Genomic DNA, 103,199 nt, shown 5'->3' on the forward strand with positions numbered 1-103,199 from the left:
CAGTGGCAGGAGTAACACTAATAGTTTGTGCTACTTATTCTGCATACCCTCGGCTTTGTTCTGGGAGCTTTGTCTGAGGCTGGCCCTGTCTGAAGCCAGGGGCAGAAAGGACTGAGGGCTCTTCACCACATTTCCCTGCAGGCTCGGGTTGCTAAGTGCAACGTTTTTTCCTCCATTTCTTGATCAAGGTCGTGGTCGCTGTCCCTCAGAGCACTGGTAGAGGAAGGATGGGTTAATTCAGCCTAGAGGAAGGGCTTCTGGAGGGCGGAGCTAAGGTGGAAGCAGGAGAGCCCTTTAAATACAGGGCCCCATCCTGCTGCCCAGGAGTGCCCCTGGGACCTGCTAGTGTCCGTGAGAAGGAGTGAGACTGACTGAGGCACTGACTGAGATGATGGAGCCTGAGGAGTACAGAGAGAGAGGTGAGCCAGGGGCATCCCAGGCCCCCTACCCCGCTGCCAGCCGCGAGAGCCGCTGTGGGCTGTGGGTGCTTAGATTTTGGGGTGTCATTTGACCGGGAGTTAGAGTTGGCTGCTGCAATTTTTTTCCTGCGAAAGGAATGTGGGACCAGAGTTTAAAACTCTTCTCCACCTCTTTCATCCTTCCTTTCATATACGCCCACTCTGCCATGTCATGCTTTTCTTTTCTACTTTCTCACAAAATAGAGGATTTGGATTCCTGCTTCACTAAATGGCAAACGGGGGATTGATTATTCGTATCCTGAAATAGGAAAAAAATTCCCTAAGTATTCTGTAGTCACTGCAAGATCTTTTCCTTCTTAGTATTCATTTTCCTATGTGTGAACTTTTCAGTAGTGTTCTTTCTTTCAGTCATACAGTCCGTAAAAGTTCAGTGTGCACCTGCTGTCCATCCATCAAGCCTTGTGTGCCGAGCAAAGCCAAACAGTTATCGCATGTCCAGGCATCGCTCTCCTGAGTGGGGAAGCAGCTCGTCGCTTATAATTTCTTTCTTTCTAAGTTTTTATATCCTCCTCCCACTATCTGGTTCTGTTGCCTGAGGTTCCTTTGCTGTGAGGTATTGTCCTGTGTCAGATCCAAGTTTTTTTCTCTCCTCCACCCAGGCTAAGTGGCTGTTAGCCGGTAGACGTTAACCTGCACTAGCTTCTATCGCTGCTTTCCGAAGGCACCTTCAGCTGAGAGCAGGTGCTTGTGTGTGAGTGGGACATAAATACGTTTCGCGCTGTCCCTGGACAAGTGGAGGGCTCGGTCCAGGGCTCTCAGGCCTGTGGTGGGGGCCTGCTGCAGGCACGAGAAGCGTCGGGCCCTGGGAGCGTTGAAGGAGAGCAAAACGCACAGAGAAGGGCACGGGAGCTTTTGCTCACTCACAGTTTTGTCCGAGGCCGTCGTAAGAATTTTGCATGAGGTGGTGTAGAGGGAAGAGGCTCAGGTTCCCTCTCCTTTTCTCTATTTTATTTTACTTCATTTTTTTTCCATGGGGAAGAGGAGCGCCAAGGAGGAATTCTATATACCGAGAAAGAGAGATGAATACGCAGACACAGATGGGGAGATGGAGAGAGAGAGTCAGAGAGAGACTCCAACAGGGACACCGCAGGCTGAAACTCCCCCCGGAGAACTGAACGGGAAGAGAGAATACATAATTTACAGTGGCTTCTGAGTGTTTGACTTGGTTACCTTTCTTCCCATTCATTTGTTCATTCATTTGGTTAAATTTTTTTGGGGGGGGGGATGCGGGGGGAACATCTAAAAAATGTTCTAAGCACAGGAAGGGAGATAAAGTGATTAAGGCAAGATTTCAGGCGAGTGCAGGGTTCTTAGTTGAGGCCTATGATTATGCTTTAGGAATTCCATGAACCTCAGAAATTATAGACCAAATTTTGCATGTATGTCAGCCTATAGTGTTCATCCTATTCTTAAAGAAGTTTACGGCTCTAAAACACATGCGGAATTATTGATCCATTGGGAGTGGTGAACAGATAGATTTTCCCCCTTTCATCAGAACCCGGAATGGGAACTTGCCATGTGTGCTAACAAAGCGTGTGGTCTGTGTGCGTGTGTGAGTGCATGTGTGAGTGTGTGTGTGTAACAGTATTTGGATAGAAAGAGCCACAGAGTTTCTGCTGAACCTGTAAGGCGATGCATTAACACAGCGGTTCTCAACCTGTGGGTCGCGACCCTTTTGGCGGTCAAACGACCCTTTCACAGGGGTCGCCTAAGACTATCCTACATATCAGATATTTACATTACGATTCATAACAGTAGCAACATTACAGTTATGAAGTAGCAACGAAAATAATTTTATGGTTGCGGGTCACCACAACACGAGGAACTGTATTTAAAGGGCCAGAAGGTTGAGAACCACTGCATTAACAGATGCTCTGTTGTTGGGAGAAAGGTGGGAGAGGTGATCAAGGCTGATACTGACCAGGGAAGGGGAGGGAAAGGAAAGGGTGTACATTGACCCTGGAGTTTTATGCTTTGGAGATTTTCCCTGTGGGTCATTTGTCCACTCACACATTGCCTCCCTCATTTGTTCACTCCCCCACGCGTTTTGTTCTTTTGAAGACAAGGCCTCCGCTGGGCATCCGGTCCCCCATCCCCCATGAACCCATCTCCCTTTCACCACGTTTCTTAGCCCAGACACGAGGGGCACAGCCCACCTGGGCCAGGCCCAGTCAGGGGACATGAGGCTGGTTCCTCTGCCTCCCTTGCAGGAAAGGAGATGGTGGATTACATCTGCCAGTACCTGAGCAGCGTGCGGGAGCGGCGGGTGACCCCAGATGTGCGGCCCGGCTACCTGCGAGCCCAGCTGCCCGAGAGCGCGCCCGAGGACCCCGACAGCTGGGACAGCATCTTTGGGGACATCGAGCGAGTCATCATGCCTGGGGTGAGATGCAGTCACAGGAGTGACTCTGGACTTTGGGGTAGAAGGGTGGGCGGGAGGCACGAGAAAGGCCTGGGATGACCCTTCAGCCACTTGGCCGACATTCAAACCCAACTTCTGGGCACGTGGAGGGCCAGGACTTCGACCGAAATTTGGTTTCTGTTGCCAGGGGCGCTGTAGTGTCGGGTGGGGAGCGAGAGAGAATAAGGACTGCGCCCAGGGCCTCGTCGGACAGAAGTTTGGCGATCCAGTGGGTGGGGGGAAGCGAGGAGCAAGGACGCCTGTGGCCAGCAGGATGGAGAGGGGGCTGGGGTGGTCCCTGACAGGACCAGGGGCTCCCACAGAATTCTGGGACATGAGACAGAGCAAGAAGGAGGCTGAGAACACAGCCCCCAAGGGCTGGGCACCTGGGGGGCTGAATGAGCCCCGTCAGCCCCTTCTTTCTCCTCCATGAGGTGAAGCCAACTCCTGCCTGATCAGGCGGAGGCCTTGTGATTGAGCTGCTTTTTGGGGGTAACAAGGGGCTTTCCCCCAATCGCCCCCACTCCTGGAGACAAAGGGCACGACCTGGGGGCAGCCAGGAGCCAGGGCGCAGACAGAAGCTGGATGCTGCAAGGGCTGGGGCTGGGGCCGAGGCTCGGGGTCCTGGGACCTGGGCCCTGGTGATGCCCCTGCAGCCAGGAGTGAGGAGCTGAGGAAGGCATTCCCGCTAAAAGTGCACGAGTCTTCCTCCCCTGGAAGGGCTGCCTTTTACAGGCCAGGCCCTGTACCAGCCGCAGTGCAGGCCAGCTTGTTTTATCCGACGGTGACCCTACGATCCCTGCTTTACACGTGAGTAAACTGAGGCACAGAGTTCATTGTCTTCCCAAAGCTGCAGAGTTTGTGCCTGGAAAACCCAGGACTTTAACCTGGGCCAGTCTTACTCCCAAGGCTCTGCTGTTTCTCCTACGCAGACGAGGAAGTCTCTGCTGGTGAGTGACTGAGGGCCTTAGGCTGTGCCGTGCCCCCAGGCGCCCTCCGTCAGCTGTGCCCGATACACGGCTGTCCCGCTCCCTCCCCCGCGTGGGGCCTTGGAGCTCTGACCAGCACATGCCCAGCAGCTCTTCCTGAGGCCAACTCGACTGGGGACCTGCTCCCATCAGCCCTGAAGAGCTGTGGACTCAGGCGTGAGGGAAATGTGCCTGGAGGCAGGGGTGAGAAGCTACTCACACTCAGACAGCGATGACCAGTTTGCACCAAGCCACATACCCATCTCTCTGACCAGTCAGCCTAGTTCAGAAGCATATTTTGAAAATTTTTATATCAAGAAAACTTTTACTAAGGAGGCTAGCTCCCCGATAAGATTATCTCATGGATTTGATTCTGTAAAATGTCATCTGCTGAGGGGCCGGCCAACTGTAAGCTGGTAGTGCCGTGAAAGCAACTGTCAGAAGAGGCGGAAGTGAGCTGATTCATTCGATTGAGAAATTCCAGCGGTTGCTGGGAGTGCGGTCAAAGAGGCTCACTTCTGGACTGAGAGATCTGTGTGTTTTGATAAGCGTCCCTCTGGCTTATCTCACGGTGTGTATCTCACCAGAACACCCAATTGCCCCTTGATAGGATCAGGAGGATGGAGCCCTCCTCTGCGTTTCCAAAATAATGTCGTTAAGCATGTCAGTAACGAGGCCCAATCTCTCATCTCATCTCACAGGCTGCACAGCCTCTCAGAGTTGGCCTGAAAGCTGCTGGCCCTCTGCTTTCTCGTTTTGGTCAGCACCTCACTGACAACGGGGTTAATTTTTCTCTCCCGGCCACCTCCGGATGGAAAGAGAAGAAAAAAACAACAATCATTTAGCTTTAGTTCCAATCCTGGTTAGAAAAATCTCGTCTACTCTTTTTTTTAAAATATGTTTTATTGATTTTTTACAGAGAGGAAGGGAGAGAGATAGAGTTAGAAACATCGATGAGAGAGAAACATCGACCAGCTGCCTCCTACACACCCCCCACTGGGGATGTGCCCACAACCCAGGTACATGCCCTTGACCGGAATCGAACCTGGGACCCTTCAGTCCGCAGGCCGATGCTCTATCCACTGAGCCAAACCAGTTTTGGCATCGTCTACTCTTGATGAGGGGAGAGCAGCAGCAGGGAGAGGGCAGGATGCCATCCTGCTTAGGCGTCTGGGCCCTGGAGTCAGACAGCGCTGGGTGTTTGGGCTCTGCTGTCTGCCCCTGTGAGGGGTGTGTGAGCCCAGGGAGGCTGCCTCTCTCCGCCAGCCCCAGTTCTCACCTGTAAGACAGGGATCATGGCAGAACCTACCTCCTAGGGGTGCTGTGAGAATTGAATAAGGTAAGTCACAGAGAGTGGGAGATACTGGTGTTACCTACGATGCCAGAGAGTGGGAGATACTGGTGTTACCTACGATGCCTTCCGCCTGGTGAAATGCAGAGGAAGAGGTATGATCACCCAAGAGTCAAGTCAGGATAAGTGATGTGCCCATCACCAGGTGATCACCGTACACATCTGTGCTGTACGTTTGACACATTTCCTCCAGGCTGGTTTATACAGCAGCCCCAGGAGACAGGATTCAGTTTTTGATGAGAAACTGAGGTTGAGAGAGGCGCAGGGGGAGATCCTGGTTTTATGGGGCCTGAATCCCCTACAAATTTTAAGATCCCCTTTAAGAAAATGAAATTAAGGCTGGATCTCGAAAGAGAATCATACAAGCATGGGACCTTGGAGCGTAAGTTCAGTAGCTTCACAATGGACAAGGTGACACAGCTGGTTAGGGGCAGAGGTAGGACTGGAACCTGTGCCTTTGAATTTAAGCCTGAGGCTCCTTCTACCATACACGCTGTCCAGGACACTGTCCTTGCTCTTGAGGGATAACAGGAATTTGTGCCCCCTAAATAACTCGATGCTACACCAAGATGCCATCGAATGAGCTCTCAGAAGAGTGTAACAACTAGAAAGAGAGTGTCCCACGGGCTGAGGGAAGGGATCTAAGGGACCGGGGAGCTGGGCAAGCATTTGTGAGGAAATGAATATATAGTAGCTTTCTAAGAATTGACAGATTTCAGAGGGTCGTGTCTGTGTGCGTAGTACTTTCCTGTGAGGGCAAACAGGATTGCTCAAAGACAAGATTGAAGAGATAAACAGGGTGTGTTTGCAGAGAAGTGAGATGAAGCCAGATTAGATCATCAGTGAGGCAGGTGAACCCCTGAGGATGCTTCAGGGTCCTGTTCGACTTGGCTCCTCCTTAGATCCAGCTTACGCTGATGGTGGGCGCAGGGGTTAGCCTGGAGGCAGGGGTCCCGTGCCTTTGGGCTTCCACTTCTCCTTCCCTCTTCTCTCCTCTCTCCATCCCCACTGGGAAGCTAAGGACAGATTTGAATCCATTCACCCCGCAGGAGATGCTAGCCCAGAGAGCTCAGTGATCCATAACACAAAGACTGCTTTTCACGAAACTGGATGAGACAAGCAACCGACTGTTGCCAACAGTCTCCCCTTCTTTTTATGTCTGGGCAGGGGTGGCGGGGGAGATAAGCATTGGAGACTACTGTGAACATTACCCAGAATCCCCCACTCTAATTACTATAGCAGTTTCCATTTCACATATTCCCTTCTGGTCTTCGCATCTGTGCAAATGCTCCAATGAAGAGCTAGCTGAGAGGATGAGTAATGTGGGCGGCAAGGACACCATGAGTATGTCTTATTTTTATGGAGCCGTGTCACTTAGTCGGCTGTCTTGAAAATGTCAGCCCATCTCCAGACGGGGTGCTTCCCCTTGCCAGGGAGGGTCTTTGGAGGAGGACGGCCTCCTACACATGCCTCCGTGTCACCTGCGTACCTGCTCTGCCTCCAGGTGGTACATTGGCAGAGCCCCCATATGCACGCCTACTACCCAGCTCTCACCTCTTGGCCGTCACTGCTGGGCGACATGCTGGCTGATGCCATCAACTGCTTGGGATTCACCTGGGTGAGTAGCAGCGGCTGTCCCTATGACCAGTGGCCATGGGGATGCAGCAGGAAGTGACATCCAGGGGCACACGTATTTGGTCCTGGTCTCTGAATAGGGTTCCAACTTAAATATTAACCATGGTTATATTCTTTGGACTTAAGCTTTACATAAATGATCTCAACTTGTCCTGTCTAATTCTATGGAATCGTGAGTATTGGCCCCATTTTGTGAATGAAGAAAGTGAGGCTTAACTACCTTATCTCCCCATGATCACACAGCTCAGAGAGAAAAGAGGAGATTTGGACTGAGGTCTGGTTATTGCCACCATTTGTGACCCTAACTAAGCACTTTGGTGCCTGTAGATACAACTTCATCTGTGCTCTTGTCTTTGAGGCCCTAAGACTTCCCTTAATAACCCTTTAAGCACCAATCAGCTTTAAATTATGCCAGAATACTCTTAGAATAGCTTTATATTTTAAACCTGAACTCTTATAGGATATGTGTGTGTGTGTGTGTGTGTGTGTGTTGGGGGCTGGTGGGGGGGTGGGGCTTGAGAGGGGAAGATAGATGCTATCATTTCCAGGAAGGAGTGCTTGCTTTCTTAGTCCTAAAACTTCCTACTGGCCTATAGAATGCCTCTCAGCTGGGCAATTAAGGGACTTGGGAGCCCAATGGAGGCAACCATTTCTAGGGCTTGGAGTCCCAAGAGAATCCACCTCATCGAGGGTGGCAAGAATCCAAAGCCCCACATTCTTTTCCCCTTTTGGTTTGATAGAGGATGGGGTGGCGCTGGGGCACAGGGCCTGGCCTTGATCCCTTCTCCAGGGATACTGTCACAGCCAGGGGGAATACTAGGGCAGAGACACATGTATTTCTGGGGCTGGTGGGCCCATCTTGGTGCCCTGGGGCTAACCAGATGAGGCTGCTTTCCCGCTTTCAGGCTTCCAGCCCTGCGTGCACGGAGCTGGAGATGAACGTGATGGACTGGCTGGCGAAAATGCTGGGACTCCCAGAGCACTTCCTGCACCACCACCCTGGCAGCCACGGGGGAGGCGTCTTGCAGGTGCCTCTATTGTCAAAGCTCCCCCTAGCCTGGGGGATAAGTAGTGGGGGATAAGCCAAACCCTTGCCTGGGCAATTCTCCTGTTCGTCAGGAGTCTCCACATGTCACGCACACTGCCACCATCACCATTACCACCATCACTGTCATGGTTGACACCGTCATCACCAACACCATCCCTGGCATAGCTACCACCCCCTGCTTAGCCGCCCCCTCCCCCCATTGCTGCCACTCCCTTCTCAACTTCCACTTAGTCCACATGGCTGCTTCCACCATCTCCACTCCATCTCTTTTCCTTGAAAAAGATGAAAGGTCAACGCATCATCACAGTTCCTGTCTTACTGGATTCAGGTTTCTTAGTTTACAATCTGACAACTCCCCTCCTTTGTCCCACTTCACACCATATGTTAATGGGAAAAGAGAAGCAAGTAGAGGTTCTTCCCATCCCTCCTAAGTCCAGGAGGCCCTTGGCAATGAGAAAGTAACAGCGCACATCAGTTTGTCTAGTCCTACAACCCTATCTTTTGTATATCTATCAAATGATGGTTCTTCAAATCTATCTATCTATCTATCTATCTATCTATCTATCTATCTATCTATGTATATTATATATATTTGATAGCAGGGAGCTATCAGCAGCGGGTCTTCCAGAAGCAAAGACATTGAAGACTGAATGGATGAATGAGGAGAAACCATAAGGATAATGTTTCTCAATTTCCAAGCATAAAGATATTTTGACCATTTTTTATTATTTATTTTGAATTTTACTGCACCATAATGAGAAAATATAGCTTCTAAAACCTCTTATTTTATTTTTTTAATTATCACCCGAGGATATTTTTCCATTGGCTTTTTTCTTGGGGATGGGGGAGTGGAAGGGATGGGGAGAGACACACAGAGAGAAACATCAACGTGAGAGAGAGACATCGATTTGAGCCTGCATCTGAGGTACGCGCCCTTGACCAAAATCGAACACAGGGCCCTTTGGTCGGCGGGCTGACGCTCTGTCCACTGAGCCAAACTGGCCAGGACACAAGTGCTTTCTTTTAAGCATGTTTTACAAGAGGAACAAACATATCTAGAACCAAACTTGTATCTATCAGGAGCTAAACATTCTCTTTTTGGTGTCTGTGGCCTCTCTAATAAAGATGCTGGTTTTAGGTGAAAATGAGCTTTCATTACTTCTCTGGAAAGTTAGAGAGAGGTGTCCCAGGGTTGCTTAGGGTGCTGTGAATGGAGAATGCAGAATAGGTCTCTGAGTTTAGGCAGGAGCTGTGTGCTCTTTTGAGGAATAGCTATTACACACACACACACACACACACACACACACACACACACACACACCCTGTGAAGAGCCTGGGGAATTTGGAAGAGAACACAGGGAGAGGCTGCCACTGGTAATCCTTCTTCCACTACAGAGCACAGTCAGTGAGTCCACCTTGATTGCCTTGCTGGCGGCAAGAAAGAACAAAATTCTGGAAATGAAAGCGTCTGAGCCCGGGGCAGACGAGTCCTCCCTGAATGCGAGGCTCGTTGCCTACGCCTCCGACCAGGTGAGTTGCCCACCACAGGCCACACCTTCCGGCCAATGCTTGGCTTCCGGAGTCTTGGCTCTGGGGTCATTTTCTTCCAGATATGAGTGTACCGGGGCTCAGGGGAGCGCAGGCCTGTGAGATTGTCTCCAGGAACCGCAGGGGCGGACAAGCGTTGAATGTTATGTGGGACTCCCTTACTCTGGCTTCAGCAGTTTTCGGGGAGTGCTCCTCCCAGGATGACTCTGCTAACAGGTTTCCGTGGTCCTGCCAGGCTCACTCCTCAGTGGAAAAGGCTGGTTTGATTTCTCTTGTGAAGATGAAGTTTCTGCCCGTGGACAGCAACTTCTCACTCCGAGGGGAAGCTCTTCAGAAAGCCATCGAGGAGGACAAGGAGCGGGGCCTGGTGCCTGTCTTTGTAAGTCAGAATGTGCTCTGAGCTTAGGATGATAGACGTGGAGGTGAGGAAGGAATTTTGGCAGAATGCAGGTAAGTAACAGGCTGCAAACAAAAGCAGAAAGGCCCTCAAATGCAATGTTTTATAATTTCTGAGTTGCTATTCATTTGTGTGTTAGAAAATAAATTTGGGAGGTTCATAACCAGCATTAAAAAAAGAAATGGAATAGGAAAATCTCAAAGTGCATTCCTGTAGCCAGAGTATGTATTGTTTGGTGAAACTTTTATTTCAAACACACATGTATATAGGTACTGGGTTACCATATAAAATGCATTTCGTTTTTTAAAAGAGATGTCGCTATTGATTTTTAGAGAGGAAAGGAGAGAGATAGAGAGATAGAAACACCAAAGATGACAGAGAATCATCAGTCAGCTGCCTCCTACATGCCCCCGACTGGGGATCGAGCCTGAAACCTGGGCATGTGCCCTGACTGGGAATCGAACTGTGACCTCTTAATTTTCATGGGCTGATGCTCAACCTCTGAGCCACATCGACTGGGCTAAGATGCATTTCTTACTGTGGGTCACAGTAAAATGTAGTGTGAGATACCCACTGCTCTAGTGGAATGGTGGGGTAGATAATATCTGTGGTTAAATTTTCTTTCAAGCCAAATGTGTCCCAAGAGCCCACTTTCCCACGTTAACTTCCTGTGTTTGCCTCCAGGTCTGTGCAACCCTGGGAACCACTGGGGTCTGTGCCTTTGACTGCCTATCAGAGCTGGGTCCAATATGTAAGTCTGCCCTGTCCGGCTGGGAAGACAAGTAATGAATTCTAGAATGTTCCCTAGAGCAAGAACCTGAAAGGAACTCTGTGGAGTTATCTTGCCCCTCCATGATCACTGCAGAGAGTGTAGGAAGAGCCACCAGAGGTGACAAATGTGTCCTCCCAGGCAGCCAGGCCACTGCTTCCCCAGGGGTGTGACCAGGGGTGAGAGCTGCTCTCCCTTGCGTCCTGTCCTAGGAGGTGACAGTGTGAGCCTCAGGCTTCTCACCCTCTCACTTTGTGTCGAGAGATCCTCTTACTGCAGGCTGCATCCCAAAGCACGGGGAGAATGAGGACAGTGAAATGTCTTCTGGTCTCGGCTAAGAAAATGAGAAGTGGAGAGTAGGGGAAACCATGGAGGGAGATCAAGACAGAAAAAAACCCCAAATGTGATTGTTTAAATCTCTGAACCAGAAACCAGCTAGGATGAGGGGCATCCCTCTCTAATGCGTGTATTAGACGCATTAACATTGCTCTCGGGGCCAGCGGCAAGTTGGGGTCTGTGTCAGAAAGCTCTAGGATGAGGCCAACAGGTGTGGGCCCCGGCCAGGGAGGGGAACAGGCCAGGGTGGGGCTCCGTAGGCTCTCCCTGCAGGAGGTGGTGGGGCCTCATTCCAGCCCACTCCTCACATGGAGGCTCCCTCTCATCTCCACGGGCCTTGACGTCCCAGGAAGCCAGAGCAGGCCGGCCTTTCCGGCTCTTTGCTTGTAGCCCACCAGCCAGCTGGGCCAGACAAGAGATGCCTTTTAGCTGGCTGGTGGCAACCCCCACTCCCACCCCAGGCCGCCCTCCCAGCCAGGTGACGTTTGCCCCTTCAGGTGCCAGGGAAGGGCTGTGGCTCCACATCGATGCTGCCTACGCGGGCACTGCCTTCCTGTGCCCCGAGTTCCGGGGGTTCCTGCAGGGCATCGAGTATGCCGACTCCTTCACCTTTAACCCTTCCAAGTGGATGATGGTGCACTTTGACTGCACCGGGTTCTGGTGAGTGTGGCAGCCGAGCCCCCAGCCCCCGGGAAAGCCTTGCTTCCCCTGGAGAGGCCTCTGCCACTGATGCCCTCGGGGAACCCACAGGGTCAAGAACAAGTACAAGCTGCAGCAGACCTTCAGCGTGAACCCCGTCTACCTCAGGCATGCCAACTCGGGCGCGGCCACCGACTTCATGGTGAGTGGCCAGGAGCGAGCGGGGGTGGGGACGGGGGTTCTGAAATGGAAGCTGTCTGCCCGTGACCCCCAGGGTCTCCTGTATGTCAGCTCTGGTCAGAAAGTGGCCCATGGGGAGTCCACCCCATAATACTGCTGCGGTAGCCCTGTGCCCGGCATGAAACCCAGGACACTTTAAAAACCCTGAAAATGAGACCAACTTTTGAGGCAGTCTGTACCTTTCCTAAATACCTGTGGCCCTTTTAAAATTTTTATTTATTTATTTATGTTTTAATGTTTTTGTGGCCCTTTAAAAATGTTTTTTAAAAATTATTCCGAGAAATATCTCCTTACCAAGAACGGAGCCATTCTCTTCTTCCTCTGTCCTGGGCAATCTTTCCTGCCTGCCACCCAGCAGCAGGGCAGGGTGCAGAATTTCCTGGAGTAGGGAAAGGGGCTCCTTGCTTAAGTCACTTTTATGTTTTTGTCCCCAAGGAGGCGCTGTGGAAGGCTCCACCTTGGGGCGGGTCAGGGACATCCTTCCTGAGTTTCTAGATGCTTCTAAACATTCCCGGTGCTTTCACTGGCTGCATCTCAGTCTTTCCAACCCGCCCACATTCCCAGCCTGTATGATCTCTTGGGGAAACAGGTTCTTCAGATTTAACGCCTCAGTTTGAAGACAGTCCTTCCTGTAATTGTAGGGCAAACAAATAAGTGGCTTGTCATGTCCAAGGGGAGGCGGCAGTGGCTCTGGGAAACTTAGTGGACCTTGATTTCCTTCTATGTTCACATTCAATATTATTTTGTATTAGTTCCAGGCATACAGCATAGTGGTCAGATAATCATATACTTTACAAAGTGGTGCCCCCAGTGTTTCCAGTACCCACCCGCACCATGCATAGTTTTACAATATTATTGACTATATTTTCTATGCTGTACCTTACGGCCCCATGACTATTCTGTAATTGACAATTTGTACTTCTTTTTTTTAAAAAAATATATTTCATTGATTTTTTTACAGAGAGGGAGGGAGAGGGATAGAAAGTTAGAAACATCCATCAGCTGCCTCCTGCACACTCTCCACTGGGGATGTGCCTGCAACCAAGGTACATGCCCTTGACCGGAATAGAACCTGGGACCCTCCAGTCCGCAGGCCGACGCTCTATCCACTGAGCCAAACTGGTTAGGGCCAATTTGTACTCCTTAATCCCTTTACCTCTTTCACCCCTCCCCTGTCTCCCTACCCCTCTGGCCACCACCAGTCCGTTCTCTGCATTTTTGAGTCTGGAACCTTACTGTTTCTATTTCTACATCTAGAAAGTGCTGCTTTGTACTGTTTCTTCTCTCACCTCTAATCCCATGGATTTAATTTTCAAGTCTTCAAAGAAACTCCTGGAAAACTAAAGCTGCTATTTGCTGTGATCTGGGGGTCTTCCCTACTGCTCTGACCTGTGCCCCAAGCTCCTTTTCACCCAGGCGGCTGCAGCTTTAAATAGAAGCCCACAGCATCCTGGGAGGGAAGACTTGGGGGCTTCATTCCTGGGGACCTGGAGCCACCCAAACTCAGGCCACAGTTCTCTGACATCAGGGATGTACCATATCCCTCCCTAATAGGGAATGGGGGCAGGCAGGCATGGTCTTGCAGAGGAGACCTGCAAGATGGTGAAGTACACAGAGGAGGTTTGGGAATGCCTCGAGTTAAAGAAGAGCATGCCACCCGTTGTCAGCCCAAACGATAATATCAGCAGGAGCCACTCCGCTGGGTCAGCATGGCTTGGTTTTAGAATAGTGACAAGAGGAATAACTGGGTATATATAGACAGAGTGTGAAGAAATCAAAATTAAAATAATCTCTGTCTCTCCTTTAATTTGCTGGTGAAATAAAGTAGCGAATTTATAAGCATCTGGAAAGCAATGTGTTTTTTTTAGAGAAGGCCCCTAGCATCCCTTCGTTTTCCTCCCAGAGTGTCCGTTCAACTGTTAGATTCTAACAAGTGGTGGAGGTGACGTCTTCCTTGTTAACAGGGATTTTGCTCTGTGTCTGCGTTTTGATGCCCTCTGCTGGTAAACGCAAGTTTCCAAGCTGGTGCTCACCGCGAGTGCTTTGCCTGGAAATCAAAGGCTTAGTATTTGATGTGGGAGAAATACTGTCTCAACCAATAACTGTGCCTGGGTCAGGAAGTTGGGGTAAAGAATGAAGGTGAGTATGTTTTTGAGGATTTGGCAATCCTGTGGATGAGTACGTAAATATTCAATTGCGTCAATATTTACTTTCAGTTAACAGAAATTGTGGTAGAATCTTCCTGACATTTGAAGAAGTGGTCACTAGAAACCACATTGCCCGTCAGAATAACTGGAAATGTTTCCCACACCCTTTGCTCTGTTTTCAGACCTGAGAAATTGGTGAGATAATGCATGGAAACATTTCAAATCTCTGGTGCTGGCAACCTTGAACTTTAAGCTCTGTTGAATTTAGTCACCAGGAAAAAAAGGTCAATGTCAGTCTAACAGAGGTTGACATGCAGATGCTCATTTGAAATCTGAAAGCTGGAGTGATGCCCCCTGAGGGCACAGGAAAAAGTTAGCATGAGAAAGTGAAATGAAATGATGACCATCTCATGGGCTAGGCAGAAATACTACTGTGATTTGCAGCTCACATTTTAATTGTGTAAATAGCCCAAACTGGCTGTCAACTTCCTGTGAAGCTCTTTACACCCTTTTTGAACCACTTTCTCGGGGTGCTGTTCCTTTTCCGCCTCACAAGCAACCAGTAGGTGGCACTGGCCGAGGTGGCAGCCTGGTGGGCAGAGCTCAGGAGACACCAGGTCTGCGGGGCTCCGGCCTCTGAGCTCTTGACCACTGTACTTGACAGTTTGGGGGTGGGGTAGGGAGTAGAAATAGAACTTTATTTTCTGCTGTTCAAGGAACTGAGGTTCCCTTCGGGAAAACACAAACATAGTGCCCTCCCTTACCTTGAGTTTCAGCCTGGATGAAATGTTTAAAGGTGCACTTAAACGTAAAGTGTCTTCTCCTTGGTTCAGGGCCATGGACTTGGTTTCCACTTGTCCTGCTCTTGGACAAGGACTTATTGGTCACCTTCACCAGCGACTTCGTCGCATGACAGGGCAGCCTGTGGGTAACTTGCTTTGGCTGCTGCTTAGCAACTGCTTCAGAGATCTGGTGATACCGACCATCCCTGGAGGGCTGGGCAGGCAAGGATGCTAAGGCCCAGGAGTGCGTGTGGGGGCGGTGTCCTGTCTCTAACCTGGCGTTGTGTTCCTCTGTTTTAGCACTGGCAGATCCCCCTGAGCCGGCGGTTTCGCTCCATTAAGCTCTGGTTTGTGATTCGGTCCTTCGGGGTGAAGAATCTGCAAGCACACGTCAGACATGTATGTAATCGTTTGTGGGAGGACTGTGGGCTGAGCTGCGTTTGCTGTGTGTCCCAGTGGGGAGGAAGGCTGGGCTCAGGTGTCTGGGGCTGTTCTCGGGCTCCTGGGAGTTGACTATTCAGGGTGGCCCTCTCTTCGTTAGCTAGAGGAACACTGAGCAGAGCATGACACATAAAACAGCTAGAAAATATTTAGCAGGGTGCTTCCCTGAGAGAGCCTGAGGACCTGAACATGAAGAGATCTTGGAGACTGTTTTAAAGAGACGGTGCAGTGGAGAGAGACAAGGGTTCTGGATGAGGCTTGGAGAAACTCGTTTCATCCTAGTCAAAGACACGATTAGCTGAATCCCTTGCCTTCCCTTGAAATAGAGTAGCAGGTGTGAGAACCCGGTGACAGCAATTACTTAGCAAATGTCTGAGACGATTGGGCACTTGGGAGAAATTTTAAGAAATGAAAGAAGACAAGTACTGTTCTTGTTTAGTTAACAACATAGGAAATAACATAGAAAAAAATTGAAATGACCAAATTTCAGTGGAAGATCTATATGATACAAAGCTTAATTTTTTTTATTATGGTAAAACATACATAAAAAATGTTACAATTTTAACCATGTTTAAGTCTACAACGAATTGGCATTAAGCGAAATAACAATGTGTGCAACCGTCACTAGTATCAATTTCCAGAATTTTTCATCTCCAGCAGAAACTCTGTATCGCCTAACCAGGTACACAGCCTCTCCACAGTGTGCGTGGAGATGATGTGTCAAACACGTTCTTTGTGGAATATCGGGGAAAAGCGGATGCAAGGGCATGTGAGGCTAGAAGGTTTGGGAGGCGAGGGGAAGATGGTGCCTTTAGTGCAGTAGAAACAAGCTGCCACCCTCACGAGGCATTGGCTGGGAACCCAGGGCCTGGGCTGGGTGTTGGCCCTCACTTGCCCCCTTGGCGGGTCCAGAAGCTGTGAAGCCAGGATATGAGGCTAAGATTGTCTTGTTCACAAAATACATGCCTTCTGGTTCTGGGGTGAGTTGAAAGAAGGCCCTGAGACATGAGTCTGGAGGTAGATCTGAAACGACAAGAAACAGGGAGCCGTCGGAGGATGCCCAGCTTGGAATAGGAGCAAAATCAGAGAAGAAAATGTGGCGGAAGCCATTCGGATCTCAGTGGTTCGAAGGTCCTGGCTTAAACCCACACAGCCGTGTGGAAGTGAATGCACGCTTGGCCCTTGCCTGACTATTCATCTCAGCTCTCTCTCTATTTACAATTCTAGGGGACTGAAATGGCTAAGTATTTTGAATCTCTGGTCAGAAAGGACCCTTTCTTTGAAATTCCTGCCAAGAGGCACCTTGGCCTGGTGGTTTTTCGTCTAAAGGTAATGTCCTCGTCCGCGGCTATGCATGAAGCTATTCGGTGAATGCTTAGCATGTTGGAAACTGTAAATGCTGGGCTTTTGGGGCTGCTTACAGGGGATGTGGTACAGACTCCACTTCTCTTTATCCTTCAAACAGGGTCCTAATTGTCTCACGGAGAGTGTGTTGAAGGAAATAGCTAAAGCTGGCCAAATCTTCCTCATCCCGGCGACCGTCCAGGACAAGCTGATCATCCGCTTCACCGTGACCTCCCAGTTCACCACCAGGGATGACATCCTGAGAGACTGGAATCTCATTCGCGACGCCGCCACTCTCATCCTGAGTCAGCACTGTACCTCCCAGCCGAGCCCTCAGGCCAGGGGCCTCATCCCCCAAACCAGGGGCCCCAGAGCCCTGAGCTGTGGAGGGGCCCTTCAGTCCGTCGGCGGGGCGGAGGATGACCTAGCCCAGGCCCGAAGGGTCGCCAAGCAGCCTCAGCGTGCGGGGGCCGGTCTTGGGAGGGAAGACGGCTGCCCCCTAGAAACCCTGCCGGACCCACCTGATGACTGCTTTTCCGAAGAGGCCCCAGCAGAGGCCAAGCGCAAGCTGTCCTCCTTCCTGATCAATTACTTGTCCGTGCGGAACAAGAGGAAGGCGGTGCGTTCGCTCAGCTGCAACAGCGTGCCTGTGAGTGCTCAGAAGCCACTGTCCTCAGAGGGCCCCGTGAAGGACGGGGGCTCCTCCACAGTCAACATCCTCTCTAGGTTTCCCGAAGAGGTGATGATGCTGAAGAAAAGTGCCTTCAAAAAACTCATCAAGTTCTACAGCGTCCCCAGCTTCCCCGAATGCAGCTTGCAGTGCGGGCTGCAGCTGCCCTGCTGTCCCCTGCAGGCGACGGTCTAGACCAGGGTTCCAGCGGAGTCGACCAGTGTTTCAGGGAGGCTCCGAGCCCCTCGGAATTGTACGCTGAATTTGTGTGCTTACGTGAATGTGCATTTTTATAGGGGGAAAGCTCATAATTTTTTTTCAGATTCTCCTAGAGGTTTTATGGCTCACAAAAGGGCACAAATGGCGAGTTGAAGCCAGCATGGATGGCCCAGAAGGTTCTAGCAGTTTGGTCAGAGTAAAAGGGCCCAGGGTGGTGTACGGACAGGAAGCTTCTGTGGTTTAGCTTGTGATATGAAATGTAACGTAGAAACAAACTGTGCTTGTCTATGCAAAATAAAAAAGCATATCCTGTGTGATTCAATTGATGACCGAAACATTGATTAATTAACCAGCGCATATCCTGGAGCCTAAATGCATGTACTTTTGGATTCTGCTTTAAAAATTTTTTAAAAAAATTGATTTCAGAGAGGAAAGGAGAGGGAGAGAGAGATAGAAACATGAATGGTGAGAGAGAATCATTGATCAGCTGCTTCCTGCACTGGGGATCGAGCCCGCAACCGGAGCTGTGCCCTGACCGTGACCTCTTGGTTCATAGGTCAATGCTCAACCACTGAGCCAGCGGGGTGGATTCTGCTTTTAGAGGATACTGAAGATTTGGGTTTGACTGTGAAAAAGTGAGTCTGGAGGAGCCCTCGGTTTGAAGAAAGCAGGCACTGTGGCTTACAGTTTATAAAGGAGGAAACGGAGGCTCCAGGTCACTCGGCTTGTAAGTGGCCAAGCCCAGTGTTCTCGTCTTCAGGAAAGCTCATGCTGTTTCCTCTGTACTGTGCTGTTCAAGGATGTACTTGACCGGAGCTCTCAGTCCAGTGGGCCGTCTGGTCCTTCCATACATTTAAATTTTCTTCCTCTAGGGATTGTCCCAGTTTTCTGGACCCGGTAGTCAGATAAAAGCTGTGTTCAATGGCAGCTTGCTCAGAGTTAGTTCATAGGCCAAAACATTAGTTTCTTCCCATCTCAGAGGGCACTTTTGTAGGGAGTGGCTCTGACATTGGTTATATTAGCAATGCCCAAGGCAAACAAAGCTGAACACCAGCTAAAGTGGCAGGAACAGATTTTAATCAGTCATTTTATTCAGTAATAATTGCTATTGCAATAGGAAAAGAGTTTACAGGAACTGTACTCAACTTTGACTTGTCTAGATGTCACTGGGTATTTTAAAGGGAGAAAGAGGGCGTAGGGAGGGGGACAGGTGGGGACTCAGTAGAGTCAGGGAAGTGAAAAACTGCAAAAAGCAAGAAGGGGGGGTTGGTCCGTGTGAAAGCCACCTGGGTTTGCTCCCTGGTGCTTACTGAGGCTAGGCTCCTCCCCTCCCACGGAGGCTGGGAAAGAGGGCCCATCGTCAGGTGTTGGATAGGAAACACAGTCAGTTCTTCTGGCATCCTTGCGTTTTTGCAGGCAGGTACTTTAAGGGGGCTCAGGTCATCCTAGGACGGTGGCCTTACCTGTCAGAAACTTGGTGTTTGTTCTCCTCTTTATAGGACAAGGTTGAGGCCATGTCCACAGGGGGGCGACGAGGAGCCTGGCATGGAATTTGGTCAAGGAGAGAATCTTTGTCAAGAGCTTGGGGGCGGGGGGCGGGGGCAGGGGGGGGGTGAGGGGGGGCGGGGGGGGAGCTTAACGTTTCATGATCTCTGTTCCCTATCAGTGGTCCCCGAACTTTGCTGCATACTGGAATCGCCTGAAATCTTTAAAAATGGATAAGATTAATCAAGTGCAGTGACCTGCCCTAAGAAAAAATACTGAAGCCTGGCTCCCACTCTAGAAAAAAATCTTATCTAATTGGTATGTGGTGGGCCTGGGCTTTGGATTTTTGACAGCTCCCCAAATAGTTCTAATGCGCCGCAGTGTTGGGGAGCCACTGCTCTAGAGTCCCTTGCTACTCAAAGAGGGGTGCGTGGACCACAAGCGTCCCTGGGTGCTGCTTCTGCACACGAAAGCTTGGGAAGCAGGGCTCTAAGCCTGCGGTGCTCTGGTTGAGCTGCGTCGGAATCACCAGCAGGGTTTGCTCACACACAGATGGCTGGCCCATTCCAGCGTTTCTGATCCAGCCGGTTTGGGGCACGGCCTGATAGTCTGCATGTCTAACACGTTTCCAGGTACTGGAGCCACACACGGAGAACCACTGGTCTATGAGGAAGTGTTCCTTCCTGTAAGTGCCAGGGGGGAGCTTAGCGGGGCCAATGGGCTGTGCGACTTTGGCATGCACTGCACCTCCCAGGCGCCAGTTTTTCTTTCATCAAATGAAGAGGTTTGCTTTTAGTTTTGCTACAGCAAATGGTATGTGTCTGTATATCTAGAAAATAAATATGTGCTGCCCATGTGAGTTTTCAAGAACAATTGCGGGCTAAAGGTGACAAAGTGCAGCTTTCGGCTGGGCCTTTCCTGGGGCCGCACGTTGAGTCCCTCCATGACGAAGATGTGAGCCTCAGTTAATAAAATATCATCCTGCTCTGAGGAGCCGAATTACACTAAACACACACGATGTGTAACTCTGGATGCTTTTTCTCTATGTCAGTGGTTCTCAAAACGTGGCAACAGCCTGGAATTGGTTCGAAATGCAAATTCCAATTCTAATGGGTCGCAGCAGTCTGTGCTTTAATAAGACTTGCAGGTAATCTCAGTGTTCCAGCTTGAAAATCACTGCTCATGTGAACTAGAAAACTCAGATCATCTATTTATTCTCTCTGCTCCTCCCCTTACTCCCCTGCCCCCCAACCCCCAACGGTTACATGGGGAACCAGATAATTTATCAGGATTGCTAGATGAAAAAGCAACAAATACTTATTGTCTACTGTGTGCCAGGTACTGAGTATATAATGATGAGCAAGATAAACAAAAACTGCCCTCATGGAGCATACAGCTTCATAAAAGCATGACATCTGTGCAAAGGGAAATTGACGATCATAATGGAATAGACCACCAGCTACATATACATACTACAGCACGGCACCTCGTGTGCTCTGGGGGGATAGCAGCCACGCTGATAGGAGGCCTGCATTGGCCAGCCAGGCCCCCTCCCCGTGAACAGTGCTGGAGTGATGCTCAGTGACGCGTCCTCCCTGGTGGCTGCCTCTTTACAGACTTCATGCAGCCCCACCAACTGCAATGACAAAACAATTGCTGTTGAAAAGTTAAAACACAAGAACAGGATCTTCCTTTTAAAAAAAGTATATTTTCATTTATTTCAGAGAGAGAGAGAGAGAGAGAGGAAGGGAGAGGGAGAGAGAGATAGAAACATCAATGATGGGAGAGAATCATTGATTGGCCGCCTCCTGCATGCCCCCTACTGGGAATGGAGTCTGCAGCCCAGGCATGTATCCTGATGGGGAATTGAACTGTGACCTCCTGGTTCATAGGTCGACGCTCAACCACTGAGCCACACCGGCAGGGCCAGGACCTTCCTTTGAGGGGTCTTCCCAGTCAACTTTCTTGAACGTCTGGCCTGACTTCCTAGATAGAGGTTTGGAGAACTTCATCACACTAGTGCTGAACTCATCTCTCAGTCCATAGCAGGCACCCACGACTAGACGCTTGTAGAGTGGATGTATGAGCCAGCATCACACTAACAAACCATCTCTTAGGGTAGGTCACTGCACTTGATTAATCTTATCCATTTTTATACTGGTTCTCATTAGCTTCCATTTCATATGCTGATATTTCCTGGGTTATCTCCAAATTATTTTGTATGGCGCCAGCATGGCCATGGGTGAACCTGAGGGTGGTGGGGGTGGTGGTGAAGGATTAGAAAAGACAGACAAGAAAATAAAGCTGGGGCTAGGTGGGACGCTGCCCTCTCTGATGGAGAGACAGCACCACGGCCTGCAAGCTGAGTCTTTATTTTATAGCCGGATTCCACGAGGTAAAGTAAGGGCATAGTCAAGATGTTTACAACGTTCTCGTGGGTTTTGAATCTCCTCAATTACATGCACCTGATCTCTACCAAGCCCACATCACTCAGCCTCCTGGGACCCCAGATTCGGACCGTAAGGTCAAGCTTACAACCACAGCCTCTGGCTATAATTGTGCTGGGAGGGCTTTGCCCTCCGAGCTGGGACCTGCACGTGGCTTTGCCGTGAGAGGACTGTGCCCTCTCATCAGTCCGAGGCTTGAACCTATCCAAACACTGTAGCCACTCTCCACAATTTTGGTGCCCATAGCCCAGCCGTGGGCAAACTACGGCCCGTGGGCCGGATCTGGCCCGTTTGAAATGAATAAAACTAAAAAAAAAAAAGACCGTACCCTTTTATGTAATGATGTTTACTTTGAATTTATATTAGTTCACACAAACACTCCATCCATGCTTTTGTTCCGGCCCTCCGGTCCAGTTTAAGAACCCATTGTGGCCCTCGAGTCAAAAAGTTTGCCCACCACTGCCATAGCCTCTGATAAATGCACTGATTACATGTTTTCAAACATATATTTAAAATTGGAGACCTTTTGTTTTTAAAAATATCCATTTATACTTTTAAATTATGATTTGTTCAGATATTTCTATGGGCACAATTTCTAACCCTTTTAGAAAAGAAAAATCAGTCTTCAGAGTTGATTATCTGTGCAGGTGCCTCTACCCAACACAATATCTGGCCAGAATCATGAAAGTTTGGGGAAGTGGAAGGTTGAGGAAGCCATTGAGACGTGAGTGTGAGCTGCTGGGTTCGTTGTCTCAAGAAGTCGATGAATGAATTCATGGACAATTCATGGCAGGGAGAGGGTAAGCAAAGGGAAGCGAAGTTTATTACAGTGAAAGTAACAAAGTTCTTGACACACGAGAAGGGTCCCCAAACCAGAAGCTCACTAGCCTAGTGGTTTATATTTTTAAATTTTAAAAATTTCTTTATTGATTACTGGAGAGCATTATGCTAAGTGAAATAAGCCAGCCAGAGAAAGATAAATATCACATGGTCTCACTCATTTATGGGGTATAATGAACAACATAAACTGATGAACAAAAACAGATCCAGAGACAGAGAAGCATCGATCAGACCGTCAAACCTCAGAGAGAAGGCAGGGGCGGGTGGGGGTACGGGGGAGAGATCCACCAAAGCCCAGGGGTTTACATATCCCTGCTTTTGCCCTCTGTTGGCTCTCTCAAAGAAACACCAGGCATCTCCTTCAGCCCTCATCTCCCCACATTTAGTTCCCGCTCTTGGGTTGAGGGGGAAGCGGGTACAGTCTGCCTATCTTGTTCACATCCTGGCCATCTGGTTTACTTCGTCCTTATCTACCATCTTCCCTACCCACGAGGCCCTTACCCTAAACTGCCCGATCCCCTCTAACTCCTCACCGTCAGTCCAGGAAAGAGAGTTTCTAATTGGAAAGTCTGAAATGTCAAAGGTGGACAGGCCCCAGCTGGCTCTGGTCCCTGGAACACTACGTCCTGGCTAAAAGTGTAAGTGCTGACCTTTCCTCCAAAAAGGTGCCCCTGGTGATATGATGTCCTTGCTTCAACCTCTGCTTACAACCAGATTCACTTCAACAGGATTCCAGGTAACACATTGCACAACGTGATAGTCTCAGAAACAAAGGTCATGTGGACTCCCATCACTTGGGGTCAAATTCTCCCTGGGAGATCAAAGGCAGGGGCCTGGGTGGGGGGGCGCACCTTGAACAGGCTCTCTGGCAGGAGACTGGCTTTGCTATGAAACCAGCTTAGGTCCGAGGGGCATGTGGGACCGGGGGTGCTAACTGGAGACCTGGGATTTACTGGGGTCACAGATATATTTCATTTGCGATGCATATAAATTAAAAAAATTTTGAGACTTCCCATTTTAAAAATTGGGAGATTCACATGTATACCCAGGTTTCTAGTTTATGAACCATCAGAAGATTCCAGCAGTGCCTGAGCTGTGTTCCCACATGACAATGCTCAGCCAACTGAAGCAGAGTAGTGGCTATCCTCAAGTTTGCCCCCCTCATTTGTGGCCTGCTTCTCTCATCCACATTACCAATGTGAATCCTGAAGGTACTTGAGGTGGCAATCCTTGATGTGACTAAAAAATATCAACCTAACACCTGTTATGCGTCGAATACTGGTGCTGTTGCTTAGTCTTAAGAACTGTACAGGTGGCAGTTTCACCTTTTGGATAACGCTGTTTTAGACAGTGGCCAGGCGCTATTCAGTGGGGAGAATTAGCCTTACACTGGAGCAGGATTTCCATTGGGCTGTTCCTTGGTGATCCACAACCCCTCACCTCCCAGCTCCTTGCCCTATATTACCTATTGCCATTATCATTATGAGTGAGGCACCTGTGAAAAGTTACCAATGGGACTATCAGGCTCAGGACAAAGGAAGGACAGTACCATTTCATATGCTGGCAGTCATCTATTTTATTACATATTAAAAAAAACAACAACACTTCCCTTCCCTCCCTCTAACAAACTTAGTTTGCAAATACAAACAGTAGGGGCACACTGAAAAATAATTATCTCTAAGTCTTTTCACTTGCAAAAGTGTAGGTATAATTTAGAAAAGTCTCCCTTTATTGGTATGCATGAAAAATACACCCCACAATCTTCAAATTAAAGTTGGATCCGTTCAGTTTCTTTCTGGAAATATTCAGAGTTTCATAGTTTCAGCACGTATGGCATTGTAAATGTCCTCAGTCATAGGCACATACATTGCTGCTTTGTCATCCAAGAAATACAAGGCATCTTTGATGGCTGCAGGGTTGAAGCCCTCCTCCACGAGGGTCACCTTGCGGTGTTTGAAAGTTCCAGTGATCTCAATGGTGTCCTGAAAAACATTAAACAACCCACTTTGCTGTGGTGTTTTGCAAACAGATCAGGTGCAGGGAAAGGAGTGGAGGTGGGGCAGTGAGGCTGGCACCTCTGGCTCCTTTGAGAGCTGTGAATGCATTTTGTAGGATAAGGATACATCCTGTTTTCTGAAGCTCCACTAGGGGGCCCTTCGTGGAGGAAATTTTCATTCCCTTAAACCTTCCCCCCCTCCCCCGCCCCGCCCTCACCCAAGGATATGTTTATTGATTTTAGAGAGAGAGGAAGAGAAGGGAGGGAGGGAGAGAGAAAACATCGATGGGAGAGAGAAATATCAGTCGGTTGCCTCCCGCACTCGCCCTGACTGGAATCAAACTCGCAACATGGAGGTACGTGCCCTGACCGGGGATTGAACCCACCATCTTTTGGTGTACGGGACAGTGCTCCAACCAACATAGGCACTGGCCAGGGCTCATTCCCTTAAAGCTTTAAGATCACCTGTGGGGAGTGAAAAACGGAGCACAGAGTCTCTTGTTTTGGCGAGCTTCAGGTATGACTGGAATATCCTGATTAAGGTGTGATCATCTACACAGACAACTCTATTCTTTCAGCCTGTTTGTCCGTTCGACCGAAGATCTGCTTTTTCTCCCATTAATAGGGGATGATCTGAGGATATTTCAATGTTTATGATCTCATTGTAAAGCAAATGCCAGTGCTTTATGAACATCAATTTTGTAGCCACAGCAATGTCTGGTAATCTAACACTTCTCAACTCTTTAGAATCTAAGAGCTCAAAGTCCAAAAGCGAGAGTGTTAAACTAACCTAGGGGTTAATGTTTGAGAAAAAGAAAAAAATCCCTCTAGTGGTAAAAGCTAAACCTTTGGTAGCTCCAACTGGCTAATGATGCCCAATTGAACTTCACACCATAGAAAGGTCTTAGGATGTCAGTGAGTTTTTCCATTCTTCAAAACTGGAAACAACAAATAGGAGGGTTGGAGCATTTCTGTTTTAAGTGTCTGTCACATATCCCCAAACACAGACTTTGAGCGTTACTTGCTAATACTGTTGCTGAATGAACTGGCCTGGTCAATTTTAGGGAGAAAGGGATAAGGATTTGTGTTTCGGCTAGTTCTATTTTTATGATATTTCTGATTCCTTGTTGAGCTTCCTGGAAAGGGTAGTGAAAATTTAGCCAATGTGGTCACCATGCTAGAAGGGGAGTTGCTGCCTAAGAGACAGGGGTCTCCATGAGAGAAGAGAAGTGAACTTGATAACAAGAGGTCTCACCTGTATCCTTAGAAACCGGGGCCTTGCATAACTAGGCAGGTAGTCGGCAACGTGCTTAAAGAGCTTCTTTCCATCAAATTCATGGCCTTCCTTCATCTTGATCGAGGCCATGCCAATTCGACCCTCGTGACCTGGAAACACCACGAAAAAACATTAGATGTGCTGTAGCTGTTTTATTTATAATGCTTTGCTGTTTCTAGAACAGTGGATGGAGGCAGCCTTATAGCATATGTTTCTTTTGGATAGTTGGAATTTTTATTTCAAATATAGGTCGAAGAGAATATAAAATGAAAATACTGCCACTACTACTAGCAGCTATACACTGATTGGATTTCTAATTATATGCCAGGTCCTATGGACCATCTCATTTAACCTGCCCAACAAACTTATGAAGAGGTTCAAAAGTTATCTCCATTTTACAGATGAAGAAACTGAGGCTTAAAGACTTTAAAAGACTTGCTCAAGTTCAACACACAGCAAATACTGAATGGGGGCAGTATGGCTCTAGATCCTGTGCTTGTCATCTTCACCCTTCTCAGCAGCCTACATGAAACACTTGAGTAGGAAACAGGTCAAACTGGTGGCTAAAGGAACTTGTGTTTTTTTTTACTCTAGTGAGAAGTCCTTGCTCCACTCATGAATAACTGAGCTCAGGTTGTTCTTCAGACTGCAATGTCAGGTCTGCTGTGCTTCTAGGCACGAACACCACCTTTGAGACTTCCGTATTTAATCAGGCTTCCTAATAGCTTTGCCTTTCTGCACGTTAGAGAAGCGGTGGGACAGCAGGTGAAGGCCAGGTTCAGGGGTGAGTGAACTGCTGGGTGCCTTCCCGCTGCTGCCCTTTAGCTCTCCACAGAGAAAACGGACCCTAACAGCTTTCTTCCCCGCCAGGCAGGGCAGGAAGTGGAGAGGCGTTTAGAACAATTTCCTTTGTTTCCTTGTGAGGACAGTGGTGATTAGGTACTAATCCATCGGCTACCTGATCCAGGAGACCCAGGGGGAGCCCAGGTCCATTTCCCTGAACTACTTAGCTGTAATCAGAGAGGAAGAGGGACCGCCCTGGTCACCTGGGCCCCAGCTTTCAAAATCTCTCCCATGGTGACTGTGTTTACCTACAGCTCCAAAGGAGGCGGAAAACAAGAGGAAACATGGAAAGAAAGAAAACGCACCCTCGTTTTATCCGCCTCTCATCCGAGGGAGGCAGGGCACGGGACCCTCTTTCTCTAGGGGTCCCTGGTAGCTCTCTGGAAGGCGCCTATCTCAGGAATCTCAAATGTCTCCAATAATTCCTTTTAGAATTAAGACAGAAGCTGCTGCAACAGAAATCTTCAGCATCGACTGGCTCCCCGCTTCTTGCTCTGGCATTCACGGGGAGCGGGGGGGCCTGTTGGGTCTCAGGCCTCCACCCTGGCTCCTGCAGGCTGGTCTGGGCTAGTTCAGATCGAGGGGGAAGGCTCCAGTCTGCCGCAGTTCTGGCCAGGGCTTCTCTAGAACGGCTGTCCAATGTGGTAGCCACCGGTCACAGGTGGCTATTACAATGAATTGTAATTGAAATGGAAAATTCAGTTCCTCAGTTGCACGAGCCACATTTCAGTTGCTGGACAGTCACATGGAGGCTACTGGGCGCCACACTGGACAGTGCAGATATAGAACACTGTCGTCACTGCAGAACATCCTACTGATAATAACAGCTGTAGAGAGCAGTTGGACAGTACTGGTGTGACACCTAGAAAAACTTAACTCCCTGTTAAGCCTAAACCTAGAAGTTCCCTCTTTGGACCTCCTGGTCCAAAACTGAGACCTGAGAAGTCCCCGTGAGGATCCCAGAACCTGAAAGTTGGGTTCACCTCTCTAGTCGATAGAGTTCACCTCTAACTTTTCACTGCTGTCAGAATCCTCACAGGAGCCCAGGTGGGCATCCTGCCTCATTACACTCTCCAGCTGGTGGACAGTCCCTACCTCAGGAGACAGTCCTCTATAGTGTTGGTTGTTCTGGTTAGAGGAGGGTTCTCAGGCTCACATCGGCTCCCCGGTCATTTCAGCCTGTGGTTTTCATTCTGCACATTGGAGCAGGGTGAACACACTGGCTCCTTGTTTTATCTGACTGTCTCTAATCATTTGAAAACCATTAGCTTCCTTTTCTTTGTTCTATATCAGTGGCTCCTACACATTACTGGTCGTGACAGCCACTTGGGAATTAAAAAAAAAAAAAGAAAAGGAAAGAAAACAAGAAAATTCTGATCCCAAACTTGAGGTTCTGATCCATGGGCTTTACAAGGTTTCCCAGATGATTCTGATTGGCGAGGTTTTGGAATCACCTGGTGTCAGTGCTTCCCATGACTTTAGTGTATTTTCTCTAAATTGTGTAAAACATGTAACTCATCATTTTAACCATTTTAAAGTGTACAATTCAGGGGCATTTAGTACATTCACAATGTTGTTCAGCTATCGCCAGTATCTAGTTCTAGAACATTTTTATCACTCCAAAGTTAGACTTCAGTTTTTGTGTGTGTGTGTTTTTTGTTTTTGTTTGTTTAGACTGAAGAAAAAGGTAAATTTTATTTGGTCTGTTGGCTTCTACATTCACATCCACCAAGAGATTGTTATTGATTAGATTATGAAAAGGCTGACAGAAGTACTGGGAGACTTCGGATAAACTTGCACCAGAAAGCAGCAAGCAACATACCTTTCTCCTAAACTCCTACAGAAATATTTATAAAGATTTTAAAAAAATGTACGCATGTACAGATCAATTACTGAGCATTGAGAAACATGATATTCAAACATCACAAAATGGGAAATAGGCCTTGATTTCTGTCATTTGAGTCTGAATCAGGGCTCTAGCATTGTGTCCTCAAGGAACTAACCACAAATAGCTCAGAATGTGCCTAACACCTTGCTCTGTGTTCCCGTTCTTGGTCCAGCTCCTTGCTTTTTAATTCTTCCTTACCTAATGACTTTATTAGCAATAGAAAATACATTAATATTATCTTAGGAATTAAACTAAAAGCTGATTATCAGCTATATTTATCCCATAATCTAATTTTACCTGTTTCTTTGTATTTTTGCTTTTACAAACAGAATTTCCCACCAAACAGGTATCTCAGGCTTGTGTAAGAAAAATAATTGATGACATGCATAAAATCACAATCACAGTAATTGGACCATAGTTAAACTAATTAAGAGAAATCATGTTCATTTATAAGTGATTATATAAGGGAAGAGAAAATATGCATCAAGTAATAAAAAACATTAAATCTTTATATAAACAAATGAGATAAATCCCAGGTTCTTAAAAAGTCTGTTTAAAAAGCAGGTCAAGGTAAAGAAGTGAATTCATACTTTTAACTTCCACCTGTGATCACTTGGGCCCTTTCGCCTTGGCCTTGGTTTCCTTTGGGACCTTTCCAGTCTGACATTGAGTAAATGTGGCTACTGTAGAAACACCATCCACAAACTTGGTTTTGAAAAGGACGTTTGCATTGTTGAACATACCTTCCTTTAGGGACACCACAATGAACTGAGAATGTGTGAAATGAGTACGCAGCATCTGCCCAATGTTCTGGGTGTGAGAAAGATCCAAGGCTGCATCGACCTCATCCAGGGTGTAAATTGGAGCAGGTTTGAAGAGGAGCATGGACAATATTAGTGACAAAGCCACCAAAGACCTCTGACCACCACTAAGTTCAGTTAGGTTTTCTTTCCAAGTATTTCCTAAGGCAACCTTGAACTCCAGGCCATCCAACACGGTTTGCCCCTCTGGTGGTGCAAGCATAGCATTAGCACCAGGCAAAAGGGTAGAAAAAATAGACCCAAAGTCCTTGTTTACCTTTTGCCAAGCAATGTTCAGGGCTTGGTTTTTCTTCTGGTCAAGGTCTTCTAGAGTCGCAAGTATTTTGGATTTGTCATTTTCTACAATTCTCTTCTTCTTCATCAAGTCATTATACCACTCTTTTGCTTCTGTTAGTACAACCATAGCTCTCATGTTGACATTTCTTCCTAGTTTTTCCTTCATTTCGTGCAACTTCTGAAGTCTCTGACCAGCTTCTTTTGGATTATTAGTTTTGAAATCATAGGCACTACTGGGTAGCCCAAAGAGGTGTTTCTCTGCATTAATCCAGTCATAATCTCTCAACATTTTGGATACCTTTGCAGCAGCATTTTCAGCTTCCCGTTTATGTTTGCTGATGTTGTGGTCCAATTCCTTAATTTTAAGTTGAGACTCATTGTTTTGTTCCTTATGCTTTGCCACTTCTGCATATTTAGCTTTATTTATTTTTTTAAATATATATATTTTATTGATTTTTTACAGAGAGGAAGGGAGAGGGAGAGTTAGAAACATCGAGCAGCTGCCTCCTGCACACCCCCTGGGGGCTGTGCCCGCAACCAAGGAACATGCCCTTGACCAGAATCGAACCTGGGACCCTTGAGTCCGCAGACCAACGCTCTATCCACTGAGCCAAACTGGTTAGGGCTGCATATTTAGCTTTAATAGACTTCAGTGTTTTTAAGAATCACTTAGCCCTGGCTGGTGTGCTCAGTTGGTTGAGCATTGTCCCATGCAGCTAAAAGGTTGCCAGTTTGATTACTGGTCAGGAGACAATCAACCGATGCTTCTTTCTCACATTGATGTCTCTCTCTCTCTCTCTCTCTCTCTCTCTCTCTCTCTCTCTCTCTCTCTCTCCCCCCTCTCCTTTCCTCTCTCTAAAATCAATAAAAACAGTTTTTAAAATAAAAGAATCACTTAAAGGGCTTGTTAAAACACAGCTCCCTGGGCCCCACCGCAGAAAGTCAGATTTGGTGGGTCTGAGGTGGGTCCAAGAGATCGCATTTTTAACAAGCTCCCGGGTGAGGAGGATGGTGCTGCTGGCTCAGGGGTCCCACTGGTCCTCCCATTCCGCTTCCTAGTTTCTCTCACCTTCTCCTACACATTCTTTTGCGTTGTTACCGTTTTAAAATTCAGCATATAAAAGTGTGTGCAAGATTCCAGGTGGGGTCTGTGAGAGCCCAGTGTGGTGTGATGGCTGACACCACGCTTGTGCTAATTCAGCCTGAGGTCCAACATGAGAAGAATTCTACAACTCACACTTTATGACCCCGGTGTGGCTATGCTTCCCATTGTGTTGCTGCCACAGGATTGGAAAGGAACAGGTAAGAGAAAGTCCTGAATTTTCTTTAAGAAATAAAAGAGCAGTACAAGGTCACATGCAACCACCACAGCTCAGGGAAATGGGACTTTGGGGTTTCCATTTCGAATATAGGTGGAATTCCAAATCCTGAGTTCTGGGGGAGTACTAACACCCATAGCATCTCATGTTTGGACAATGATTTGGAGACGTCCTCCCTGACATCTATATATATAAAAGCCTAAGTGACTGTTACAACAGGTTGACCAGCCAGTAGCTATGATGCATACTTACCACCAGGGGGCAGATGCTCAATGCAGGAGCTGCCCCCTGTTGGTCAGTGAGCTCCCACAGTCAACCTCCCATGGCTGGCCAACCTCCCGCGGTCCCTCCCCGCCTGGCCGGCCCCGATCGCCGGCCAGGCTGAGGGACCCCACCCGTGCACAATTTCATGCACTGGGCTCCTAGTCTATAACAAAATGATTTCTCCTCATGACAACCCTCATGTACATATCTGACAAATATATTTTTACTACTTATGTCATTGAAATGAATTAGTTCTCTGGACAATCTTCATGACAGGACTGGTGTGATCCCTAATTTTAGTGATATGCCTGAAGCCAAACAGCCAGCAGGTATTGGAGCCAGGATCTCAAACAGACCTGGGCACTCCCCACGCTGCTGGGAGAAGCAGGTCTATGGAAGAAGGCTGGATGTCATGATTCTGAAACTCAGTCAGGTGGGCGGGGTCAGGGACCTGCTTTAAAAGTGTGTGCAAGATTCCAGGTGGGGTCTGTGAGAGCCCAGTGTGGTGTGATGGCTGACAATTTCTGCTCTTAGCAACTGTACTTGCTCTTGTGTCTACATCCCATCTCCCAGCTCTCCAGCGTGCTGCATCTTTTCTTGAGGAGTGCCAGATGCAGCATGGGACCTGGAGTCCTGGAGAGATGTGGCTTACCGGGGAGCCCCGCTGGGGAGCTGAGCCACAGAGGAAGGCCAGGTTCAGGTGTACTGACCGGGCTGATTTCTAAAGGAGCATAAGCCACACATAAACCCTTTACTCAAGTGGCTGACGGAGTCGTTTGATTCTCCAGCCGACAGGAGAAGGCAAGGGCGTACTTTGCCCTGGGGTTACAATGATATGGATTTAGGCACAGATTTATAATATCTCGTGCATACCTGGCACAGGCACTCCATAAACATTTGCTTCTTGGACAAAATCAACCAGTCCCAGTGTGTCAGCAACTTCAGTGGTGGCCACATTTTCTCCTTTCCACCTGGAAGAGAAGGTGAGGTTAGCAGAGGTCACAGGTGGTCTCTGGCTCAGGATGTGATGACAGGAAGTAGCTGGTTCCTCCGTGGGGTGGCTGCACTCTATACCTCACCTTGGTCCCCAAATTCCCTGACTTCATCATGGGAGAAGCACCATGCTTGAGGAACAAAAGACAAAGGCATACTCCTAAATAATAAAATGCAGAATTCCAATCCAGCCACATGGAACATGACTTACAGTATGATGCTGTTCTAATATCAAAACACAGACTTGGCCTAAGAAAGACACTGGAAATAAAAAATAAACCATCAATGGCCCTAGTTGGTTTGCTCAGCGCCAGCCCTCAGACTGAAGGGTGGCAGGTTTGATTCCAGTCAAGGGCATGTGCCTCGGTTGCAGGCTCAATTCTCGGCTCCGGTTGGGCTATGTGCGGGAGGCAACCAATCCATCTGTCTCTCACATTGATATTTCTCTTTGTCTCTCCCCTTCCCTTCTACTTTCTAAAAATTAATGGGAAAAAACTATTCTCAGGTGAGGATTAACAAAAAACTAAACAAAACAAAAACTCATCAGTGACTTTTTGCTGTATGTAAGTCTCTCCCTTTCCTCATTCTCTAACTTTGGTTGCTATTTCATTCAATTAGTGAACTTGTGTTTAATAAAATTTCACATTTGTATTTCAGGGTCTCAGGGCAACAAGAAAGCTTTTAATAAGATAAAATATCGTACGTTATCTGCAAGGAGATGATCCTGTTAGTGCCAACCAAGTGCTACTTTTCACTTCATAAAGTTAATTTTTTTTTACATTAAAAAATTTTAAAAAATATCTCATAGAAGTCGATGTTCTCCTGACCGGGAATCTTTTCAGTGACATGAAGGTGGCATAAAATAATGACAGGGACCCTGAGTTAGGGACTATTTCAGATGGAAGGAACACTGAGGATCATTGGGACATACACTTCATGGATGAAGAAACTGGGTCGAGAAAGGTTACCTGCCTTGCTAACACAGATGTTCAGGGGCAGAGGTGAGCCTGGGAACGCTGCCCTCCTCATTCCGATCCACACTCTTTCTATTTCAATAGACAACTTCCATCCCTTCCTCATTCATTCCTACAGAAGGTAATTATGTGTGCCAGGCACTGTGCTGGGAGCTGGGGCCTGGCCTCAGGGAGTCCACGAAGGAAGGAAGATGATTAAGCAAAAGTGTTACGAGGCTGGAGGACCGTGCTGTTGTTGGGAATTCATTTCATGATCTATTATCATGACTTGCAAACTGGTGCACTGACTTGGGGGTTCTGGGGGAAGCTACCTGGTTGGGGATGGAGAGTAAGAGGGAGGGAAGCAGGTGGAACTCCGAATCCCTCCTCTTCAACTAAATCAGCTCCACCTTAATTTGCATTGGATTTTAGCTGAAGAAAATCCCCATAATTGAAAACTGAAAATCCCTGGCTGTCCTATGCGTGACCAGTAATAATGGAGGAACTGGATGGACTAAGCTATTGAGACACATGTATACACTAAGGCAGTGGTTCTCAACCTTCCTAATGCCGTGACCCTTTAATACAGTTCTTCATGTTGTGGTGACCCCCAACCATAAAATTATTTTCGTTGCTACTTCATAACTGTAATTTTGCTACTGTTATGAATTGTAATGTAAATATCTGACATGCAGGATATATTTTCATTGATACAAATTGAACATAATGAAAGCATAGTGATTAATCACAAAAACAATATGTAATTATTTATGTGTTTTCCGATGGTCTTAGGTGACCCCTGTGAAAGGGTCGTTCAACCCCAAGGGGGTCGCGACCCACAGGTTGAGAACCACTGCACCAAGGTTTCCCACCTTACTTTCATTTGGTGTTGCTCAACCAAGTTAACTGTGCATTGAAGAGTGACCCCTTATGTATTTTGCTCCTTTTTTTTCTAGGAATACAGGAGGTTGAATTGACATGGTAAAGAGATAGAAGAAAATGGGGTCCCATAACCAAAATGGAATGGGATTTCAATTTAGGAGGACGCCAAATTGTGCATGTTTCTCCATAATTCAGAGAAACCCACCGGAATGTATCGCCAACTCTGTCGTGGAAGTAGACGAAATTGTCACGGTCAATCATTAAGAGATCTCCACTGTTGAAATAGACATCTCCTTTCTTAAAGACATCTCTCAGTTTTTTCTTTTCTGTCTGAGATTTTCCTCCAGCATAGCCACTAAATGGTGCAAATTCTGTGATTCTGCAAACTAGGAGTCCAACTTCACCTAAGAGAGAAGAAAGCACATTGTTATTTTATGAGCTTGCAGTAGGCACATTTTATTAGTAACCTCTTAAACTTGATGCTATGCAACTCATTAGCAGCAGGCTGGCTACACATGTGCATGTATATTCATATACATCATATACATACATATACATATACTATGTGCACACATCATTCCATATGGCCACACATTTGTAATTTTTAAATGCTAACCTTTTACTGAATAATTATTTATACACATAATTAAACAAACGAATAGTAGTTTTAAAGACTCCCTAAAACTATAGTTTTGCAACCATAATTATATATCCCTTCTCACAAAATGCTAACCTCACAATCAAGAAGTTGTTAAGCTAGGTTTCAAACTACAATTATGTTACATGTAGTGGTTAAATTAGTATCTTTTGGAGTTTCTGTAACTAATTCTGAGTGTACATAAGTCTCTTTTTCCCCTTCACTCTAATAAATTTACCTGGTGTTCATTTTAGCAATGATATGTTAGTTCTTAACAGTCATTTAGTCAAGGTAAAGACAGCTTAGGCCCTGGCTGGGTACTCAGTTGGCTAGAGCATCATCCCCATATACCAAGGTTGCAGGGTACATACGAGGATCAACCAATGAATGTATAAATAAGTGAAACAAAAAATACTTCTCTCTCTCTCTCTCTCTCTCAAAATTAAAAAAAGAAGAAAATGAATGGTTAATTGAACAAGAATCCACTGTACCTTTGGGAACTTTGATGCAATATCCATTTTCATCTCGGACAGGTTCATCTTTCTCCACATCATATTTAATCAGCTCATAAGATACAACTTTCTAGTGAAATTAAAATAGATCACGTTGAGCATACATTTTCACATTTTTTTCTTTTTTATTGTAGTACTGCATGCATAAAGTATATAAAGAACACCCATCTTAAGGGTATAGCTTGGTGAATTTTGTATGTATGAACACCCATGTACCTACCATCCAGATCAAGATATTAAATATTTTCATTACCTTAGAAAGTTTCCTCCTGCCCCTTCTGTCAAGTTAACCACCATTCTGACTGTTATCACCGTCAAGTAGTCTAAACTCCCAATAAATGAAGTAAATATTTGCCTTTGTGTTTGCTTCTTTCACTCAACACACTGCGTGAGACAGTCATCCATCCATGTTGATGTTTGTTTCCGTGGTTTTTCTTGTATGAATATATAATTTATCTATTCTCCTTAACAGGCATTTGGATTGTTTCAGTTTTGGACTACTAAAAATAAAGCTGTTATGAACAGTCTCATACTAGTACATGTTTTCTGGTGGACACATCACAAGTGCATTTTTAAAATCTTATATAACCTTAATGTGCCCCTGTTGTATGTTTTACACTTCCAGAGACATGCTCTCCAATATATTTAAGGTTCAATAGTATAATTACTTCATGCCCATGGCTATAAAATAATTAAAACTCCATCATGTTTCACCAATCAGAAAGGATATATGCACCTCTATGTTCATAGCAGCACAATTCACCATAGCTAAGATCTGGAAACAGCCTAAGTGCCCATCAGTAGATGAATGGATTAGAAAACTGTGGTACATCTACACGATGGAATACTATGCTGCTGTAAAAAGGAAGGAACTCTTACCATTTGCAACGTCATGGATGGAACTGGAGAGCATTATGCTAAGTGAAATAAGCCAGTCAATAAAGGAAAAATACCACATGATCTCACTCATTCATGGACAATAGAGACCATTATAAACTTTTGAACAATAATAGATACAGAGGCAGAGCTGCCTCAAACAGATTGTCAAACTGCAGCGGGAAGGCCGGGGAGGGTTGGGGGGCAGGAGGTAGGGGGGTAAGAGATCAACTAAAGGACTTGTATGCATGCATATAAGCATAACCAATGGACATAAGACACTGGGTGATAGGGGAGGCTAGGGGACTGTCTAGGGCGGGGGGATAAAATGGATACATATGTAATACCCTTTGTAATACTTTAAGCAATAAAAAAAAAACTCCATCATGTTTCATCTATACTATAATTCAATGGCATAAAAATTTTAATTTACATAATTTAATAAGGGCAATAAGTGCATTATTTTCTCTGTTAACAGATAGGTACAAATATGACAGTATTTAGATGTAATTATCACCCATAATTACTGTACCATTCCAAATTTAAATTCAAATCTATATGATAAATTAACCAATTATGTGTTTTGATAGTAGCAGATAACCATTAAAAACCAAGTGGCATTCATAGTCAACAAATGTAGATCTTTTTTATATGCAAGAATGTGACAAAAAACAGTAGGGGTGGTAACTCATGCTTCTTTCCACATCAATTACAGGGCCAGCTCCCCCTCCTCTTTTTTGGTTTAAAATATAGATTTGTTTAAACTAGAAAAACTGACAATAAAACACAGCGATCAATGGATGCGATACAAAGAACTAGAAACACACAGCACCAACTCCTAAGGTCCTCACGTGTGGTTTGTTTCCTTGTAACTCATCATAACAACACCGCCAGCCTGCACCGTGCCTGGGCTCAGCTTTGTGCCCCCTCTTGTTCTGAACTGCATTTAGCCTGGGTCTCTAAGCTCTGGGCTAGTACAGCTTGGACTGAAACTAGCGAAGACAGACCCCCTCCCAGTGTGGAGTGGGAAATCGAGTCTCAGCCTCTAGGGTGCTGCCCCGCAGAATTTTCTATGATGAGGGAAGTACTCTCTATTTGTACTGCTCAACATGGTCATCACAAAGTATGGCTACTGAGCACTTGAGAGGTGGCTAGAGTGAATGAAGAACTAAATTAAAATTTTATTTATGCACTTTAAGTTTACATAGCCACACTTAGCAAGTGGCTACCGCATTGGATGGCCCAGGTGTGGAGGACAGTGGAGAGACCTGTGTAGTACAGGTTTGGCTGTCATTGTCAGGGAGGTTTCCTGGACTTGGGAATGTCTAGACACCAGGCCAGAATAGAAGGAATGGAATGAAAATAATCATAACAGCTAACAATTATTCAAGGATATTATGTGACAGGCATTCGGGTTATATCCTCTAATGGCCTTTTCATAAATTATTTAATTGAATCCTTTCAACAACGCTTTTCCTTTAACAACATTGAGTTTGGGCCTGGCACTGGGCTCTATATTTTCTCTCTTAATCTCTGTTTTACAGATGATGAATTGAGGTCTAAGGAACATAAAGTGATTTGCCCTGGGTCATTCAGCCAGTATATGACTGTGCTGGAACCTGATCTCTTATGCTCACGCATCACTGCCCTCTGTACTCTGCTCGTCAGGCCCTGGAGACACAGGTTGCTTGGGAGCTCTGGGTGGCTGTTTCGGCCAGGACAAGTTACCAGAGGCATAAAGACAGCTGTCACTGCTCAAGCCAGTGGAGGCTCAGCATTGGCGGAATCTTCCTGAGATTTTGAAAAATAGGTGGTCACCTAAGACTGACTGCTTGAGCACAAAAATGGCAAAGAGATTGTCTGGAGACCCCAGGCAATAAAAGAGACTTCTGGCTTAAAAATAGGAAATGTCAATCATATATCTCATAAGAGGTTAATATGCATATGTGAGTTGGCTTAAAAACAGGAAATGTCAATCATATAACCGATAAGAGGTTAGCATCCAAAATACACAATGAACTTATACAGCTCAATGGCAAAACAAACAATCCAATTAATAAGTAGACAAATAATCTAAATAGATATTTTCCAGAGAAGACATATAGATGACCTACAGGTACCTGAAAAGATGTTCAGCATCACTAATTATAAGGGAAATGCAAATCAAAACCACAATGAGATAGCCCCTCACTTCTATTTGAATGGCTGCTATAAAAAAGACAAGAGCCTGGCTGGTGTAGCTCAGTGGTTGAGCGTCAACCTATGAACCAGGAGGTCATGATTCAATTCCCAGTCAGGGCACATTGAGGGTTCGATCCCCAGTAGTGGGTGTGTTTGAGGCAGCCGATCAATGATTCTCATCATGTTTCTATGTCTCTCTCCCTTCCTCTCTGAAATCAATAAAAGAATATATAAAAAAAGAAATAACAAAGGCCGAAGAGGGTGTGGAGAAAAGGGAACCCTTGTGCACTACTGGTGGGAATGCAGATTGGTGCAGCCACAATGGAAAACAGTATGGAGGTTCCTCAAAAAATTAAAAATGGAACTACCATATGATCCAGCAATTCCATTTCTGGGGTATTTATCCAAAGGAAATGAAAACACTAATTAGAAAAGATGTATGCACCCCGGGTTCATTGCAGCATCACTTACAATAGCAAAAACATGGAAACAGCTTAGGTGTCCATTGATAGATGAGAGGATAAAGAAAGTGTGGTGTATATACAGTGATGTATCTCTACAATGGAATATTATTCACCTATAAAAAGGAAATCTTGCCACTTGCAACAACATGGATGAACCTTGAGGACATTATGCTAAATGAAATAAGTCAGACAGAGAAAGACAAATACCACATGACCTCATTATATGTGGAATCTGAAAAAAGAATGGATTCATAGATTTAGAGAACAGATTGGTGATTGCCAGTGGTGAGGAGTGAAGAGTGGGTAAAAATGGGTGAAAGTGGCCTGGCTGGTGTGGCTCAGTTGGTTGGAGTGTCATCGTATACACTGCAAGGTTGCGGGTTCAAATCTCAGTCAGGGCACATGCCCAGGGTGCAGGTTAGATCCAGTTGTGTGTGTACAGGAGGCAATCGATCAATGTCTCTCTCTCTGTATTTCTTTCTCTCTCTTTAAAATCAATAAAAACACATTCTTGGGTGAGGATATGTTTAACTTAAAAAAATGGGTGAACATGGCTAAAAGATAGAAATTTCCAGTTATAAAATAAATAAGTCCTGGGTATGTAATGTACAGTGTGGTGACTATCTATCCCAGGGGTGGGCAAACTTTTTGACTCGAGGGCCACAATGGGTTCTTAAACTGGGCCGGAGGGCCGGAACAAAAGCATGGATGGAGTGTTTGTGTGAACTAATATAAATTCAAAGTAAACATCATTACATAAAAGGGTACGGTCTTTTTTTTTTTTTTAGTTTTATTTATTTCAAACAGGCCGGATCTGGCCCGCGGGCCGTAGTTTGCCCATGGCTGATCTATCTCCTATATAATAAAAGGCTAATATGCAAATTGTCCCCTCGACCAGGAGTTTGACCAGGAGTTCAACCAGGAGTTCAACCAGGGGGTGGGGCTGGCCGGCCAACTGCCCGTGGCCCCTCCCCCCAGCCAGCCCCGCCTGATCAGCCCTGATCGGGTTGGGCTGGCCGAACCCTATTTGTGCACTAATTTGTGCACCAGGCCCCTCTCTCTCTATACTAGTAAAAGCCTAAGTGACAGTCTGACCATTTGACTATCCAACAGGTAGCTATGATGACCATCCTCTCCCAATCCGGGACCCCTCGGGGAATGTCAGAGAGCCGGTTTCGGCTCGATCCCCGCAGGCCAGGCCGAGGAACCCCACCTGCTGGAGGGACCCACTCACTCCAAAGATGCCCTTTGAGCTGTGGTGTCGCCCCAGGTGTGGCCAGCTGGGGAGGGACTGAGGGAGATTGGCTCCAGGGCATGTCCAGCCCGTCTCGCCCAGTCCCACCCCGCCTGCCACCTTCTAATGAATTTCCTTTCAATGTGCATGAATCCATGCACCGGGGCACTAGTAGCTAATAATAGTGTGTTGCATATTTAAAAGTTGCTAAGAGAGTAGATCTTCAAAGTTCTCATGACAGTCTGGCTGGTGTTTCAGTGGTTAGAGTATGGCTGGCTCACTGAAGGGTCGTGGGTTTGACTCCCAGTCAAGGGCATGTACCTGGGTTTCAGGTTTGCTCCCCACCCCTAGTAGAGGTGGCTCTCTCACATTGATGTTTCTCTCTCTCTCTCTCCCTCCACTTCATCCCTCCTTCCACTCTGTTTGAAAAGCAATGGAAAACATATCCTCAGGTGAGGATTAAAAAAAGTTCTTATCACAAGAAAAAAAAAGGTAACTATGTGAGGTGATGGGATGTTAACTGGACTTATTGTGGTGATCATTTTGCAATATATACAAATACTGAATCATTATGTTGTACCCCTGAAACTAATATGTTATATGTCAATTACATCTCAATTAATAAGAAATATATTTTTAATGCAGTTACTAGAACACAAATCTTTTTTCTTAATCTTTAATTTCTTTATTGGTTAAGGTATTACAAATGTGTCCTCATCCCCCCATTAACCCCCAACCTCCCCCCACACTCATGCTTTCATCCCCCTGTTGTCTGTGAGAACACAAATCTTTGTAAGATAATGCTTCTTAACTCTGGCTGCAGAGTTTTCAAAAAACACTAATGCCTGGGCCCCAGCTCGAGACGCCTGCATCCAAAGCTTAGGGGCTGAGGCCCTGCCCCTGTGTGTGTAAAAAGTTCCCCAGATGATAGTAACCCACAGTACAATGGAATGGAAATACCACATTTCACCATTTCACAGACTATGGTAAACTTACGGAACTGGTAACTTTCAGGTGTTTTATCATATACACATGTAAGTGACATAGGGAAACTTTACCTGAATTGCAGATGGCAAAGGCCTAATGGGTTGTTATTCACCGATATTAAGATTTTTAAATTACAGCACCCTATCTTTCTGAGGTCCTTGTTACAGAGGCTGACCAAAACCTCTCTTGGTGATATATGGACTGCAGCTCTGAAGCTTTATGAAATTCTCATAATAACATCATCCTGACATAGCTTTTAAGAACTCTCTGTATTCTGAAAACTGGCTATATATGCTCTCATTTTTCAATGTACTTACTCTCTGTAGGTAGTTTGCTCTTCCAACAGCGCCAATTTTCCCCGTATAATTCACAAAGCCGATATTGCCTTCAGTGGAAGCATAGAACTCATAAATGTGAATGTCCCCAAATCTCTTGATGAATTCTCTCCACACATCTCCTCGCAAGCCATTTCCTATGGCTACTCTCACTTTGTGATCACGGTCGTTTGGTTTCTGTTGGAGGAGGAGGAGGAGACCAAATTGAAACATCTCTGGAGACGGCACTCACATATTAATAACTGGCTTTATGGTTCCACATACAGTACTTATGCTGGTTACGAATTCACTTTAGTGCACACATTCTCTGCCACCCATGCACATAACTCCTCCTTCCCCCAACACATGCAGTCTGGGCCGACAGCCAGTCCTCTGCTTTAACAACCAGAAGACTTGGGTTTCCCATTTTGATTTTTAAGAGGCAAGCTGAGACAATTTGGCAGAACTCAGTGATGCCAGCATTTAATCCATATCCAATCTGAAGCTAGAACAATGCATTGATTGTTTTCTTGATGGGGCTGAATCTCAGGGAATTGCCAGAAAGGAGATCTGTCAGAGACTAGAACAATCTGAAGCAACGATTTTCACTGGACAAGGAAGAAGAAAGCTGGGAACGCAGTCCAAGGAGAAAGGTCATTTTCCACAGAGCCATTAAAGAGCAATACTATTAGAGCCTGAGGGGCCTGGAGAGAATGATCTTGATCATGTCCTCATTTAGCAGATAGACCAGCGGTCACAAGACCGAGACAATGACACTGCCCCACAGGGATGGCAAGGGGAAGAGTAGGAGAAAGCTGGCTCCCAGTTGCCTCTGTGGCCTGGGAGGAGTATGTTTTGCTATAAATAAAAATCACAAAAGGAAAAGCTGTTTTGAATGTAAAATGTAAAGGACAGCTTGTGCCAGCAAGAGAGGAGGAGTTAAGACTGGGGTGCATACTGCTCGGCCATATCATTTACGAGGCTCCTGCAAATATGTCAAACCTATGGTGTTTATAATTATATTTTATAATAATAAGGCAATTGATGTCCTCAAGGAGATCACAGCCTTGTGGGAGAGGCAGGTAAATAATAAGTATAATTTTAACTTGTTACTCTATGATTTCTACTCTAACAGAAAACCAAATAGAATGGGGTAAAAGTGCTAGGTAATGAGGACTCGCTTCAAACATCAAGTTTTAATTTCTTTGCTCGAACAGCATTTTGCTTCGAAGAGCATATGCTCTAAAGAGTATATATCCTTCCCTACTCTGTGGAATTACTGTGAAGTGACTAAGGAATAAGGGTTCCTCTTGGAAAAGAACTGTTGGAAGAGGCAGTTTTCTGATAAAGGCAAGGGTGTGGATAGGGCACGTATACACCAAACCAAAGCAAACTTTGAATTGGTTTCCATGCGGGAGGAGCCAAGGGACCTGGGGAGCAGCTTATATACATTTACTTTTTAAGTAGCTTCTTGGTCAAAACTCAGGTGGGGAAGCTCTTTCAGGAATCCTAACCAGAGAGGTGGACAGCTGCTGGCCACTGGTAAAAACTGGGCCTCCTGAGCAGCCTTACCGAGGAGGAAATGTACAGAGAACCGTGCCAGGTACTGCAGATGATACAGAAGTATATTTGGTCTCAGAAGCATTTACAATCTAATGGTGAGTTACCTGAAAAGCCGTTTGGACCTGCATGAACCCTAGGTCCAGGGGTCACCGAATCTGTTCCCTTTTATAATGACTAAGTACCTGTAAGTAGGGAGACCACGGTTTGCCAAGGTCTGTCTCGGTGTAGGCTGCTGTCCAGATGTGCTTATTACACTCCTTTCACTCTCAAGTGTCCCCATAGGGATAATGAATTCTGTGGCATCCTGTCTGTCCATAGCCACTGTTCTCGGTAAGAACTGTCGGCTTTTCAGAAACCACCCTCACGCCCCACCACTGCTGTGCCTCACTGCCACTCCAGGAATAAAAGGTCACAGATATTGGAAGAATAGTTTCTTTTGCTTAAAAATAACCCCATGACCTGGGGCTTACCTGCTCCCAGGCCCCTGTGAGAAGCTCCAAAGTAGCAGTCTAACATGTAAACTCAAGACCTTACTTGTTCCGTCTGCAGCCCACAATCACCCTCTTAGTTCATTCCCTTGTCTAATGGGTGGTGAACATCTATCTCCCCCAACAGATTGTAAACACCTTTGAGGCCAAATATATTACTATATCATCCACAGTAGCTGGACCTGTGCTTTGCATATAATGCAACCCCTGAAGGAAAAGGGGAAATAGCTCCACCAGAAAACCCTCGACTTCCCTGTTCAGCAGTTAGTAGCTGGGACACCAGCACAGGCAGGGCAGAGGGCGCAGGGGGCTGCAGGTGCCCTGGGTGTGTGGGAAGTGGGCCAACCTCCCTCACAGGTGCAGCTGTCACCTGCGGTGGCAGGTAGCTGGGGCATAGTCACAATACCGTGGGCTCAGTTTCCATCATAATCTGAGGGATTTTATTACGTCAACAGGAGGGATTAAGGCTCTAGGCTGGAAATGTTTGTGGACACAAACCTCAAGATCCTGGAGCCTTCAGAGATGGCGGGTTCTCACCTAAGAGCGAGATGGCTGAGCGCACTGGCTGCGACTCGAGTTCTCCTTTCCCAGAGGAGACATGGTGTTTTCACATCACCAAGCCACTCCTCAAGAGAACGAGCTGTATGTGAAGTCAAGGGTCACCTGGCTCAGTTTTCTTTAAAAGGATCAAACCTTCTACTCCACATTAGGGGTGAGCTGCAACGTGCAAACACACCCGGGGGCTTACATCCTCATGGGATTTAATGACCGATGGAGGGTGAGAGGTCAGGTAGCCAGAGAGGAAGGTAGGGCCCCAGGTAATTAGAGTAGCAGAAAACTTTCACTGAGGGCTTTACTATGTGTCAGGCAATTACCTAAGTTTCTAAAGAACCCTATCAAAAAGTGAGAGGTAGGAAAGCATTTCCTTCAAATAACAATTGAGGAAATTAAAACTGAGAGGATTAAAAGAATTTGGGGAGATCACACTGGTCGCAACATAGTTTCTCCAAGATTCAAATTCAAATATCTATGTGACTTCAGGGAGTGCTTTTTTCTTAATTAGAAAAACAAAAAGAGTGACAGACACATAGTTTAAGAATTGAATCGTACTGAAAGGCTTTTAGATGAAGGAAGCTGTTCATTCACTTCTCTGTTCTCATCCTTTGTCCCAGCCCACCACCTTTTTAACTTATAACTGTTTCTTATCCTCTTATTTCTAAAGTAAAGGCTTATACTACTATCTTTTGATTAATCAATTTTATTTTTTTTAAATATATTTTATTGATTTTTTACAGAGAAGAAGGGTGAGGAATAGAGAGTTAGAAACATCGATGAGAGAGAAACATCGATCAGCTGCCTCCTGCACACCCCCTACTGGGGATGTGCCCGCAACCAAGGTACATGCCCTTGACCGGAATCGAACCTGGGACCCTTCAGTCCGAAGGCCGATGCTCTATCCACTGAGCCAAACTAGTCAGGGCTGATTAATCAATTTTATACATTACTTATTGATTCCCTATTGTACTAGATGAGAATCAAGCTCTCTCCCATTTCCCCAATGTCACAATTTCTGGTTAAATCAATATTCAGTGCTCAAATTGCTTTGCTCATAATATACTTTTGATGAGTCAAGTAATAGCCTCTGAATAAATTCTTGAATAAATTTTTGTTTCTCCTAGAATTAATCACCTCCCTGCCCATTTGCTTTGCTTTTATTTTTTTAAATTTTGTTTTATTGCTTAAAGTATTACAAAGAGTATTATATATGTCTCCTCTTTTTTTCCCCCTTGACATTCCCCCAGCCTCCCCTACCCCGCAGTGTCTTATGTCCATTGGTTATGCTTATATGCATGCATACAAGTCCTTCAGTTGATCTCTTAATCCCCCACCCCTCGCCCCCAACTATCCCCAGCCTTCCCGCTGTAGTTTGACAGTCTGTTCGATGCTGCTCTGCCTCTGTATGTATTTTTGTTCATCAGTTTATAATGGTCTTTATTATCCATAAATGAGTGAGATCATGTGGTATTTTTCTTTCATCGACTGGCTTATTTCACTTAGCATAATGCTCTCCAGTTCCATCCATGCTGTTGCAAATGGTAAGAATTCCTTCTTTGTACTTTGCTTTTTAAGTTTCTCTTTGTAGGCCTTTTCTCACTTTCCAACAGCCTCTAAGTAAAATTTTCCTCATGGTGAAATCGATCAGATGACATAATTTCCATCATGCTCCTTTGAGCCTCAGCTCCAGTCTGGCCTACTTGCTCCCCAGGCCCGACGATTCCCTTCCCTCTCCTTCCCGGATCCTGGGCCTTCAACTCTCTCTTTCACTCTCCTGTTTGGGTGGAACATTGTTTTCTAGTAACTTCCTGAAGGAGGATGAATAGGAGGTGAATTATTTTGAGACTTTGGATGGCTGAAATTATTCTTATTGTACACTTGATCAATAATTTGGATACAGAATTCTAGATACGCAACACTTTTAGCATTTTGAAGGCATTGCTGCTTTGTCTTCCAGCCTGCAGTGTTGTTGTTGGCAAGTCAAATGTTATTCTTATAGAATCTTTTCTTCCTTGTTTTTTTTGGTCTTAAATTTCATCCTGGCCTAGTTTTTATTGGGTACCGTAAGGGCCTTTTCAAACTGTCCTTCAGTTCTTGGAAGTTTTTTTGTATTATTTCTTTGATAATTGCCTCCTCTATACTTTCTCTATTCTTTTCCCGATTTCCTATTAATTAGATACTGGATCTTTTGGATTCATATTCAAATTTTCTTTACGTTGCCTCCCCTCATGTCCACCACTTTATCTTTTCTCCAACTTGCTGTAAGATTTCTCAACTTTATCTTCCAAACTTTCTATGGATTAAAAAAATTGTTTTTCAGGAGATCTTATTAGTTTCTTTGATAGCATACTATTCTTGTTTTATGGATATAATTCTTTTATAATATCTATGAGGATATTAATTACAGGTTTTGGGAAGTTTTTCCTGCTATATGAATTGAGGCTGCTGCTTCTTTTCTTTAAATGATCATTTCTGTTGGAGGCTTTCCTCAGGTGTCTGCTGATCCTTGACGTCTGTTTATATTTGGGAATAAGGCAACTAAAAGATGTTTGAGCCCAGCTGGTGTGGTTCAGTGGTTGAGCATTGATTTATGAACCAGGATGTCACAGTTCAATTCCTGGTCAGGGCACATGCCTGGGTTTTGGGTTCAGTCCCCAGTAGGGGCGTGCAGGAGGCAGGCAATCAATGATTCTCATCATTGATGTTTCTATCTCTCCCTCTCACTTCCTCCAAAATAAAAAAACCCCACATCTATATTTTTAAAAAACTCATTTCAGTAGCTTTATGTGGTGGGAAGAGGCTATTGCCAGGTGGGCTGCACTATCTGGCGATGGGGCAGTGAACAAAGTCCAATTTCTTTTCTGGGAAAGTTGAGTTCTCCCTAAGAATTACCCTCCTCCATTCTCTAGTCTATAAGCATAAACTGGCTACTGGAGTTCTAAAAGCTGTACCGAGAAAGGGAGCTGGGGGTTTCCCTGGTCAGTAAGTAGATATTTACTCAACCTCTATGTTCAGTGCCTCACCCCTTCCCTGCTTGCTCTTGGGGTCCTTGAGTTCAAAGCCTCCCTAGGTCTTCTCCAGCGAATAAACCTCCTACCTCCCACTAGGGTGGGAGAGGGGGCAGCAGGTCCTGCTGTTTCCCACACACACTTTCACTTTCAAAAATCCTCTTGTTTCCAAGCCTGACACCTCCTGCCATCTGCAGCTGTGTTTGGCGTCCTCAATTTCCTTCTTGTTGGCACCTGCCTCTTGTTTCACCTCCCTCAGGCCTGTGATGTCAGTGACCTTCATCTCTCTGCTTTGTACTACGCGGTTCCCTGTTGCTATGTCTCTTGGTTGCTAAGACAATGTGCATCTTTTCCTTGTCCTCCTGGGTTTTGGGAGACTTCCAAGAGGTGAAAGGGCAGAAGGTATTCACCATCTTCAAAACAATTCCTGAGCCCATGTTCCTACCAGTGAATATGCTAGACGTCAGCCTGGCTCCCCAGGAGAGGACGAAGCACCCACCGACAGGAATAAAAGGGCGAGGCTCAACGTCTCTGCTTTACAGAGAGGCCTCTCTCCCTCCAGGGCATCTTCCGACTGCGGCCACGGGACTGTCCGCACCACCCTCTCCCACATCACTCTTCCACGAAAGGCCGTTAGGATGCTTTGCCACAGTCACAATGAGTTCTCAGCCAAGTAAAGCCCTTCCCACCTGGCCCAGTCAACCAGTCTCGCCTCTGCCACGCTGCTCGCAGTTCCCAATGTGCCAGGCCCTTCACCCCTCCGCTCTGCAGCTCTGCGCATGTGTTCCAGCTAACCAGAAGCCCTTCGTTCTCTGTGTGGCTGGGGGACGCCTCTGCACTCTTCAAAACTCAGCTTCTGTGGCAGCCTTCCCTGATTCTGCTCTTTCCCTCCTTCCTCTTGCCTGTCCCTGTCCTGGCCCCCACAGGTCAAACTGGTCACAGTCTCCACTCTGTGCGGTTGCATACCTCTCTATTCTGTCTTCTGCCAGAATGGAGGTGACACAGATAGACATTTTGGGCTGGGAAAGGACCCAGAGGTTACCTAGTTTTGGAAGGATGGCAGATAACACTAGGATATAAGCTGAGTTTATTCAGCTATTTCAGAGTTCTGGTCTACCTTATTTCCCCTTCCTGATATCGTGTCTGCTATGTGTGGTCCCTAGAACTCTTTTCTGATTCCCTTTTCCTCCTCCTACCCAGGTCACACTCTTAGTAGGCAGGACAAAGCCTCATTTCGACCTCTTCCTATAGCTAGTCCTTAATTGGAGTAGAGAAACATTCAGCTTTAGAGGTATCTTGTTCCAATAAATAACTGGAACATGAATAACACTGTCTTTTTAGGCAATGACACAAACTAAATGGGAGCTGACAATTACACACGGCAGGAAATGAACCAAACTAGCCTTTCATTGTAAAGAGGTGCTCAGAATGCTAAGCCCAAAATATAACAACGGAAGACAGGTAAATAGATAAGACTCTTCAACAATAATACTGTAAAAAAAATCACTTAAGTCAATAGCGTTGCTATCCAACCCCCTCTCAACATTAGATAAGAGTAATTGACTAATTTGAGTATCTTCTCTTATTCCTTCCTTTGTGTATGTGTGGCAGAATTTTCTTTGATTCATTCAGTGAATATGTATAGAGCACCTACTATGAGCTATACATTCTTCAGCACTGAAAACAATGAGAATAATGGTTACCATTTGTTGATTATAGTGTCAGGTCCTTTGCTACATGCTTAACATACATCATTTTGCCTTCACAGCCCCTTGTGAGGTAGGTACTCTTGTCTCCCCTGTTGGCTGATGGGAAACAGATTTAAAGGTTAACTATCCCGATCAAACAGCAGAATCAGGAGTCAGGCCTGCTGACTCCAGAGTTCTTGCTTTTAAGCACTACGTTAAGTCCCTTACTCCAAATCTGAACTCCTCCCCTAAGGATGGCTAGGAGCATACCTCCCTACTCCTCTGCTCTACCAAAGGAGCTACTGAATGTGGTTAAAAAGAGGGAGGAGAAGCATTACTCCAGAATACCCCAAATTCTCCTGAGGAGCCATGCCATGTCCATGGGTGTGAAGGATGCCATTGGGCTCATGTGCTCAGCTAAAGCAGAAGTTGCCTCCCTGATATCCGCTGCTAGAGATGGTGGTTAGCCCTTCCAGGGACAGCCTTTTTAGGCAGCTCTGAGGGTGAGAGAGATCCTGATTACATTGACCTACAGCCTTCCACCATTAGTTCTACTTTTGTCTGGGAAGTTCATTTAATACAATCTTCCTTTACATCCATCTGGGCTTCCCATCATGACCTGTTTTCTTTTTAAATTGTAGTAAAATACACATAACAAAATGTACTACCTTAACCATTTTTAAGTATACGGTTTGGTGGTATTAAATATATTCATAATGTTGTGCAACCATCACTAGCATCCATTTCCATAACTCTTTTCATCTTGTAAAACTAAACTCTGTACCCATTAAACAATAGCTTCTTATTACTTCCCTCCCCCAGCCCTTGGCAACCACCATTCTACTTTTCTGTCTCCATGATTTTGGCTACTCTAAGTACCTCATATAAGTGGAATCATACCGTATTTGTCTTTTCGTGACTGGCTATTTCACTTAATATACTGTCTTCAAGGTTCACCCATATTGTAGCATATTTCAGAATTTCCTTCCTTTTTAAAGCTGAATAATATTCCATTGTATGTATGTAAGTTTAGTACCACATTTTGCTTATCCATTCATCTGTGGACCAACACTTGTGTTGCTTCTACGTTTTAGTTATTATGAATAATACTGCTGTGAACATGGTGTACAACATAACTGCTTTTTTAAAGCAAGTTCATAAGCATAAGTTCCCTCTTTTTCCTTCTGAGCAAAGTTGTATGTCAAGAGATTTTCAGAATCTGTGTAGCTTCCTGTGCCTCAGCTTTTTGCTTATCCATCCATCCATCCATCCATCCATCCACCCACCCACCCGTCCGTCCATCCATCCATCCATCCATCCATCCATCCATCCATCCATCCACCCATCCACCCATCCATCCATCCACCCATCCACCTATCCATCCATCCATCCATCCATCCATCCATCCATCCATCCACCCATCCACCCATCCACCCATCCACCCATCCATCCATGGACACTTGGGTTGCTTCCATATTTTAGCTATTATGATAATGCTGCTATGAACATGGTGTATAAATAGCTCTTTGAGACCTTGCTTTAAGTTCTTCTGGATATGTACTCAGAAGTGGAATTCCTGGATCATATGGTAATTTTATTTTTATTTTTTGGGGAACTGCCATATTGTTTTCCACAGTAACTGTACCATTTTACATTCCCACTAACAGTACACAAGGTTCCAATTTCTCCACATCCTTGCCAACACTTGTTGCTTTCTGTTTTTTGGCAGTAGCCATCGAATGGGTGTGTAGTGGTATATTATTAGAGTGTGTGTGAGTCTGAAAGAGCTACACACAAACATTTCTTTTCCTCAAGTCCAAAGGCAGCTCCCGTTAGAACTAATAGAAATAACATGCTCTCCCTCAGGAGACTTCTATTTGACAAGGCGGTAACTTTAGGCAGAAAAGAAAAGCCAAACAGAAGGGCCCCATATGGATTTCTGGGTTTTAATAGAGAGTCATGCAACCTTGAGGACCAGATGGAAAACTAATGTGAAAAAAATTCAATAATGACATCAACAGAAATTGCTGTAGAAAAGGTCCTAACCTAGCTTACCACTAATGATGACCCTCACGAATCCTTTGAATCTGCCCCCCAAATCAGAATAATAAGTACAAAGCCCTAACATTTTGGGGGAACATATTACTTCCTTTAACTTAATTATATATCTTTCCTTGGTGAGAACTTAGATGTTCATTCAGAAAAATTTGTTGCTGCCTCGGATGTGCCCGATACAGATCTTGGTGCTAGGGATCTGGCAGCCAACAAAGCCCCGGTGCATGGAGATTTCATTTAATTGGGGGAGACAGACAACAGTCATGTACACCTGGACTATGTCAGAGGTGATAGTGCTGCGAAAAGCAGTAATCCATGAGATGAATGGTAAGAGGCAGGGTGATAACTTTGTTGTTAGTAGGAGGAGCCTCTGATGAGGTGGCATGCGGTTCAAAACTGAAGGAGAGAACTGAGGCTAGAGCTTCTTATACTTAAACGTCTTATACACAAACTTCTTATACACAGCAGCTGTTAAATAAGTTGAACATAACCAATGTTTATAAATAGCAACTTATCAACTTGGTGATCCTTCTTTTTTTAATTTTTTTTTTATTGCTTACAATAGGTGATCCTTCTAATTTGTTTTCCTATGATGAGTGAAATGATTAAAGGAAGTAGAATCTGGTGAACTTACTGCATTGCCTAGTCTAGTGTTTCTTAACTGAGGATGATGCTGCCTGCCAGGGGACATCTGGCAGTGTTTCAGGACATTTTGATTATCACGATCTGGGGGAGGGATGGAAGGGTGCTACTGGCATGCCCTGGGAAAAAGCCGAAGATATTACTAAGTGTCCTACAGTGCATTCAGTAAGTCCACACAACAAAGGGTGAAGGGACCTAAAATGTCATCAGTGCCACTGTTGAGAAGCCCTGATCTGGTCCCCAGGCAGGCTGGTGAGAGCTGGGGACTGGGCAGGAGGTGCTCTTCCAAATATTCCATCAAGATCTGGACATGTGTAAACGGGAGAGACCCAGGCCCCTTGGAGTGACCCTGGCGCATCTGTTCCAAACCGTCAGACGTAGATAGTTTCAAAGCCACAGGGGGACTTATTCATTAAAGTAACATTAACTAAGTTTCCCGACTGCCTTTGGTATAAGAGAAGGCCAGGAGACATATGTGGTCCCAGCCATGAAAACTTTTATTCCCCAGGGAGAATGGGAGACATGAGGACAAACCCCGGCAATGTGACAAGGACCGCAATGGGGTGGATATCAAATGATGTACGGCAGAGAGGAATGACTCTTGTCATATAAGCAGTCATTTGAGCTGAGCTTCGAACGTGAGTAGGCTTTAAATAGGCAGAGAGTGGAAAAGAGGGTAAGATGTGAAAACAGGGACAAAGGTAGGGAGTGATAATGTTAAAAGCAACTGTCATCTAGCAAATCTCTTCTATGCGATAGGGTGGTGCCAAGCACTTGGTTGTGACAAACAGTTAAAGTCTAAAAATAAAAACTGATACATACAAACCAGCTAAAGCCTAGCATGACCCAAACTGACTTGAATTCCCATCTTATCCATTTCAAAAAATAATAAAACATGGGGAGTTACCTGGGGCGAGTTGCATAAATACCGAAGCAGTTCACCGATATACTGAATGACAGTGACGTTGTATTTTCTGCAATCATCCCAAAACTGGCTGGCTGAGAATTTGTTCCGCAAAACTAGAGTGGCACCTAGAGAGAAGGAATGGAAAGGGTTAGTAAAAAAAAGAGCTACAAGTATTACACTCATAAATGTGCTGAGTACCAAGTATATTCAATGCATAAAAACCCAAATGAGACCTATTTTATCCTGTAGGAGCCTCCAATCTAGTCAGAAGACATAAAAAAAGTCTGTCTAATAAAAGTCAGTGTGCAGTAAATAAAAGGTTCAAGCAAGACCCTAAGGGAATGTGAGTGTGTGTGTGTGTGTGTGTGTGTGTGTGTGTGTGTGTGTGTGTGTGTACATTAATTTTGTTTGGGGAAGGGCCAAGAAAGGCAATTTTTGGAAGAGGTAGAATTTGAATTAGCTCTTGAGAAAGGAATATGGAGAAAGATGAGAGAATTCCAGGCAGAGGAAAAAGCATGAACATAAAGACAGGATAATTCAGAAGGTGGAGGATGGCCAACACTCAGTTGACTTGTAAGTGGGGTGGTAAAGCGTGGGTGGCTCATGAAAGATGAAGCTGGAGAAGCAGCTAGGGGTGCAATCATGGAGAGCTTGGAAGTGCCAGGTGGAGGAACCAGACTTCATTGTGTGGGCACTGGAGAGCCAGGTTCTTGAGCAAGCAGGAGAATTCTTCTTTGTTGGGGGAGTAGACAAAATTGTTCTCCAAGATGTCCATATTCTAATCCCTAGAACCTGTGACTATGCCACCTTACATGGCAAAAGGGTCTGTTTAGATGTAATTAAGTTAAGAATTTTGAGGTGGGAAGATTATGCTGGATTATCTGTGTGAGCCCGATATCATCACAAGGATCCTTATGAGAGGAAGGCAAGAAGGTCAAGGTCCGAAGGAGATGGGATGATGGAAACAAAGGCTGGAGTGATATGCTTTGAAGGTGAAAGAAGGGGCCATGAGCCAAGGAAAGCAGGCAGCCTTTAGAAGCTAGAAAAGGCAAGGAAATGGCTTCTGCCCTAGAGCTTTCAGAAGGAATGCAGCTCTGCTGATACCTTGATTTTAGGACTTCTGACATTCAAAACAGTAAGAGAACAAATCTGTGTTCTTTTAAACTACTAAGTTTGTGGTTTGTTATAGTAGCAATAGGAGACTATCACAATGGGTAAAATAATGTATCTATTATATTTAACCTAATTAGAGGCATGAAATGTAGCAAAGTGAAATAAACTCACAAATATTTATGTTCTTAGTTTATTTTTACTCCTATATATACAAAAATCCAATGTTTTCAAAGAGGAGACATTTAAAAAAAGACTATTTATTCCTTCTTTTGCATGTATTTTTGCTGCTCAAGGGAATGTGTGAGTGGTTGAATTGTCTTTTTTGGAGCCTCAGAGTTACCCTGTTCTCACAGGGCCCAGCAGTATGATCAGGGCCACTCATTTCCTGCTGATTTGGAGGCTGATATGGGGCTAAGTGTTTTACAGCAGCCCACTAAGTTGGTGAGGGAAAGAAGCAGAGTCTTGGGCAATTGTATACGTAATGTGTATATTTAGGGTGTCCTGCCCAAAATGTATACACACACTTTGAGTAATTATAAAGGCAGTGTTTATTAAAATACATTTCATTTTCAAAATTAAGCTATGAGCTGTTAAAGTGTGTATACATTTTGGGGGGGATACCCTGTATGCACATATATAATTATTTATAATAAAATAACATGCTGAGAAAAATTTAAGTTTTTTAGCTTAGACTCGCAGTGGTTCTCAACCTTCTGGCCCTTTAAGTACAGTTCCTCATGTTGTGACTCAACCATAAAATTATTTTCGTTGCTACTTCATAACTGTAATGTTGCTACTGTTATGAATCGTAATGTAAATATCTGATAGGCAGGATGGTCTTAGGCGATCCCTGTGAAAGGGTCATTCGACCGCCAAAGGGGTCGCGGCCCACAGGTTGAGAACTGCTGGGAGAGCATTAGAGATGGTTTCCTGGAAGAGGAGGCTACAAGACAGAGCCTTAATGTATGAAAGGTTGGCATCAATCATACTGAAAGAGGAGAGGGTTGCAACTCTGTTTTGAATGGTAAAGTTTGAGAAGGAAAGAGAAGAGATGACAAGCCAGGTATTCTGACCAGAGCTGAGGAGTTGTAGGAGTAGGGAAGAATAAAGTAGAATGGGAACAACTGAAGGGAAAGTTTAAATGAAATGTTGATGGAGACCAACATGCAGATTTCTAAAAATGGAAATGATGGTAGAGAATTATGTATGAAATAGAAGAATCAAGTGTTTGTCTTGGCTGCTGTGGCTCAGTTGGTGAGGTGTCATCCCATTCATGGGAAAGGTTGCTGGTTCAATTCCTAGTCAGGGCATATTCTTGGGTTGTGGGCTCAATCCCTTGTAAGAGGTGTGCAGGAGGCAGCTGAATGATTACTCTTGCATTGATCTTTGATATTCCCCTCTCCCTCTCTTCCTTTCTCTCTCTTTCTCAAAAAAAGAAAAAAAAAGTAAAATAAAAAGAATCAAGTGTTTTGACCTGGATGAAGACATCAAATATTTTTTAAAAGTTTATTCCTTGACATACTGAACAATTATAGCATTATACTATTAGATAAGCAGGCATGAAAAAACAGAAATTATTTAAATACCTGCTTGCCATGTGTGAGTCAAACAGCTTTGTTATTAACACTTCCTACCACACAGGAGAGTAGCCAAGTTTTGAATTACTCTTTCTTACGAGTAGATGTGAATGTATTCTGACCTCCATTGCCTTGTTGAGAGAAAAAGCTTACCAGCCACAATGCATCCATGTAAGCCAATCATAAGCGCAGCGCTGTGGTACAAGGGCAGAGTGGTGTAGATGATATCATCTTTCATAACCCTGCTGATAAGACTGAGGCCGGTTGCATACCATAAGCGTTGATGATTGATCATTGCAGCTTTTGGGAGACCTTTGTAAAGATACAAGAGTATGTCTGAGTGAGCCAAGACCAGCCATTCACAGACACACGGTCTAGGAGAGAGATCTGGCTTGGGATTCATTGTCAGGCGATTAGAGAATTGCAGATGGGAGGGCCATAATCAGTTAGACCAGGAGTTGGCAAATTTTTCCGTGAAGGACTAGATAGTAAATGTTTTAGGCTTTGCACAGTCAGTCATACAGTCTCTGTTGAAACTACTCAACTCTATTCCTATATTGTAGCTGACAGCAACCAAACAATAACGCAGCGACTTTCAAACTTTTTCATCTCATGGCACATATAAACTAATTACTAAAATTCTGCAGCACAAACAACAAACAAACAAACAAACAAACATATTTTTTGCCAACCTGACAAAAGAATTAGGTATAATTTTGATTCATTCACACTGGATGGCTGTTGTGTTGGCTGTTACCATTTTTTAATTTGACAATCTAAGGCAGTGGTTCTCAACCTTCCTAATGCCACGACCCTTTAATACAGTTCCTCATGTTGTGGTGACCCCCAACCATAAAATTATTTTCATTGCTACTTCATAACTGTAATTACCCTACTGTTATGAATCGTAATGTAAATATCTGATATACAGGATGTATTTTCATTATTACAAATTGAACATAATTAAAGCATAGTGATTAATCACAAAAACAATATGTAATTATATATGTGTTTTCTGATGGTCTTAGGCGACCCCTGTGAAAGGGTCATTCGACCCCCAAAGGGGTCGCGACCCACAGGTTGAGAACCACTGATCTAAGAGAAAAGACGTCAGTGCCGCTGACTAAACAGTCAGGTATTGCATGTTTTAAAAATTCTTGCAGCACACCAGTTGAAAATCGCTGACATAAAGGAATGAATGTGTCTGTGTTCCAATAAAACTATTTACAAAAACAGGTGCGTGTGTGGGGGCGGAGGCTATATTTGGCACACAGGCCAGACTTTGCTGACCCCTGTGTGACATGGTTATTACAGTAGTAATTTTAAGAGAAAGGAAGAAATGACTATTCGATTTATGCTCTATGTCTACCACCTTAGAGTATTTTCAAAATTTCATTTAATTCTCATAATTAATGAGATAAGTAGAATTATGTTCTCTAATCCACAGATAAGAAGGATGAGATTCAGAGGGTAAATAGCCTATCCACCCCATCACCTTCCTTCATAGCTACTTTTGTGATTTCTTATGAACTCTTCTAGAGTTTCTGTATGTATATGCATAATGTACACACGCATATATACGAAATTATGAACATCTGCTCATATGTTCTTGCCATTTCTTCCATTTAAAAAATAAAAACACTCTTCAGCACTTTTCCTTACACTTAACAATGCATCTTGGAGGTTTGTTCACATTAGTACATAGAAATTTCCCTTATTTATTCATTCATTTACTCTCTCTCAGTCACATCAAGTCCTTTGTATGTGTATAGTATATTTTATCCACACCATTTTGCTATTTTAAATGATGCTGCAGTAAATAACCTGGTCCACATGGGAGTTCACACTGTGAGTGATACCATGTCTGTACAATACATTTGCTGAAGTGAGACTGTGGGGTCAAAAGACATGCCTTTGTAATTTTGATAGGTACCACCACAGTGCTAGCTGTAAGGTCGGTCCCTATTTTTCCTCCTGTCAGCAATATATGAATGTACATGCTTCCTCATAGCCTTGCCAAGGTGTGCTCTCAAATGGGAAAATTTTTGCAAACCTGAAAGGTGAAAATTGATATCTCAGTGTAGTTTTAGTATACTAGACTAAATACATTTGTATATTCTTAACTATAATTTATGTAAGTTTTTGTAAGACCTTATTGAAAGGATATGCTTATATTGTTTCCTATGGAAGGTCAACTTAATTGAGGAGGGTGTGAAGGCCTTACTAAGGGGCTGAGCTAGAGTTTAAGACCTGAGTGGGCCAATTGGCTTTGTGAAGAGAAATGCAGTTCTCTGTACACTCAGGCCCTCCAGTGCTTGATGGTACCTTTGCCAGGTATCGCCTAAAGAACAGCAAACTACCATCATTATAAACATAATTCAAAGTTCATTTTCTCTGGCATTGTGTGTTCGTATTTAATGCCCCATTTTAAGAAATACTAATATTAAGAAATAGAAGAAAACATCAATAAGCCCATTGTATTCACCATGGAAAAAGAATCTTCTGAATAGTAAAAGCTCTGAATTATACATAGACAGGCATAGCCTTTGCTGCTTTGAAGTACTTTCAGAAACTTTCCTAATTTAAGATTTTTGTATTAAAGAAGAATTAAGAGTGCTTGGTAACTATTACATAATTCTGTGCCAATGACTGCCTTTGGAGGAACAGGAAAAACATTTTGTTCTCCAGTTGCTTAAGGGAGTTCTTTGAATTAATGTTTATAAGAGCAAAATTTTATTTAGAGACAAGAAGAAAAGTAAAACAAACATCAACCCAACTATCTTCCATATAAATATAAATTCTGAATTATGGGATTAGTTAAGGAGTGTGGATTCTCTTTATCTTCCTAGAATGGGTTTTATTTTTGATAGCCCAAACCTGCATGGTGAATGCGTTCTATATTTATCTACTATTAAGACTAGAACTCCCAGTCACTCACCAAGGGCTAATTAATTTCCCAAAATGAAGTTTACAATTTAATTTTTCCATTCTCTTAAGAATGGAGGACAAAGCCCTGACCAGCTCAGTGGATAGAGCGTCGGCCTGTGGACTGAAGGGTCCCGGGTTTGACTGCAGTCAAGGGCATGTACCTTGGTTGCGGGCACATCCCCAGTAGGGGGTGTACAGGAGGCAGCTAATAGATGTTTCTCTCTCATCGATGTTTCTAACTCTCTATCCCTCTTCATTCCTCTCTGTAAAAATCAATAAAATATATTAAAAAAAAAGAATTGAGGACACAGTCTCATATGTTAAGGTAGTGTCTGTATGTAGTGGAAGCATTTGGTTAACTATTCAGCCTACCATTTGGTTGGCCATGTAGTATATGACTTTTGGGAATAACAATAGTATACATCTCAAGAGTGGTGGAAGAACTGTATGAACAAATGCCATAAAGCTCCTAGGAGCACACCTAGTACATCTTACCCTTAATATTTATGGCCCATTCCATATAGCAGTGTTCCAACACTGCTAATTGGCAATGTTTTTTCTTAGTGGCTCATAAAAATAATGGTGCAGCATCCAGTGTGATGAAATACAGTATTTTAGGCCCTGAGTTGACAGCCATCCTACACCCACAGCAGCAAACAGCTCCAGCCATCCTACACCCACAACGGCAAGCAGCTCTAACTCAGTGTTGCATGGGAAGATAGTAGTCAAAACATTCATATAAATACTAGAGGCCTGGTGCACAAATTCATGCACCAGTAGGGTCTCTCGGCCTGGCCTGCGGGATTGGGCCAAAACTGGCTCTCTGACATCCCCTGAGGGGTCCTGGATTGCAAGAGGGCACAGGCCAGACTGAGGGACCCCACTGGTGCACAATTTGGGTCAGGGAAGGACACAGGAGGTTGGCAAGCTGGGGAGGGACCGTGGGAGGACTCCAGGGTGTGTCCGGCCCTTCTCCCTCAGTACCAATTGGCTGGACCCCAGCAGCAAGCTAACCTGCCGGTTGGAGCGTCTGCCCCCTGGTGGTCAGTGCACGTCATAGTGAGCGGTTGAGTGGTTAGCATATCATTAGCATATTATGCTTTGATTGGTTGACCAGAAGACCGGACACTTAGCATATTAGGCTTTTATTCTATAGGATGACCCCATTATTGTCCTATAGTCTTCTCTGGTGATCTATTTATAATTGGTTACACATTACATATGGACTCTGATTATAATCAAAATACAACAATCTTTTAAAAAATTCCCCAAACCTACTCAGTTCCAAATTGATCCATCATCACAGCTATTTTGATAATTTTTGGTTAACCACTTTATTCTTCTACATACCAAGGAGGGGGAAATATGCATAGCTTGGAGAAACTCAAATGGGATCATGTGCTATGAGATAATATCATTCTCACAGGCAAAGAGCTAAATCCCCCAGAGAAAGATAAATATCACATGATCTCACCATTTGTGGAATATAATGAACAACATAAACTGATGAACAAAAATAGAACCACAGTCATAGAAGCATCGAATAGACTGTGCAACCTAAAAGGGAAGGCAGGGGGGAGGGGGTAAGAGATCAACCACAGGACTTGTATGCATGCATATGAGCATAACCAATGGACACAGACAGGGCAGGGGGAGTGTGCTGGGGGGTGTGGGTGGCCGGGGAGAGGTTGGGGGAAAAAGGAGACTTATGTAATACTTTAAACAATAAAGAATTTAAATTAAAAAAAGAGCTAAATCCCCTTAAGTATTAGTTATTTGATAACTTTTGTCAAAGAGACCATTTGAAAACCTAACACACCACTGAACAACTTCTTCAGGGTAGGCCCATTTCTTTTAGAATCCTGTCTTTATTTTTACCTGTGGTTCCAGAAGTATAAATGTATAAGGCAGGCGTGGAGAACGTGACTTCAGACCTCCAGGACTCTGGGACAGGTTCGGTTGAGACTTCATCCACTTTGTCGAGGAAAGAGTCAACCCCATCTGTGTTGGAAGTTCTGCTCACATAATAGATAGACACATCATCTTTCTTCAGGCTTGGCAGCACCTCTTCAACAGCTGCTTGTAGTTCTTAATTTAATAAGAAAAAACCCAAACGAACTAAATTAGCCCATTAAAGTTCTATTAGTGCAACAGGTGAGAGGGTTCACTTGAAATGCAGGCAGTTAGGGCAGGGGTCCAATGGAAAACAAAGGCAGGTGAAACATAGGTGGGGGCAGACATGGCCGTTTGAGCCAGCCTAACCGCAGGAACCAGCCAAGCAGAAATAATAAAATGTTTCTGGACTCAAAGCGGGAGGCATGGGAAACCAAGGAAGGGCCTGTGGTAAACAAGATGTACGAACACATAGAAACAGAAAACGTTCAACGTGGGGACAGAGGAAGAACACATAGAAACAGGGAAAGTTTAGGTCTGCTGCTGGGCAAGAACAATTGAGGGAATCAATCAGGTGACGTCACAGATAGACACAGAAGCAGGCTTGTAGCAAATATATATATATACCCCTGGACTACAAGGCTTTAAGGGGCAGCCCGTTACTGGGTTCCCCTCCCCTTGCGGGGAGTCTGAGTCTGCGTATAATAAACTTTCCACACTTTTGCTTATATCTTCTGGTCCGAGTCGCTCATTCTTTGGAGTCTCGAGACACGATCCCAGGAAAATACTCGGCTCACCGTTTGGGTTCTCACAGACTTCACGGACATCTTATTTTCAGCATATAATTTTTGTTAAAATGCGTAGACATGATGAGTAATGCTTAGAGTTATATATTTTTAAACATGGAGTTTGCCACATTTGAAAACATCACAAGGTTCCGATATTTGAGGGAAGGTTGGGTTTTAGTGGTTTTTCTTTTTTAAAAAAATATACATTTTATTGATTTTTACAGAGAGGAAGGGAGAGAGATAGAGAGTTAGAAACATCGATGAGAGAAACATCGATCAGCTGCCTCCTGCACAGCCCCTACTGGGGATGTGCCCGCAACCAAGGTACATGCCCTTGACAGGAATCGAACCTGGGACCCTTGAGTCCACAGGCCGATGCTCTATCCACTGAACCAAACCGGTTAGAGCTTTAGTGGTTTTTCTTAAGCAGCAAATGGTTAGTTAAAATCTGTACAAACAAATGGACATACGGGTAAACATCAATATATATAAGTGCATATATTTGGGCCCCACAGGATCAGTGGTGAAAAATATTTTTTTGAAGGAAAGAGAAATGAAAATAAGGGAGCCATGTGAAGTAACAAAGATGATGGAAGTTGACAATTTTTTTAAACACATCAGTAACAGGAAGTTCTATTAGGAAGCTTCAACTGATCTGAGAAATAAGCTCCAAATTTCACAAGCATATCCGATGGCCTGAGAAAAACAACGATTAGCATGTTTTCACCATGGTCACAATACAATAGTGGGCTATTAAAAAAATTTAAAGTGATCAGTATTGCCTTAGGCGGTTTGGCTCAGGGGATAGAACGTCAGCCTGAGGTTCGATTCTGGTCAAGGGCACATACCTTGGTGGCAGGCTCCTCCCCGGCCCGGGCCCTGGTCCGGGCTGGTCCAGGAGGCAACCAATGTGTTTCTCTCTGTCTTTCCCTCTCTCTTCCATTCTCCCTAAAAATCAATGGAAAAAGATCCTCGAGTAAGGATTTAAAAAAAAAAAAAAAAAAAAAGGACCAGTATTTTTAAAAAATTAAAATAGAAATTTTCAGAGCACGTCATGCATAGTAAAAGATAGGCATTGTTTTCTAAAGATTTTGCTTCAGATATGTGGGTGTTTGGGTACTGGATGACACATAAATGTATTTTTTACTGTGGGTCATGGTAAAAAAATTTTAGATACCAATTTATACCGATTTAATATGCAAACCACATTTAATATCTGCCACTGGGATTTCTGTGCTCTGAAACCATAAGATGAGATGGCCTTTAAGCTCACTTAGCTTGAGCCGTGACAACTGAAGTGAATATTAATGGGAAGGTGACTCAATATCCCAGGGAATTGCCTTGGGGAGCTCTGCCTAAGTCATCTTACATGGTTTGTTTTTCAGATGTTTGTGAATACTGTCTCTATCAAGACGAGAAATATCTGGATGGACGCATTGAAATTTTTAAGAAATGTTTTTATTGATTTGAGAGAGAGAGAGGAAAGGAGAAGGGGGGGAGAGAGAGAGAGAGAGAAAGAGAGAAACAACTATGAGAGAGAAACATTGATCGGCTGCCCCCTGCATGCCCCCAAACTTGGGAATTCATCCTGCAACCTGGGCATGTGCCCAGACCCAGAATTGAACCAGCGACCTCTCAGCGCATGGGATGATGCTCAACCAACTGAGTCACACAGACCAGGGCAGATGCATTTAAATAATAAAAAAAAATTTTAATCAGACTCATGGACCTGATAAAAATAAATGAGATGGTACAAAAGGGTTTATAATGACAATCAACAGGCTTTTACTTCATCCTCCTCAAAACAAAACCTTTTTAAAGCTATTTCTTTTGGCAATCAACTCTTCATCACCAAGTAATGTACTTTTCCTGCTACCTCTTGACCTATTAATTTTTATCCCTACCCCCATTTTACCCATGTCCACTCACAACAGTTCACTTTATGTTGTCTAAGTTAATGGTATTTACATCTATTTTGCGACCATAATTCTGTCCTCCGAGCTTTGTCTATGGGTTGGCTCTAGAAGCTAAAAACCAATAATCTGAATTGACAAGATTATGACTGTAAATATTATTCACACTATAGTCACATTTCCACTTACATGTGGAATCTAATGAACAAAATAAACTAACAAACAAAACAGAAACAGACTCAAAGATACAGAGAACAAACTGACAGCTATCAGAGCCAAGGGAGTTTGGGGGCTGGGTGAAAAAAGTAAAGGAATTAAGCAAAAAACCCCACACAAACAACCTCATAGACTCAGACAACAGTAGGTGATTACCAGAGGGAAAGGGGGAGGGGAGAGGTAGAACAGAGTAAAGAGGAGATAAATGGTGATTGAAGGAGATTTGACTTGGGGTGGTAAATACACAATACAATATACAGATAATGTATTACAGAATTTTACACCTGAAACCTATATAAGTAATGTCATTATTAAGTAACATCACTCCAATAAATTCAATAAAAAAAAAGAAAAATAAAGGTCCTAGCTTCGTGGTTGGCAAACTGCGGCTCGCGAGCCCCATGCGGCTCTTTGGCCCCTTGAGTGTGGCTCTTCCACAAAATACCATGTGCGGGCACACACGTACAGTGCGATTGAAACTTCGTGGCCCATGTGTGAAAGTGGGTATTTTGTGGAAGAGCCATACTCAAGGGGCCAAAGAGCCGCATGTGGCTCGTGAGCCGCAGTTTGCTGAGCCGCAGTTTGCCGACCACTAGCTGGTTTGGCTCAGTGGATAGAGTGTCAGCCTGTGGACTGAAAGGTTCCAGGTTCGATTCTGGTCAAGGGCACATGCCTTGGTTGTGGGCTGATCCCCAGTTGGGGGGCGTGCAGGAGGCAGCCAATCAATGATTCTCTCATCATTGATATTTCTATCTCTCTTTCCCTCTCCCTTCCTCTCTGAAATCAATAAAATATATTTTTTAAAAAAGAAAATAAAAGTATTCCCAGTTACGCTAGCAAAGTGCTAGTTTGTTTTTGAATAGAAATGTACTACCACCCCCTTTTAAACAGGCGAAGAAGAAAATTTGAGAGAATATGTTTAAGCTAGTGGTCCATTCAGACCTTGGGCTACCTGGCTGGGACCCCAGCCCTAGGATACACTACTCGTTTGATGTCTGTGTTTCTGTCCCACACCATCTATGCAGAGGCTCCCTACACTATGGTTCCAGCCCACCCTGTGCTCATCACTAGTTTCCTCTCTGTCAATGAGACCCGAGAAAGAGAGAGCACCTCCCTCCTATACCCACTGCCAGATGTAAACTGGAACATAAACAAGTCTTTGGTAGGGTGAGTCTGGGCTTGCGGGGGGGGGGGATTGTGTCTAAATGGATTTTCTCAAATCAGGATACATGTGATTTGTTTTACATCATTTTTTATGCCCTCTTGCCCAACCCAACGGTTCTTAAGCTTCAGAGAAGAGAGTCTGTTACATTCAACTAGAAAGGCACAACTCAATGCAACATTTACAGAGTGACTATTGCCCAGCAGTATGGCTCAGTGGTTGTATTATGTGCTAGATATATGAGAGAATTCTATGTCCCTTAAGATAATCAAAGGGAATTAAAGTGACTCATCAAAGTTACTCCTTGGGCAACCCAGAGAGATAACAGGAGTGGAGATAAGATTATATCTATGCCCTGATCCTTAGCTAACATTAACACTGGAAAATGATCTCTTTCCATCAATGTTAGGCCACTGCTGTTGGCCATGCCTTGAATTCTCTGAGTCCCTATGTTCTCAACCGTGGAATCTCATCAGTAAACAGCTTAAAAAATTGCTATTATTTAAGTCCAGCCTGCTCTCGTCCTCACATAGTAAAAGTCTTTAATGAAGCATCTCACTGTGTTATGGAACTGATGAAAACTGCCTCTTGGGCTCCTCTTGCCTGAAATGCCCCTTTCCCAATTGCACTTGCTCAGCTCAGTTGTCAAGGACCCCAAAAGCCTTCACCCTCTGCTCTCCCCCCCCCCCCCCCCACCATAGCACTTTGGAGCTCCTGCAGCCTACTTATCACATTCTCCTGGATGTCACAGTCAGATGTGTATGCAGCTTAGTTCTTTTGCTGGACGGTAAGATCCTTGAACTAATTCATTTTCTTAACTTTTCATCCCACCCTGGCAACTAGCTTGTACTTTATGGGGACTCTCTAAATGCTTCTTGATTTGAAGTTAAATTGTTGTGCCATCTGCTTTTCTTAATCTAACCTCGAAAGTTTGTATGACAAGACTTCTCCTTGGTCCTGACACTAGTTTTATAATGAAGCTCTCCTGTTTTATAACTTACAATGATGCAAGACCTTTGAAAAAAAATTGGAAGCATTTTCTTTTATCACATTGCTTAAAGGTCCAATTTTGTTTTTCACAACCTTAAACACCAGGTCAAAGGTAACCTGGAACATTTTATGACCTTGCTGGACCCGGGTCTTGCAACAGGAAGCATCTTTAACTGTTACTAAAGCCTTGTATAAGAGTAGAGGCCACACTGTGGGAGCCTTGCATGGCTATATTGGGTCAGATGGTGGAGACCTTGCCAGTAAACTGATGGGGGACCTGGGTTACCCCTCTAGTAGGAGAGCTAGCTTAGTGACAATCTTAAGGATAGCCTAAGTGGAAACAAAGAAAATTTACTGTGGGGCGAAGGGGGGGGACTCTTGAATGGTTTCACAAAATATCTTATGTCGTATGAAATTAATTATATAATTATATAATTACTAGAAGCCTGTTGCACAAAGATTCGCGCAATAGGCCTTCCATCTCCTGGCGGCTGGCACCGGTTTTCCTCCGGCACCTGGGACCCAGGCCTTTGTTCCGGCCACAGCGAGGCTTGGCTTCTCCACTGCAGCTGCGGCAGAGAAGCCAAGCCTCTTCAGTCTTCAGTCTTCAGTCTTCAGTCTACAGTCTTCAGTCTTCACTCCGGCCAGAGCCTTCAGTCTTCGCTCCGTATCTGCATATGCAAATTAACCACCATCTTTGTTGGGTTAATTTGCATAGTCATTCTGATTGGCTGGTGGGCATAACGGAGTGACACCAATTTGCATGTTTCTCTTTTATTAGTGTAGGTAATTAATTAACTCCTGTGTTTCTCATATTCCATATTTGGGAAATTGCTTGAAAAACTGCCAGACCAACAGGTTGGCTTCTATCAATAAAGCTAACACAGATTCAAATAAGTGAAGGCAATTGTTTTCCATGTAATTATTTACACCATACCCTGCCACGGAGAAGGATCCTGAAATGTACTACAGAGAGAAGATGCTGTTCTCTGGGAGATGGGGGCTTCTGTTTGATTTGGGGAAGTGTTTGAGAATCTTTGACTTTTGGGAAATAGAGTAAATTCTGAAGAAATAACTGGGCACTGAAATTCCTGATAGTGCAGACTCAAACCCTATTGAATTGTCACCACTCCAACACGTAGTTCTAAAACCGCTCACCTTTATGTACCATGTTCAGATGGTATAACAGGATAAGAAGTGCCCTGGAAGTGAGAAAGAAAATTGGGTTCTGTCCCCAGCTCTCTGTTGCTAACTAGCCATGTGACTCCAGGCTAGTGATATCACCCCTCTGGGAAATTGCTCAGCTATGTAATAAGTGGAAATTAGACTAATCATTTCTCAAAGTCTAGTCCTCAGACTGTTTGCTTCAAAATCATCCGGGGAAGGGGTGGGGCTTATTATAAACATACACATCCCTGGGTCCCACCACAGTTCTTCCGGATCAGTGCTTTTTGGGGATTGGAGTTCAGGAATCAATTTTTCAAAATAATCTAGCTTCCCAGGTGATTCTTATGCTCATTAAAATTTATTTTTTAAAATTGTGGTTTGTTTTTTTTAACTGAAGTATAACACATTCACCAAAGTTGGAGGATTATAGGATTAGAATATCTGTAAGATTCCTTCCAACTTGAAAGAATTCTAAGAATTTGTCAGTTCGACACATTTACACATGGGCACATTTACTCAGCATGCAACTTTGGACTCTGTGCTACCTCCTTTGGGGGAACTGATTCTGGTCAGAGTGTAATTCACAGGACGTGCCATAGTCCCTCAGTGATTTGGAAAAACTGATTGTTTTGCAAATGTGTGGCCTCTCTCAAAGGTCAGTTTACTGCTAGAGAATGTCATGGGTCCACTGGAAAGCCTGGTTCAAGTGTGATCTAAATGTTAGAATTTCATTATACTCCCCATGTAAAATGACCCAGACAATAATGCTCAACGGCAGAGGACTGTCTGGGTGGACATGGAGATATCTGGTTGTATTTTTGACCTGAAATTCAGAACCAAAGTTTATTATGGTCATTTAAACCCAAGTTCTTTGTCAACAAAACTCCCAGTCCTTGACCTTCCTCACTGGGGGCCTGGGATATAGTCATGTGCTGCATGATAATGGTTTGGTGAGTGATGAACCATATATACAACGGTGGTAATCGATAGCCAAGGTGTGTAGTAGGCTATCCCATCGAGGTCTGTGTATTCTGTGATGCTGGCACAGTGACAAATTGCTTTACAATGCATTTCTCAGAATGCATTCCCATCGTCACACAATGATGGACAGTCCTGTGCAGTTTAATAGTATTTCAATCCCTCTTGAAGTGGTACAAAGATCACTGTGCTGAGAACTTCCCTCTGAATTGACTGGTAAAGTAACAGATTTAAGAGAGTCTTTCGGTTAAAATTTGGCCCCTTGAGTGTGGCTCTTCCACAAAATACCACGTGCGGGCGCGCATGTACAGTGCAACTGAACCTTCGTGGCCCATGTGCAGAAGTTGATATTTTGTGGAAGAGCCACACTCAAGGGGCCAAAGAACTGCATGTGGCGCGCGAGCCACGGTTTGTTGAGCAGCAGTTTGCTGACCACTGGGTTAAATAGTGAAGTTGTCTCATTTCCCAGGCAACTAGAAACTATTGAGAGTTTTCTTGAAAGGACCATGCCCTCCAAATAACTCTGCTGCCTTTAAAACTGCTCCCCCTCCCCTGCTTTTAAACTTTTAGATAACACCTTCATTTTGGGGATCTATTATGCCACATGAAACAGATGTGAAAATTTCCAGGTTTCTCACAAGTGAATAGCTATCTCATCTTCCTGAAAGGCAAACTGCTTAGCTTGCCTCGTTTCCTTAGCTGTGAAATGAAGCGGGGAGCAGATGGATGCTTGATCCCTCCCAGCTCTAGTGCTGTACAGCCATGTTGAGGAAGGAACACGACCCAAGCGAAGTCATGGGCTCTGAAGTTGGACAGACCTAGGTTGGAATTTTGTTGTTGTTGCTATTAATCCTCACCTGAGGATAATTTTTCCATTGATTTTTAGAGAGAGAGAAACATCCATGTGAGAGAGACACATCTATTGGGTTGCCTCCTCCACGCACCTCCATGGGGGCAGGGATTGAGCCTGCAGCTGAGATAGATGCCCTTGACCGGAATGGAACCCGAGACCCTTCAGTCTGTGGGCTGACGCTCTAACCACTGAACAACCCAGCTAGGGCCTAGGTTGGAATTTTAAGCCTCATTTCCCTCAGTTCTGTAACAGGGGCAATGCTAGGTTATCTCTCAGGGTAATTAATCAAAGCATCCGGCATAGGGCCTTGTCAGAAAGGCGTCCCAGAAAGGTGAGGCTCCCTGACTCCCTATTCCTCCAGGTCTTTCAGCCCGCACTTGGCTGGCCTCCTCTTACTAGCACAATGAGAAGCAACTGCTGGTCCTTATTCATGTGCAGAGACAAGTTTTCTGGGAAGGGAAAACCAGCAGCCTGGGGGGTAACAGGTTCTTGGTTGCTTCCTGGCCTGGTCACCACTGCCATTTCAGTTACCATTTCAGGTCTTGTTGAAATATGGCAGGAGGTAACCACAGGACCAAAGGTCACTATGCTAAAGGGCACTGCATCAGATCCCCAGAGTCTTCTCCTCGGGGATCAGTGGGGTCCCCTTTCTGCAGTGAGAATCCAGGGAGGCTAATAGTATCTGGGAACTGGAAGCAGTCATTGCACAGGAAGAAACCAAGGGTCAGAGAGGGAAAGTGACTTTCCCACGATCACACAGCCAGTCAAGCAGCAGAGGCGAGAACACTTTTTGGGGGATTCACTGTTGTTCACAGTCATGATCCTCTACATTTGAACGCAGTCAGTCTTGTTTAAGAGCTTGGACTCTCACGGTGAACAGCCCTGCTGAACTGACCCCTTCCTCCCAGCTCTTTGACTTGGGGTATGAAGCTTCACCTCTCTGGCCCCAGTGGCCTCACCTACAATGTCCCATAGTAAACCCTACCTGTTGTGAGGATGAAAAGCAACACTGGATAGTGCTTGACACAGTGCCTGGGACGGTCAGCTCCCACGGATGGTCCTAACGATGATGACTTAGCATTTCTAGGAAGGGTTGCCATCCCCTCCCTCTACACCTCCAGATCCAATCTGATCCCCCCACAACCTCCCCTCTGAGGAGCCCCATGCCAGGGCCAAGCGCGCTCGGGCTCACCTGGCGAGGCCAGTAGCACCTTCGCTCCGCAGCACTGGAAGCAGTGCAACAGGGACTTGGCGCGGATGTTGTAGTTGAGGCACGCCATGGCACAGCCCAGCTTGGCCAGCCCCAGCCACAGCCACACGAAGGCCGGCTCATTGCCCAAGAACACCGCCACGCAGTCTCCCTGGCGCAGGCCGAGGTGGTCGCGCAGCGCCCGCGCCACTTGGTTGCTGCGCCGGTCCACCTGCGCGTAGGTGAGCGTCTCGTCGCGGTAGAGCAGGAACGGCTTGTGCGGGGTCTGGCGCGCCTTCTCCAGGAAGACGTGCAGGATGGTGCGCACCGGCCGCCGCCGCCCGTAGCTGCGCGCCCGGCGGGCCAGGCCGGCCGCGTGCAGGAAGTAGCGGGTGTCCTGGAAGAGGTAGGGGCAGCAGAGATTCACCAGCAGCGGCAGGAGCAGCAGCCCCGCCAAGGCCGTGTAGACAGCGGGCAGCATGGCGGTGAAGGGGCCCCCGGTGCCCCCGAGGGCCGAGGGCGCGCTCCGGGCGTGCAGCGCGGCGGCGGGGGGCGCTCCTGGCGGACGGCGGGCGGGCTGCGCGGGGGGCGCCCGGCTCGGCTGCGGCGACGGCGGAGGGCCTGGGCTGCCCGCACCTGCGCGGGCTCTCGGGCAGGTGGAGTGGCGTGGGGGCCGCCCGAGGTTCCGGAGGCCACCTGCCGGCTGAGCCCGCCCCCTCGTGGGAGAGCAGCCACCTGCGCTCCGGGCCCGCCCCCGCTGGCGTCCCTCAGGGTTAAGGCGGCTCCCTGGGGACTCGGACACCGCTCCGCCCGCGCCTGGACGTCTGGGGTGGTGGTGGGGCAAGACTGGACTCCTGCGTTGTGACCAAAGTACTTTCCATCTCGGAGCCGCAGTTTCCTTATAACAAAGGCGATGGCCCGGGGAGAGGTCAATGGGGGAAAAAGGAGACATATGTAATACTTTAAACAATAAAGAATTTTTAAAAAATGGTGATGATAAGACACACTTAGCGGATGTTCCGGTTAGAGGAGGTAATGCAGGCGTAGGGCTATCATTTATTGCTGCCCTTGATAGAGTGCCGTATAGAGATGACTTATTTGTGATGATCAGTGAAGTTCCCTATAAATAAATATCAGCCAGTCCTAGTATTTATTAGTAGCAGGTAGCAGGTGCGCTGCCAAATCAGAATCCTATCTCTCCTTCCTGGTCCTGGGGGTTTTCAGCCTGGCCTCTCTTTGTTTCTCAGATTTGCTAGGCTCCCTTCTCCACCCCAACCCAACCCCAGCCAAATTGCCAGGCTGTCACCTGAGGCAAGAATTTCAAGGCAGAACAAAAGCGCCAGTGGTGGATAAGGGCAGGAGACTGCATTTTTGTTGGCCCTCCTGGCCCCGTCAGCCCAAATTTAGGATGAGGTAGTGCCATATTATGACAACTGAAATCAAGCCCCTAAGATATCCTATATAATACAACCCTAATATGCTAAGTGTCCAGTTGTCCGGTGGGCAATTCAACCAATTAAAGAGTTATATGCTAATGATATGCTAAGGCTGCTCAACTGCTCGCTATGACGTGCCTTGACCACCACGGGGAAGATGCTTTGACTGGTAGGCCAGTAGGTGAGCTTACTGCTGGGGCCTGGCCTATCGGGACTGAGCGAGATGGTCTGGACAGGCCCTGGAGCCCTCCCATGGTCCCTCCCCCACTGGCCAACTCCCATGTTCCTCCCCGCCCCCATCATGCACCGGTGGAGTCCCTTGGCCTGGCCTATGCCCTCTGGCAATCTGGGACCCCTCAGGGGATGTCCTGCAGGCCAGGCCCAGGGACCCCGCTGGTGCACAAATTCGTGCACCGGGCCTCTAGTATATATAAATATATAAAAGTTTAAATATTTTTATTGATTTCAGAGAGGAGGAGAGAGGGAGAGATAGAAATATCAATGATGAGAAAGAATCATTGATCGGCAGCCTCCTGCACATCCCACACTAGGGATAGAGCTGGCAACCTAGGCATGTGCCCTGACCAGGAACGGAACCATGACCTCCTGGTTATAGGTGGATGCTCAACTGCTGAGCTATGCCTGCTGCCCCCCCCCCCCCCAGATATTTTGATTTTTTTAAAAAAATATATTTTATTGATTTTTTACAGAGAGGAAGGGAGAGAGATAGAGAGTTAGAAACATCGATGAGAGAGACACATTGATCAGCTGCCTCCTGCACATCTCCTACTGGGGATGTGCCCGCAACCCAGGTACATGCCCTTGACCGGAATCGAACCTGGGACCTTTCAGTCCGCAGGCCGACGCTCTATCCACTGAGCCAAACCGGTTTCGGCTTGATTTGTTTTAATACTTTGTTCTGTTAAGTGAACCCTGGCCCCCCCCCCCCCCCCTTGAAGATTCTCAACTACTTCCAGCCTAATTCAATACATATTTACTACATGGCTCTGTGAGAGAATAGTACAAAACAGAGGAAATTAAGTAAACACTGGCACTTCTCAAAAGCCATTTTTTTTTTAGTGTGATCTTTTCTTTTAATTAGTGAATCCTTGCTGCTTGCTACAGAGGAGGGTCAGGATATGAGTAAAACAGTGTTTCACTTTCTTCCTCTCCTGTCTTCCTGTATACATCCATTTTCTTTTTTTTAAAAAAAAATCCTCACCTGAGGATATGTTTTCATTGATTTTGAGAGAGAGAGAGAGAGAGAGAGAGAGAGAGAGAGAGAGAGAGAGAAACATTGATGTGATCATTTGGCTCCATATGTGCCTGGACCAGGGATGGAACCTGGAACTTTTGGTGTACAGGATGATGCTCCAACCAACTGACCCACCCAGCCAGGGCTCATTCATCTTATTCTTATGATACAAGTAAGAATGCTTACTCCTGCCAGACACTCTGCTAGGGGCTTCCTGTTTATAATTCTGTCATCTAAAGGTGGCATTATCATGCTCATTTACAGACAGGAAAGGGACCCTTAGGGAGGTGAACTAAGACAGCTGGTACGAGATGGAACTGGTATCTGTTTTTGAACTGGTATCTGTTTGGTTCCGAGCCCACTCATATATTGCCTTCCTATTCTCTAGGTTTCTAGCCATGTTTTCTTTTTCCTTCAGCAATTTTTCTTTCACAATCTTCCCCTCCCCCATGCTTTTTAAAAATATATTTTTATTGATTTCAGAGAGGAAGGGAGAGGGAGAGAGAAACATCAATAATGAGAGAGAATAATTGATTGGCTGCCTCCACATGTCCCCTACTGGGGACTGAGCCCGCAACCTGGGCATGTGCCCTTGACCAGAATCAAACCTGGGACCCTTCAGTCAGACGTTTTATCCGCTGAGCCAAACCAGCTAGGGCCCCTCCCCCATGTTTCTACTCTCCTCTTTTTATTCCTGGAACCTGCTCAAGCAGATCTTTCTCTAGCTTTTCCCGACTCTTTCCTGGCAGACCCAGCTGCCATCTAGTGACTGGTGGCATCATTTCTCTAGGGAGGAGTTGGCCTTCCTTACCCCTGAGGAGAAGGCAGCAGTGTTGATCTAAGGAGGGCTCAGGACAGAAACCGTTCTGGCTGGCACCCCTTCTTTCCTGGTGAAGCTCAGAGCCAGTTCTCCATTTCCATCCCAATGCCACCCTTCATGGCTAGTTACTCCAAAAGCCTCTTAGATTCCTCTGATCTCATCCTTAAATAGCTACACTGCAGAGTGCTAGATTATTGCAAATGCTCCCCTTTTCCTTATTCTGAGGGTCCCTTTAGCCTGTGCATCAGCAATTTTTCAGTGAAATAAAGTAAGACTCAAACTGGCTTAAGCAGAACAGGAATGAAAGCAGTAACCACAGAGGCCAGAGATAGGACAGGCTTCAGGAGCCTTCATCTGTGGGGTAAGTGCTGGGACCTGGACCCAGTTTCTCTTTCCCCATTTCTCTGTGTCACCACCACCATCCTCATGTAGGCTCTCCATCGTGACCTAAAGATGGTTGCCAACCACTTAAGATTACATGCGTCCTATGTTAACTATGATTTCAGAGAGGAAAGGAGAGAGAGAGATAGAACCATCAATGATGAGAGAGAATCATTGAATGGCTGCTCCTGCACACCCCCAACTGGGGATCGAGCCTGCAACCTGGGCATGTGCCCTTGACTGGGATTGAACCTGGGACCCTTCAGTCTGCAGGCTGATGCTCTGTCCACTGAGCCAAACTGGTCAGGGCAAGAATCTATTTTTTAAGGAGTCCTTATTATTTTTTTTTAAACCCTCATAACCCATGGGTACAGACAATAGTGTGGTGGAGGCTTGGGGCAGAAGGTGAGTATGGGCTAGAAGGAGTTAATAGGGGGGAAAAAAGAGGACATATGTAATACTTTCAACAATAAAGATTAAAAAAAAAATCTTGGACTGGGCTATGTGCCCATTCTTGGGCCAATCTTTCTGGCCTGGGGAAGAGAAAGGCTGGTTACTTTAAGCCAGTCAGGGCTCACCCACGGACCTGGGAGTAGAGTCAATCACATATTGTGAAGTCAGACAGAGTCACAGAAACAGAGAACAGACTGACAGCTGTCAGAGGGAGGGTGTTGGGGGCTGGGTGAGAAGGGTGATGGGATTAAGTAAAGAAAAACGATTCATGGACATAGACAACAGTGTGGTGATTGCTAGAAGGTGGGAGGGGCGTGGGGGTAGAAGAAGGTAAAGGAGGCATAAATGGTGATGGAAGACTTGCCTTGGGGTGGTAAATACAATACAATATAGTACAGATGATATATTGTAGAATTGTATACCTGAAACCTATATACTTTTATTAACTAATGTCACTCCAATAAATTCAATTTTTAAAAAATCCCATATTGTGGAAAATATCAGGGTATTATTTGAAAGATGAGGGGAAGGGAGAAGAAACAAATTTAATTTTCTTCCTCCCTCCCTCCCTCCCTCCCTCCCTCCCTCCCTCCCTCCCTCCCTCCCTCCCTCCCTCCCTCCCTCCCTTCCTTTCTTCCTTCCTTCCTCCCAATGATTTTAGTGTCAAACCTGGGCTCTATATTGTACTCTACCACCAGCCTAATAGTCTTTTTGGAAATATTGCTATCATCTTATACCTCCACTGCTCACTTATCTTCAGTGGCTCCCCATTGCTTTCCATCCTCTTTCACTCATGGCATCTATGGGCATCTGTCATATTTTTACATCATATTCGTCATATTTTTACCAGAACACCTGGAGAATAGAACACTGAGCTGGGTCCCTAGAGGAAGGAGGGGATCAGGAGCTTAGCACATTGCTTACCCATTCTAGGAACATCTTCTGGGAAGCTCTGGTTTATAAAATGAAGTTTAAACTTTATTTTCTGGCTCTTTGGGATCTGACTTGAACTTTCACTGCACTCAATGAACAAATATTTTTTGAGTTTCTACTATGAGCAGATTATCATCAGGCACTAAATATTTTAAAATGGGACCAAACTTAATTCCACCTACTATTTTTCAAGAACACATTGTATTAGCAAGTCTGGTCTACACCCTCTGAAAAATGTCCTGCACATCCCTTTCCCCATGGTTTTGTTCTTGCCTCTTTCCACCCACTAAGCTCTCCACCCCTCTAAATCCCAGTTCTCCTCTAAGGCAGTGGGTCATGGATGTCTGGATTGCTCAGTGCAGCAGCATCAAAACAAAGTTAAGAACCCCAAACAAAGTACCAACTTAGTAATTTTTCAAGTAAAAACAGCCCTTGGCAAAAACCAGAGTCAGTTTTTATTATTTCATAAAAGAAGAATATTTTTAGCACCAAAAAACTATAACTGAGCCATACTCCTAAAAACGGTTAATTTTATGTTATATATATTTTACACAAAAATTTACAAAAAAAGGAAAAATATACACAAAAAGGAAAGTACAGTCCTTTTCAAGAAAGGATGAAGACAACATTACACCAACATGTAAAAAAGATAGAACTCAAAACATTTTTGAAGGCAGAAAAAATACAACTTTGGTTTATTACATCACACAGAAGTTGTTTCTATACAAGTTTATTAATTCAGAAATATAAATTTAACAAGTCTTTGATATAACTTAGGATTGTTTCAGCACTGAGACCTCAAACACAGAACTTCTCCACCCCCTTACCCTTAGTGAGGCCACCTGATCCCAACCTCTCTCGTGCCCCACATCCACTAAGCCTACTTGTTACCTTTATTAAGTCTAGTCCCCTTATGGCCAGTCACTTCAACAGGGCCTGCTAGACTCCTCTTTTCCGTAAACTTTCTACCTGGAGTGCTAGGTTACGTCAAGTGCCCACTCTCTTCTCTCCTATTCTGAGACTTTCAGGAGGAATTCAGGGGACAGATGTGATTAGTGGGAGTGCAAGTTGACACCTGCTAGCCTTGGTCAGGACTTCCCTGCTGCTTCGCCTTGACCCATCCATCACTGCTGATGTCTTAGAGAAGTCCTCGTATGGTCAGTTCCCAACTCCCTTCAAAGTTCCCAATTCCAACCTCAAATGTTCTTTCAAAGCAGGTGGCTTCCCTCCCCCTTGATGGCCATCAGAATTACCTGGAGAATATGCTAAAACACAGCTTGCTAAATCCAACTTCAAAATTGTTGATTCAAAAGTCTTGGGTGGGGCCAAGAATTCACATTTCTAAGAAGTTACCAGACAATTCTGATGCTGCTGGCCCAGGGGCTACACGTTGAGAATCACTAATTTAGCCCAGCGGTTTCCAAACTGCTCAGCAGAGCCCTAGGACTAAGAGCCACCAAGGAGAATTCATTGCAGAGTATGGGAAAGGTGTTCTGGGACTGTATGTCAGCTCCAATCAGAGCATCTCCATGAACATCTGCTTTACATATTGGACTTCCATGTAGATCTCACAAGAAAAAAAGGGTTCTAAAACCTTCTCTTAGAAATCCTTTATCTCATGTGTATCTATCCCTTGTACTGAAGGAATAAACTCATCATGATTCTGAACTCAGGTTCCGCTGCCTGCTTCTTTGAAAACCAACACTCGAGCGACAGGTGCCAGTTCAAAGAAAGATGGTTTATTCAAGTGCTGGCAGCTTGAGAAGATGATGGACTCCCATCCCAAAGACCATATTAACATCTCAGTCCAGGCAGGGTTTTTTTTTGTTTTTTTTTTTTAATCCTCACCTGAGGATATGTTTTTATTCATTTTTAGAGAGAGAGGAAGGGAGAAAGAGGCAGAGAGAGTAACATCGATGTGAAAGAGAAACTGATCAGTTGTCTCCCATACACATCCTGACCAGGATCAAACCTACAACCTAAGTATGTGCCGTGACCGCAAATCAAACCCACAACCTTTCGGTGTATGGGACGACACCCAACCAACTGAGTGACCTGACTAGGGCAGCAGGGGTTTTTATCAGGAGAGAGAGGGGAAATAGAACAAAGAAATCAGGGGGAGGTGATCTGAAAGTTCTCTACATGTAAGTCAGCAGTACATTCAGATGATTATCTTGAAACTGGTCAAGTGGAGGTCTGGTTTTTATGGTTGAAAGTCAGCAAATCTGGAACTGGAACATCTGGTTGCTGGAGTTAACCTTCCCTGAAGCTAGTTTCTGGAACTCTTTCACAAATATGACATTTATCTATGGGTCACATATTAATTAATTCATCTTTTACAAAAACACTTTTAACAGAAACAATGTTAAAAGAATAGAGGGGAGGGTTGCAACCACACAGCTTGACTCTTGATAGTTTCATGTGTGTGGGCTAAAAAAATATTAATGCCTTTCCTCCCTCCTTCTAAGTTCTTCTTGCTGGGCTAATAATCAAATTAACAGAGCCAGATTAACAGGAAAAAATCAAAGTTTAATGCATGTGTTACCATAGGTAGATAGATATTAGGAAGAAAGGAAAGGGAATTGGACACTGAGCCCGTTTGCTTCACCAGCAAGCTACAACTTCACACAACACCCCACACCCTAGGGTATCGTAGCATTGTCCCACCAAGGGCATTAACACCCCTTCATTCTCTGCTCTGGTACCTGATTGTTGAGGGGAGCAGTGGGAGGTAAATGCATGTGTAATAGAAATAAAAATGCACAGGGGAGGTGTTTGGCCATAGAGGCCTGTGAGTCTAATGTGGGAAAGGGATCTTTGGTCAGGGGGTGGACCCTGTGAAAGCTTGGAAAGTTGATTAGTTTTTTTGAAAAAGGAGCCTGGTTAAAACCCCAGGGGAACAAAGAGCGCCCCACCCTAATCTGATAATGCACTGGCCCATTCGTCCTGCTCTCTCTCCCCCAGGAAGATGAGACCATGCGGGCCTACCAGCTACTGGGGCCCACAGTGGACTGTGCAGTCTCCAAAGGACTAAGCTTTAATATGAAGCAGAAACTTGGTGTTGTAGAAGACCAAAGAAACCCAAGCGACACTTAGAAAAATGGAGTTATACAAAGCTTTATTATGCCGGCAGTCTCAGAGGAGTTGCCTGCAGAATCTGAGCAAAGCAATATGGTGGGAGCTTTTCCTTTATACCCTTTTGGTGTCTTTGTCCCCCAAATATGGATTATACTTCCGGACCTTTTGTAGGATTTGCAAAAAGCCCCAGGTGTTGGGAGTCTTGAGACCATACCTAAGGGCCTGGCCTGGCGCCAGCGCTGATAACGCCCCTCTGGGGGCTGTGTGCTGCTCATGGTTTATGGCCTCTGTAAACTGTGAGCATTTAGGTAACAGGTCTTACAAGACCAGTTTGTGGAGGAAAGGGGCAGTGACTTAATTACAGGTTATCAAGAATGTACATTAGGTTACTGGCACAGATTCAGATTGCTAGCCCCCCAAACATCAGGGCTACATTGGAATTAGCCTTTTAGCCTCATTGGGACACTGGCCTTCATTTTGGTCTTGCTGAAGACACGGTTGGACTTTTTCCATGGCAGGACAGACCGAGATGGACATTGGAAACTCAGGAGCAGCCTTCCCGAATAAATCATCTTGTCACACTACATTCTCCCATGTATGGATCCTTGGAATGCTTTTCTTGTGATCCCGTGAAAGAGCCTGAATTCTACCACAGCACATTTATGTGGGGAATTCACATAGACATGATAAATCCATGAAGGTCCCAAATACAGTGAGACAATGTTGGGTATGTAAGACATATTGGAAAAAGGACTAAGGGAGGTAATGGGGTATTAGATTGCAGAAGTGAGAATGGGAGGTGTGCAGGCAGTTGAGGAAGAGTGGAGCATGCATGGCAGCCAAATCCTTGCTAGGTGACTCAGAAACAATGGGACACAGGGGGTGCCTTGTTTACCATATTTAGTTCAAATTAGGCTAAAGCGACAAACTAGGACCTCCTTTCTGAATTAGACTTCTGTCTGAATCTCTTGAGCAGGAAACAGGGGAGGCTCAACGGTATTTTCTGAGTCTTTTGTTTCTTTTTTTTTGTTTTTTGTTTTTTTTTAAAATATATTTTTATTGATTAAGATATTACATATGTGTCCTTGTCCCCACGTTACCCTCTACCCCGCCCCCGCTCGTGCCCTCACCGCCCCCCCCCCCCCCCCCCCGTTGTCCGTGTCCATTGGTTAGGCCTATATGCCTGCATGTAAGTCCTTTGGTTGATCTTTCCCCCTTTCCCCCACCCTCCCCTACCCTCCCTCCAAAGCCCGACAGTCCAATCAATGCCTCTCCGTCTCTGGATCAGTCCTTGTTCATCAGTTTATGTTGTTCATTATATTCCACAAATGAGTGAGATCATGTGGTATTTATCTGCTCTCCAGTTCCATCCATGCTGTGGCAAATGGTAAGAGTTCCTTTTTCTTCTTCCTCTTCTTAAAGAATACCTTTCAGCATTTCATATAATGCTGGTTTGGTGGTGATGAACTCCTTTAGCTTTTTCTTATCCGTGAAGCTCTTTATCTGACCTTCTATTCTGAATGATAGCTTTGCTGGATAAAGTAATCTTGGTTGCAGGTTCTTGCTATTCATCACTTTGAATATTTCTTGCCACTCTCTTCTGGCCTGCATGGTTTCTGTTGAGAAATCAGCTGACAGTCGTATGGGTACTCCCTTGTAGGTAACTGACTGTCTTTCTCTTGCTGCTTTTAAGATTCTCTCTTTGTCTTTTGCTCTTGGCATTTTAATTATGATGTGTCTTGGTGTGGTCCTCTTTGGATTCCTTTTGTTTGGGGTTCTCTGCACTTCCTGGACTTGTAAGTCTATTTTTTTCACCAGGTGGGGGAAGTTTTCTGTCATTATTTCTTCAAATAGGTTTTCAATATCTTGCCCTCTCTCTCCTTCTGGTACCCCTATAATTCTGATGTTGGTACGCTTGAAGTTGTCCCAGAGGCTCCTTACACTATCTTCATATTTTTGGAATCTCTTTTCTTTTTTCTTTTTCAGTTGGGTATTTTTTGTTTCTTTGTACTTCAAATCTTTGACTTGATTCTTGGGATCCTCTTGTCTTCTGTTGGATCTCTGTAAATTATTCTTTATTTCAGTCAGTGTATGCTTAATTTCTAGTTGGTCCTTTTTCATGTCCTCCATGGTCTCACTATACTTATTGAGGGACTCATTAAATTTATCCGCGGTTTCCATAAAATTCTTGAAAAACCTTATAAACGTGGCCTTGAACTCTATATCTGGTCGTTTGCTTTCCTCCGTTTCTGCCATTTGTGACCTGTTTCTTTGTCTCCGCATTTTGGCTGCTTCCCTGTGTTGATAGAATGGCTTTGTGTGCTAGGTGTCCTGTAGGGCCCAGTGGCTCAGCCTCCCCAGTTACCTGAGGTGGACACTCTTGGTGCACCCCCTTATGGGCTTTGTGCACAGTCTTATTGTAGCTATGCCTTGGTTGTTGTAGGCTCACTGGGAGGAATTGACCTCCAGGCCAATTGGCAGTGAGAATCAGCTGTGTCTATGATGGGAGAACTTCTGTGCTGAAGACACCCTTCTGGGGCAAGACTTGCTTCAGTGGGGCTTTGGTGCTCACTGAGACTGCACCCTGAGTGTGTCCCTTATGGATCTGAGGAGTTGTGATCTGGATGGTCCCCCTCTGACCACTGGGTACAGTGGCTCTTGGATCTAAGGAGGTGCTAATTTAGCCTCTGCCTGAGGTTACACAGTAGGAACTATGAAGAGAACTGCAGATTCCCCTTCCTTTTTTTGGAGTTTGGAAGTGCCCTGATGATGCTCAGCTGTGTAGCAATGCAAGCCGCTGTGGGGCCTTGGGCCTTCTCTTGGAAGCTCTGGGTCTATCTGGCCCGGCTGCGGTTAGGTAGTTACAGGTTGCAAATGGCCGGAGCATTCATATGCAAAAGCCTCTGCCGCAGCCTGGGCAGGGCGGGGTCTCAAGGAATCAAAGGGCGGAGGAAGCAGCTATGGCGGAGCCTCAGCCCCGCCCTAAGGAGTCGCGAGTCCCAGTGTCCCAGCAATGGCTGCAAGCACCTCTGAGGGAAAGCTGCCCTCAAGCTCGCCCGCTGCCAGAGAGACCAGTTTCTCCCCGTATGAGTGCTGGGTCCCCAGAGACTTCCCGGGACCGGATTTCAGAGCCGTGGGGAGCGTGTGTCTCCCTCCGGATTCAAAAAGACAGCCGCGTCCTCAGGTGCCAGACCCTTTCCACAGCGCGAGCCCCCGTACCTCTGCACTCCACCTCCGCAGCTCCTCTGGCTCTCAGTGTGCTTTTCTTTCCTTCTAGTTGTAGAATTTACACTCAGCCAGCTCTCCTGTAGTTCTGGATGAGTCCGGCTTGTGTTTTTGATGCATTTATCAATTGTTGTGGGGAGCAGCAATTTCCCGGGGTTTATCTATGCCGCCATCTTAGTTTCTCCGACCTTTTGTTTCTTAATAAATAGCTTAAAATAAATATCCCAAAAAGTAGCTTCAAGGGGGCAGAGTTTTGGTCCCTTCACATATATACTTTTCTTTTGTCACCTGACCTTTAATTTTTTGGCATTTTATGCAAATTAAATTAATTTCATTTTTATGAAATTAAAAGAATTTCAAATTTCTCTTACATGGTTCTGACAAATCAGTTTTGTCTGAACAGAAATATTGTCCTGTTGGCACAAAACCCCAACTTTCAAAGAAGTTTCCAAGGACCGAGCAAACATTTTCTATTCTGGAAGCACCTAAGGGCACCCGTGACAGAGAAAGAGAAAAGAAAATGGGGAGATAGCGTTAAGAACGGCCATTTGTCTATACCAGTGGTTCTCAACCTTCCTAATGCTGTGACCCTTTCATACAGTTCCTCATGTTGTGGTGACCCCCAACCATAAAATTATTTTCATTGCTACTTCATCACTGTAATTTTGCTACTGTTATGAATCATAATGTAAATATCTGTCTGATATGCAGGATGTATTTTCATTGTTACAAATTGAACATAATTAAAGCATAGTGATTAATCACAAAAACAATATGTAATTATATATGTGTTTTCCGATGGTCTTAGGTGACCCCTGTGAAAGGGTCGTTCGACCCCCAAAGGGTTCGCGACCCACAGGTTGAGAACCGCTGGTCTATACTATTATTTCAATTATGCAAAGTAGACTATGCTGTATATTAATAGTAACAGCTAACAAATTTCGCTTTTGCTCTCAAAGGAAAGTACCCTGGCTTCTATCATGTGATCACGTTACTCACTGAGCACTTATTTTGTGCTATGTGATCTTCAAAGTGTTTGATATGAACTCATTTTTTATGTAGTCATGGTCCCATATATCATAAGGACATCACTCACCAACTGAAGACAATTAACCATTCGGCATTAGCTATACCGATATTGTGCAAGCTCTTAATAGACGCCTCTTAGCATTTTCATTAGTCAGGAGTGTAATGGTGTTGGGAAAATCTAATAAAGGTAAACAATGGTAATTGGTTATTATGGATTAATCAAAGCAGAGCATATAAATTTTGGATTTAATCATCACTGTTTGGAAGTGTTCTGTGTCTTTTCAGGGAAGATGAATGAACATCAAGAGAAAACTGACTTTTTTTTTAATCATTAATGACACTTTTTTTCATTAAATATGAGTTTTATCACTGGTAATTATCTTCTTTCCTTTTAGCAGACTGGTGTAGAATCATACAGCCATAATTAAGTGGAAATTATTGTTTGTTTTTTTTCAAATATATTTTTATTGATTTCAAAGAGGAAGGGGAAGAGAGAGATAGAAGCATCAATGATTAGAGGGAATCATTAATTGGCTACCTCCTGCTAATCCCCTACTACCGGGGATTGAGCCTGCAACCTGAGCATGTACCTTGACTGGGAATTGAACCATGACCTCCTGGTTCATAGGTCTGTGCTAACCACTGAGCACACCAGCCAGGCTGGTTCTTTCATATTGGCTCTTCTGTATAACTAAGGCTAAATACAGTTTAGATCCTTGACAACTCTGTGAATATTCTAAAAACCATTGAATTGTATACTTTAAATGGGTGAATTGCATGATATATGAATTATCATATATAATAAAAGCCTAGGTGGCATCGCGTGAGGGCGTCGCATGACGTCATCGTCATCACAAGATGGCCACTGTGATGTCAAAAGATGGCTGCCACAAGATGGTCACCACTAGATGGTCACCACAAGATGGCCGGCAGGGGAAGACAGTTGTGAATGATCAGGCTGGCAGGGGAGGGCAGTTAGGGGCAACCAGGCTGGCAGGGGAGGGCAGTTGGGAGTGACCAGGCCTGCAGGGGAGGGCAGTTGGGGGCCATCAGGTTGGTAGGGGAGGGCAGTTGGGAGTGAGATCTGGCCAGCAGGGGAGTGAAGTTGGGGAAAACCAGGCCAGCAAGGGAGGGAAATTGGGGGCAGCCAGGCTGGCAGGGGAAGGCAGTTGGGTGTGACCAGGCTGGCAGGGGAGGGCAGTTGGGTGTGACCAGGCTGGCAGGGGAGGGCAGTTGGGGGCCATCAGGTTGGTAGGGGAGAGCAGTTGGGGGTGAGATCTGGCCAGCAGGGGAGTGAAGTTGGGGACAACCAGGCCAGCAGGGGAGGGAAATTTGTGGTGATCGGGCCTGCAGGGCAGGGCAGTTGGGGGCGATCGAGCCAGCAGGGGAGGGCAGTTGGGGGTGATTGGGCCAGCAAGGGAGCAGTTAGGCATCAATCAGGCTGGCAGGGGAGAGGTTATGGGGCGATCGGGCTGGCAGGCAGGTGAGTGGTTAGGAGCCAGCAGTCCTGGATTGTGAGAGGGATGTCCGACTGCCAGTTCAGGCCTGATTCCTGTGGCAGTCACACATCCCCCAAGGGGTCCCAGACTGGAGAGGGTGCAGGCCAGGCTGAGGGACGCCCCCCCGCACCCCTCCCCCCAAACAGGCACCAATTTCATGCACTGGGCCTCTAGTCCTATCTAATAAAAGACAAAAAGGGTAATTGACCGTACCTTCGCTATGCTTCCCATTGGCTAATCAGGGTGATATACAAATTAACCGCCAACAAAGATGGCGGCTAATTTGCATACTGCAGGCAGGGCGGGCCAGCGCCAGACACCATCTGGGCCCCTGTGTGAGGCCCTGGGCAGCCGGGCTTAGGCGGCGCAATCGCGTCACCTAAGCCCCGCCCCAGCCGGGATCCCCATGTGCCGCCTAAGCCCCGCTGCCAGCCGGGACCCCATGGCGATCCTAGAGCAGGCAAGTGCAGAGGGTGGGCGGCCCCCAGGTGGGCCTGCTCCTGGGATCGCCATGGCAATCCCAGAGCAGGCAAGTTCGGAGGGCGGCCTGCCCCTAGGTGGGCCTGCTCCTGGGATCGCCATGGTGATCCCAGAGCAGGAAAGTTCCCCACAGGCAGCACCCAGCAGGGCCTGCCCCAGGTCTCTGCAGTGATCCGATGATCCATGAGCAGGAAAGTGCAACCTTCAGGCAGCACCCCACCCTGGCCACAGCTCAAGGGAGAGAAAAACACGCAGTGGAGGCCAGGAGTCTGAGAGATCAACACAGAAGGGCGCCTGCTCCAAGCCTCCATGGTGTGGCTGGGGGCAGGCCCCCAGCAGATGCACACACTCACACACACACACACACACACAAGCACCTTCTCTGAGCCTCCAATGTGGCTGTGGGCAGGCCCCAGTGGACACACACACACACACACACACACACACACAGGACGCCTGCTCAGAGCCTCTGCCTCTAGACTGTGGCCGTCAGTAGGACATCCACTGAGGGCTCCCGGACTGTGAGAGGGGCAGGCTGGGCTGAGGGAACCCCACCCCCCAGTGCACGAATTTCGTGCACCGGGCCTCTAGTCCTACATAATAAAAACCTAATATGCAAATTGTCCCCTCGACTGGGAGTTTGACCGGAGTTCGACCACTCACTATGATGTGCACTGACCACCAGGGGTGGTGTTGAACATGGCGGGTGTTGGCGATGTGCTGGCAGTGGTGGCAGTGGATGGGCACCAACGAGAGCGGGACTGTGGCAGGATGGTGGAGCAGGTGAGCAGGTGGTGCCAGGCCAAGGTGGGTGTGAGCAGGGGCTTGATAGCCCAGCCGATTAACCCGCAGATGGCGACCAGTGGCGGCGGTGGTGGGCAGGGTCGCTGCCTGGCTCCGTGGTGTTGAGGGAGCCAGGTGGGGGGTCCGGCCCTGACTGATCACTCTGCAGATGGTGACCAGTGGCTGGCAGGCCCAAATCACTTGATCAGGGCTGGGCCCTGGGCTGGGACAGGGAACTGGGGGTGGATGGTGGTGACCAACCTCCTGCGGTGCGTGGGCAGGGGGCTGCGACCTCTCGCAGGCTACCTGGTGGCGGGGGTGATGGGGACGGAGATGTGGTGAGAATGCGGGGTGTCCATTGAGCTCGCTCTCACTCCCCCTGCTGCCTTCCCCTGGGACGCCAGGGCTCACGCAACAGGGAAGCCCCCATGCTCAGGTGCCAGGCACCTTCGAGGAGCCTGCCCCACACCTGTGTGGCCTCTTCCAGGTGAGCCGGGTCACAGCCACAGGGACCACACGGTCCTGTTGGGTTCCCCAAGGGTTCACATAGGAGTGGGTCTGCGAGGCTGGCTGGGAGAGAGTGCGCTGCCTGCCCAGCTTTCATGCGGCGCCGGCCACTGGGTGGCCCAGAGGCCCATGCTGCTCCCCGACCCGCGCTGTCCAGCCACACTCACTGCATCTTCACCTGGGACTCCAGCGCCGTGACTCAGGGAGAGGTGGGCGCATGGGGGCCCAGGGGCCCAGATGCTGCCCAGGGCCCAGAGGTCAGCTGTGACCTGCCCTTCCACACCAGACGCTCGTGCTTCGATCACCGGCCAGGCCTAGGGACTGCACCCATGCACAAATTTCATGCACCGGGCCTCTAGAATCACAATAAAGTGGTCATCAAACAAACAGAAAATGGGGGGTAAAAGTAGTGAGGAGAAAAACTTCGAGAAAGCATTTATTTCACACTTAGTGAAATTTCCACTAGATGGCAGTAACACCCCAGGAATAAGATTCCTAAACTCTGGAAAGGGCTAAACCTACTTGGAAGGCACTGTGGAGCATGTGTGCAGTCTCCTGCCTGGTGCAGAAATCCTTTAAATGGATTTACTCTTCAGATCATAGTAACTTAAGTTTAAAAATCTAATTCTCAATCCTGTTGATCTCACTCTAGTCTAACACAAAAGAGACTCTCCTTCTGAATCAATCTCTACAATAGATACTATGAAGAGTAAATATTAAAAATAACGTTAAGGTTCAGTAAAATGTCTTTTTAAGCCTACAGTGAATTGAAGTTTCTTTATTATAAGTACCCTAAACTCTTTATTCTTAGTTCAACTTAGTTTGATCATGATTTTAAAAACAAGTAAAAAAATAGACAAAATTAAAAGTAAGCTAAACAGCAAGATTCATGCTAAATCCGATTAAGAACTGGAATTGTAGAGGTAAATATCACACCCCCGATAAATTCAGCAGATCTTGCAAAAACCACTGTTTAATATCAGTCGTAGCCTTTCATGGCTCTGTCAGGCTAGACCAGAGGAACGAAGTAGCTTCCTTTGGCAGGCTCATCCCATCAGCTAGGCAGGTCGACAATTAGTCTTGCTGCCAAAAGCCACATAGTGAGAGCTTGGGAAGAGGCCTGGAACCTGCAAGCAAGTCATCCTGTTATTTTGCTGCTTCCTACTTTCCAGCTGGGAAAGGGATTCTGATAGCGCTGGCTGAGCTGGGGATCCTAATTTGAGGAAGTGACAATACAATCCCTAGAACTGACTTAACAAGACCAAGCGCAATATTCACTAGTGTAATATGACACGGAACCCACTATTTCCATAAGTGTGGAGGGGAGAAGGGAGTCCATCAACTGGGACTAGTCAGGAGGGCTTCCAGGAGTAGGTGAGCTCTGAAACAAGTACTGAAGGAAATGTAGGTATGAGTTGGTATTTGGGAAAAGGTAGACATCATGGCTAGGAGGAAAGATGTAAAAAAAAAAAAAAAAAAGGATAATTGCAAATATGCCATCGACATTATTGCGTTCTTCCATGATGAAATGAAGGAAAATATGACTTAATTGTGAATGCAAAAATGGTATATAATGGTCATAAGATTTTTCTGTGTGAATGTCTTTTACATTTTCTTCCCCTCCTTTGCATTTCTACCACCACTATCATACTAGATGTTGGCTTTCTATTACTAGTAGGCTTTGCTATTAGATTTATAAGTGATGAATCCACTACTTTTATCATCACCAGTGAGATTTGTATTTTCATATGTTTTCTCGTTACTAGTCAGCACCCTTTATTTTCAGTATAAGGAAGTCCTTTTAACATTTCTTTTAAGACTGGTGTAATGGTAACGCTAGTCTTATGGGGGTTCCCTTGTATGCAACAGATTGTTTTTCTTCTGATGCTTCTAGGACAACAAGACATGTGTAAAAGCTCCCCTTTGGGAGATACTGGCGTTGGGAGCACGGTGGAGGGAGGGTGTGAAGATGACACCTGCTGGCTGGAATTAGGCAGAGGGAGAGCATATAGATGGTGCCCACAGAGGAAGGGAGGGAGGGAGGGAAGGAGAGGGAGAGAGAGAGAGAGACGACTAACACTGAAAACCAACAAAAATAAAGATGCTGGCTGTTAGATATGTGCGGAATGAGATGCTGCTCCCCAGGCCTACACTTTAGGAGCCTCAGTCACGCGATGTTGGCTGCCTTCTTGCAGAGCCCTGGGGCAGGTGAGTCTGAGCACCTAGGCCCTTTAAGAGCCATTTCTCAGATCCTTATAGCCCATGGGTCTCATTATGAGGGGCCCCATGGGTTTTTAAAGCTCAATGTTTTGAGAACTCACCTCCCAGGTGAAGATCTTAAAAGTTGGGGTGCTTGACGTGGGGTTCAGACCCTTTACTCCTTAGGGAAAAGCTCCTGGTTTTGAGTTCCCTTTATGGTGAAATTGTGGTTCAGTCTCTCTGCCCAGCTCACTGTTGTTTCCCTCTTGCTTGTGTGATGTGAGGGCCGGGGTTTTCAGGTGTTTTTCCAGAGGAAGTTGTCCTGTGTGTAGCTGCAGATTCGATGCGTCTATGGGGAAGGTGAACCCAGGATCCTCCTAAGTCACCAGAACCTTCTCAGCGTTTTACTCTCAAAAAATCCCTCTCTGATGGGCTTTTCCCCAAGAACCACGGGCTGCGATTGTGGTGGCAAGAGCTCAGAGAGTTTGGAACCTTTATCTCTTCTCCAAGTTTTTTGTCTTTTGTTTTTCTTCTCCTGTGTAGATCATCAGTTAACACCCCTTAAGAGGGAAAGGGCCTGTGTGCGTATCTGCAGGGACAGCACAGCAGGAAGAGGAAAAGGCGACGCCTGCCCTTGTTGCAGCTGGTCTTGGGAAGGGGGACGGAACCCTAAGGGTTGGGCCGATGGAGGCCGCTTTAAGAAAAAGGAAAAAGAGCAACGAGGAGGTGGCTCCAGGAGCAGGTGTGGGCCAAGAGTGTCTTGGGAAGTCACAGGCACTGGATATCTGACTCACAGGTTCTTCCATGGTGGGCTTCTAGAAGGTACTGGTACATTCTCAGTTAGTACTCCCCTAAACTGCCTGCATGATGGAACCATCTTAGGAACTTTGAATAGTACAGACACGCCCTCCCCCCCCCGCCCCCCCCCCCCCCCCCCGCCCCGCACCTGGCACCCGCCCAAGTCTGAGCCCAGAACTGCAGAACCAGAATCTCCAGGAGTGGGACCCACAGGCCTCTATGTAAAAGTCCCATTGACTCTCTTGCAGTTTATTCAGGTGGATATTTAGGGACCACAGCTGTCAACATATTAAAAATTATACATAAATAATTTCCCCCAGAGAAGCAGAGTGTGCTATTTCACTCCATGAGTGTCTTAAACCCAGGAACTAGCATAAATAAAATCATGTCATGGTACATGATACATATTGATACACTTTGACAGATAACATTTACTGGTTAATGACATTTATAGTACTTTTAAACTCCCCGCCCCCCCCCCCCCCCCCGTCTTTGCTTATCTATATTATAACTACTCTGTAAGGTAATTACCCAACTTAATGAGTTCCTAGTGTTGACTGGGAATGGTGCTGGGTAGACAGGGAAAGGGTTATTGCTCCCACATTACACATTAGGAAATGGATTATAAGTGACTTAACGAAGGGCCCAAGGCCAGTTGTAAGTCAGGAGTCAGGACCTGCAGTGACAACCTGGCTCATCCTAGACCAGTGGTCGGCAAACTGCGGCTCGTGAGCCACATGCAGCTCTTTGGCCCCTTGAGTGTGGCTCTTCCACAAAATACCACGTGTGGGCGTGCACGTACAGTGCAATTGAAACTTTGTGGCCCATGCGCAGAAGTCGGTTTTCGGCCTGGGCGAGTCTATTTCGAATAAGTACTGTTGATATTTGGCTCTGTTGACTAATGAGTTTGCCGACCACTGTCCTAGACGCTTGGAAAGCTGTGAACTCACCTTGCACGAGGTTACAGTTACCTGGGGAATCTCCTAAATATCAGTGAGGGCTCAAAGTATCCATTTTTCCTACCCTGTTGTTCTCTTTTTGTTGTATTCAAGCTCTTAATTACACAGGAAAAAAATCTTTTAACTTTTCCAGCTCATCTCATTTTTCCTTGTAAGCTGTTAGAACAAGTGATCTATAACAACTGACTCCAGCATCAATTTTCTCTCTTAGCCTTTATAGTCTCTTCCCTCTCTTTTTCACTCCACCCAAGTGACTGTAATTTAGGTCACACAATTCCCCTTCACAGTTAATTAGAATAGACACTTCTGAAATCTTTCTTCATTCCCCACGGCCACCCTTTTCCTGCCTTTCACACCCTCTTTTCCCATGAGCTGCCAGCCTTTCCTCAGCCCCTCCTTTTCCTTCTTATCCTTCCAGTTGTTTCTCCAGTCATCCCCACACAGGCCCTCACGGGGTCCCCTGCTTCTGCTCTCCTCACTCATCACACCCTACACACAGCTTCCAATAAAGAAATCTCTGCAGTCAACATCCAATTCAAAAGGCCATGTAGGCTCTTCAGAACCTGTGCTATGAGGTCTAAATTTTTATCCTTCTTGATCTTCAACACCCTTAAATGGTGGTCCTCTTATTCACCATACTCCTACTCTGCAACCATCCCTAGTAACTTTCTCACTCCTGCCAGACAAACAGATTTTATACTTTCTACCATGTGCTCATTCTGCGCATGACATCGCCTCATGAAGAAGCTCCTTCTTCCTCCTCCTTGCCAGGTGATGTCACTCAGTAGCAAGTTCTTCTCCCGAGGCAGCGTGGAGTTAGATAAAACCCAGCCTTTGGTCTTGGATAGACACTGGTTCAGATCTTCTACGCTTCAGAAGCTTTGTCACCGTGGGAGAGCGACTTCACTCCCACGTTCTCATCTTTAAGAGGAAGAGGTCAACTCTTTTTACAAGTCTATGGTGAAGATCTCAGGTAATTTTGACTAGCCCACAGTGGACACAGATTAAAGCTGGCTGCTACTACTACACTAACAATAACTAGCAATCATTGCTCTCTCCCCTGAGTGCCTCTCCGGATAGAGTAGCAATTGGTAATTGATTTCATGTTTTCCATTTGCACTGTTTTAACATGCATATGATTGTGCTTTGTTTGTGAATTTTAAAAATATTTCAGAACATATTTGAGAACGAATCATGTTCCTCAGTAGGCTATGTTTTAAATGCTCTTATTGAGCCTTCCATTGGAGTTTAGGACAGGTTAGTACATTATAGTGGGGGATAATATTTTTCTCCATACTGTCTCATGTTTGGAATTTGGAGGTACTTTGAGGGTCTATTTGCCAGGAATCTCCTTTTAGGTATCCGCACTGAGAACTGGCACTCCATTGTTATTGAAAGGGGCCAGACAAGGAGGAGCCAGGACCTGGCGGATGGATACAGCCTGTGAGGGGATGGGGCCCATACTGGGAAGAAGGCCCAGCTGCTGGGAGCGAGGGAGTGAAACTAGTAGGGAGATGTGACCCAGCATGATTCAGAGGCCTGAGGACATTCAGGGACTGGACTTTAGTCCCTGGAGGAGGGGGCTGGCCCAGTGAGAGCAAGGTAGAGTCCTAGTTTTCAAGGGTTCCAGGCAGAGACTTGCGCAGAGACTGGGCAGAGGAGAGAAAGTTACCTGGCTTCTAGGGTACTCAGAGGTCAGGGGGTGGGACTGAAAGTTTCAATCCTCTAATTACCTGGTTGGCTCCATTGGCAACCAGCCCCCAACCTTAAGTGCTTTCCAAAAGTCACCTTATTAACATCAAAAAGACAAGTCACCTCTATCCCTCTAATCACTTAGGAAATTCTAAGAGTTTTAGGGTCTCTGTGCCAGAAACAGGGACAGAGACCAAATATATATTTCTTATTATCCTATATAATAAAGAGGTAATATGCAAACTAATCCTCACGCCCCCACAAGATGGCTGCCTACAACCAGCTCAGCAGGGTGTTAGTGAGGGACAACCAAACGACTGAACAAGCAGGCTGCGTGGGGCAACCAGGCCGGCGGGAGTGGGGGGGGTGGGGGGGCCATGAGGGGAAGCCTGGCTGTCAGAGGGGGGGGAAGTTGGGGGTGACCAGGCCAGCAGGGTGGGGCAGTTAGGGACGATCAGGCTGGCAGAGGGGGGGCAGTTAGGGGCAACCAGGCAGGCAGGCAGGTGAGCAATTAGGAGCCAGTGGTCCAGGATTGTGAGAGAGATGTCCAACTGCCGGTTTAGGCCCGATCACTGGGATCAGGCATAAACAGGCAGTCAGACATCTCCCGAGGGGTCCCGGATTAGAGAGGGTTCAGGCTGGGCTGAGGAGACCACACACCCCCCCCCCACCCCCCATGCATGAATTTCATGCACTGGGCCTTTAGTAAATCATAATATCCCAGGAATAAGATTTACTGAGTACCAAAAATATGGTAGGCATTCCGCTAGCCATTGAACATAAAGCCATGTATGAGACAGACACAGTCTCTTTTTTCAAGGAGCTTAGAGTCCTAAGGAGAAGACAGACATCATTAACCATCAGCATGATGACAATATGAATCATCCTTTTTGTCTTTTCCCTTTAAGTTATAACCAGTAGGACACCCATAACCCAACAAAGGATGCTTTGCACAGCACAACTGGATGGCTGTGAGATCCATATGTATATACATCTGAAGGTGGATGGACTGGACCTGGTGGAGGCAGGGCAACCAAAGGAGCAGTGGTGGCAGGGCCCACAACCAGAGACTCCAGGAAATGTGGCAGCACCTGAGACTGGAGGCTCCAGGAACTGTGATGGTATCTGCGGCCCAGGTATCGCCCCTCTTCCCAACAGTGGCAGAAGTGAGATCCCAGCCCTCCAGCACCCACAAACCTGGTGTCACTAGCAGCTAATGATACTCTAAGCACATGGTAACCAAAAGAAAGTGATACTTATATCAGACAAAATAGACTTCAAGTCAGAAAAGATAACAAGAGACAAAGATGAACATCATATAATGATAGAGGGGACAATTCATCAAGGAAACATAGCATTATTAATATACTAGAGAGCCAGTGCACGGCATTTGTGCACTTGGGGTTGAGGGGGTCCCTCAGCCTGGCCTGCACCCTCTTGCAGTCTAGGAACCCTCAGGGGATGTCCAACTGACAGCTTAGGCCTGCTTTTGCAGGGAGTGGGCCTAAGCCGTCAGTCAGACATCCTTAGCACTGCTGCGGAGGCGGGAGAGACTGCGCTCGCTAGCCATGAGTGCCAGCCATGAGTGGAGCACACTGACCACCAGGGGGCAGCTCCTGTGTTGAGTGTCTGACCCCTGGTGGTCAGTGCGCGTCATGGCGACTGATCGTTCCGCAGTTTGGTCAATTTTCATTTAGCGACAGAACCTAGACACAGAAACTGGAGACAGAACTTAGAAGACAGAACCAAGAGAGACAGAACCTAGACACAGAACCTACACAGAACCTAGAGACAGAAGAACTTTGCTGGAGAGAACATGGCAAAAGATCCTGGACAGAAACTGGCCACAAAACCTAGAGACAGAACCTAGCGAGAGAACATGGCAAAAGATCCTGGACAGAAACTGGAGACAGAACCTAGAGACAGAACCTGGCTACAGAACCTGGATAGAACATGGCAAGAGAACCTGACTAGAACCTGGTGACCGAACCTGGCTGGAAAACCTAGACAGAACCTGGCTGAAGAACCCGGCTACCGAACCTGGCGACCGAACCTGGCTGGAGAACCTAGCTGGAGATCCTAGACAGAACTTGGCTGGAGAACTGGCTACAGAACCTGGCTGGAGACCCTGACAAGAGAACCCGGATATGATGATCACCTGAAAAAAAATTTTTTTTTTCATTTAGCTTTTTATTATATAGGATATGCACCAACATAAGAGCATCAAAGTATATGAAGCAACTATTAGCAGACTAAAGGGAGACCCTGACAGCAATCATATATAATAAAAGCATAGTATGCAAATTGTCCCCTTGACTAGGAGTTGTCTGGGAGTTCTACCAGGGGGTGGGGCTGGCTGGGGGAAGGGAGGGAGTACCCAGCTGGCAGCCGGCAGCCACTAGGGACCTTACCAGTGCACATATTTTGTGCACCAGGCCTCTAGTACAATAATAATAGGAAACTTTCACATCCCACTTACATCAATAGATAGATTATCCAGACAGGTCAACAAGGAAATGTCAGCCTTAAATGACACATTAAACCAGATGGACTTAATAGAACACTCCATCACAAAGCAACAGAATACACATTCTTATCAATTGAACATAGAACATTCTCAAGGATAGACTATATGATGGGACACAAGACAAATATCAATAAACATAAGAAGATTGAAATCATATCAAGCATCCTTTTCAACCACCACAGTATGAAACTAGAAATAATACAGCAAGAGCGGCACTAAGAGGGAAGTTTATATTGATACAGGCTTACCTTAAGAAACAAGAAAAATCTCAAATAAACAATCTACCCTTGCTCCTAAAATAATGAGAGAGAAAGAAAAAGAACAAAAGAAGCCCAAAGTCAGTGGAAGGAAGGACATAGTAAAACTTAGAGTGGAAAGAAATGAAATAGAGACCAAAAAGACAGTAGAAAAGACCAATGAACCTAAGAGCTCCTTCTTTGAAAAGATAAACAAAATTTACAAAATTTAGCTAGACTTACTCATGAAGAAAGAAAGAAAGAAGGCTCAAATAAATTAAATCAGAAATGAAAGAGAAGTTACAATGGATACTACAGAAATTCAAAGAATCGTAAGAGACTACTATAAACAGCTAAATGCCAACTAATTAAAAAAAAATCTAGAAGAAATGGGTAAATTCTTAGGATCAACCTCCAAGACTGAAACATGAAGAACTAGGAAGTCTGAAAAGACAGATTACTAGTGAGGAAATTGAAATGATAGTTAAGTATCTCCACCCTCCTCACAAAAGAGTTCAGGACCAAAGATTTGAATGTAAGACCTGAAACCATAAAACACATAGAAAAGCCCTGGTTGATGTGGCTCAGTTAGTTTCCTGTAAACGGAAAGATCACTGGTTCTTTTCAGTGATCATTTCCTGGTAAGGGCGCATGCCCAGGTTGTGGGCTGGATCTCCAGTTGAGGTGCATGCAGGAGGCAGCTGATGGATGTTTCTCTCTCACATTGATGTTTCTCTCTCTTATCAATGTTTCCCTTTCTCTCTCTTCATCTCCATCCCTCTCTCTCTAAAAACAAAACAAAACAAAACAAAACAAACACACACACACACACATAGAAGAAAAATAGGTGGCAAGCTTATCTTCTGGACATTTGTCTTAGCAATGTTTTTGTGTATCTGATTTGAAATGCAAGGGAAACAAATGCAAACCTCCCTCCTCCCCAACCCAGACACACACACACACACACACACACACACACACACAAAACAACAAACAAACAAACAAACAAAAAACAGGAAAAAAACCCAAATAGGACTACATCAAACTTAAAAGATTCTGTACAACAAAGAACCCATCAACAAATTGAAAAGGCAGTCTACTGAATGGGAAAAGATATGTCTGATAAGGGGTTAATATCCAAAATATATAAAGAACTCATAGAACTCAATAGAAAAAAACCCAATCCAATTAAAAGCGGGCAGAGGATCTGAAATACATACATATGGAGTGGAATACTATTCAGCCATAAAAAGATGAGATATTACCATTTGCAACAACATAGATGGACGCTGAGGATTAAGTCCCAAGGTGTACACACAGGTGAGGTATTTTGTACGCCTCCAGGTTGCCCTCCAGACAGGTTGCACCAGTCCACCCTCTCACCACCAGCGTAGGAGACAGACTGTCCCAGGGTGGCCTACAGATTGCAGAAGGATAACCATGCAGATTTTTTCAGCCAGTGGCTAGGGTGTTACTGAGATGAGCATTAGAATTGGCAGGTTGTGCTCACAGCCTTTACCAAGATATTGACCATTAAGTTCATCAGTGGGAACTGGGGTAAAAGAATAGCTGAGCAGAAAATCTTGAATCTTGTCACCAGGTGTGGGATAGTGGAAAGGTCATTAAAGTGGGGGTCTGGAGGCCTAGGTTCTGGGATTGAATAATGTTAGATTTCTTTTGCTCCCTCTCTGGTGGTCCTTTGTCTCGCCGATGGCACCGCTCCCAGCTCTTACCCCAAGTACGGCTCTGAGGGGCATGCCTGCTACGTCACCAAAGGAGCGTTGTTCACAGGGAGAGATGGCAGATGCCTCTGGGTGAAGAGTGGCACAGAACGGGGCTGCTCTTGTACCCCATCTGCTTGCTATGCCTTTCAGAGGCAGTGATTCAGATCGTATCCCAAGAGCACATTCTAAGAAGTTTCCCATAAAGGGAGAAAATGCTGCTGGTGGTTCGTCAAGATGTTTACATGTCCCTTGGTGACTGATCACTTGTGAGTCATGGTGACGCATGGTGATGCTCAGCATTCAGAAGACACAACCCTGCGAAGAAAGATCGAAGCTTAAGTGGTCATCCCTCGGATACGTCCTTGCAGAAAAATGTTCTCACCGATCGGTAAGAGCTGGGGATATCGGGCAGCTGCATCTGGGTAGCCCTTCGATTGGCACTTCCTAGGTTCTTACTGGATGAATGAAACATAATTAGAGCATGGATAGGAAAGTGTTTATGGGAAGGTTGACATCCATCAGGGCTAGCGTGGCGCTTGATTCTGTGGCTGTTACATGTACTAGAAGGCTCTTGCACAGTGCGTGATGCAGGGAAGGACATCAACATTGTAAGTGCTCTAGTTAAGGATGAACAAAAGCTATGGGGGTACAGCATTCAGAACCCCAGCAAGAGAAGTTTTATTGCTCCTTTAGGGCTTAATCACTGAGCTGAAAAGAAGTACATTTATTTCTCCTGTCCAATGGTTCAATTATAACCATAAAGTACTATCCATTCACTAGGCCATCTTCCATCCTCACAGCTGGATGGGGTAGGTTGCACTATTGTCACCCCAATTTTACAGATGAACACCAATAGCGTAGCTTGTCCAGTAGTATTTGGCTACAGAGTGGCAGGGCCAGGCTTCACTCACAGGCAAGCTTAACCCCAGGGCCCCCACTCTCACTCACTCTCACGCAATGTGTCCTCTTAAGACACACGAGGCCTGTTCTGTGTTCTCTGTACCACGTCACAAGGATATTTTCCCCAAATAAGGCATCTGGTCACTTTCAAAAGAGAGAGGGGAGGAAGTAAACTCATTACTCCTTACCAATTAAGCACCACTCCTTTAGCAAAGGAAACAATTCGGATAAAATATCTTGATCATGGAAAGAATCAAATGGCCCTTCCAAACCAACATTTGAGCCACATTTTCTGTGGCCTGGCTTTATCCCTGTATGGGTGGTAGATGGGCTGACCTTTTCGACGCCACCCCCCCCGAACATTTTGACGTTTTATAGACGTACAGAATGCATTTGCAAAGTGCTCATAATGTGAAGTTTCTGCATAGCACTCCTCCCTTTATTCCTTGCCATGATAAACATGCCCAGATAGCAAGTTCACAGAAGGTTGTGAGCTTTGAAGTCTTTGAAAAAAAATCAGAAAATTATATGACAATGTTGTATATGTAATCACTGGTGAGAACAAGCCAACATCTCCCCAAGTGCCAGACACACGGCCCCTATAAATCCCGGGCTAAGAGCGGAGAGTGGTGGTCCTGTTTACTTAAACCTCAGGATGGAACGGGCATGGTTAGCGTCACAGTAACCAATACAATCAGGAGATCCAAACAGAATTGCTGCTACTAGTTGTGTGCATTTAGATGTCATGCCTATATCCATAGTTCAGAAGAAGAAAGTCTCCACACTCAAGGCTGGATTAAATAAAGCAGCTTCATCTTTCACTGAAATGTGTGTCAGAGAATTACTAAATGTCTGAGGATCATATAGTTCAATCCTGAGGAGATAAAGATTTATCAGGGAGAATTTACACTTGTTTGGAGGCCCTTTGAAGTGACATCTGTGTTCTCTTAACTGGACTGGAAGTTTCCTGGTCAGGCCCAAGAGGATCCTGGGACGTTTCTCTTTATGGTGCTCTGCTCCAATGGCCTCAGTATGTAGTTACCATTTTATGTATATCAGGTTTCCATTAGGGTGGCCTATGAAAGTGTGTCCAGGAAGTGGACTTCAGTTCTTTGCTTAGCAGCAAGCATCTGATTATCGTGTTGCTAAGGTCCCATGTGGAATTCCTGCACTTGGATTTTTCAAACAATTTGTTCCCCACACTTTTGTAAAATTATGCAAATTGTGATGGGTTGTTTTAAATTTGGAAGCATGTCAAAGAGCATAGATAAGTGTGCACTGAAAATGTCACCCGAAGCAATGTTGATGGACAAATGTGACATGTGAAATGCTCTGGGTGTATCTCAAGCAATTTCCACAAACCACAGTGAGAATGATCCTGGGAACCGGGTTCAAATGAAAGGTTCTCTGAAGTGCGATACCACCAAGTTATGGTGCAGTGATTACAGAGTGAGAGCACTATGGAAAGACTCTTCAGAATATTGGCAGAGGGTGGAATCCAAATGATGAAATCTAGAGTACCTCCTTGATCAACCCACAGGTGGAGAGTTTGTTACACTAAATATTTAATATAGATGAAACAGAATATGTCACAATTACATCTCAAAAAGAGAAAAGGGAGCTTTCAGATTTCAAACCGCCAAGGACTAAAGAGTGGGAACATAAAACCTTTAAAACTTTCCTCTAAGGTTAGATTTTGAAGTTCTAGTTAAGATTGTCATTCTAGACTAGACAGACCCCCTTAACATTCAGGCATCCTGAAGGATCTGGTTAAAAATGTGCAGGTTTCATTTTACTGATGAGAGTAAAAATAACTTCACCCTCACATCTGAGGAGTCTCAGAATGACTGTTGACCTTGAAATATCCTCTCTTCCTGCTTGGGGATAAGCTAGCAAGACTGGGACATAAAGCTCAAATAGATGGACTGGGGGCATGCCATCATCTTTGATTTTCCTCCTTTCCTTTCTGTTGCCAAGTGTTATTTTTTTAAAATTTTTTTCTTTATTGATTAAGGTATTACATATGTGTCCTTATCGCCCCATTGCCCTGCCCACCCCCCCAGTCATGCCCTCACCCCCCTATTGTCTGTGTCCATTGGTTAGGCTTATATGCATGTGTACAAGTCCTTTGGTTTATCTCTCTCCCTTACGCCCACACTCCCCTACCTTCCATCTGAGGTTTAACGGTCTGATCGATGCTTCTCTGTCTCTGGATCTGTTTTTGTTCATCAGTTTATGTTGTTCATTCTATTCCATAAATGAGTGAGATCATGTGGTATTTATCTTCCTCTGACTGGCTTATTTTGCTTAGCATAATGCTCTCCAGTTCCATCTATGCTGTTGCAAATGGTAAGTAAGAATTCCTTCTTTTTTTACCGCAGCATAGTATTCCATTGTGTAGATGTACCACAGTTTTTTAATTCATTCATCTGCTGATGGGCACTTAGGCTGTTTCCAAATCTTAGCTATTGTAAATTGTGCTGCCATGAACATAGGGGTGCATATATCCTTTCTGATTGGTGTTTCTAGATTCTTGGGATATATTCCTAGAAGTGGGATCACCAGGTCAAATGGGAGTTCCAGTTTTAGTTTATTGAGGAAACTCCATACTGTTCTCCACAGTGGCTGCACCAATTTGCATTCCCACCAGCAGTGCACGAGAGTTCCTTTTTCTCCGCATCCTCGCCAGCATTTGTCGTTTGTTGATTTGTTGATGATAGCCATTCTGACAGGTGTGAGATGGCTCAGCATTGTCATTTTGATTTGCATCTCTCTGATAATTAGTGACTTTGAGCATGTTTTCTTATGTCTCTTGGAGTTCCTTATGTCTTCTTTCGAAAAATATCTATTTAGGGTTGTTGCCCATTTTTTGATTGGGTTGTTTATCTTCCTTTTGTTAAGTTGTATGAGTTCCCAGTAAATGCTGGAGATTAAGCCCTTATTGGTGATAACATTGGCAAATACGTTCTCCCATGCAGTGGGCTTTCTTGTTGTTTTGTTGATGGTTTCTTTTGTTGTGCAAAAGCTTTTTATTTTGGTGTAGTCCTATTTGTTTATTTTCTCTTTAGTTTCCATTGCCCTAGGAGCTGTATCAGTGAAGAAATTGCTTCAGCATATGTCTTGAGATTTTGCTGCCAGTGGATTCCTCTAGTATTTTTATGGTTTCCCATCTTATGTTTAAGTCCTTTATTCATCTTGAGTTTATTTTTGTGTATGGTGTAAGTTGGTGGTCTAGTTTCATTTTTTTTGCATGTATCTGTCCAATTTTCCTAACATCATTTTTTGAAGAGACTGTCTTGACTCCACTGTATGTTCTTGCCTCCTTTGTCAAATATTAATTGAGCATAGTGGTTTGGGTTGATTTCTGGGTTCTCTGTTCTATTCCATTGATCTATATGTCTGTTCTTGTGCCAGTACCAGGCTGTTTTGAGAACAGTGGCTTTGTAATACAGCTTGATATCTGGTATTGAGATCCCACCTACTTTGTTCTTCTTTCTCAGGATTGTTGCAGCTATTCGGGGTCTTTTTTTATTTCAGATGAATTTTTGGAGAGTTCATTCTGGGTCTGTGAAATACACCATTGGTATTTTAATGGGGAGTGCATTGAATCTATAGATTGCTTTGGGTGTATGGACATTTTAATGATGTTGATTCTACCAGTCCATGAACATGGTATGTTCTTCCATCTATTATGTCTTTCTCTGTCTCTTTTTTCATTGTCCTGTAGTTTTCTGAGTAGCCAAGTGTTACTGATTTTATCTTTGGCATACTTCTTGAATCCAAGCTTTGTTCTCCATTCCCGTTGATAGTGCCTTAATTTCAGGTACTATTATCAATTGCCAAGATAATTGTGAGAGGCAATAATCTAACCCTAGAGCAGGGTGGGCAACCTTTTTGTGAGTGCGTGCCAAAACCAGCAAAATCTCTGACTCAAAATTCTTCTGCGTGCCAACCCTAATTTTTTGAGAACATGTTACGCCTACTTGATATCTTTTAAGGTCTACGTATGTGAAGAACCTTGACGAGATAATAAAATTCATTCGAGCGACAAAAACACAGTATATGATGATGAAAAATACATTTATTTTTTAATGTATCCATGTACACTGATAGCCTGACAGAAAACTTTATGACTCCATTTGATATTATCAGTGGGACTTCTGCTGCTGCATCACTGATGACAGAGATTTTACATCAGGTTTATATTTCGTGACCTTCAGAGATATGCACTAGCTACTACTTTCATCCGTCAGGCTACATCTAATACGAGACTTAACAAAATTTATCACTGAGAACAAAGATTCACAAGCGTATGTGGATGAAACCAAAACACTGGTCGGATCTAGGAAGACAGGGAGAGTTAAGGCAGAGGCATAGAAATTGCTCTTCCCCTCTCTTTTCAATCCATGTCTATGGTCTTTAAGATAACTTGTTATGTAAAATTATTTATTTATCTAAGATGCACCTACACTGAATTTATCTGAAAAAGAAAAAAGTCGATATTAAGAAAAAAATTGTAAATGGAAGATTATAAGAGAGGGTTTCGTGTGCCAGCAAAAGTTACTGGCGTGCCATGTTTGGCGTGCGTGCCAGGGGTTGCCCACCCCTACCCTAGAGACTGTTTTTCTTCCTTATTTCCCACTTTCTCCTCCTATACTTTGTATTTCCCAGACATACTGAAGCATTATATTTGACAGTCCTTGAAGATTCTCCATTGTTCTGACTTCTCTGAGGTTGCTCCTGCTGTTCTCTCTACCTGAAATGGCTTTCACTCCTTATTGCTGTATACATAAATCATACCACCCTTCCAGGCCCAGTGCAAATGCTTCCTGTTCCCTAAGGTCTTCCCTGATCATGAGCCTCTTCTCGCTGTTTCCTTTCCCATTGCAACTTTCTTTCTACCTTTATAAGGGCACTTATAACAGCAAATTTGTCATGTTTTATTTCTTCTACTAAACTGCTGGAGGCTAAAGAACAGTAGTTAGCATAATAAATGCGAGAAGTTCCTCAGAAGGCTGATGGACATCTTCAGCAGGGCTAAAGATCTGCATATTATTACCTGCTGCCAAACAGCTGAGGGCAATTCCCCTAACCTGATAGTCCTTTATTGTTTACCAAACCTTACCTTTGGTATGTATATCTGCTTTGCCAAAGGGCAAAATGTATTAATAAAAAGCCGTGGGTCTGGAGATTCAGGGAGCTTAGTCACTAGAGCTAAGTTTCCATTTGGCTCCCCCAAATGCCTTCCAAATTGATATTTCTTGTCTAGTTGTCTATTCATTTATGCACAGATCTTCTCCAGATTCCTGAACCCTTGCTGCGAAAAGACTGCGGCACTAAACCCTAACTTTTTAATGTAAAAATCCATGTTTAATTAGCACAATTAACACAAGCTTAGGATGTCTGGTTCTGTAATTTTTATTCTGCAAATCATGCAACTAATGAGACAGGATACTAATTATTTAATGGTACAGATTATATCTAAAAATTGCCAATAACTTGTCTATTTTCATTTCAGTTTCCTGGATGCCAAACCAGAGGCCAATTGCTAAATGACTATTAGTATAGTGTGATTGTTATAACTAGGCATTGAACCAATGGTTTTTTAGCATTAAGTTTTACAAATAACTAAAAGGACAAAATAAATTTGATAAAAGTTTGGCCTGTGAAATGTTATAAATAGAATCATTAAAATTTCCAGAATAAAATATTTCTTTCTAATGCTGAGAAAGGGTATGAGACAGTCAAAAGTAGTAGTGACATGATTTTATAACCTTTATTGTTTTATGTGCTACTGATTATAATTAATGTTAATTATACATATAAGTACTGTTAGTATCATCCCTAATAATATTACTAAGAGTTAGAAGAAGAGACTTTTGAAGTATGCCAATGCTTTTAGATACTGTTGTTTAAATTAAATCATAAGGTATTTGAATGCTGCTCTCTTTCTTTACCTAACTCTGCTGAACTAGAATTTATATTTCTAGTATATCTGTGGGGCTCAGATACATGTAGGCTCTTTTATGGAATGAAAGGAGGCTTCATATACAGAAACAGAGGTAGTAAATAGGTTATGCACATAGATTCTAAAAGCAGACTGTCAGGTTTGAATTCTAGTTCTGACACCTTCTAGCTCCACAACTTTATGAAAGTTCCTTAATAGCTCTTTCTCTGACTCCTTATCTGCAAAAAGGCATATGTCACAGGGTTGCAAAACAACAACAACAAATGCAACTGTGTGTAAAGCACTTAGAACATAGTAAATACTGCACAGCTATTAGGAGGTCTTACCTATCACTATTATTATGGACTGGTAGATTTAGGAGGGTTGCATAGACATTTTAATCTGAGTTTATTATTTTGTAGATAAAGAAAATGAGGCCCAAAGAAGTTGAGTACAGTGGCTCATCAGGTCCTTGGTCCTCATCACAGGGGTGGTAGGCTCTGATATTCTGGCTAGATTCAATGCTATGTGTGGGGCATTGACTTGCCACTCTCAGGTACTAGAGGCCCAGACAAGTGGACAGACGAAGATTACAGCAAGGCATGTAATCAATCATGAAGGGAAGTGCAGCATCTCATGGGAGCTTGGAGGAGTTCTAGATTTTTTAGAGATTCTCCAAAGGGGGTTCCTAGGGGAAGTGATAATGCAGGGAAGACCTGGAAGATGTCATAGGCCAGTGGTTCTCAACCTTCCTAATGCAGCGACCCTTTAATACAGTTCCTCATGTTGTGGTGACCCCCAATTTCATTGCTACAAATTGAACATAATTAAAGCATAGTGATTAATCACAAATACAATATGTAATTATATATGTGTTTTGTGATGGTCTTAGGCGACCCCTGTGAAAGGGTGGTTCGACCCCCAAAGGGGTCGCGACCCACAGGTTGAGAACCGCTGTCTTAGGCTGTTCAGGCTGCTATAACAAACTTCCATAGATCGAATAGTTTATAAACAACAGAAAAAATTTTTCATGTTTCTAGAGGTTGGAAATTTGAGATCAGGGTGACAGTATGGCTGAGTTCTGGTGTGGGGCCTTTTCCAGGCTACACACTGTCTCATTGTGTCATCTCATTTTGTCCTCACAGGGTGGAAGCACAGAGGGGGGAAGAAAGCTCCCTTTTGAGGACACCAATCCCATTCATGAGGAGGGCCCTATCCCAATGATCTCACCTAATCTTTGTTACCCCGCAAAGCCCCACCTCCTAATACCATCAAAAACAGAGGTTTCAACATATGAATTTTAGAGGGACACAAACATTTAGTGCATAACAGATGTGGAAGATTGAGCCAGATAAAGGAGGCAGGGGAAGAGCATTCAGATAGTATGTGCAAAGGCCCCAACATGCATGTAATGTATATAGAAGAGCAAAGAAGTTCAGTCTGGCCAAAGAGTGGAGACCTCTAGCTTTCTTTGCAGCAAATGAAAATCTTCTTAGACTCTACCCTATTATTTCAAAACTGGCTGACTATTAACATTTTTACATTTTACATTTTACTGTGTTCAATAGTGTGTCCCCAAATTCATTTCTACCCAGAATGTGGGCTGATACGTAGAATAATTAATTAAGTTAAAGTGAGATTCTACTAAATTAGGGTGGGCACTAAATCCAACATCCGTATTAGAAAGCTGTGTGAAGACACGAAGATACAGAGGAGACCCATAGGGAGAATACCATGTGACATGGAGGCAGAGAGTGGAAGAT

General features: G+C 45.2%; 2 protein-coding genes across 2 annotated transcripts; one reads left to right on the top strand and one right to left on the bottom strand.

Annotated features, from left to right (window-relative positions):
* The first annotated feature begins 267 nt into the window (after positions 1-267).
* HDC (histidine decarboxylase) lies at positions 268-17,724 on the top strand. The gene is made up of 12 exons (XM_059701804.1): positions 268-419; positions 2,690-2,862; positions 6,704-6,817; positions 7,740-7,862; positions 9,278-9,412; positions 9,666-9,809; positions 10,512-10,578; positions 11,430-11,592; positions 11,683-11,773; positions 15,041-15,139; positions 16,409-16,510; positions 16,647-17,724. The coding sequence occupies exons 1-12, from the start codon at positions 389-391 to the stop codon at positions 17,388-17,390; spliced, it is 1,986 nt and encodes a 661-aa protein (XP_059557787.1). The 5' UTR covers positions 268-388; the 3' UTR covers positions 17,391-17,724.
* A 6,020-nt stretch (positions 17,725-23,744) lies between these two features.
* Positions 23,745-69,284, bottom strand: SLC27A2 (solute carrier family 27 member 2). Its single transcript, XM_059701818.1, has 10 exons — positions 68,579-69,284; positions 59,305-59,514; positions 54,652-54,810; positions 51,809-51,933; positions 40,906-41,100; positions 34,826-34,916; positions 33,903-34,101; positions 31,743-31,840; positions 25,438-25,568; positions 23,745-24,168 (listed from the first exon to the last, which is right to left on the bottom strand). Exons 1-10 carry the CDS (start codon positions 69,054-69,056, stop codon positions 23,992-23,994), a joined length of 1,863 nt encoding a protein of 620 aa, XP_059557801.1. The 5' UTR covers positions 69,057-69,284; the 3' UTR covers positions 23,745-23,991.
* Positions 69,285-103,199: the final 33,915 nt, after the last annotated feature.

Source organism: Myotis daubentonii, chromosome 1 (assembly GCF_963259705.1).
Source record: "Myotis daubentonii chromosome 1, mMyoDau2.1, whole genome shotgun sequence".
NCBI classification, from domain to species: domain Eukaryota; kingdom Metazoa; phylum Chordata; class Mammalia; order Chiroptera; family Vespertilionidae; genus Myotis; species Myotis daubentonii.

Excerpts from the sequence above, each read along its gene's own strand:
- HDC (XM_059701804.1), top strand. The coding sequence starts at position 389 with ATGATGGAGCCTGAGGAGTACAGAGAGAGAG. Across the intron at positions 9,413-9,665 it reads TTGCCTACGCCTCCGACCAG|GCTCACTCCTCAGTGGAAAA; the intron begins GTGAGTTGCCCA and ends TGGTCCTGCCAG. Across the intron at positions 11,774-15,040 it reads GCGCGGCCACCGACTTCATG|CACTGGCAGATCCCCCTGAG; the intron begins GTGAGTGGCCAG and ends CCTCTGTTTTAG.
- SLC27A2 (XM_059701818.1), bottom strand. The coding sequence starts at position 69,056 with ATGCTGCCCGCTGTCTACACGGCCTTGGCGGGGCTGCTGCTCCTGCCG. Across the intron at positions 34,917-40,905 it reads GAGCAAACTACCTACAGAGA|AAAGTTGTATCTTATGAGCT; the intron begins GTAAGTACATTG and ends TAATTTCACTAG. Across the intron at positions 25,569-31,742 it reads TTATGGAGTGCCTGTGCCAG|GTCACGAGGGTCGAATTGGC; the intron begins GTATGCACGAGA and ends TGGTGTTTCCAG.